This window comes from Salarias fasciatus, assembly GCF_902148845.1.
Source record: "Salarias fasciatus chromosome 23 unlocalized genomic scaffold, fSalaFa1.1 super_scaffold_20, whole genome shotgun sequence".
Lineage (NCBI taxonomy): Eukaryota > Metazoa > Chordata > Actinopteri > Blenniiformes > Blenniidae > Salarias > Salarias fasciatus.
The window spans coordinates 289,068-405,775 of NW_021941230.1; the positions used below are offsets into that span (position 1 = coordinate 289,068).

General features: G+C 43.0%; 3 long non-coding RNA genes and 14 other non-coding genes across 19 annotated transcripts; 7 read left to right on the plus strand and 10 right to left on the minus strand.

The window, feature by feature from the left end:
* Positions 1–8,640: 8,640 nt before the first annotated feature.
* On the minus strand, positions 8,641–15,861 carry LOC115383804 (uncharacterized). Of its 3 annotated transcripts, none has more exons than XR_003930754.1 (6): positions 15,341–15,861; positions 10,587–11,179; positions 10,487–10,513; positions 10,239–10,283; positions 8,865–8,942; positions 8,641–8,781 (listed from the first exon to the last, which is right to left on the minus strand). It is a non-coding gene; the product is annotated as an uncharacterized LOC115383804 (long non-coding RNA). The 3 variants fall into 3 exon arrangements; XR_003930755.1 differs by having other exon boundaries at positions 10,587–10,616; positions 15,341–15,852; XR_003930753.1 differs by having other exon boundaries at positions 10,587–15,852.
* An 18,380-nt stretch (positions 15,862–34,241) lies between these two features.
* On the minus strand, positions 34,242–34,312 carry trnag-gcc (transfer RNA glycine (anticodon GCC)). The gene has a single exon. It is a non-coding gene; the product is annotated as a tRNA-Gly (tRNA).
* Positions 34,313–34,424: 112 nt separating this feature from the next.
* trnad-guc (transfer RNA aspartic acid (anticodon GUC)) lies at positions 34,425–34,496 on the plus strand. The gene has a single exon. It is a non-coding gene; the product is annotated as a tRNA-Asp (tRNA).
* A 1,512-nt stretch (positions 34,497–36,008) lies between these two features.
* On the minus strand, positions 36,009–36,079 carry trnag-gcc (transfer RNA glycine (anticodon GCC)). Its single transcript has one exon. It is a non-coding gene; the product is annotated as a tRNA-Gly (tRNA).
* Positions 36,080–36,211: 132 nt separating this feature from the next.
* On the plus strand, positions 36,212–36,283 carry trnad-guc (transfer RNA aspartic acid (anticodon GUC)). The gene has a single exon. It is a non-coding gene; the product is annotated as a tRNA-Asp (tRNA).
* Positions 36,284–37,721: 1,438 nt separating this feature from the next.
* Positions 37,722–37,793, minus strand: trnan-guu (transfer RNA asparagine (anticodon GUU)). The gene has a single exon. It is a non-coding gene; the product is annotated as a tRNA-Asn (tRNA).
* An 11,930-nt stretch (positions 37,794–49,723) lies between these two features.
* trnad-guc (transfer RNA aspartic acid (anticodon GUC)) lies at positions 49,724–49,795 on the plus strand. Its single transcript has one exon. It is a non-coding gene; the product is annotated as a tRNA-Asp (tRNA).
* Positions 49,796–51,273: 1,478 nt separating this feature from the next.
* trnad-guc (transfer RNA aspartic acid (anticodon GUC)) lies at positions 51,274–51,345 on the minus strand. Its single transcript has one exon. It is a non-coding gene; the product is annotated as a tRNA-Asp (tRNA).
* A 132-nt stretch (positions 51,346–51,477) lies between these two features.
* On the plus strand, positions 51,478–51,548 carry trnag-gcc (transfer RNA glycine (anticodon GCC)). Its single transcript has one exon. It is a non-coding gene; the product is annotated as a tRNA-Gly (tRNA).
* Positions 51,549–52,001: 453 nt separating this feature from the next.
* trnam-cau (transfer RNA methionine (anticodon CAU)) lies at positions 52,002–52,074 on the minus strand. Its single transcript has one exon. It is a non-coding gene; the product is annotated as a tRNA-Met (tRNA).
* A 3,975-nt stretch (positions 52,075–56,049) lies between these two features.
* Positions 56,050–71,050, minus strand: LOC115383806 (uncharacterized). The gene is made up of 8 exons (XR_003930757.1): positions 70,261–71,050; positions 64,473–64,632; positions 62,667–62,693; positions 62,419–62,463; positions 61,677–61,706; positions 59,480–59,512; positions 56,319–56,406; positions 56,050–56,236 (listed from the first exon to the last, which is right to left on the minus strand). It is a non-coding gene; the product is annotated as an uncharacterized LOC115383806 (long non-coding RNA).
* Positions 71,051–81,473: 10,423 nt separating this feature from the next.
* LOC115383807 (uncharacterized) lies at positions 81,474–88,662 on the minus strand. The gene is made up of 6 exons (XR_003930758.1): positions 88,143–88,662; positions 83,211–83,240; positions 83,111–83,137; positions 82,863–82,907; positions 81,641–81,718; positions 81,474–81,558 (listed from the first exon to the last, which is right to left on the minus strand). It is a non-coding gene; the product is annotated as an uncharacterized LOC115383807 (long non-coding RNA).
* A 14,902-nt stretch (positions 88,663–103,564) lies between these two features.
* trnam-cau (transfer RNA methionine (anticodon CAU)) lies at positions 103,565–103,637 on the plus strand. The gene has a single exon. It is a non-coding gene; the product is annotated as a tRNA-Met (tRNA).
* Positions 103,638–104,090: 453 nt separating this feature from the next.
* trnag-gcc (transfer RNA glycine (anticodon GCC)) lies at positions 104,091–104,161 on the minus strand. The gene has a single exon. It is a non-coding gene; the product is annotated as a tRNA-Gly (tRNA).
* A 112-nt stretch (positions 104,162–104,273) lies between these two features.
* trnad-guc (transfer RNA aspartic acid (anticodon GUC)) lies at positions 104,274–104,345 on the plus strand. Its single transcript has one exon. It is a non-coding gene; the product is annotated as a tRNA-Asp (tRNA).
* A 2,443-nt stretch (positions 104,346–106,788) lies between these two features.
* trnag-gcc (transfer RNA glycine (anticodon GCC)) lies at positions 106,789–106,859 on the minus strand. The gene has a single exon. It is a non-coding gene; the product is annotated as a tRNA-Gly (tRNA).
* Positions 106,860–106,991: 132 nt separating this feature from the next.
* trnad-guc (transfer RNA aspartic acid (anticodon GUC)) lies at positions 106,992–107,063 on the plus strand. Its single transcript has one exon. It is a non-coding gene; the product is annotated as a tRNA-Asp (tRNA).
* The last annotated feature ends 9,645 nt before the right edge of the window (positions 107,064–116,708 follow it).

Here is a 116,708-nt window from a genome sequence, read left to right on the forward strand (position 1 = left end):
AGCTGAAAACAAAGCAATAATTGATTACTCGGACAAAATAATAGAATACGATGCGGAGAAGCTCTCGCCCTCAAAAGTAACAGCGCTTGAAACCGGGTTTGTACAGAACAACGAGTGGTTAAACTTAATGAGAGCTGAAGCACAACAAACCACTTCTGATAGTTGCGTAGTGTGTGCTGAAGCCAGACCAAACTTGTTAATGGTACCCACGACAATGGAATTTAATGGGACTCTAACCAACTGCATCGTGGACATAATGTCTAAAGATAACCCGAGTCCCGACTGCAAATTTCTTGACAATATATACCCGATAGCCCCAAAAGAAGATAAGCCGCCGATATTTATACCAAATCAGGTTAAGGTTACATGCATAAGACGCGGCTCGACTGGTTCAGTAAACTACGGGCAGATCAATAGTGCCTGGTGTGCAAAAACGATTGATGTAACAGACTGGAAAAATTCAACCCGGCTAACGGTGGCCAGAGCGGACGTATGGTGGTATTGTGGACGTAAGACCCTCCACGGGTACCTGGCACCAAATTGGAAGGGTAAATGCGGACTAGTGTCTCTGATTTCCCCGGTGAGAGTTTTCCCCGCGAGTGCAAAATCACTTTATGAGGCATCCCGGAAATACACACCTTATTATCAGGCCGGTGAACAAACACGGAGAAAAAGATCAATAGAACCGGCGGATTCCCCAGTCTATATAGACGCAATCGGTATACCTCGCGGGATACCAAACGAGTACAAACTAGTTAATGAAATAGCTGCGGGTTTTGAATCAATTCTGATCTTTATCACGCCACCAAAAAATGCAGAGAGAATTAACTACGTGCACTACAATGTCCAGAGACTGAGCAACTTCACTAGAGACTTTGCTGCAGCGACTACTGAACAACTGGGGGCGACTTCCCTCACATCATGTCAAAACAGAGTGGCGCTGGATTTCCTATTGGCTGACAAAGGTGGTGTGTGCAGCATGTTTGGCACTGTTTGCTGCACGTTTATCCCGAATAATACGGCGCCGGATGGTTCTCTAACTAGAGCCTTAGGAGGCCTGAGAGCCATGTCAGAGGAATTGACTGAACACTCTGGAATACATAATCCTGTGGCAGAATGGTTTGGAAACATTTTTGGAAAGTGGCAGAAATATGTTGAGATTCTACTGATGCCACTTCTTGTGATTGTAGTGGTTCTGCCACTTTGCGGGTGCTGCTGTATCCCTTGTATCAGAGCTCTCTGCATTAGATGCATGGATTCGGCCTTAGCAGGAAGCCATTCTCGAGGTCCACCACCACCTTATCAATTGACCGAAATTGCCCCACCGATGTCTGCCTCTGAGCCCGGAGGTTCTGACATTAAAGAATATGCTCCCGAGGATGAGGACCAAGTGGGCATACTGGAGGATCCATGGCGATATCGGGATGAAGAGGATGAAGAGGACGACACCGTCTGATGAAGATCACCTCCCCGCCCCTCCCCATTTGAGTATAACATTTGCGTTGCTACTGCTAATACATATCCACATATATTCTCGCTGCACACACGTAGAAACTCCGGAACTTTGATTTTTTTTTGAGCTTGATTATTTAGGATGATTTTTAGGTTAGAATTTTTTTTTTCTTTTTTAGGATGATTTTTAAATTACTTTTTAAATGATTAAATTATGGGATGATTTTTATGATGATTTAGAGGTTGATTAATGGGTTGATTCAGTTACACACCTTCTCTTTTTCTTTCTCTTTCTCTTTTCCTTCAATTAGATCAACCAGTGCTTCTGGCCATTTGATTTTACTGGCTGTGCATATTTTTGCAAGTTGTTCTTTGATCGTTCTGTTGGCTCTTTCCACCAGGCCCTGCGAGGCCGGGTGGTACACTGATCCGAATTTATGTTTAATCCCGAACAACTTCTCCACCTGTTGTAGGTGTTCATTCGCAAAGTGTCTACCGTTATCCGATCTGATTACTCGCGGCAGGCCAAATCGCGGGATTATGTCATTTATGAGCCAATTGGACACTTCTTTTGCCGTCTCCCTTTTTGTCGGTTTCGCTTCAACCCATCTGGAGAAAGTGTCAATGGCTACGAGGATATATCGATATCCTCCAGACCTGTGGTCTGATCCCATGTCCATGAAATCAATCACGATTTCTTTCCATGGTGCATTAGGCACAGGGAATCCTCCCTGTCCTGCTTTGAGTGTCTGTTTGGGGTTATACTTCAGACATATCTCACATGTATTTACAAAATATTTACAAATATCAGTTAGGTGGGGATGCCACCACTGTTGTTTAATCAGCTCCTCCATCCGTCTGGAGGATGAATGTCCCCTACTATGTGCTTCTTGACATAGTACATTTAGCAGTCCAGCCGGAGCTACTACTTTTCCCGTGTGACTTCTCCAAATTCCATCTGTTTCTGATTTTATTGCGCCTCTTTCTAACCATGCCTGTTTTTCCAGTGGGGCAGCTGCAGTTTGTAGGTCTATTATCTCAGCGGTTCCTCTAGCGGGAGGAACAGTGACCTCTCCGTGGGAGGGTCAGTTAAACCAGTTTCTTTCCATCTCCTGTATTGCTCTGTGCAGAGGGGTCGCGTCTTCACCCATGATCACAGCGTCCACCAGAGCATTGTTTACTTGTAATATAGGTGTTTGGGTTGAAACGAGGGAGTCACGCTCCCTTTGTTTTCCAAAAAATGAACGTGTGTGATTGTGTGTGAGTGCGTATGTGTGTGTGAGTGGCAATGTGTATGCCGAGGTAGGTAAAATAGCCTGTCATCAATCCTCTATGACGTAGCACCGCCCCCTCTCGGTACATTCCGATCTCAGACAGGATCCTTCACCATCCCAAGACATATGCGACTATGTGTAAGCGTGTTGAAAAGGCAGTTAAGAGCAGCAAGCGTTCTTCATTGCCGGACGCGTATGTAAATATGCATGTGTAGGGAAAGAAGATGAAAAGAGAAAAATTTAAAAGGATAAAAATACGAAGGTAAAACAAAAGAGAAAAAACAGCAAGCGTCCCTTCACTGATCTGGGCCTGTCTACCTCCGTACTGACGGAAAACCTTTCCTTCAGGAGCTTTGAACCCTTAATTACCACAGATCACAGCTCCAGCAATTTGCACAATTTTGTTTATATGAAACAATAAGCATGCAAGCTATTTTCTAATGTTAATATATGAAATTAAAACTTATATTAAAGACTTTAATGCTAATCATTTTTAATCATTACAAGTGTCCAAAAATTATCTTAGTCTTAACATTATCATATGTAGTTTCCCAATCATTCCAAGTAAGATCTGTTCTCTAATAACTATGTGATTTGTATTGCTATTATTTACTGATTCTACCGATCCGGTGATTGATTTTTCCCATTTTATGATTATTATTTTTTTTTTTCCTTTTTATGATTATTTTTAATTATTTTTTGTGTTGTTTTTCCAAGAAAACATAATATATCTAATATTGTAATTAATTTACGTTTTAAACCGTAACTCTAGTTTTATTTTAATTGTACATTTTTCTGATTTTCCTTTCTACTGTTTATATCCCTTTTGTAAATCAATATATGAATCACTGAATCAAACTTAATTGAGTTTGAAGGAAAGAAGACAGAAAAAAGAAAAAGAGAAAGTGTGTAACTGAATCAACCCATTTATTAATCAACCTATAAATCATCATAAAAATCATCCCAAAAAATTAATCATTCTAAAAATTAATTTAAAAATCATCCTAAAAGAAAAATACAATTTTATCCTAAAAATCATCCTAAATAATCAAGCTCAAAAAATCAAAGTTCCGGAGTTTCTACATGTGTGCAGCGTGAATATATGTTGGTATGTATTAGCAGTAGCAACGCAAATGTTATACTCAATTGGGGAGGGGCGGGGAGGTGATCTTCATCAGACGGCGTCGTCCTCTTCATCCTCTTCATTCTGATATCACCATGGATCCTCCAGTGGCCCACTTGGTCCAGGTCCAGGTAGTCGTCTTCTTCAATGTCAGGACCTCCGGGCTCAGAGGGAGACATCAGTGGGGCAATTTTTAGCCATTTGAAAAGGTGGTGGTGGATCTCGAGTGTAGCTTTTAGTCAAGGCCGAATCGGTGCATCTAAGGCAGAGTGCTCTGATATGAGGGATACAGCAGCACCTGCTGAGAGTCTCCACCACTGTGACGACAGTGAGCGGCTCCAACAGAGGGAGAATATATGATTTCTACTACCCAAAGGTTTTCTCCCCCCTTCTGTTGGGGGATTATTAACGCCAGAGTGTTCAGCCAGTCGCTCTGACACTGAGCTCAGACCTTCGAAGGCCTTTGTGAGAAACTTATCAGGAGCCGAGTTGTTTGGAAAACATGAGCAGCAGACTGTTCCAAACATGCTGCTCCTCCACCTTTTTCAGCCAATACAGAGTCCAATGTTCAAACTAGTCTCCCCTTAGATTATTCAGGCTCCAAATGTCATAATGTCATATTTTATTTGTTTGGTATTCTTCGCTCATGCTTCTGGGCCTCCCACCACAAAGTGAGTGTGACGGCCAGGATTGTGATAACCAGCAGGGTGATCAGGCCTGACTGAATATCACAACCCGATCTACACAACGGCTTATCAAACCTCCTGTGAGGCTTGTCCGTCCTCGTCCTCAGGGTCTCTGTCCAGGTCTTTCAGGTGTAGTCTGGTGTCAGTCAGTAGGTCAGTGAAGACACGTCGAGTCCTGTGCCATCAGTGACTCTGTTATCGTCTAGTCAGACTGGTCGGTCTCCTGGGTCACATGGTTTATTGCAGCCTCTGTTGTTTCCTTGGGACCCGTCGCCCACTGTCCCTGATGGGGCTGGTTTTGGAGCTGGACCTCCTGATCCTGTGAAGATAGACCTTCCATGGTTCAGGTTAGAGTTTGATTTTAACCTGAGCTCCGGTTTATTTGATCACATCGTTGTCAGAAAGTTCTCCATCACCAACAAGATCTGTTCTTTTCACTTAACTGAAATTGTTGCTCTGATTTTGTGGAGTTTTCATTAAAAATCATGCAAGATGGTTTTATCAGTAAGGCTGTCTTAATACTCCCTGTTTCTGCAGTCTGTCTTGGTAGCATGAGCTGCTGCTCACACCAGTGGCTGGATAGCCAGTAATGATTTAGAATCAAATTTTTACGTCTGATATCGTCCCCTGTAGACGTTCCTCTGTTTTTCTATATTTCTCCAAAAATGAGTTAAGTTGAAAAACCATATTAAGTATCAGTAAATTTTGTGTTCTTGTTCCAGTTTAGGCTGAATGTCGAGACGGTGAAGCTGATACTAGTTATGAAATCACAACATGATCTGAGTGTGCTGTGTGTCTGAGTGCTGCTCTTTTCCTGATCCGACTGTCTGTCCCTGGTTGTGCTGCAGCTCTTTGAAGGTTTTTCATTGTTTTATTTCATGTTGTTAGTGATCAAGGTCTACTTGTGTTTCAGCTGTTAGTAATTTAGCTACTTGTCATTTATTTAGCAGTTTAATCTAAATATTTTAATTCATGTTACTACTTTAGAACAATTCATCAATCAATTTTTATTCGCTGCATTTTTTTAAAAAAAATCTATTTATGTTTTTTTTTTTTTTTTTTTTTACATTTATTTTTTTTTCTCCCAAATTAGTGTAGTATACTCACTCTATCATTTTTCATTTATCAGTTCAGTGAGCAAATAAGCCATCTCCTTAAGTTTATCTAAATCTTTACGACAAAACCCAAATGAATTGAAATGTTCTAAGATTCAAAAAAAATATACATGTCCACATTTTGATTTGTAGCTTCTTTCATTCTAATCATTACTTGAGGATCTTATTTCTCGCTGTTATTTTTCCCCAGGCCTTTTGGGTAATTTTTAAGTTCTTTAAGTTGTTTTTTTTTTTTTTTTTTTTTTTTTTTTTTATTTAAATACTGTCCCAAGAGAGATCCGTTTACCTCTGATAACTTCTTTTAATGTATCCAGAGTATATTTGGTTAACTTCTCTTCAGACATTAATCTGGAGAAAGGTCTGTATTTCAGGTTTTATTTGTAGTATTGCTGTTTTAATGTAAGCTCGGATTCAGAATCCAAAACAGTTTTCTTAGGCAAGCTGGTGAATGATCAGAGAAGTTTCTGCTTTCTAAATTCCATCTTATAATCTTGTGTCCTTCATGCTGACAGAATAAAATAAATATCCTCAAGTCTGCTCTGTGGGGAGCGGAGTGTAAAGTCGTCTAATGGATCCAAGTTTTTCTATGACTGTTTGGTGTTCAGCGGAGAACAGTGACTGTGTCCATCATCAATAACGTCAGATCAGGTCTGATCACTTCTTCTGTGGTCAGAGTCGTGTGTGTTTGATATTCTTGCTGTGACTCGCTGGCGGTCATGTGGTTCATTCTGTTTTATCCCCGAGGAGGTGTTATCAGCTGCCTCAAAGCGAGTGTCAGTCTGATGGAGAAGGAGAACGCTCTTCAGCTTCCTTGTCTGGTAAAAGTGAAGCTCTTTGGCTTGTAATAAAACTTGTTACTGCATGGTTCGTGTGTGCGTAAGTTTCATGTCCCGTCGTTATATGAGTTGTTTTCTGAATGGAGTTTGCGATGGCATCACCCCCCTTACGCAGCTCGGTTGTCCTGCTTCAGGTCCAGGTGGAAAGGTTTGCTGTGATCCGGGTTTGCAAGTTCAGTGGCTAGAAGAAGTTTTTGTTTGATTTTGATGAAGGCCTTTTCTCCCTCCACGGCTCCCATTTCTTCTAAGCCTCGTGGAGAGGCGTCTCACCAGGATGTCTCAGCCTGTCCCACCATATCTCTGACCTCTGCCTGTGTGAGCTGAGCTGCTGTTCGTATCAGCTGATGGGATGTTTTGTCTCAGAGACGCCGCCTGATTCTACCATCAGGGAAAATAATGCCAGTGTGTTTTTCTTCAACAGATTATTTGTGCGTTCATGGTCGCTGTCACGACCTTCATCAGCAGATTTACAGGACAGTCAGATCAGAGTAGAAACGTCTGCTCCAGTTCTTAACCTTCCCATTTGTGTTTTAATTTCTTCAGAAAGTGGCCATCGCTCAGTTTTTTGCTGGAAAATATTACAGCTGGTGTGTGTATTGAGGGTATGTGTGACTTGTTTGTTGTGCTGTATGGTGTTCCAGAGTGAGGGTAAGGTTAGTGAGGAGTCCAGTATTTTTCCAGTTTATGTTCAATTCTACAGCAGGGAATTATTTTGGGTTGGACACAGTCAGCTACTTCTCCCCCCTTGTAGGACCTCGGCACCCCAGGGCATCATGGGATGGTTTGGGGGCTGGTATGGGCTGGTTGTTGTGAAGGTTCCTGAGGTTGATACCCCCCTTGTGTCGGTTGGGGGGTCAGGGGTCAGTTTTGTCACGGCCTGTATTATAGGAAAAGTTGTCCATAAGTAAAGTTTGGTATGATCTTTTCTCTCCATTGATGCAGTGGATCTTTGTGGTCTGGGTCTATTTTGATTTTCACTGCAGTTTGAGTTTGGCAACAGATTTATCTAATCGGTGAATAAAAACTTTTTCTACGGTTTTGGAAAGAGAAAGACCTTAATTATTGACCTGGTGTCTGTTTCTAGATTTGCATATTGCGATAACTTTTGCAGTATTTCATTTCCCTTTATTTATTTATTTATTTATTTATTTATTTATTTATTCGTTTATTTATTTTATTTATTTAATTAATTTATTAATTTATTTATTTTTCCATTATACTTAGTTAGATTATTTCTATTTTCAAATTCTCTAAAAAAAAACTTCAATGTGGCCACCAACTCTGTGAGGTCTGATTAGAAATTTTGTGTTTATGTTACCTGTTGCTAATTACAGAAAGATTTCATTTTTGGCTTTTTAAACAGTCATTACCTGGTCTACTCTCAGGACAGTTTTGTGTTCTTATTCATTCATTCTTAATTATTCTCTCTCAAGGCCTGATGTCTGGTTTTAGAGTCTCTTTACTAAACAGTTAACCTATTGAGAGGTTTAAGCGAGTCATTTTAAATATTGGATCAATGCTCTCAAATCTGAAAACTTTAAAGTTATAGAATTTCACTGCCAACGTGAAAATTAAAATTACTTGATCTTCTCGAGGTGAGATCCAGTCCAAGCTTCCTGTATGGGTCAGTGTGAATGTTTAAATGTTGCCACTTGGATGGTCACCACCTGTGTGTGTGTGTGTGTGTGTTCGCTCTCTCAAGGCCGGCTCGAGCATGTTTACTGCCAGCCGCCTGTCTGCTCTCTCTCTCTCTCTCTCTCAAAAAGAAAAGTCCCTTCTCTCTTTTTTCCTTTTTGATTTTCATCAGGTTTTGTATACTTAGCGGTTCTGGACGCAGCCATTCTCATGTTCCCAGCTCTCCCTCTGTCTGAGGCTGTTCTGCCCTTTCAGTCAAACGTTCTAACGCCGGTCCCCGATCTTTCTTGGTCAGTCTGGTGTTTCGTTTAAGATTAATTTTGAACATCAGGCCTCCCAGGCTGTCTGATGGCAGTTCCTGCCAACACTTAAGAATTTTGTCTTTCATTCTGTCGCTCTTCTACACCTGTCGAGGTGAAGTAAATTACCAACCTTTGAAATTGTCTCCACAGTTTAAATTTTCAAAGGTTTAAAACTCCAGAAAATCATATAAGAAATAATCGTACACATATGTTCTTTCTCATTGATGTCTTTTAATTAAGAATATAATTCTAACTTAAGAAGATGGTATTAATTGAGAAGATGATTTCAGATGAAGCAGTGACCCATGGTGAAGGTGATCTGGAGATGTTTAGTCCCAGAAGACGTCTCCATCTGTACCTGAAAACACATCAGACTTCAGTCAACATGAGGATTTTAGAAGAAAACAGGAAAGATGAGCTTTTTTTAACATCTGATATCACCTTTAATGGTCATGAGGACGCCATCACTGCTGATGGATGTTACATCAGACATCAGCTACACCTTATTGGGTGGACGATCTGTAGAAGGGACCAAAGAACATCTGGAACATCAGCAAGCAATCACATGACCAGAGAACATCAGGAAATAATCACAGGACCAGAGAACATCAGGAACATCAGGAAACAATGACATGGCCCACTGCTCTCTACTGAAAACAGACTGAGAGCTTCCTGGTGTTTTGACATATTGACATATTAACATTATGCTTATTCACTGTTTTTATTTTTACCGACCAATGTAACATCTTGAAGCCCTCTGAGGCAACTGTTGTTGTGATACTGGGCTATACAAAAATAAATTGATGGATTGATTGATTGATTGGTGTTTCAGATTAACTGGTTTCCCCGTTCACTGGTGACCCTTCATCTATCATTGCTTTTACTAACAGATGATAAAAACCTGATGGAAATCTGTAGCTGTCCTGAGGAACACCATTTACCTTCATTCACAATGACGTTCCAAAGTGTTGTACTTTTTGTGAGTTTTGTGAATATGTGATGCTACTAACGGCAGACATGCCAGACATGACAGGAAGTCAGTCACCATTTAACAGAAGGAACGAGTTAATCCATAACATTTACTTTGGATGTGCCTCGGAGAAATGCTGTCGGTCTCCCGGTTTGAAACCGAAGGAGAGACTAAGAATGATCACTCTTCACATAAAACGTCAGTCAAAATGTCTCGGAGCAATGGAGAACAACTTTATTGGCATCACTATTTTGAGACAAAATTGTCGAATTAAACAAATTTAAGATCAACAATTACCTTCAGAAAAGTCTTTTTTTTTTCGTTGAACATGAACATTAACCCTTAAAAATGGCAGCAACAGCTAAAACTACAAAATTATTTCTCACTCATGAAACGTCATGAATGTATGTTCAGCATAAATACATGAATAACTTTAAAAGCTGAGGGATGGTTATTGGTCAACAAGTTTTGTGCCTCCAGAAGAATTTGATTTTCTGGAAAGGAACTAAAAGAAAACTTAATTTAATCTAGATTTCTGTTCAACCGATTGCTTAAAGCCCAGTTTGGAGTCACGCCGTTTCCTTTTTTCCATGCTAGCCACATCATTTTCATCAATCCTTTCATTGCCACGGACACTGGCAACAGGCACTGAGTTCACCAGGAAAAAAAAAAAGATCCGTTTGTACTTGAAACGGGAGTTCAAAGGTGAATAATAAACCTGCTCAGTCATGTAAAAGGAAAGGCTTTCTTTATTTACCCACAAAACCCAATTTAAAACACATAAACATGTCATGAACAACATGCAAATCAGCTGTTGAGTCAAGAGATGCAGTGAAAAGACTCACGGTTGAGGAAGTCACGTTGACCCCGCATGAGTGTAGTTTGATATTCTGAAACAACAATGAAACGTCTTAGTACAAGACAAGATGAAGATCAATATGGCAAAAGGTAGAAATGTGAAATAATGTGAACTTATTTGTTTGTTTCCAAGTGAGGAAAAGATTGTGTTTAGTTTGTTCACACCAAATGCGACTTGAAGCAGGACTGAAATAGATTCTGGATGCTATAAGAACCAATGTGATGTCGGACTCACCCTCTGTGGCGGTGGATGGTGGAGTTCCTGGAAAACAGTCAGAGTTAGAACTTCTCACTTTCATAATGAATCAACTGTGAGGAAAAAAATGTCCAATTACCAGTTGTTGGTTCCTGAGTGGAGGTGGCTCCTGGAAGACAATGAGGATCAGACCAGTTGGATTAATATCATCCATCCATCCATACATCCCTTCTTCCCTTCCTCTATCCATTTTACCACACATGACCCTGTTCCACCTGTGTGATTCCAGGCCTAGTGGGGAAACAGACCCTAACTTATACCCCTTTCCCACTGGCCAAAAAACCCGTTTAAACCCGCAAACTATCGGCTCCTCATGGCAGTGGGAAAGGGTTTACCCTGGATTTTGACCCGGGTCGTTCGACCCTGCAATCGACCCGGTAATTTGCCGGGTCAGTTTGCATCGGCTTTTAGTGGGAGGGACACATCCGGGAACTTACATGATGATGTCGACGTAGCGTGGCTATGTTGTTGTTTCTGGACCAAGCGTGAGATTTCCTTCATCAAGATGACCCAGCAGTGGCAAGATAGCGAGACCAGAGAGCTGGACTGTGTTCCGCTGCATTGTTTACTTTCGTTTTGCTCCGTCGCGCTGATGATGTCATCAACCTGGGGCTCCTATCAGTGCAGGAAAATGCAGCGATGCGGCTCGCCAGCAGGTGGCTTGACCCGGGTCTGCATGCAGTGGGAAAGGAGTCTAATAAAAAAAAAAGCTGATCGTTAGCGGGTCGAAGACACGGGTCGACCCGCTAGTTGCAGTGGGAAAGGGGTGTCAGTGCCAGTTCTTTGTGCTTCCGGTTTCAGGCTCTGGAACAAGCAAAACTGCTCGTTGACAAACAACAGTCGAGCATGTATGTAGACACATATTTGACTGTATCAAGATGGATGGATCTCTGGAGTCCCAATTCCAGGAGCAGCACTTGGTTGGACACCATGAGTTCCTTCATCATTGCCACGTGGGCTTCTGTATGGTGCAGGAGTTGTTGGGTAAACAGTGCAGTGATGTTCTAATATTTCATAATAACAACGATTTTTAGGGTGTTTGAGTCTTGAACAAACTAATAGTGATGGACACTTGAGGCCTCATGAACCACTGTCTTTTTTTTAAGGCACTTGATGGAGTGATCAGCTGAAGAAATCTTTGAAATCACGTTTCATTTTCAGTAGTGCTGTGACGTTCAATAAACGAGTTGGTTGTTTGAACGGCTCTTTTAAGTGAACGACGAGAGCCGGTTCACAGCTGTCTGAGAGCCGTTCCTTTCCTGTCCACACTTCCCTCAATGATCTCCTGTGTGCCTTGTGAGTCCAGCTGTCTCCGCTGCTTTCATGTGAACGACCGAGTTTCAGTTTTCCGCAGCACACTCCAGTCACCTGAACGCAGCAGCTAACTGGCCAACGAGGAGTGTCCAGAAACCAGAGAGGAGCTGGTGTTATGGAAGAACTGGTTTCCCTATGAAATGGCGACCCGGTTTCTTTCACGTCCCTTGTTGCTGATAGATGTTAAAAACCAGACAAAAAGTTGTCGGACCTTTTACGATTCTGATTTCAACATCTGCTGCTACAAGCAGCAGCAGCAGGAAGTGCTAAAGGAAGTCAGTCACCAGGTAACAAGGAAACCAGTTAATTTGAAACACTGTATTGACTGCTTTTATTGGATTTGCCGGTTTTAGCAAAGGCACACACACACACACACACACACACACACACACACACACACACACACACACACACACACACACACACACACCATAAAATGCTCAGTTAAAGGACACGTCGCAGCATTTTGAAGCTCTTCTCTGGGGACAACCTGCAAGGGAAGCCACAATGTAATGTGTATCAGAAAATCATCTCCTGAATCTGTCACTAAACAAATTAAAGAACCAGATGAAAACTCATAACTGACAGTAACCATGTCAGTTGTCAGAAAATAACAGATTGAGTCCACACTAATGAGGCTGAGGTCTCTAATAGAGTCACGTGACGTTTGTCAAGGAGCCAGTCTTTTGAACGGCTCTTTCAAATGGACGGCTCCTCAGGAGACGACAGGATCAGTGTGTTTTGCTTTGCTTCGTCAGTGAATAAATATCATTTCTTGGAATCAAGCCTGTTGTTCTTATTGTTATTATATACAAGAAGATGAATGAAACTATTCTATTCCTGGAGGTCTGAAACTCTTCAGGTTTTTAACTTTGGTGATTGTTATTAATTTAATGATTGATCTGAAGTCCAAAGTAATAGTTTAGTGTATTTTATGAGACAAATATCAATGAACTGGCATTCATTTCTCATTCACAAGGGTGGTGCCCCGAGGTTATCTGATGTATATCAGAGTCTTTATTTCAAAAAGTCACACCTATCTTTGATCATTATCAAAATGATTACATTTCATGATGCATTTGCAATATACGTATTAAATTAAAAAAGGCACAGTTTTGTGTGTGACGGTGTACGGAGGACTCAGGCTTTTATCCAGGACCCAGAGTGTTTGATAGACTTCTTACCAAAGCTTCACTGCAACAACTTGTTTTCGTCATGAAGATTGGCTCCAAACCAACAGAAAAATTAGTGATTCAAAGGATTTGAGAGATGTTCTTTTCAAACTAACCTCTAATGACAGTTACAAAACACATCATATTACTAAATACCAACATCAAGGCCTTGAAATTCATCTGGTAGGAATCCCTTCTGAATAAACAGTGATGCATTTTTATTTATCGAAAGACATAAAACATTATTTTACTGCACAGTTTCTTTTCTTACCACATTGATCAATCCTGTTTCTAGAACACGCAGGTGTTGCCACATCACAGTACTGATGCCTTGCTCAGAGACCCACAGTGGAAATTGAACCTGGGAACTCTTCATTACCGGTCCCCTTCTCTGGCCTCCAGGCCACCACTGCCCTAAACAATGGCTGCCACATGCAAGACGCAGTGCTCTTCCACTGGGAGATTCAGTGATTTGCTCCAGGATGCTTTGGCACATGGACAGTGGAAAATGGGAATCAAACCTATAAACTTGAGAACAAAAGAAGGCTACTCTCCCAATTGAGCCAAGGGTGTCCATGGAGCAGTTTTTGACCATGGAGTCAGTGAATGGTAAAATGCAGGAGAGCACATGACAAAGTTACAAGTGACAAATTCCCAAGTGTAACTGAAAGATTCATCAGGAGTCTCAGTGTAAAACTCTGTTTTACATGAAAAGAAAGAGTCAAGTGAAAACACCAAAGTTCAGTTCCACAACAGCAGAGCTTGGAGACACTGAAAACACAGCTGTTAGAAAACAGCTCCTGAGGCGGAGTTTCAGTCTCAGAGAAGAGAAAGAGAAATCCAAGATGTTGGGAGATCATCAGGAAGATGATCACTGAAATTTCAAGCATTTTGTCCATTTCAGTGTGGCTCAGCTTTAAATTTACTGAGAACACCAGTCTGTTGTCCAGCTGTCTTTAAAACCTGTCTGAGTCCAATGAATCGTCCATTTAGAAAAGGATGTTGGCTTTTACGGTGTCCTCTCCTCAGAGACTCCACTATATATATGTATGTTCTGGGATTTTCAGTCATGTTCTATTGCCTCACATGGGCCGCACGATTAATGTTGGAATGTCAAGCTAATAAATTTGGCGATCAGTAAAAATTAATGATTATCACCGGTAACTAAAGAATTTGGGATCTGATGTTCATCAGAAAACCTCGGGGCAACACCTGCCTTTAATAGGAAAAGAACCAATCTGTTGTAATCAGTCTCAATAACTTGGTTAAACTATTAATTTGGAATTTGGATTAATAATGACATTATTAGCAATTACCAAATTTTACCCGTAAAACCTGAAGGATTCTGGAGTTCTTGGACAGAAGAGATCGACATTCCATTCATAACTGTGAAACATCAATGACACAAAGGATCCCAAAAAGTATGTTTATTAATAATAAAGCAAAACCAAACACACAATTCTGTCACGGTCGGTGTGCAGTTAGACCCAACACAGAGAGACAGAAGCAGGATTACCGGTCGAGCAGGTTTATTCGGTGCAGGAAAACCAGGAGGACTGCAGCCTGGCAGCAGCGTCACAGGTTGGATCGAGGTGAGGTCGTGGCGTGGTGTGGCGAGGTCATTTCGTGGCGAGGTCGTGGTGTAACGAGGTCATGGCGTGGCGAGGTCATGGTGTGGCGAGGTCATGGTGTGACGAGGTCATGGCGTGGCGAGGTCATGGTGTGGCGAGGTCATGGTGTAACGAGGTCATGGTGTGGCGAGGTCATGGTGTGGCGAGGTCATGGTGTGGCGAGGTCATGGTGTGGCGAGACAAGATAAGACAAGGCAAGACGTGACCAAAACCTCCTCTCGGCTTGGCAGAGCAGCCGAATCCCTCTGCAGCAGCAAGGGAGTCTGGGAAGGGTAACGATCGGCACAGAGCAGGTGGCAGGGAGAGTTTGGCAGGCAGTCCCAGGTGAATGTCATCAGCAATCAGCAGGACCCAGGGAGACTGGGGCTGCCTGCTGCCTGCCTGAACAGGATCCTGACACAATTCTATCTGGATGCCTGTACAAGTCGTGTTTGCAAGAATGTGCGTGTGCATGTGTGTGTGTGTGAGGGAGAGAGATGGTTTGAGAGATGGGATGGAGGATCGAGGGATGGAACTACAGATCAAAATGGCGGCCGGCTGAAGACTACAGTTAAAATGGCGGATCAGAGGGATTTGTTCCCCACAGAGAGCTTGAGAGGGGGTGAGGCCTGCTTCCTCTCTCAGTGCAACTTTGTAAAAGAGTCTCCATGATCTGTGTTGTCCATCAGCTCAGGATGACTATTGCAACAACACAACATCAGCAGAGTAAAACTAACCTGTCTCACGACGGTCTAATCCCAGCTCACGTTCCCTATTAGTGGGAGAATAATCCAGCGCCTGGTGAATTCTGCTTCACAATGATAGGAAGAGCCGACATCCAAGGATCAAAGAGCGACGTCGAGCCGCCATCGTCATTAAAAAAAAAAAAAAAGGCTTTTGGCCGAGTTGGTAAGCAGCTTACAGGCTTCCGGCCAAGTCGGCACCGACCAGCTCGGCCACTTGAGGCCACTGTCCTGGTGGTCCTTGGTGGGAAGGCTGGATGCTGCATGTGTCCCCTCTTCTTAGGCCTTGGGCGGAGGGCTCCTTCCTTTGTTAGCCGTCAGCAGTGCTGGCTAGCCGGCTGGGGGACCAGGACCAGCCCCCTTTTCCTTCCGGAGGACTCAGGAGAACTGCTCCTTTGGAGGTCTGGGGCAGAACCCAGGTGACGGCTGTCCCCTCCCCCTTGCTGTATGTGTGTCTTGGAGCAAGGAAGCACACACACAAAGTTTTCAGTCATGGCAAATGAACAGTTTCTTTTGTGTAACCACGAATCCCAGCATGTGTATATATAAACATTTTCATCAGGAGTTAAGCGCCCCCCCCCTCCACACACACACATACACACACACGCACACACACATTGCGCTACAGCGGGGCATCAAAAAAGCACACACAGCAGCAGAGCTTTCTGCAGTGAAACTCGGTCCATTCCTCATTATTTGCCATCATGAACTCAGCCGAATTATCAGAAAAATCAGGACGAAAAGGCTGGTATGAGGCACAAACTCAAATAAGGAGCGCAAATATGACAAAAATGAAAGTGAAACTTGAATCGCGTCTTCTGCCGGCAGAACGTTTGGGCCTGCTGGGCAGTCTTCAGGTGCTGGAAACACACAAAATAAAGTAAATTTCCCTTCAACACACAATCTGGCTTAATGAGGCACAATACAGCATGACTGAATTCATCCTGTCTTCTCTGTCAGGTCTTTTTTTTTATCTGCTCTGCTCTTGCTAGTGTGTGTGTGTTTGTGTGTGTGTGTGTGTGTGTGTGTGTGTGTGTGTGTGTGTGTGTGTGTGTGTGTGTGTGTTGGAGGGGTCGGGGTGGCAATCTTGGTAAAGACTTGGTGTTTGAAGTTATTAATTATTATTGTAAATGTATGCTTCTTGCAAAATTCTTGCTTCTTGCCCCCGGCTGGGGGCAGGATGATCATTACAGACTACTTTTGAATTCATTATCATATTTTGCGCATAATGCGATTAATTGCGATTAATCACAGAAAAAAATATGCGATTAGTCGCAAATCAGAAATGTCATCGTTGCCCAGCAGTCGTATATGTAGATAAAACACTTGTGTGATCCTGTGCATATGGAGCTGTTGTGATGACTGAATTTCCCATGTGGGATTAATATAGTTTGATCCTCTGCTATCCTATCCGAACACTTCAGATCTCTTCTGAGAACTGACACAACAAAACTAAGTCTCTGATGCAGCGGCTGAAACAGGAGAGCAACAATGACACTGTTCAGACTGAAGCAGAGCAGAAGCTTCTCTTACATTTTCATGCTTGGCTGGCTGTTAAAGTCCAAAAGAAGTTCACAACTGAGTCAAAGGTCAAAGAGAAATGGAGATGCCTTCAAAGTGACTTCATGATGTATTAAATGGAGGAGCTTGGCTCACTGATGACATTGTCCTGTTACATATGACACATTGTCCTGCTGAGCCACTGTTCCAGAACGGATTTGCAACACATGACTGTTTACAGAGCCTGTGCAATCAGGTGTGTTCCAGACCACTTCTGACAGCCCTAATGCCAGTGTAAGTAGAGCAATTGTTCTTCCTTGGGGCTGGATGTCCTAACGGCATGTGACGTCAACGTTCTGAGCTGTGGTGAGACGAGTGGAGCAGAGAAGTGAAGCTGGTAATAATCAGAGTGAAACCCAGAGTGTTGAAACCCAGTGAGGGTGCTATGAGCACAGCCTGGAGAGGAGCCCAGAGGAGAGGCTGACTGAGTCCACACAGCTTCAAACCTTCTTTATTCCAGTTACAACCTGTCTGTCTGAGGAGAAGAGGACTGGAACTAGCAAGTTTAGAAAACCTGCAGGAGAATTCACTCACTTCAGTCCTCAAACGTCTCCATGGTAACACTTTCAAGCACTCAGCTTCTGTTGTCTCTTGTGGACCCGTTTCCATGGCGATTGAGCTCAGAGATGTTGATTTTGATTTTATCAAAATGTGTTTCTGTTCCTTTTCTCAATCTTTCTCAATCATTTTTATTCAGTAGGTATGGTTTAAAAGTTGTGCCAGTAGGAACTGAATTTGAATAGTCTAATTTGAAACTCAATCCATTGGTTTGATTTATTGCTACTGTGAATCTGAACAGTCAAATTTGGAAGTAAATCGATTAGTTTAAATGTGTTTCACAATCAAATCCACCCTGTATTTCATTCAATTGAAAATTTCAGCTCTCTATTTCCTTCTTATTTTTGAGTTTCACTTCTCTCACCTCATATTCTGTTTTTCAATTCAATATTTGGTGTCACTCATCCGGGTCAGATGACAGCAGTGATGCACAGATGAGGCCTCGTGAACCACTGTCTTAAATGTCTGAAACCACTAGATGGCACCCTTAGTTTTACAGTAAAATAGAGGCTGACGGACAAACATTTGGTGAACAGATAGCACCATCTAGTGGCTTCAGAAAATCAATTCTACAATTCTACAATTTCATTTAGCAGACGCTTTTGTCCAAAGCGACGTACAACGCAAGCAAGAATACAGACATAAGAAAGAAAGAAACCATTAGTAAATGCTTCAATTACTTCAAGTGCGATTGGTCAAGGGAGTTGCCATCAAGTTGAAGAAGAGGAGCCACTACCCCCCCTCCTCTTTTTTTTTTTTTTTTTTGTTTTTTTTGTGTGTGTCAACTTATTCAGTGGTCCATAAGTGCTGGGTTTTAGAACACCTGATCTATTCTTCCCCGAACATGGGGTTGGATTAAGACCCTAGGTTTTCTCTGAACAATTGAGTCTTCAATTGTCTCTTGAAAGTAGAAAGAGACTCGGCGGAACGCACCGAGTTAGGTAGTTCGTTCCACCATTTGGGAACAACAGAGGAGAAGAGTCTGGCTGGAGGTTTAGAGCCGTGCTGGGCTGGAAGCACCAGACGTCTCTCACATGCAGAGCGAAGAGGGCGTGAAGGAGAGTAGACCTGGATCAGGGAGTCCAGGTAGGCCGGAGCCGTTCTTGTAAGCGTTTTGTAAGCCAGGAGGAGAGATTTGAATTTGATCCTGGCTGCAACTGGAAGCCAATGAAGGGAGATGAACAGAGGAGTGACATGAGCTCTGCTGGGCTGGTTGAAGACCAGACGTGCTGCTGCATTCTGGATCATCTGTAGAGGTTTGACTGTACATGCAGGGAGACCCGCCAGAAGAGAGTTGCAGTAGTCAATGCATGATATCACGAGAGCCTGAACCAGAAGCTGGGGGGCCTGTTGGGTCAGGAAGGGTCTGATCTTCCTGATGTTGTAGAGGGCATAACGACAAGACCGAGAAACTGAGGCCACGTGAACCTTAAAGGTCAGCTGGTCATCAATCATGACCCCCAGGTTTCTGGTTCAGTTAGTGGGCACAAGTAGGCTCGAGTGAAGTTGGACACTGATGTGAGGCTGGACAGATGGACAAGCTGGAAAGACCATGAGTTCAGTATTAGACAGATTTAGCTGAAGGTGGCGTTCCTTCATCCAGGTGGAGATATCAGCCAGACATGCTGATATCCGAGCTGAGACTGTGGTGTCGTCAGGTGGAAAAGAGAGGAAGAGCTGAGTGTCGTCAGCATACAGTGGTAGGAGAAGCCATGGGAGCGAATCACTGCACCAAGTGAAGTGGTGTACAGAGAGAAGAGTAAGGGGCCAAGCACCGACCCCTGAGGGACCCCTGTTGATAGGTCATGTGACCTTGACACCTCCCCTCGCCATGACACTCTGAAAGATCTGCCTGTGAGGTAGGACTTGAAATAAATAAAGACAGTGGTTCATGAGGCTTCATCTGTCCATCTCTAGATCACAGATAAATGTACTAAATCTGTGTATTGGTTGATACTTCATAACCATTGACAGTGCTATGTTTACTGTGTGTGTGTGTGTGTGTGTGTGTGTGTGTGTGTGTGTGTGTGTGTGTGTATACGTATCATGGATAATCAGTGGAAAAACAGTGAATGCATCTCTGGACCATTGTCTGAGTTTTTCCTCCTGGCTGTGTGACTGCAGTCAGCTGGAGCTGTGGCTTCATCAGGGACTGTCCGTCTGTCTGTCTCTGCTGTGTGACGGCGTCTTGTCCTCTGGCTTCTCTTCTGTGCTCAGTCCCTGCCAGGATAATGAAGCCCCGGACAACATAGCTCCTGGGATCACGCGGGAACTCAAACTCCCCCACCACTTTAAGGTGGCAGGTCCTGAAGCAAATCCCTGAATCTCAAACTGCTCCCAGTGGAAGAACACAGCATCTTGCACGGGGCAGCCATTGTTTAGGGCAGTGGTGGCCTGGAGGCCAGAGAAGGGGACATTTGATCAAGAGTTCACCGGTTCAGTTTCCACTGTGGGTCTCTGAGCAAGGCATCAGTACTGTAATGTGGCAACACCTCTGTGTTCTAGAAATAAGATTGATAATTTTGAAAAAATGTGCAGTAAAATAATGTTTTATCCCTTTTCAATAAAAAAAAGAGCATCATTGTATTTTCAGAAAAGTTTCGTACCAGATGCATTTCAAGGCTTTGATGTTGGTATTCAGTCATACGATGTGTTTTTTAACCATCATTGGAGGTCAGGTAGAAAAGAACATCTCTCAAATCCTTTGATCCACTAATTGTTCTGGTGGTTTGTTCCTAATCTTCAAGAAGAAAACCAGTTGTTGCAGTGCAGCTTTGGTAAGAAGTCTATCAAACACTCTGGGCCCTGGATAAAAGCCTGAGTCCTCCGTACACCGTCACACCGTCAAGATGTTCGTTCTGAAGACTTTCCTTCTGCTGCTGGTTGCTGGAGCTGTGCTGGTGTCAGGTGAGACTCTCTAACTCATCCTGGGTCTGGAAGTTTTATTTTAGCTGTGTAAAAAAAACAACTCCATAATTTGTGGAATTTACATTCTGAAAACATGAATGTTTTTAGAATGTTTGGCTCAGATTTATACAGATTTTTAGTAGTTTATTAACAAGATGTCAGAAACCAACCTTTCACAAAATAGTTTCAATAAAAGATAAAATAATAGATATAAACTAGAAAAGTCTATGTATAGTAGTAATTAATAATGAAAATTAATCATTTGGTAATAATCAAATACAGTTGTAAAGTATTAAAATAAAGAATTCAGATAACCCGTGTTTATGCCATTAATCTGCTTGAGCAGCCCCTTTCTCTCTGGCAGCGCTGCCCCCTGCAGGTTGTGAGCATATAGCCTCTTTATGACAGTGACCACAGACTGATATGTTAGTCCTTTGAAGTGTGTGGTGGCCATACATTTTCCCAAACATGGTACTTCTCCCTCTGGACTGGTGACAAGCTGTGTCTTCTGGGTTCTGATCAATCTTGGGCTCTGTGGCAGTCGGCTGGACGCTGTCTGAGACACACTGGCAGCCCCTGTGTCAGTTTTAAACTTGATGGAGCAGCCATTCTCTGGGAGCCTCCACCAGCCACTCATCTTCAGAATGCTGACCGAATGTTTTCAGAGTGTTTTCTCAGGAAAAACCCACCCTCTCCATCAGCTGTTTCATTAGAAGTCATTCTCACTTCTTCCAGAAGTTTTCTTTCACCTGCCACCTCAGAATGTCCTGTTTTGTTGAGCTTTGTGCACCTCTTGTTCTTGGCAGGGCAGGGCTGTGTTCTCCCATGCTGTCTGGAGCAGAGTGTACATGCAGCACTGGGTTTTAACTGCTGCTGCACCTGCTGTTTCTGCCATGTTCCATCATTATCACTCCTGTTGCCACAGAACTGTCCATGTCTCAAAGTGTCCACTGCATGATCTGCACATAGAGCCTCGTTCTGCAGCTTTATTTGTTCACTCTGTCTCGGTATTGGAATGGCTCTGTCAATAGAGAGGTCTGGGTCGAGCTGCGACTTCTGCAACACGTCGTTGTCTGCTATTCCAATGACAGTTCTGTCTGGGATCTGTTCCTCTTTTGTTCCTCCAAACTCACAGCACTGTGCCAGCTCATACAATCCTCTGACAAAGGCTTCATCCGACTCCCCTGCCTTCAGTGCTCTCTTATGTTCTGCTCTTTCATGTATGACGTTTCTTTTTGGCACTGAATGGTTGGTAAATGTCTCCATTACCGTGGTGCAGATCAGCTCTGGATGAACGTCGTCGTCTGACTCTCCCTCGTCGTACACAAAGGACTCGTAGACAGCCTCTGCATCTCTCCCCAAGACATAGAGAACCGTGTTCACCTGCACCTCCCCGCCTTATTTATCCAGCTTGGACTCAGTCCTGAAGCAGATGGACTCCACGGCACCACAGTGGCCATTCAGCAGGGCAGGGGAAGTCAAAAGGCTCCGTGGTCCGAACTTTGGCATCTCTCAGTCTGTAGGCGTCCTGTCAGCCACTTCTGGACTCCACGTCATGAGGTTTTACTCACAGCTGTGGGCTTGCTCCACTTGACTCAGCATCAACTTACCGTTTATGAGTTCAGAACATAAGCAGCGTACATACAGCACAGCTTCAAGACATCATCATCTCAACTACGGTGGCCCAGCATAACATTTCACTGATGATGGACAGATGGATGGATGGATGCATTTATTTTTATTTGATTTGTTGTGAGAAACTTTAACTTTGACTATTTTCCAGGAACTGCTCCATCCACCGCCACGGAGGGTGAGTCCAACATCACATTGGTTCTTCTAGGGTTAAGAATTTATGTCAATCCTGCTTCAAACCACATCAAGTGTGAACAAACTAAACACAATCTCTTCCTCAGTTATTTCATATTTCTTCATCTGTCATCCAGTTTTAATAGATATACTGATGTGATCCATTTCCAGTCATTCATTTCATTTGTTTCATTCTTGTGTTTTCAGAAACTCAAACTGAAGCTGTACGGGCTCAACGTGACCTCTTCAACCGTGAGTGTTTTCACTGCATCTCTTGACTCCACAGCTGATTTACCTGTTTGTCACAACCTGGTTAGGTGATTTAAATAAGCATTTGTGCTTAAATATAGAAAGTGTTTCCTTTTATATTAATGAGCAGGTTTCTTAATTTCCTTTAAGATTCCATTTCAGGTGAAAATGCGTCGTTTTTGCATTCCTGGTGAAAAAAACATCAATTTCCACATGAGCAGGAGGAATGTTGACAGTGATGTAGCTAGCATGGGGGAAAGAAAACAGCGTCCCTCCAAACTGAGCTTTAAGCGATCGGCAGAACAGTAATCTACACTGAAGACTTTTTTTTGTCGTTTTCAGCAAATAAAATTCTTCTGGAGCCACAAAATATGTTTATCCATAAACCATCCCTCAGCGTTTAAAGTTATTCACGTATTTATGCTGAACATACAGTCATGGTGTTTCATGATTTAGAATTAATTTTGCTGTTTTAGCTTTTGTTGCCACTTTTAGGGGTTAATATTTCGTGTCTGTGGATGATTGTTGAAATATCGAACGCAACTTTTTTCAACAGTTTTGTCCCAAAACAGTGACCCAAATCATTTTTTTTCTCTGTCGCTCCAAGACATTTTGATGGATGAGTCATCGATAGTGTCTTCTCTGTTCAAATCTGCAAAATGAAAACAACAGCCTGAACATTTTCAGTTATTTCAAGTTTTTGACAAACCCTTGATAGATTATTTTCTTACAGGAGGTCCTCCAATAGGACCAGGACTGGCAGGAAATGGTGAGTCGACAAAACAACCGTTGTCCCGATATAATTCTGAGTCTCTCCTTCTGGGTCACATTCTGCCTCAAACCGGTTGCTCAACAGCATTTCGACGAGCCACAGCGATAATTCCAAAGTAACTGTTATGGACAAAGTGGTCCTGCTGTTAAATGGGGACGGACTCCTTTTGGCATCCATTGTTGCCGTTAGTAGAGACACTTGTAGAACACTGTGGAACTTCATTGTGAATGAAGGGAAACGGCGTTCCTCAAGACAGCTGTGGTTTTCTATCAGGTTTTTAACATCTGTTATTAGAAGCAACGAGAGACGCTGAATGTGCTGAATCAAGTGAAAACGTTTTTCTCTGTTGCTCCAGGACATTTTAATTGATGAGTCATCGATAGAGTCTCCTCTCTTCAAATCTGAAAAATCAAAACGAAAGCCTGAGTTATTTCAAGTTTTTGACAAACCCTTGATAGATTATTTTCTTACAGGAGTACCTCCAGGACTTGGACTGGCAGAAAATGGTGAGTGAATGTCTGACATCTTTGAAATTTTCCTGCACACCCCCTGAAGCTGTGATATAATAGGATGAGATGTATGACCCTTCCTCACCTTGGTTATGAATGCCCATTGTTATTTCCATCCATATATTTAGAGTTGGTCCATTTCCTCATCACAGCCTTTTTAAGGGCCACCAGCAGCATATTCAACAAACATCTGCCGCTTTTCACCAATTTTTCAGGCAGAAATCTAAAAAATAGTCTTAGTCTCCAAAAGAACATGACATCTGAAAATACCTTGTAAGGGACGATGCAGCTCTGTCCAGAAGTGCTGAATGACAGGACAGTCCCAGAAAACATGGTCATGATGTGCATTATTGACATTCCCACAGTTTCTCCAGCAATCAGAGGAGTTTCCACCATCATGGGATTTCTGAGAGGGTTTGATAAAATATCCTGTTAGAGTTTTCCAACAAGACTGTCTCAGTTTTGTGAGAGGTACATTTCCATTGATGCATCCATGTGTTTGTCCTTTCTTCATCAGATATAATTATCCCGCTTCCTTCTTCCATTTCTTAAACTTGTCCTGTCCAGCAGGAAGCAGCAGAATGGAGGTCTGGTTGCTGTTATGTGAACGACAGATTTGCTCTTCAAAGAGGAGCTTAAAATATATAGCTCCTCTTGTTAACATACTCTCCTACTTCATTTTATTTATTTTGAGTACCGATACCTGATATTGCTGACCTGACAGGGGGACAGAAGGACAGGCAAAGAGACAGAAAGTGAAAGCAACAAGCAAGTGAACAGACAAGCAAACAACAACAAACAAAAGTGAAGAGAAGGAAGAGAGTACAAAGATATGACGGTCTTTTTATTAATATCGACTTTCGATGAGGAAGCAGAGGAGAAGGATGTTTGGTTTGGCTTTCCCATGTCGACCCGGCCGAAGCAGTGATCGATGTGTTCCTTCAGGCTGGCTGAATCCTCCTCACTCTGCTCCAGGGTGTATCTAAAACACACTAATTCCTCTACTTTCCAAAACTTTTAGAGCCCAGTTAGCCAAAAACAATACAATTAACTGAATAAATGAATGAATGAGTGAATCTTTGGGCGTGCTTTGCTTGAATCTGCCGTCTGACTGGAAGTGCTTCACTTACCACATCACACGTCCGTCTCTAACCTCCCATTTTGTTTTAATCTAAAATGTTTTTAGATTTAGTAGCCCTTCATACACGCCTGAATTTTTGTTTCCCTGTTCTTGAATCATATGCTTTTGTGTGTGATATTTTTCACTTTTTTATCAAAACAATGTTGAATCTGAAGGTATCTATGGAAGTCTTGGTTTTCTAATAAGAATTTCTTTTTTTAGCATGTCAACGCTGAACAGTGTCCCGTCATTCATAAGCATAAGGCATAAGGCAGTTATGCCTTCAGCTACCCAATCCTGAAATCTATTGTCTGAATTGTTCGGCCCAAAATCTGTGTCCCCAGAAAAAAAGATGCAATTGTAAAGAGATTTACATCGATTGTTTTTAATTGTTTTACACGTTGTGCCAACGGAGCGCAGACGCGTTTGGCCCCGGAAGTGGGCGTATCCTTGTGGAGTGACGTCGGACTTTCCTAGCGGATACTGTGTACTGTCCATCGTACATTGCCTTGTTTGGCGACATTAGATAAAACCTGTCTGATCTCTGTGTATCAGTTTTGGTAGGAATAATTCTATTGTTCGTGCCATAAAGGAGGTAAATAATCTGTAGTCCACATGAAGAACTGATAGAGGTCTGTGGGACTCAAAATCTGTTTTGTCTTTGTCTTCCTTTAGAGTAACAGAGATTATTGCCTCTTTCCAGCTCAGTGGTGTTTGTGCCTTTTTTAGGACCCTTAAAGTTCTACGTGGATTGTATGGACTTAAGTTCTCTCTTCAGGATCTTCCTTTGAGGTCCAGCAGTTTGTCTGGTTGATTTATAGCTATAATAATTTTAGCAAGTACCTGCTCCACATTTTCAACACGATCTTCTATGTTTTCTCTGCCTCTATTTTATTATTAAAACTGGCGAGCTCACCCTTTATATCATTTAGTTGTTGTTTTGTGTCCTTCCTAAAGTCCCGGATCTCCTCCAAAATTTTATCCAAACTCACATCAGTGGCTTGCTGCGTTTCCTTCAGTCCACCATCCTGCTTCAGCGTTAATGTGTCACTCACTGTGTTTTTATCAGCTGGATGTTGTTCGCCAGCATTTTTGTTGTCTCTGTCTCCTTTTCCCTTCTTCACCCCACTTTTTAAAAAATGTCTTTGAAGAAAACATCATATTTGAAGGCCTGGTAGTTTGGAGGGAAGCTTTGGATTTTTTGGAGATCTTCACCTAGTCTGCCATTTTGGACGATGACCTTCTGTCAGGTTTTCAACATCTGTTATTAGAAACAACTAAAGAGTCACCAGTCAACAGGGAAACCAGTTAATTGGAAATACGCCTTGTTTTAAGAATAGAACAGCTGGTCATGTGATTGTGTCCTGATGTTTTCTGCTACTGTGATTGTTTCCTGATGTTTTCTGGTATCTTCTGTAGCTCCTCTACCACCTCTGGGGGGGTAGATGCTGTCTGATGTTCTACAGAACATCCGTCGGTAGTGATGGCGTCCTCATGACCATTAAAGGTGAAGTCAGACGTTAAAACAGCTCATCTTTCCTGTTGTCTTCTAAAATCCTCATGTTGACTGAAGTCTGATGTGTTTTCAGGGACGGATGGAGACGTCCTCTGGGACTAAACATCTGCAGATCACCTTCACCATGAGTCACTGCTTCATCTGAAATCATCTTCTCCTTCTAAAATCATCTTCTTCCTTCAATATCATCTTCTCCTTTTAAAATCATCTTCTCCTTTTAAAATCATCTTCTTCACTAAAAAGCATCAATAAAAATCTCAACGAGAACATGTTTGTATTATTATTTGTTATCTGACTTTTTGGAGTTTTATACCTTTGAAAGTTTAAACCATAGAGATGATTTCAAAGGTTTCAACATCAGAAACTGAAGAGATGAACCCCATGATGTGACATTTATTTCTTTATGATCTTTAAAATGTTTCTGATTCCCCGTTTGATGGGACGATGCAACATTTGAGAAAAGTTGATACATTCACACATTTTGAAATGTCACAGCAAGGTTTGAATAACTTAGATTCATGTTATGTTAATTTATTCTGTCAAGTGTTCATTTATTCCATTAATTGCATATTCAGTTTTATTATCAATAATTAAGCTTACTAAAGGTTACTAAAGTTCCATGAAGAGGGAATCTATATTTAAACACTTTTTTTCTAAAGTAATCCAATAGCTCCTTTGCCTTCAATATATATATATATATATATGTACACACACACATACACACCATAATTACTGGAGAGCAGCAGCAGCAGAGATACGGCTGATGAGAGGAGCCCCTGGTGACAAAGTTTTTTGGTTAAATGTTGGCAGGTTGGCCTACAAACCAAATTTTGTTTCAAAAGACGATCCTGCAGGTCGTCCCTGTCTGGAAGAGCTGCAACATAAATGCACTGAAACTGAAGGATGATGAAGCCCCAGCTTAGAAATTTACCACCAGCCAGAGACTTACAAGTCCCTTCAAGACTGCTCAGCCAGGCCGAGACCTTCCGAGACCGAGAGACCCAAGACTGAGACCAAGACCGAGACCATATACATTGTTGAGACTGACAGTGAGACAAGAGAGGGCGGTGCTCTCTCTTTATGTCGCTATTAAATGTTCAAATATGTAGCCTGTATTAACTACATTTTTATAGTTTAGCTGATTTATATCATGAAACATGTTTTTATCAGCAACTTTATTTCTATAATGCGTTTCTTGTGCCATACAATCAGTGGTGTAGAAGCATCAGGGAGGCTGGCAATTCTCCGGCCTCACGTTAGGGGGCGCTAATGATGCCAGGCAGTGGAATAGGCCATTAACAGTGTCAAGTGCTGAGTCATCAGCTTTTTTCTTCTGGCCTTGTCATACATTGGGAATGGAGGATTATATTCAGAAGCTAAAACAATTCTCAACTTTGGCTTTCTGCTGGAAGGAGGAAATAATAGCTAAAGGCAGACGGACGCCAGAGCTGAGAGGTTTGCTTCAGAGCAGGGATCAGAAAAACTCCAGAAAGGCCTGGCGGTGTGGATGTCCAGTGAGAGCCCCTGTCTGCTTTTCCTGCCTGCTTTTTTCACCAGTTCATTTACAAGTAAAGGTAAGACTGGAATGACATTTTTTAACAATTAAATGTGTTTTATTGTGTGCTGGAACCAGAGCACTGAAAGTGTATGGCAGGCAAAAGCCAAAGCAAGACGGACAGTTTTTTTTTTTTTTTTGTGAAACTTTTTTTGTTTTGTTTTTTAATGCATATATTTTTGTGTGCTACTTGTGGCGACTCCAAACCAACCGTGTGGCCTGAGAGGAACGTTTAGGGTCCAGTATGAGTCTGACACGCTGCAGACTTGTCCAGGAAGCAGACTGAAGATGGGTTAGAACAAGGGTGTCCAAACTACAAATGCAAAGTCAGCTGATCTGCTGCAGATCTGATGCAGACCTGCTCCTTGATCAAGTGACATTTGTCTGGGTTTTTGGCACGAGTGGCGTTTACACACCCAGTGCAGCTGATATTTCCAGAATAATTTCCTGAAATTATTTGCACTCCTTTTATTAAGCCGAGTTCAGTCTGTTAATGTTGACTGTTTCAAGCCAATGTTAATAGGTGTGCTGTTAAGCCTAATAACTTAAATAAGATTGAAATTTACCTGTCCCATTTTCCCCTCTAATGTTTTTTCATGTGCTGTAAATCTCCTGAGGAGAATGAGCTACTAAAGCTTTTTCTGAATCAATCAATATTGATCCATTTATGGAAATCTCTGATGAAGGCAGTTTGTCTTTAATTATTTTTAACAATGTAACATATTTGTCCACTTTTCATTGATTTTTCTCACTCTAATACACTAAAGTGAAGGCTATATACCTCATTTCTAGTAGTGGCCTGGCCCCTCCTATATTTTTAAGTATGTGGCCCTCAGTGAAGAAAGTTTGGACACCCCTGTTCTATATGAAGGCCAGCCCATGATCCCGGGTGCAGCACAGGCACTGATGCAGCACATTTTTATAGAATCAGGATTGTCTCTTTACATTCTAGCTTTGTGTCTCTAATATAAATCTGCCAGAAAACTATCCCATTGTTCATTAATTACATCAGTTTATTGTTCCATCTCCCCAGCATCTTCTCACATGTTGCTGCTCCCATCATCTGAGGCGTCCACATACGGTGGAAGACTCAGACGATGGCCCTGGCCTTCTTAGCTTCAGAAATCTTATGAGAGCAAGTTTCAGGAGGACATGCAGATATGTCCTACGCACATTCAGTGTGATGCAACACTCACAAAACATTCACAAAAGCATAATTCTGCAGTTTTTGTGGGACAAAGCAAATTGTTTGACAAAATCCAGCAGAATCGATGGTTTCGCTCCACTTGTCTCCTTTCTTGAAAGAAGCCGCCTTGTCTGATGAACCTCATGCTTAAGGTCTCCTAAATCTGACTCAAATGTTTTTCCAAAAGCTAGCAAGGGTCCCTCCTTCAGAAATGATGGGCTGTTAGGGTTAAGAGACTGCACTCATCCATAATCTCACAGTTTTTTTGGGAATAACGCCTCTCTACATCTGCTGTGAGACTATCAAGTACCTGATAAAAAAATTCTCCTCATTATTTTCAAACTCACGGTGCCTTTGCCCAACAGTACTCATGACTAAAGAGTCTACAAATGTGGAATTAGCCCAAGGCCGTCTCTTGTTTTGAGGTTCTGTGCAAATCTTGCAACTCTCTACAAGTTCTTCGACGTCTTTCCATAGTTCATCAAATGTACTTTCCGCCACCCCGCGGTGTCTGTGTTGCTGTCCATAAACTTACACTTTCACATACTACAGTAAAGTCCAACGTTTATTGTTTCTGTTCACAAAAGTCAATGGTACAGTCCAGCTCTCATCATGGTGTGGTGTTATCTGTCCAGCAGATGGCAGTGTTCGCTGTTTCATTGAACCTCCTGGCTCAGTGGGCCTGTCATGCAGGGAGATACTGGTGTGTGTGTGTGTGTGTGTGTGTGTGTGTGTGTGTGTGTGTGTGTGTGTGTGTGTGTGTGTGTGTGTGTGTGTGTGTGTGTTCTCGTATTTCTATCCTTGTCGGGGCCAAATGTCCCCACAAGGATAGCAAAACGTGGAACGACGTGCCTTGTGGGACCTTTTTCCGGTCCTAAGTAGGAGAAACAGTGTTTTCTTGACCATGTTGTTGTTACTGAAAAAAGTAAAAGTGCAAAAACATTTCTTTAGGGTTAGGCTTTGTTGTGGTGTGGGTTAGGGTTAGGGTAAGGGTTAGGGTTAGGGGCTGGACATGAATGGGAGTCAATGGACGGTCCCCACAAGGATAGAAATACAAGACTGAGCGTGTGTGTGTGTGTGTGTGTGTGTGTGTGTGTGAGACAAGAACAAACACTGAACTGTCCATCAAGGAGTCCAGCACAGGTCTCTCGGGGACAGGTTCTGGACAGAGCAGCAAGTTAGCAGGTAGTGACTGAAAATATATTCCATGTCTTTTTGTTCAGCAAATCTGAGCCCCTGATTGGGGAACCAGGAATGTATTTCCTGTTCATGATGGATGTTTATTACGCACAAGAAAAAAAAACAAAAATATGTGGCTGTTCATGTCTCTCACTGAGACAAAGATGTTTTACACAAGACTTGCACCAGTGTTTTTTTTTTTTTTTTTTGCACTCCATCTTCCTGCTTCTCAGGCCTAGTTGGCGCTACCTGGGAGCCGTCCGGCTGCTTTTCCTCGTCGAATCGCGTCTCCGCATCTCCAGCTTTTTCAGCCAATCTCCTTCTCTCCAGCCCAGAATTGCCAAGAATCCCCGACCCAATCCGGAGCAAGATTGTCCAGAATTTCTCACAGCAACCAATCGCGTATCTCCAGCCCCAGAATTTTTCAGCCAACCGACGTCTCTTCTGCCCAGAATTGCCCAGAATCACCCACCCAATCCAGATCTGAGCACGTGGCTTCTCTCGACCAATCGATGTCCGGCTTACTACTAGCTCGCTAAACAACCAATGACAGGACTCGTATCAAGTCACGATGGACCCGCTGCCGGTGGCTTCCTCCTCCTCAAACTCCGTGGACAAACACCGTGGCTTTGCACATCAAGGTAAGTTGATATTAACTTTCTTTTAGTCTTTTTCAATAAGCTACACATGTGACACCGCTATGATCACAAGAAAGAAACGGCCGTGGCATCGTGGTGACTCTGGAGTTATTTCATTCATTCATTCGTGTTATCCGTGCTTGTTGTTTTGATTGTGTTATTTAGATGCTTTTTTTTTTCACTTCAGAATACCTATAGTTTTTTTAAGCTGTTTTAGCTATTTAAAGTGCTGCTTTTGTTTTAATTGTTACCGTAGCCACAGGAGTATTATTTAATTTTGCAATGTGCCAATTAACTTCAATGAATTTATATATATTTGACATTTCCTGAGAGCTTCTCTGAGCTCCAGAGACACATGTTTAGCCTGACTTGACTGGAACTGCAAGGACTGAAGTCCTTTTTTACTGCGGCTTCACTGTGCTGTCATATTGGCAAAAATATCAGCTGAGAAATTTAACTGAAAAGCTTTTATTAATTTGCAGTGTCACCTCAGTAAAGTCCCCCCCCCCCCCCCCCCACACACACACACACAAAAAAAGAAATGAGAAAAAACACTGAGGTTAACTATGCATTAAAGAATATACATACAATATGTTAGAATTTGTGCTTTTTAAACTTATATACCTCCAAATAATAATGAATAATAATGACAGTAATATAACACATATCAGTAAGAGCTATTTCTCAGGCGTAACTCTGGCTGGACTTCTTGGTGTGACGTGTGCATCTATTCCTTCTTCCAAACAGAAGAAGCACAGAGCCATGGGGGATGAGGGGTGGGTTTCCACCCTGCAAAGGTTTGCTGCTTCCAGCGTTTGGCTCTGAGGCAGGAAACAGACCAGCACCACCAGAAGAAGTGGCCTGATCTTTATCTGAAGGTAAAGTTGGACAGAATAATCAGCATTCAGTGTGCACTTAAGAATAAACTTAATTTAAAAAAGTGTGAGGCATTATAAGATATATTCAGATTGTATTGTAGATTGAGAATTGCCCTATGCAGCTGAGGGACGGTCATCTTTGTTTGGCCAGATGCAAACATGTAGCTGTGGTTTCCCTGCACAGAGGGTGTTGTTAGTATCTCATGAAATGAATGCATGCAGGTGTTTTATTAATTTTCCTTCCCTGTGCTCTTGCAGCCTTCCAGCAGCGTCCCGGTCACTTCCCCCAGCGCTCCAGATCATCCAGGTCCGTCAGCAGCAGCATCTGGACAGACTGCTCCCAGGCCCTCTTTGACTTTGGCATCGGTGAATATGAATGATGTTACAGGTGTTGGTCATGTCAAAAATATTTAGAGAAAACATGTTGACGATGCTGCATTGACACCAAACCTGAGTGTGGCTAGAAAACATGTCTTCAAGGTCATGTAGCAGCAGCACGGTGGTGTCGGCCTCATTTCAGTGGGATTATTGAAATGCTTCATAGTCACTGACAGTCTCACAATCCATTGTCATTCGTGATGTTTTGAGCTGTTCTCTCTTCCTCTCTCATCAGGCCTGCAGCTCCTCTGTGTCCTCTGTCACATTCAGAACCACGACCAGCAGAGCACCGTCACCTGTCTGCAGTCCAGGACCTCATCAGCCTCATCCTCAGCTCCTCAAACCCCCCTGTCCTCTACAACCACCTCTGTGTCCATCTGCTCCTCCTCCGACTGCTCCACCTCCACTGCTCCCTCTGAGCTCTCCACATCCGACCCTCTTCCCTCTTCACGCTCCAGCAGCAGAAGCACAGCCTGCTCCAGGTTCTGAGCCTCGCTGGCTCCCAGCAGAGATGAAAAAAATAGACCTGCTCAGGACCAGAGATGGATTTCAGCCTCCATCTGGAAAAACCAGCGACTGCAGTTAGACCTGTAGTTGTGGTCCACACCACCAGACCCTGCTCTTATTTCTCACCAGTTTCCTGCTCCAGAGTGGTTTTTTTCACCCACAGGCTCCTCCTGTGGACCGGATCACTGTGGGAAGTGATTCTGCACTGGCCTGTATGCAGAAAGCAGCTCACAGGTGCCGGTGTCCACAAGAGAGCTCGGACAGTCCTGGATGTGTTCAGTGATTTTTTTTTTTTCATTTTCTTAATGGTGTTGTATGTAATTGTGTTGAAATACTTTGCTGTACATAGTTAGCTCATATATCTCTTTGTGTCATATACAAATGATATGTTTGTATTTTTCAATAAATCTGGCCTTTCTTTGTGCAGCAGTGCTTTTGGTTTGTTATTCACATAAATATCTGTTTAAAAAGGGAAAACAGACCTTTTTGTATTGTCAAGATAAAATGACATGTCAAGATCATATATTTAAAATAGTAACTGATCAAATTTACCTTATTAAATAAAAGGGTATCATTACAACTAGAAAAGCTTTTTAAAGAAAGCCAGTCTTCTTATATAGCTTTGTTAAGATCAGAGTTATAAAAGCTCTTTTAATGCAGGTCTGACCAGACAGCAATACATTTGCAAAAGGTGAATAATATTTTCATGGCAAACTTAGTTTTATGTCAAAGCTGAACAGTATCCACTTAGAAGTAGTTCACATATTTGGGTCGTCAGCGGGGCTCGAACCAGCGACTTTTGGAGCCACATCTTCCCCATCAAACACACAGTCTCTGACAGATTTTCCCCATATATTTGAAATTTCAGGAAGAAATTGGATCTAAGTAGATCATAAAGGCAGTAAAAAGGCAAGCAAAAGTGAAAGAAGCTGTCAATTCTCCTTTATTCTCCTTTTTTTCCTTCTTCTTCTCCTTTTTCCTTCTCCCCCTTCTTCCCCCTCTTCTTCCCCTTCTTTTCCCTTCTTCCCCCCCCGAGACAGACTATTGTTCCCCAGCTTTGGCGCAGTAGGCAGCGCGTCAGTCTCATAATCTGAAGGTCGTGAGTTCGAGCCTCACACGGGGCAGGAGTTTTTACAGCATAACTTGAAAGATTGCTCAGCTGTTAAAACTGAACATAGATAATCCAGTCATGCATGTCCAGTTTGTCGGTTCACCTAACTCCATCTAACCTAAAACTTCCAGTCACTCACCGAGTCATTAAGGCAGCAGGGCGAGTGACTTTCTTTGGTTTCAAAAGAGTTTGGCTGATTGTTTAATCTATGTAACAATGGCAGTACTGTGGTGGATCCACCTGGGATCAAAATCGACTCAGAAACAGATAAAGATCCAGAATGAACCCTCTTGTCTCAGTAACTCCACTCTGTATGTTCCTCTCTCACTACAAACAGCTGATCATGAACAGCAGCTGCAGACTCTGCTGTTCATCGTGGCTTGGCTTCAATGACTGCCTTGTCATTGAACATCTGGATCTCTCAGTGACATGAACTGTTCCAGCTGAGTCAGATTAAAAGCCTTGCTGCATTGGCCGGGAATCGAACCCGGGCCTCCCGCGTGGCAGGCGAGAATTCTACCACTGAACCACCAATGCTCACACAGAAGACATCTGGTCCAACTGCTGAACTCTGTGAGCCCCTCCCCCACACTGTGACCTTTACTCCTCCGGTCACAGAGGTTGGACTCACCGTGAAGCAAGGCACCTCTCCTCGTTAGTATAGTGGTGAGTATCCCCGCCTGTCACGCGGGAGACCGGGGTTCAATTCCCCGACGGGGAGTGTCTTTATTTTTCATTGATCAAAGTTGGGCCTCCTCCAGTCCATCATGAATGTCAGAGCTGCAGACTTCTGGGAGTGTGGTGGTCTTCAGAGCAGGACAGTGTGACCTAAAGCTGTCACTGAGAGATCCAGGTGTTCAGTGACAAGGCAGCCATCTCCAGGATCAACAGCAGAGTCTGGAGCTGCTGTTCATGATCAGCTGTTTGTAGTGAGGGAGGAACACATCCAGTGGAGTTGTTGTCATGTATTGAAGAGGGTTCATTCTGGATCTTTATCTGTTTCTGGGTAGATTTGAATCCTGGACAGGACAGGAAGCAGTGGCCATGGCCTGACAATCTGTGGTCTCCACCAACAATGCCGAGGTCTTTTGGTCTCACCTGATGAACACAAATGTAAGATGAAGATTCAGAATGAACAAAATGTTGTACAAGACATGTACCAGTTTTTGTTTTTTTTTGTTTTTTTGTTCCATTTTCATGTTTTTCGGGCCTCGTTGGCGCAGTAGGCAGCACGTCAGTCTCATAATGTGAAGGTCGTGAGTTCGAGCCTCACACGGGGCAGGAGTTTTTGTTTTGCCTTGTCATTGAATGCCTGGATCTCTCAGTGACATGAACAGTGGAAGAGTGTCTGCTGCCAAGCTGGAGGCTCTGGTTGGTCTAGTACCTAGGAGGTAGCAAAGGGCTACATTCAGAAGGAAGTGGCGATGGGCGACTGGAACCGGGAAGTGAAGACAGGCTGTGCAGCGCTGCAAGGCGAAGAAGAGGCAGGATGGAGCTCTCCAGCTCTGCCTCCCTCACAAAGCTGAGCGTCCACCTGCCCCAGCCCCACGGCACAGTGCCACGCAGGCTACGGCACGGCCTTCTTTCCCTCAGTTCAAGATTCCCACATGGCCGAAAGCCCGTCCTGCCCCTTAACACCCAGCATATGTGCAGTGGCACACGCCGGTCGCCGCCGCACCTTATCACTAGATGGCGCCATAACCCCATTATTGCAGTCTCCAGTGACAGACGGTGTTGCGCTCCCCAGCTCAGCCTGGGTTCAGAGAACGGTATTGTGGGGTTACAGGCTTCAGTTTGCAGCCGTCCCCCCTCGTTTGTCTGGTTTAGTGCATTTTCCGGCGCGCGGAGAGTCAGCTCGTGTTCTCCAGGAGGAAATTCACTCGCTATTGGAAAAGAGAGATGCGTGGTGCCTCCCGGACAATGTCAGAGCGGCTTTTATTCCCGGTATTTCCTGGTCCCCAAACGAGGAGGGACCGAGATTTGCCCAATCCTGGATCTCCAGGCTCTGAATCTCCGGGGTCTCCTCCCGGTGGGACATGTTGGGAACACCTCCCCAGGGAGGCGTCGAGCCTCCTCAGCTGGCTCCTCTTGAAGTGGAGGAGTAGAGACTCTACTCCGAGCTCCTCCCTGGTGACTGAACTCCTCACCCAATCCTTACCCCCTCCAGCCCCTGGCTGCACACAGAGACTGGACGGCCCTTGGGCCCCAGAGTCCGGCAGATCAAAAGCCTTGCTGCATTGGCCGGGAATCGAACCCGGGCCTCCCGCGTGGCAGGCGAGAATTCTACCACTGAACCACCAATGCTGACATGTGGGCAAAATTCCTCCCTGAGAAGACATCTGCTCCCACTGCTGAACTCTGTGAGCCCCTCCCCCACACTGTGACCTTTACTCCTCCGGTCACAGAGGTTGGACTCACCGTGAAGCAAGGCACCTCTCCTCGTTAGTATAGTGGTGAGTATCCCCGCCTGTCACGCGGGAGACCGGGGTTCAATTCCCCGACGGGGAGTGTCTTTCCTTTTCACGGATCACAGCCGACTTCCTCCAGCAGTCATCAAGCCGGGATGAACAGCAGAGTGGAGATCTGCTGCAAACCATCAGATGGTGATCAGCTGCTTGTAGTGAGAGAGGAACGTCCAGAGTGGAGTGACTGTCATTCAGGAAAGAGGGTTCCTTCTGGATCTGGTTCTGAGTAGATTTTAATCCCAGGTGGATCCACTGCAGTCCTTTGTTCACACTGTTCTGAATCAGGGAGTCTGGGTGTTTTTTTTCTGTTTCATTCAGAATATCTGGGTTTTCAGGTTAGGGTTGTAACAATTCATCTGTTTTTTTCAAAAGCAATACTGTCACTACGCTCTATAAGGTCACGGGCAGATAGGCACCTATCAGCAGGGTGATTAACAGACAGAACATAGCCTCCCCGCACTGGACACCAATGTCCAAAGATTGTCTCTCCAGTTTTTGCAGTCACAAAACCTGACCTCAGATTATTTCACCACAGTGACCCAAGTTTGCCCTTTTTAAAAACCTTCCTAGTTCCTGTAACCCATCTACTAGGGTCCAGCTGCAGTTGCAGGCCCTCCAAAACATGGCGGCAAGTATAGGTTGGATATACTTGAACCCGTCACTTCCTCCTGGTTCCTGTATCCTGTAGTGGTAGTCTGTCACTACTTTCTAGTTTTTGCAGTTCATCTGTACTTCCTGGTTCCAGAACCCCGTCAGTACTTCCTGGTTCCAGAACCCTGTCAGTACTTCCGGGTTCTGGTAGCCTGTTACAACTTCTCGGTTCCAGTCACCCATCACTACTTGCAGAGCCTCCAGCTTGGCAGCAGAAAATTTCCTACTGTTCATGTCACTGAGAGATCCAGGTGTTCAATGACCAGGCAGTCATGTCCAGGATGAGCAGCTCAGCTCTGTTGTTTGCAGAAGCCAGAGCATCAGTGTCATAATGTGAAGGTCAGGAGGTCGAGCCTCACACAGGCCAGAAGTTCTCAGAGCAAGTAAGCAGCTAGCATGTGTGTTCATCAGGTGAGACCAAAAGACCAAGACTTTGTTGGTGGGGAGGACAGATTGCTGGGCCATGGTCTCTGGGCCATGGTCTCTGGGCCATGGTCTCTGGGCCATGGTCTCTGGGCCATGGTCTCTGGGCCATGGTCTCTGGGCCATGGTCTCTGGGCCATGGTCTCTGGGCCATGGTCTCATGCTAGTGTTTGCATCCCAGCCTGTCACACAGCAGACCAGGGTTCAATTCCCTGATGACGAATGTCACCTTTTCTTAAGGGATCTGCTTTGCACTGCTTCCTGTCCATCACTGTATCTCATGTTGTCTTCTGGTCACACTGTCCTGCTCTGAAGACCGCCACACTCCAGGAAGTCCGCAGGGCCGAGCTCCAACAGTCATGATGGACTGGAAGAAGACCAACCTTGATCTGTCAAAAGAGGAGGCACTCCCCGTCGGGGAATTGAACCCCGGTCTCCCGCGTAACAGGCGGGGATACTCACCACTATACTAACGAGGAGAGGTGCCTTGCTCCATGGTGAGTCCAACCTGTGTGACCGGAGGAGTAAAGGTGACAGTGTGGGGGAGGGGCTCAGACTTCAGCTGTTGGACCAGAGGTCTTCTCAATAGATTTTAATCCCAGGTGGATCCACAACAGTACTTTGTTTGTTCACAGTGTTCTAAATCAGGAAGTCTGGGTCTTTTTTGTTTTTTCCAATTTCATTCACGGAATTTGGGTGTTAGGGTTAGGGTTAGGGTTAGCAGCTGATATGTGTTTGTGGCTCGCTGCAGAAAGATCATTGCTGCTGTCATTATGTGATTGATGAAAAAATGATTAGATTAGTGTTATTTTAACTCTCACCTGAAGATTGTTCTGCCTGTTTTTGGATGGTGGGAAGAAACCCACTCATTCTCTGATCTGCTCTCTCGGGGTTTCACTGCCATAGTATTAGCATGGATTAAACAGTCAACCAAACCCTTTTGAGATAAGGAAGATGAGTCGCCCTGCTGCGTTAATGACTTGGTGAGTGACTGAAAAGTGTTATGTTTTATGGGGTACCTTTACAGACAAACTTGACATGCATTACTGGATTATGGATTTAACAGCAAAGTAATCTTTCAGGTTGTGCTGTAAAAACTCCTGCCCCGTGTGAGGTTCGAACTCACAACCTTCAGTATTCACCTTATTCAGCTCTGCCCATTTTCCAAGGGGCGAGACTTCCGGTTTTGAGGAGCACTTCCGGTGACATTGTAATAGCGGTGTTTACAACTGAGAAAGTGTTGTGGGAAGAAACGAAAACCTCTTTAAAAAACACAAATGGATGGAGTCTGACTCATCCGCCACTTAGTACAGAGTGGGGGGATGACATGAACAAGTGGCCACAGGTCATGTACGGCGATATTTTTTTTTTGTGTTGTCTCTTGGCGTGGATGGCTCAGCTATGAGGAATTATAAGAGCACTGAAGACTATCAATATTTGGACAGGAAACGTGCAAACACATATATTAATAAATACACAATGAATACTTTGGATTAATTTGATCAGTTGTTTCAGCCCCCTTTACAAATGGAAGGGACTTGGGCTTGAAACTGTTTATAGTTTAAAGAAAAAAAGTATGGATGATATTATATGTCAAGCCGAAAGATTTATGGCCCCCCAATAAACCCCTCCCCTCGCCATTTGTCCACCATTTGTCCAGCGTATGTCCACTGCGCATTTGTCCCCCCCCCCCCCCAAACTTCCTTCCGTCTGAGGTCTTTTGAAGTTTTTACGACGGGTTAGGTGTTGACACATCTGAAGGGATGAGTAGGAGCCAGACAGACGGTTAGAGGGGGGTGAATTTATATTGTACTTAGAGATGGCGGAGAAACGTGTTATGAAGAGGTTATATTACAAGCCGAGACATCCTGGTAGTTTCGGCGGGGTAGAAAGAAAGAAAGTTAGGGTGGAAGATGTGAAAGACTTTTTTATCATCTCAAGACACCTATACTCTGCATAAACCGGCTGGGGTACATTTTCCAAGGAACAGAGTTTTTGTTACAAGACCTCTCAAACAGTTTCAGGCAGACCTTTGCGATATGCGAGCATTAGCGGATGAAAATGACGGGTATAGTTATTTACTCACGGTCATCGATGTGTTTTCGAAATTAGCGTACGTGCGAGCTTTGAGAAAGAAGACTGCAGCTGAGGTGGTGTCTGCCTTTGAATCCGTCTTTCGTGAGAGCCAGACGCCTGAAAAACTACAGACTGATGCAGGAAGAGAATTTTTCAACAAAAGTTTCAAGATTCTGATGAGGAAACACAACATCATACATTATGCCACAGCCAGTGATCTAAAAGCCTGCGTGGTTGAAAGATTTAACCGAACGCTAAAGACTAGAATTTCACTGCTAAGAACACTAGACGGTACGTGGAAGTCCTACCAGACTTAGTAAAAAGCTATAACAACACTCACCACAGCAGTATAAAAATGCACCCGGTTGATGTGACAAAGGGCCTTCAAGTGTTTCACAATCTGTACGGTACGCCTACACCACGAGACAAGAGAAAAAAAAAAATAAAGACAGGATTTAAGGTCGGCGATGTTGTCAGAATATCCAAGTTGCGAGGGGTCTTCGATAAAAAAATACGAACAGAGTTTCACGGATGAAGTATTTACGGTGTCAGAATGCATTGTGCGTACTCCGCCGGTATATAAACTCAAAGATTATGACGGGGAAGTGATCGAAGGTTCATTCTGTGAACCGGAGCTGCAGAAAGGGAAAAAATAGACTCATTAACATTTAACTCATTAGCATTTCTCAATCATACAATTTTCAAACAGTCTGTTAGATATTACATTTTACTACAAACAGATATGTCCAGGTGTCTGTAGCACTTTAGATGGTTATATGACCTTTTTAAAGCTCTCCAGAGTTGAACCTAAAAATTATGATCTAAACAAGAAACTCAGGTTTTATCTTAACATATAAAGCAGACAATCAAAAGTGTTACTATTTGTGACCTGAAGATAACCAAATCTGCTCCTAACTTGAAATTTTAAGTTACTGCTCTCAAAACTTTGAAACATGTCGTGTCCTTTGTGATAAGCATCGTGAAATTCTCTGATATTTCCCAGTTAACGTGATCACTGGAAAACCTTCACATCCACCCAAATTCTAATATATAGATCTGAAAATACAACTCAAAAGGAGGGAAAGTTTTTAAAAAAGTGTATAAAATACAAGAAAAGGTATGAATGAATAGTAAAATCATTCAAAGACAGAGTCTCATTCTAAGTATTCAAAATGAAGCCACACAAACTTAATCAGGAAGCGTAGACACGCGCTTGAATAAAAAACAGAATAACTGGTTGATAATTTTCACAAACTCAAATTCAATTTTCTGTATAAGAGACAATAATGATGATGTTGCTGATGTACGCCAAACAAAACCGAGTCAGCAGGTCATGTCAGCTTTGAAAGCTGCTGTCTCACAGCTGCAGCGTAGACGGTTGGACTGTCTGAAAAAAAAACAAACAACGTTAATCTTGCAAAGCGATATTGTTGGTCACAGAAGGTGAAACTAAACAAATCCTATGTATTCCTGTGTACAGCAGAATACAAATACACAACTGTGTACCATTTCACTCTGGCTGCTATTGATACTAAGATAGCATTAACATCTGGTACAACCGGAGTTAAAGGAATGACGCTGAAATGTATTTATTTTTCCTCGGGTCCTGTGCAAATCTGTACTTCTTTGTTCCTGGTTTCAAAAATGGGGTTTATTGGTGTGGGGTTTGGAGACAGACATGACACTCCTCGTTTCAGCATTGTTTGAACCACTGGCCTGATCCCCAGTTCTTTTTCCTTTGATAAGAGATACTGTTTAACTCAAACAGGATATTTCGCATAGTTAATTGTTGCTTGATAAGGTTCCACAGCCAGCAGTCCTACATGATTTGCAAATACAGATTTTCTTCTCCTTTCGAATTAATCCACAGAAACATTACCAAAGAACACAATATGACAAGCCCATGTAAGAGCAGCATTATATAAGAACAAAGAAAGAACAAAATGAAGTGCTTAGTTTAAGAAACATATACAAACATCAGCTTTACATACCTTCTCCTGTAGCAATTTCTTTTCTGAACAGTCTCAACCAGCTGCACAAGAAACAGAATTTCAACTCAATATACATTTTCTCACTCTTTTTCTACTCTGACAGACAGTAATCACTCCGTACTGCAGTTTGCGCCGCTGTTTTAGGTGGTGTAAAGATTTGTTGTGCGTCAACTCTTGCCTGTATCTTGTTTATAGCACTCCCTACATATAACGTGACTCTGTAGCTCGTCTGATACTTTAAAACTGAACCATCTTTGAATTACTGAGCCACTGTTTTTTCTTTTTATTCTTTTACTGAATGGGGTTTTTATTGGGGTGTTGTTTGGGACACACATGGCACAATGACTCCTCGTTTCAGCAGTGATTGAACCACTGGTCTGATCACCATTTCTTTTTCCTCTGATCAGGGATACTGTTTTAACAAACAGGATATTCCGCATAGTTAATTGTTGCTTGATAAGGTTCCATATCCAGCAGTCCTACATGATTTGCGTGCTGCGTCCATAATTTAGATGGAGCAGACGCTCAAACTGACGGAGGTTGTAACAACACATCCAGCTGAATGAACCTCTGCTTTCGTTGTATTTTGCAGGATTTTAATGAACACAAATGCAAGGTGTCCTCATCATACGACCAAACAATAACATTTTAGTTGCTATCTTCATCATCTGGTTGTCTATGAAGAAACTGGTAACAAATGTCAAGCATTTTAGTCCCCGTACTGTCCCAGTGATCACTTGTAACTGCACTTTGAAGTTTTTACGATGGGTTAGGTGTTGAAGAGATGAGTAGGAGCAAGACAGACGGATAGAGGGGGGTGAATTTATATTGTACTTAGAGATGGCAGAAAAGCGTGCCATGAAGAAAGTCAGCGTGGAAGATGTGAAAGATTTTTTATCATCTCAAGACTCCTATACTCTGCATAAACCAACTAGGGTACATTTTCCAAGGAACAGAGTTTTTGTTACAAGACCTCTCAAACAGTTTCAGGCAGACCTTTGCGATAGGAAGACGGGCTCACCTTTCCTCCTCTCCTCTCTTTCATCATCTGGTTGTGTATGAAGAAACTGGTAACAAATGTCAAGCATTTTAGTCACTGACCCAATGATCATTTGTAACTGCACCGATGAATGGTTCAATGTTTCCGTGCACATCTTTTAATAATAACATCAGTCCCTCTGGAGAGAGACAAACAATATTTGTGGACTTGCTACTCTGTCCGAGAATGGTTTATCTACTGGTCTGCTTGACAGGATGCTAATGTTCTGATTCCCTCTATTGTGAACAGTCAAGTCACCACATCAACATTTAGCAAAACAGAGGCTGCTTTCTGCCAAACAGGGAAATATTGGCCTACCGTCTGATGTATGTTTGGAATGTTTTACTGTTACTCACTCTGGAGCACAAATTCTATATAATATTAATTTTGATAGCATATCTTTTTCCTAATAATGAAAACATTTCTAAATCACAAACACATGTTGAAATTTCCAGCCATCTCTCTCGACCGGTAACAGTTTTGACAGCGGTTCTCTTGGTGGGACACCAGAAATGCTGACAGTCTGAACAGTGTCATTACTTAATGGACAGTATATCTCCTGCTGATGAATACAAGAGAGAAATGCACCTACATTTCCGAGAAACTTTTCTGGTTTCCCTTTAATGTTTAAACAAATCTTTGGTATTTTATACCGGTGTATCTGAAACTTGTGCCTGAATAACCATCATTATTATTATTTGATCACCGTCAGCGTCCCAGTTCTGTCGGCCTCTTCATTGTGTAGAAGTTTTTCTCCACAGAAAGGAAACTGCTCTCTGTTCTGGTGTAATGTTTGTCTTTGGTACTTGTTGAGTTTTGGCCTTGATTCAACACTTGTGGCACTCCGGAGGGTCTAGCTACTTTAGCTTCATCTCTTTTTCTTTTCCTTTGCTCACAGTCTCTGGTAATGGCATGCATCACTGAGGTTTCTTCCCCCTTGCCAGTGTTTGATCATTAGTATTATTATAATAACGTCGGCCCCTAAATCGTCGTTGATTTGGTCTCATCCTGTCTCGTCCTCATCCTCTGAAGCCTGGTTGTGTTGATACAAACGGTCTATACTCTCCCAGAGTTGTGTACAGCATGAATGTTAGATTTTTCTTTTTTTTTTTTTTGATTTGCAAACAATCCAGTTGCATCTAATCCTCTAGTCCTTTTCCGTAATCCCACAGGACTCATTGAAAACACGTCTGGGGCTGCTAATTCTTTAAAGTATCAGCATCCTGTGTTCCCAGTCCATTAATGATCATTGACACAAAGAAAGGTTCAGCTTTATGCGACACTTTTAATTCTGCCTTTTCTTTCCAACATTTAAGAAATCTTTCTGCATATTCAGACACCTGTTCATCAGTCCGTTTCTTACAGTGAAGTACCCGTGTTATCACATCTGCTAAAGTAAGAAGCTTTTCCATAACTTTGTCATGTATCGTTCACCATAAAGTCCACTCATTAGAGAACAGGAATTCCAGAGTAGTTTTTCAGCATGATCTATTTGCACAGGGGGGTTACTGACTCCATCGTAAGAATAAAGATTGCTTCACTAAGGAGCAGGAAATGGCTGTAGTACAGGCCTGCAAGAATGCCCCAGAATACAACTGGCCCCCAAAAAACAGCAAAACGGGTCGATACTCAGATGCTTTAAAGAACATTCTGTGAGAAGACACGGAACGAGGGAATCTAATCTAACTTATCTCTTTCATCCGTTAGTCAACTTCTCTGATTGACCTGACCAGACTAAATACACATTGGGAAAAAACTCTGTGGAAAACCACAAAAGCGTCAACTGACGCAAACAAATGGCTTTAGCACCTCTGCATGGTGAGGCTGCAAGGCCTTGTTTGCACTCACTTCCAGAATCAGCACCTGTAGCTTCAAACACTCACAGCCAGACTGAGCGTCTCCACAGGCCTGATGTGCTTCTCACCTCCAGAGAATCGTCAGCGTCCAAGTTCCTTCAACTTCCTCAAATCAGACACAAAATACGCGTCTCTCTGCTTTTCTTCACCGAGACAGGACGCCACACTGTCAAATGACTTCCTCAGATCAGAACACACACACACACACTTACGGTTGGGTCGTAAATGGTTCGTCAGATGAGGGCAGGTCGATGAAGGGGGGTAGAATGCTTTTTTCAACCACCGTTTTGTCAGTCATGTTTTTTTCAGAAACACTGAGAAAACCAGATTCTTTTGTTGTTGTTTTATTTAAAAAAACACACACACAAAGCAATTTTTCTACCAAGCAGGAGGGAAGAAGGATTACTATTGCAACAACACATCATCAGTAGGGTAAAACTAACATGTCTCATGACGGACATGAAACTAAAAAGGTACAAGAACACACAAATTAAAGTTTCTTTAAAATTAAGAACAGTATGCCCAGCTACAAAGAAATGATGACATGCAAAACAAAAAATAAGATTAGATGGAAAAAACAATACTGAACACATCAGGACAGCTCCAGGCCTGCCTCAGTTCTCATTCCAGCATTCTTTCACAATTCCAAGCTCACCAATTTTCACAACATCCAGCCCGATCAGATTGTCGTACACATCTGCACAAGTTTCCACAAACTTTTCTTTGGATCTCATCTCTCTCAGCAACGTCTCTGCCACAGTTTTGACTCGCACATCGTCGATTTTAATGTTGCGCATGAATAACAAACATTGAATAGCAGGAATGAAACGGTCGGTACACAGTTTTTCCATCAGACGGTGAGCCCGTCTTCCTATCGCAAAGGTCTGCCTGAAACTGTTTGAGAGGTCTTGTAACAAAAACTCTGTTCCTTGGAAAATGTACCCTAGCCGGTTTATGCAGAGTACAGGTGTCTTGAGATGATAAAAATCTTTCACATCTTCCACCCTGACTTTCTTCATGGCACGCTTTTCTGCCATCTCTAAGTACAATATAAATTCATCCCCTCTATCCGTCTGTCTTGCTCCTACTCATCTCTTCAACACCTAACCCATCGTAAAAACTTCAAAGTGCAGTTACAAGTGATCACTGGGACTAAAATGCTTGACATTTGTTACCAGTTTCTTCATAGACAACCAGATGATGAAGATAGCAACTAAAATGTTATTGTTTGGTCGTATGATGAGGACACTTTGCATTTTTGTTCATTAAAATCCTGCAAAATACAACGAAAGCAGAGGTTCATTCAGCTGGATGTGTTGTTACAACCTCCGTCAGTTTGAGCGTCTGCTCCATCTAAATTATGGACGCAGCACGCAAATCATGTAGGACTGCTGGATATGGAACCTTATCAAGCAACAATTAACTATGCGGAATATCCTGTTTGTTAAAACAGTATCCCTGATCAGAGGAAAAAGAAATGGGGTCAGACCAGTGGTTCAATCACTGCTGAAACAGGGAGTCATTGTGCCATGTGTGTCCCAAACAACACCCCAATAAAAATCCCATTCAGTTAAAGAAAAAAAAAAACAGTGGCTCAGTAATTCAGAGATGGTTCAGTTTTAAAGTATCAGACGAGCTACAGAGTCACGTTATATGTAGGGAGTGCTATAAACAAGATACAGGCAAGAGTTGACGCACAACAAATCTTTACACCACCTAAAACAGTGGAGCAAACTGAAGTACGGAGTGATTACTGTCTGTCAGAGTAGAAAAAGAGTGAGAAAATGTATATTGAGCTGATATTCTGTTTTCTTGTGCAGCTGGTTGAGACTGTTCAGAAAAGAAATTGCTACAGGAAAAGCTAACGTAAAGCTGATGATTGTATTTGTTTCTTAAATTAAGCACTTTATTTTGTTCTTTCTTTGTTCTTATATAATGCTGCTCTTACATGGGCTTGTCATATTGTGTTCTTTGGTAATGTTTCTGTGGATTTGTTCGAAAGGAGAAGAAAATCTGTATTTGCAAATCATGTAGGACTGCTGGCTGTGGAACCTTATCAAGCAACAATTAACTATGCGAAATATCCTGTTTGAGTTAAACAGTATCTCTTATCAAAGGAAAAAGAACTGGGGATCAGACCAGTGGTTCAATCATTGCTGAAACGAGGAGTGTCATGTCTGTCTCCAAACACCACACCAATAAACCCCATTTTTTAAACCAGGAACAAAGAAGTACAGATTTGCACAGAACCCGAGGAAAAATAAATAAATTTCAGCGTCATTCCTTTAACTCCGGTTGTACCAGATGTTAATGCTATCTTAGTATCAATAGCAGCCAGAGCGAAATGGTACACAGTTGTGTATTTGTATTCTGCTGTACAGAGGAATACATAGGATTTGTTTAGTTTCACCTTCTGTGACCAACAATATCGCTTTACAAGATTAACGTTGTCTGTTTTTTTCAGACAGTCCAACCGTCTACGCTGCAGCTGTGAGACAGCAGCTTTCAAAGCTGACATGACCTGCTGACTCGGTTTTGTTTGGCGTACATCGACAACATCATCATTATTGTCTCTTATACAGAAAATTGAATTTGAGTTTGTGAAAATTATCAACCAGTTATTCTGTTTTTTATTCAAGCGCGTGTCTACGCTTCCTGATTAAGTTTGTGTGGCTTTATTTTGAATATTTAGAATGAGACTCTGTCTTTGAATGATTTTACTATTCATTTATACCTTTTCTTGTATTTTATACACTTTTTTAAAAACCTTCCTTCCTTTTGAGTTGTATTTTCAGATCTATATATTAGAATTTGGGTGGATGTGAAGGTTTTCCAGTGATCACGTTAACTGGGAAATATCAGAGAATTTCACGATGCTTATCACAAAGGACACGACATGTTTCAAAGTTTTGAGAGCAGTAACTTAAAATTTCAAGTTAGGAGCAGATTTGGTTATCTTCAGGTCACAAATAGTAACACTTTTGATTATTTGCTTTACATGTTAAGATGAAGCCTGAGTTTCTTGTTTAGATCATAATTTTTAGGTTCACCTCTGGAGAGCTTTAAAAAGGTCATATAACCATCTAAAGTGCTACAGACACCCGGACAAATCTGTTTGTAGTAAAATGTAATATCTAACAGACTGTTTGAAAATTGTATGATTGAGAAATGCTAATGAGTTAAATGTTAATGAGTCTATTTTTTTCCCTTTCTGCAGCTCCGGTTCACAGAATGAACCTTCGATCACTTCCCCGTCATAATCTTTGAGTTTATATACCGGCGGAGTACGCACAATGCATTCTGACACCGTAAATACTTCATCCGTGAAACTCTGTTCGTATTTTTTTATCGAAGACCCCTCGCAACTTGGATATTCTGACAACATCGCCGACCTTAAATCCTGTCTTTATTATTTTTTTTCTCTTGTCTCGTGGTGTAGGCGTACCGTACAGATTGTGAAACACTTGAAGGCCCTTTGTCACATCAACCGGGTGCATTTTTATACTGCTGTGGTGAGTGTTGTTATAGCTTTTTACTAAGTCTGGTAGGACTTCCACGTACCGTCTAGTGTTCTTAGCAGTGAAATTCTAGTCTTTAGCGTTCGGTTAAATCTTTCAACCACGCAGGCTTTTAGATCACTGGCTGTGGCATAATGTATGATGTTGTGTTTCCTCATCAGAATCTTGAAACTTTTGTTGAAAAATTCTCTTCCTGCATCAGTCTGTAGTTTTTCAGGCGTCTGGCTCTCACGAAAGACGGATTCAAAGGCAGACACCACCTCAGCCGCAGTCTTCTTTCTCAAAGCTCGCACGTACGCTAATTTCGAAAACACATCGATGACCGTGAGTTCAAAACTATACCCATCATTTTCATCCGCTAACGCTCGCATATCGCAAAGGTCTGCCTGAAATTGTTTGAGAGGTCTTGTAACAAAAACTCTGTTCCTTGGAAAATGTACCCTAGCCGCTTTATGCAGAGTACAGGTGTCTTGAGATGATAAAAAAGTCTTTCACATCTTCCACCCTAACTTTCTTTCTTTCTACCCCGCCGAAACTACCAGGATGTCTCGGCTTGTAATATAACCTCTTCATAACACGTTTCTCCGCCATCTCTAAGTACAATATAAATTCACCCCCCTCTAACCGTCTGTCTGGCTCCTACTCATCCCTTCAGATGTGTCAACACCTAACCCGTCGTAAAAACTTCAAAAGACCTCAGACGGAAGGAAGTTTGGGGGGGGGGGGACAAATGCGCAGTGGACATACGCTGGACAAATGGTGGACAAATGGCGAGGGGAGGGGTTTATTGGGGGGCCATAAATCTTTCGGCTTGACATATAATATCATCCATACTTTTTTTCTTTAAACTATAAACAGTTTCAAGCCCAAGTCCCTTCCATTTGTAAAGGGGGCTGAAACAACTGATCAAATTAATCCAAAGTATTCATTGTGTATTTATTAATATATGTGTTTGCACGTTTCCTGTCCAAATATTGATAGTCTTCAGTGCTCTTATAATTCCTCATAGCTGAGCCATCCACGCCAAGAGACAACACAAAAAAAAAATATCGCCGTACATGACCTGTGGCCACTTGTTCATGTCATCCCCCCACTCTGTACTAAGTGGTGGATGAGTCAGACTCCATCCATTTGTGTTTTTTAAAGAGGTTTTCGTTTCTTCCCACATCACTTTCTCAGTTGTAAACACCGCTATTACAATGTCAGCGGAAGTGCTCCTCAAAACCGGAAGTCTCGCCCCTTGGAAAATGGGCGGAGCTGAATAAGGTGAATACTGAAGGTTGTGAGTTCGAACCTCACACGGGGCAGGAGTTTTTACAGCACAACCTGAAAGATTACTTTGCTGTTAAATCCATAATCCAGTAATGCATGTCAAGTTTGTCTGTTAAGGTACCCCATAAAACATAACACTTTTCAGTCACTCACCAAGTCATTAACGCAGCAGGGCGACTCATCTTCCTTATCTCAAAAGAGTTTGGTTGACTGTTTAATCCATGCTAATACTATGGCAGTGAAACCCCGAGAGAGCAGATCAGAGAATGAGTGGGTTTCTTCCCACCATCCAAAAACAGGCAGAACAATCTTCAGGTGAGAGTTAAAATAACACTAATCTAATCATTTTTTCATCAATCACATAATGACAGCAGCAATGATCTTTCTGCAGCGAGCCACAAACACATATCAGCTGCTAACCCTAACCCTAACCCTAACACCCAAATTCCGTGAATGAAATTGGAAAAAACAAAAAAGACCCAGACTTCCTGATTTAGAACACTGTGAACAAACAAAGGACTGTTGTGGATCCACCTGGGATTAAAATCTATTGAGAAGACATCTGGTCCAACAGCTGAAGTCTGAGCCCCTCCCCCACACTGTCACCTTTACTCCTCCGGTCACACAGGTTGGACTCACCATGGAGCAAGGCACCTCTCCTCGTTAGTATAGTGGTTAGTATCTCCGCCTGTCACGCGGGAGACCGGGGTTCAATTCCCCGACGGGGAGTGCCTCCTCTTTTGACAGATCAAGGTTGGTCTTCTTCCAGTCCATCATGACTGTTGGAGCTCGGCCCTGCAGACTTCCTGGAGTGTGGCGGTCTTCAGAGCAGGACAGTGTGACCAGAAGACAACATTAGATACAGTGATGGACAGGAAGCAGTGCAAAGCAGATCCCTTAAGAAAAGGTGACATTCGTCATCAGGGAATTGAATCCTGGTCTGCTGCGTGACAGGCTGGGATGCAAACACTAGCATGAGACCATGGCCCAGAGACCATGGCCCAGAGACCATGGCCCAGAGACCATGGCCCAGAGACCATGGCCCAGAGACCATGGCCCAGAGACCATGGCCCAGAGACCATGGCCCAGCAATCTGTCCTCCCCACCAACAAAGTCTTGGTCTTTTGGTCTCACCTGATGAACACACATGCTAGCTGCTTACTTGCTCTGAGAACTTCTGGCCTGTGTGAGGCTCGACCTCCTGACCTTCACATTATGACACTGATGCTCTGGCTTCTGCAAACAACAGAGCTGAGCTGCTCATCCTGGACATGACTGCCTGGTCATTGAACACCTGGATCTCTCAGTGACATGAACAATAGGAAATTTTCTGCTGCCAAGCTGGAGGCTCTGCAAGTAGTGATGGGTGACTGGAACCGAGAAGTTGTAACAGACTACCAGAACCCGGAAGTACTGACAGGGTTCTGGAACCAGGAAGTACTGACAGGGTTCTGGAACCAGGAAGTACTGACAGGGTTCTGGAACCAGGAAGTACTGACAGGGTTCTGGAACCAGGAAGTACAGATGAACTGCAAAAACTAGAAAGTAGTGACAGACTACCACTACAGGATACAGGAACCAGGAGGAAGTGACGGGTTCAAGTATATCCAACCTATACTTGCCGCCATGTTTTGGAGGGCCTGCAACTGCAGCTGGACCCTACTCGATGGGTTACAGGAACTAGGAAGGTTTTTAAAAAGGGCAAACTTGGGTCACTGTGGTGAAATAATCTGAGGTCAGGTTTTGTGACTGCAAAAACTGGAGAGACAATCTTTGGACATTGGTGTCCAGTGCGGGGAGGCTATGTTCTGTCTGTTAATCACCCTGCTGATAGGTGTCTATCTGCCCGTGACCTTATAGAGCGTAGTGACAGTATTGCTTTTGAAAAAAACAGATGAATTGTTACAACCCTAACCTGAAAACCCAGATATTCTGAATGAAACAGAAAAAAAACACCCAGACTCCCTGATTCAGAACAGTGTGAACAAAGGACTGCAGTGGATCCACCTGGGATTAAAATCTAATCAGAACCAGATCCAGAAGGAACCCTCTTTCCTGAATGACAGTCACTCCACTCTGGACGTTCCTCTCTCACTACAAGCAGCTGATCACCATCTGATGGTTTGGAGCAGATCTCCACTCTGCTGTTCATCCCGGCTTGATGACTGCTGGAGGAAGTCGGCTGTGATCCGTGAAAAGGAAAGACACTCCCCGTCAGGGAATTGAACCCCGGTCTCCCGCGTGACAGGCGGGGATACTCACCACTATACTAACGAGGAGAGGTGCCTTGCTTCACGGTGAGTCCAACCTCTGTGACCGGAGGAGTAAAGGTCACAGTGTGGGGGAGGGGCTCACAGAGTTCAGCAGTGGGAGCAGATGTCTTCTCAGGGAGGAATTTTGTGCTTGTGTGAGCATTGGTGGTTCAGTGGTAGAATTCTCGCCTGCCACGCGGGAGGCCCGGGTTCGATTCCCGGCCAATGCAGCAAGGCTTTTAATCTGACTCAGCTGGAACAGTTCATGTCACTGAGAGATCCAGATGTTCAATGACAAGGCAGTCATTGAAGCCAAGCCACGATGAACAGCAGAGTCTGCAGCTGCTGTTCATGATCAGCTGTTTGTAGTGAGAGAGGAACATACAGAGTGGAGTTACTGAAACCAGAGGGTTCATTCTGGATCTTTATCTGTTTCTGAGTCGATTTTGATCCCAGGTGGATCCACCACAGTACTGCCATTGTTACATAGATTAAACAATCAGCCAAACTCTTTTGAAACCAAAGAAAGTCACTCGCCCTGCTGCCTTAATGACTCGGTGAGTGACTGGAAGTTTTAGGTTAGATGGAGTTAGATGAACCGACAAACTGGACATGCATGACTGGATTATCTATGTTCAGTTTTAACAGCTGAGCAATCTTTCAAGTTGTGCTGTAAAAACTCCTGCCCCGTGTGAGGCTCGAACTCACGACCTTCAGATTATGAGACTGACGCGCTGCCTACTGCCCCAACGAGGCCTGAGAAGCAGGAAGATGGAGTGCAAAAAAAAAAAAAAAAAAAACACTGGTGCAAGTCTTGTGTAAAACGTCTTTGTCTCAGTGAGAGACATGAACAGCCACATATTTTTGTTTTTTTCCTTGTGCGTAACAAACATCCATCATGAACAGGAAATACATTCCTGGTTCCCCAATCAGGGGCTCAGATTTGCTGAACTAAAAGACATGGAATATATTTTCAGTCACTACCTGCTAACTTGCTGCTCTGTCCACAACCTGTCCCCGAGAGACCTGTGCTGGACTCCTTGATGGGGAGTTCAGTGTAGGTTCTTGTCTCACACACACACACACACACACACACACGCCCAGTCTTGTATTTCTATCCTTGTGGGGACCGTCCATTGACTCCCATTCATGTCTAGCCCCTAACCCTGACCCTTACCCTAACCCTAACCCACACCACAACAAAGCCTAACCCTAAAGAAATGTTTTTGCACTTTTACTTTTTTCAGTAACAACAACATGGTCAAGAAAACACTGTTTCTCCTACTTAGGACCGGAAAAAGGTCCCCACAAGGCACGTCGTTTCACGTTTTGCTATCCTTGTGGGGACATTTGGCCCCAACAAGGATAGAAATACGAGAACACACACACACACACACACACACACACACACACACACACCAGTACCTCCCTGCATGACAGGCCCACTGAGGCTTTCAAGCCAGGAGGTTCAATGAAACAGCGAACACTGCCATCTGCTGGACAGATACCACCACACCATGATGAGAGCTGGACTGTACCATTGACTTTTGTGAACAGAAACAATAAACGTTGGACTTTACTGTAGTATGTGAAAGTGTAAGTTTATGGACAGCAACACAGACACCGCGGGGTGGCGGAAAGTACATTTGATGAACTATGGAAAGACGTCGAAGAACTTGTAGAGAGTTGCAAGATTTGCACAGACCCTCAAAACAAGAGACGGCCGAGGGCCAATTCCACATTTGTAGACTCTTTAGTCATGAGTACTGTTGGGCAAAGGCACTGTGAGTTTGAAACTAATGAGGAGAATTTTTTTATAAGGTACTTGATAGTCTCACAGCAGACGTAGAGAGGCGTTATTCCCAAAAAAACTGTGAGATTATGGATGAGTGCAGTCTCTTAACCCTAACAGCCCATCATTTCTGAAGGAGGGACCCTTGCTCGCTTTTGGAAAAACATTTGAGTCAGATTTAGGAGACCTTAAGCATGAGCTTCATCAGACAAGGCGGCTTCTTTCAAGAAAGGAGACAAGTGGAGCGAAACCATCGACTCTGCTGGATTTTGTCAAACAATTTGCTTTGTCCCACAAAAACTGCAGAATTATGCTTTTGTGAATGTTTTGTGAGTGTTGCATCACACTGAATGTGCGTAGGACATATCTGCATGTCCTCCTGAAACTTGCTCTCATAAGATTTCTGAAGCTAAGAAGGCCAGGGCCATCGTCTGAGTCTTCCACCGTATGTGGACGCCTCAGATGATGGGAGCAGCAACATGTGAGAAGATGCTGGGGAGATGGAACAATAAACTGATGTAATCAATGAACAATGGGATAGTTTTCTGGCAGATTTATATCAGAGACACAAAGCTAGAATGTAAAGACACAATCCTGATTCTATAAAAATGTGCTGCATCAGTGCCTGTGCTGCACCCGGGATCATGGGCTGGCCTTCATATAGAACAGGGGTGTCCAAACTTTCTTCACTGAGGGCCACATACTTAAAAATATAGGAGGGGCCAGGCCACTACTAGAAATGAGGTATATAGCCTTCACTTTAGTGTATTAGAGTGAGAAAAATCAATGAAAAGTGGACAAATATGTTACATTGTTAAAAATAATTAAAGACAAACTGCCTTCATCAGAGATTTCCATAAATGGATCAATATTGATTGATTCAGAAAAAGCTTTAGTAGCTCATTCTCCTCAGGAGATTTACAGCACATGAAAAAAACATTAGAGGGGAAAATGGGACAGGTAAATTTCAATCTTATTTAAGTTGTTCGGCTTAACAACACACCTATTGGCTTGAAACGTTTATCAACATTAACAGACTGAACTGGGCTTAATAAAAGGAGTGCAAATAATTTCAGTAAATTATTCTGGAAATATCAGCTGCACTGGGTGTGTAAACGCCACTCGTGCCAAAAACCCAGACAAATGTCACTTGATCAAGGAGCAGGTCTGCATCAGATCTGCAGCAGATCAGCTGACTTTGCATTTGCAGTTTGGACACCCCTGTTCTAACCCATCTTCAGTCTGCTTCCTGGACAAGTCTGCAGCGTGTCAGACTCATACTGGACCCTAAACGTTCCTCTCAGGCCACACGGTTGGTTTGGAGTCGCCACAAGTAGCACACAAAAATATATGCATTTAAAGACAAATAAAAAAAAAGTTTCACAAAGAAACTGTCCGTCTTGCTTTGGCTTTTGCCTGCCATACACTTTCAGTGCTCTGGTTCCAGCACACAATAAAACACATTTAATTGTTAAAAAATGTCATTCCAGTCTTACCTTTACTTGTATATGAACTGGTGAGAAAAGCAGGCAGGAAAAGCAGACAGGGGCTCTCACTGGACATCCACACCGCCAGGCCTTTCTGGAGTTTTTCTGATCTGAGCTCTGAAGCAAACCTCTCAGCTCTGGCGTCCGTCTGCCTTTAGCTATTATTTCCTCCTTCCAGCAGAAAGCCAAAGTTGAGAATTGTTGTAGCTTCTGAATATAATCCTCCATTCCCAATGTATGACAAGGCCAGAAGAAAAAAGCTGATGACTCAGCACTTGACACTGTTAATGGCCTATTCCACTGCCTGGCATCATTAGCGCCCCCTAACGTGAGGCCAGAGAATTACCAGCCTCCCTGATGCTTCTACACCACTGATTGTATGGCACAAGAAACGCATTATAGAAATAAAGTTGCTGATAAAAACATGTTTCATGATATAAATCAGCTAAACCGTAAAAATGTAGTTAATACAGGCTACATATTTGAACATTTAATAGCGACATAAAGAGAGAGCACCGCCCTCTCTTGTCTCACTGTCAGTCTCAACAATGTATATGGTCTCGGTCTTGGTCTCAGTCTTGGGTCTCTCGGTCTCGGAAGGTCTCGGCCTGGCTGAGCAGTCTTGAAGGGACTTGTAAGTCTCTGGCTGGTGGTAAATTTCTAAGCTGGGGCTTCATCATCCTTCAGTTTCAGTGCATTTATGTTGCAGCTCTTCCAGACAGGGACGACCAGCAGGATCGTCTTTTGAAACAAAATTTGGTTTGTAGGCCAACCTGCCAACATTTAACCAAAAAACTTTGTCACCAGGGGCTCCTCTCATCAACCGTGTCTCTGCTGCTGCTGCTCTCCAGTAATTATGGTGTGTATGCATATATATATATATATATATATATATATATATATATATATATATATATATATATATATATATATATTTATATATATATATATATATATATATATATACATATATATACATATATATATATATATAGCCTATATATATATATATATATATATATATTTTTTTTTTTTTTTTTTTTTTTTTTTTGAAGGCAAATGAGCTATTGGATTACTTTCGAAAAGTGTTTAAATATAGATTCCCTCTTCATGGAACTTCAGTAACCTGCTTAATTATTGACAATAAAACTGAATATATAATTCATGGAATAAATCAACATAAAACGCTACATGAATCTAAGCTACTCAAACCTTGCTGTGACATTTCAAAATGTGTGAATGTATCAACTTTTCTCAAATGTTGCATCGTCCCATCAAACGGGGAATCAGAAACATTTTAAAGATCATAAAGAAATAAATGTCACATCATGGGGTTCATCTCTTCAGTTTCTGATGTTGAAAACCTTTGAAATCATCTCTATGGTTTAAACTTTCAAAGGTATAAAACTCCAAAAAGTCAGATGACAAATAATAATACAAACATGTTCTCGTTGAGATTTTTATTGATGCTTTTTAGTGAAGAAGATGATTTTAAAAGGAGAAGATGATTTTAAAAGGAGAAGATGATATTGAAGGAAGAAGATGATTTTAAAAGGAGAAGATGATTTCAGATGAAGCAGTGACTCATGGTGAAGGTGATCTGCAGATGTTTAGTCCCAGAAGACGTCTCCATCCATCCCTGAAAACACATCAGACTTCAGTCAACATGAGGATTTTAGAAGAAAACAGGAAAGATGAGCTGTTTTAACATCTGAAATCACCTTTAATGGTCATGAGGACGCCATCACTACCGACGGATGTTCTGTAGAACATCAGACAGCATCTACCCCCCGTGAGGTGGTAGAGGAGCTACAGAAAATACCAGAAAACATCAGGAAACAATCACAGTAGCAGAAAACATCAGGAAACAATCACATGACCAGCTGTTCTCTACTTAAAACAAGGCAACAGCCTCCTGGTATTTCCAGTTAACTGGTTTCCCTGTTGACTGGTGACTCTTTAGTTGTTTCTAGTAACAGATGTTGAAAACCTGACAGAAGGTCATCGTCCAAAATTGCAGACTAGGTGAAGATCTCCAAAAAAATCCATAGCTTCCCTACAAAATACCAGGCTTTGAAATATGATGTTTTCTTCAAAGAAATTTTTTTAAAAAGTGGGGTGAAGAAGGGAAAAAGAGACAGAGACAAGAAAAATGCTGGCGAACAACATCCAGCTGATAAAAACACAGTGAGTGACACATTAACGCTGAAGCAGGATGGTGGACTGAAGGAAACGCAGCAAGCCGCTGATGTGAGTTTGGATAAAATTTTGGAGGAGATCCGGGACTTTACGAAGGACACAAAACAACAACTAAATGATATAAAGGGTGAGCTCGCCAGTTTTAATAATAAAATAGAGGCAGAGAAAACATCGAAGATCGTGTTGAAAATGTGGAGCAGGTACGTGCTAAAATTATTATAGCTATAAATCAACCAGACAAACTGCTGGACCTCAAAGGAAGATCCTGAAGAGAGAACTTGAGGCCATACAATCTGCGTAGAACTTTATTGGTCCTAATTGGTCCGTTTCGCTTTATTCTATTTTTCACGCGAGCCGAGAGCGCAAGTTGTCAAGCTGGATCAAGCAGATCGGACCAGACAGGAAGTCGGAAACAGAAAAGGCAAGAGAATCCGGTCAGTTTTGAAAATAAAATAAATTAAATCGTTAAATTAAATTGTTCAGGAGGAACAATGCGGTTTTCGTCCTGGTCGTGGAACAGTGGACCAGCTCTATACCCTCCATAGGGTGCTCGAGGGTTCGTGGGAGTTTGCCCAATCAGTCCACATGTGTTTTGTGGATTTGGAGAAGGCATTCGACCGTGTCCCTCGTGGTGTCTTGTGGGGGGTGCTCCGGGAATACGGAGTCCGGGGCCCCCTGTTAAAGGCCGTCCGGTCTTTGTATGACCGGAGTAGGAGTCTGGTCCGCATTGCCGGCAGTAAGTCGGACCTGTTCCCGGTGCATGTTGGACTCCGGCAGGGCTGCCCTTTGTCACCGGTTCTGTTCATCATTTTTATGGACAGAATTTCTAGGTGCAGGCAGGGGTCGGAGGGGGTCCGGTTCGGGGACCACAGGATTTCATCTCTGCTTTTTGCAGATGATATTGTCCTGTTGGCTTCATCGAACCCGGACCTACAGCATGCACTGGGGCGGTTCGCAGCCGAGTGTGAAGCGACAGGAATGAGGATCAGCACCTCCAAATCCGAGGCCATGGTCCTCGACCGGAACAAGGTGGCTTGCCCTCTCCAGGTTGGTGGAGAGACTCTGGCCCAGGTGGAGGAGTTTAAGTATCTTGGGGTCTTGTTCACGAGTGGGGGACGGATGGAGCGTGAGATTGACAGGCGGATCGGTGCAGCATCTGCAGTGATGCAGTCGTTGTATCGGTCCGTTGTGGTGAAGAGGGAGCTGAGCCGAAAGGCGAAGCTCTCGATTTACCGGTCAATCTACGTTCCCACCCTCACCTATGGTCATGAACTTTGGGTCATGACCGAAAGGACAAGATCCCGGATACAAGCGGCTGAAATGAGCTTCCTCCGTAGGGTGGCTGGGCGCTCCCTTAGAGATAGGGGGAGGAGCTCAGTCACCAGGGAGGAGCTCGGAGTAGAGCCGCTACTCCTCCACATCGAGAGGGGCCAGCTGAGGTGGCTCGGGCATCTGTTCAGGATGCCTCCTGGACGCCTCCCTGGGGAGGTTTTCCGGGCATGTCCCACCGGGAGGAGACCCCGGGGAAGACCCAGGACACGCTGGAGAGACTATGTCTCTCGGCTGGCCTGGGAACGCCTTGGGATCCTCCCGGAAGAGCTGGAGGAAGTGTCTGGGGACAGGGAAGTCTGGGCATCCCTGCTGAGACTGCGGCCCCGCGACCCGGCCCCGGATAAGCGGCTGAAGATGGATGGATGGATGGATGGAAATAAATTAAATGACGATTAGTTACGGTGTTGCTCGTCCCTCTATAATATGTCACTTGGGTCTAATCACAAGAGAGATGGACACACACGCAAACAGACGCACGTACGCACCCAATCTAACAAACAAAAACACATTGATACACACACACACACACACACACTCAGCAGACAGAGAGTCACGTGATGCAGAAAAAAAGAGGACAGGAGGAGAAAGTCTCTCCACAGGTCACCAAAACACACACATCCATCCTGGCAGAGCGAGACAGAGGGAACAAACATGAAAACCGAGAGCTGATGGATCAGCCGAGTGCAGTTGATGTGTGACCAGGCGGAGAGCGCAGGCAGCAGATACGCCTCCAATACCAACAGCCAAGCGCTGGCGTGGAGACGTTCGCGGCACCTCCGCTACGCTTCTGCGTCCTGTGCATTCCTGGCGTTAGACTCCTGCCTCATGTCTTTCCAGTGCTGGCACAAGATCGCCAGCACTAGAAAAACCCGGTTCATCTGGTCAGCTCAACACTCTGGGACGGGATCCCCTGACCCCCGCTGGAGCACGAAGCAAGCCTGCCTCAAGAATTGGTGAAAAGAGGCAGATGTTCGTTGAATATACTGCTGGTGGCCCTTAAAAAGGCTGTCATGAGGAAATGGCTGTCACTCGGGACCAACTCTAAATATATGTATGGAAATAACAATGGGCATTTATAAATGGAGAGGATAACAGCACACTCACTTTTGTTCATTTTGTTCTTTGTTATTTTTGTATGTAACAAAACCTGATATACAAAATTAAAAAAAAAGGGCATAGCCTCCAGAAAGTGCCCCACCATGGTTTTCCATAGAGCAATCTACAGCAGCCCCCCTACCTTTAATAAACTGCCCATCAACCAAGGTGAGGAAGGTTCATACATCTCATCCAATTATATCACAGCTTCAGGGGGTGTGCAGGAACATTTCAAAGATGTCAGACATTCACTCACCATTTTCTGCCAGTCCATGTCCTGGAGGTACTCCTGTAAGAAAATAATCTATCAAGGGTTTGTCAAAAAGTTAAAATAACTCAGGCTTTCATTTTCATGTTTCAGATTTGAAGAGAGGAGACTCTATCGATGACTCATCAATTAAAATGTCTTGGAGCAACAGAGAAAAACGTTTTCACTTGATTCAGCACATTCAGCGTCTCTCGTTGCTTCTAATAACAGATGCTAAAAACCTGATAGAAAACCACAGCTGTCTTGAGGAACGCCGCTTCCCTTCATTCACAATGAAGTTCCACAGTGTTCTACAAGTGTCTCTACTAACGGCAACAATGCATGCCAAAAGAATCCCGTCCTGACATATGGGCCACTGCAATCTTTTTACTCATTTAAAAAGATGTATTGATTCTGAGCAAGATGTTAAAAGTTCTCCATTTGAAATCCCACAGTTTTTTTTTTAAATCAGTGTTTGAAGTCGGGACTATTTCCTTCACTGGCGTAGTGATTTATTGTGATGCGTGCTGCGGTTTGAGTCACATGTAACCTGCTGGTCCAATCGGAGAGAGCACAAAATATTCAAGATGGCTGCGACCAGGCTGCGATCTTCCAGCAGTCAGAGGATGAAAACACAACGAAACTTTTAAGAAGTCATCCAAAATATGCTATATGCACCTGATGTCTGAGAAAAAACAACAAATACAGAATTTTCTGGCAACATGATGGGAAACATTCATAAACTGCACCAAACGGCGACTTTGTTTTATTCTGTCTTTATCCTTTGGAGAGGCAAGTACCTCTAATTTCTGTGAGGCTGAATTGTGCACTTCATTCTTCTGAAAATATTTAGATTTTTTTTGCATGTTTATGCTTGAAGAAGACTGACTCCAGTTGAAACGTAGCGCGTAAAAACACGCATTTAAGGATTATTTAATTTTTCTCAATGAACGCTTTCTTTTTGTTTTCTTGCTTTTGCCAGCCTCATTTATTTTTCATTTCTACCAATTCGCCGTCGGTGATGTGGGAGGAAAGTGAGAGGTGGACTGTGGTTCACCACGGCAGGCGCCACAGTCGTGCGCGCTTCCAGGACGCTCAGCAGAGGCGCGTTAGAAGCTTCCTGGAGCGCCGTGGACGGTCCGGTGGGGAGCGCGGGGGGAGAGAGCTTCATCCTGGGAAGGACCGGCTGGGGGCGGGATGGTCATGACAGAGTTTGTGTTCAGCACCTTCTCAGGCTGTGACTCTACGAGTGCCTTTCATGGCGAGGGGGAAAAAGAGACATTTTCTGTAGCTTGTGAGAAAGCAGAATACCTCACTGCATTTTCAAACCTGGGTAGAAGTTTTAAGCCGGACCAGTCCATCTTTGAAGTACTTTGCAAATAATGTGTGCCACCTGTATGGCCAGTCATCTGCTGAAGATGTGAACGACGCAAGATACAAGGCATTCTGCATGGAATCACCAGCTTTGTATGGAGCGCCTCCAACACATGATGCTCGACACCAGGGGTGCCCAACCAGTCGATCTCGATCACGGAGTGTCCCCAGGGAGACCGCGAGGTGCAAGAAGAAAGCAGCGTGTGTGTGTGTGTGTGTGTGTGTGTCACCTGGGTCAGTCCTGGGTAACCCTGAAGGATTGGCTACTTGAAAAGTGGATGTTGGGTCAAAAAAGTTTGGACACCCCTGCTCTACACCAACACACCAACACTGCAAAAGGTCAAACTGCCAAGCAGCATCAATGCCACGTTGTCTGAAAGGTACTACGTGTGCACCCTCACCCACTGGGAGAGGATGGCACACTGAAGATGGGGAGCTAACGGTGACCTGGATGACCAAAAGTTCTGCTCCTCAAAGTGTGATTGTATGAAAAATGTCAGTGTGTGAGAGATTTTGTGTTGCTAAAGTGGATGTTGAGGAATAAAACAAGCGAAATTAGCACCAAAGAATTTTCAGTTTTTCAATTTATATATATTTAGATATATGGCTTCTGACACAAAAAAAACTGCAGCATGTGTTGTGGAGAACTTTTAACCTAAAGTATATTCTAAAAAAACAAAATGCATCTAAAAAGGAGTGCCCAGACGTGGGAACGAAAATCATTTTCTAGTCACTTTTTCATGGTTCACCTTATGGCCTATTTGAGGCAGAATGTGACCCAGAGGGAGAGACTCAGAATTTTACTGGGATGACTGTTGTTTGGTCGACTCACCATTTCCTGTCAGTCCATGTACAGGTGGCACTGTAAGAAAATCACAAATACAGGGTTTGTCAAAACTTGAAAGAACTGAAAATATTCAGGCTTTCATTTCATTTTGCAGATTTGAACAGAGAAGACACTATCGATGACTCATCCATCAAAATGTCTTGGAGCAACGGAGAAAAAAATGATTTGCGTCACTGTGTTAAGACAAAACTGTTGAAAAAAGTTACGTTCGATATTTCAACAATATTAACCCTTAAAAATGGCGACAAAAACTAAAAGAACAAAACAAATTCTAAATCATGAAACACCATGACTGTATGTTCAGCATAAATACATGAATAACTTTAAATGCTGAGTGATGGTTTATGGGTAAACATGTTTTGTGGCTCCAGAAGAATTTTATTTGCTGAAAACGACAAAAAAAAAAGTCTTCAGTGTAGATTCCTGTTCTGCCGATTGCTTAAAGCTCAGTTTGGAGTGATGCTGTTTTCTTTCCCCCATGCTAGCTACATCACTGTCAACATTCCTGCTGCTAATGTGGAAACAGATGTTTTTTTTCACCAGGAATGCAAAAACGAAGCATTTTCACCTGAAATGGAATCTTAAAGGAAATTAAGAAACCTGCTCATTAATATAAAAGGAAACACTTTCTATATTTAAGCACAAATGCTTATTTAAATCACCTAACCAGGTTGTGACAAACAGGTAAATCAGCTGTGGAGTCAAGAGATGCAGTGAAAACACTCACGGTTGAAGAGGTCACGTTGAGCCCGTACAGCTTCAGTTTGAGTTTCTGAAAACACAAGAATGAAACAAATGAAATGAATGACTGGAAATGGATCACTTCAGTATATCTATTAAAACTGGATGACAGATGAAGAAATATGAAATAACTGAGGAAGAGATTGTGTTTAGTTTGTTCACACTTGATGTGGTTTGAAGCAGGATTGACATAAATTCTTAACCCTAGAAGAACCAATGTGATGTTGGACTCACCCTCCGTGGCGGTGGATGGAGCAGTTCCTGGAAAATAGTCAGAGTTAAAGTTTCTCACAACAAATCAACTAAAAATAAATGAATCCATCCATCCATCTGTCCATCATCAGTGAAATGTTATGCTGGGCCACCGTAGTTGAGATGATGATGTCTTGAAGCTGTGCTGTATGTACGCTGCTTATGTTCTGAACTCATAAACGGTAAGTTGATGCTGAGTCAAGTGGAGCAAGCCCACAGCTGTGAGTAAAACCTCATGACGTGGAGTCCAGAAGTGGCTGACAGGACGCCTACAGACTGAGAGATGCCAAAGTTCGGACCACGGAGCCTTTTGACTTCCCCTGCCCTGCTGAATGGCCACTGTGGTGCCGTGGAGTCCATCTGCTTCAGGACTGAGTCCAAGCTGGATAAATAAGGCGGGGAGGTGCAGGTGAACACGGTTCTCTATGTCTTGGGGAGAGATGCAGAGGCTGTCTACGAGTCCTTTGTGTACGACGAGGGAGAGTCAGACGACGACGTTCATCCAGAGCTGATCTGCACCACGGTAATGGAGACATTCACCAACCATTCAGTGCCCAAAAGAAACGCCATACATGAAAGAGCAGAACATAAGAGAGCACTGAAGGCAGGGGAGTCGGATGAAGCCTTTGTCAGAGGATTGTATGAGCTGGCACAGTGCTGTGAGTTTGGAGGAACAAAAGAGGAACAGATCCCAGACAGAACTGTCATTGGAATAGCAGACAACGACGTGTTGCAGAAGTCGCAGCTCGACCCAGACCTCTCTATTGACAGAGCCATTCCAATACCGAGACAGAGTGAACAAATCAAGCTGCAGAACGAGGCTCTATGTGCAGATCATGCAGTGGACACTTTGAGACATGGACAGTTCCGTGGCAACAGGAGTGATAATGATGGAACATGGCAGAAACAGCAGGTGCAGCAGCAGTTAAAACCCAGTGCTGCATGTACACTCTGCTCCAGACAGCATGGGAGAACACAGCCCTGCCCTGCCAAGAACAAGAGGTGCACAAAGCTCAACAAAACAGGACATTCTGAGGTGGCAGGTGAAAGAAAACTTCTGGAAGAAGTGAGAATGACTTCTAATGAAACAGCTGATGGAGAGGGTGGGTTTTTCCTGAGAAAACGTTCTGAAAACATTCGGTCAGCATTCTGACGATGAGTGGCTGGTGGAGGCTCCCAGAGAATGGCTGCTCCATCAAGTTTAAAACTGACACAGGGGCTGCCAGTGTGTCTCAGACAGCGTCCAGCCGACTGCCACAGAGCCCAAGATTGATCAGAACCCAGAAGACACAGCTTGTCACCAGTCCAGAGGGCAAAGTACCATGTTTGGGAAAATGTATGGCCACCACACACTTCAAAGGACTAACATATCAGTCTGTGGTCACTGTCATAAAGAGGCTATATGCTCACAACCTGCAGGGGGCAGCGCTGCCAGAGAGAAAGGGGCTGCTCAAGCAGATTAATGGCATAAACACGGGTTACCTGAATTCTTTATTTTAATACTTTACAACTGTATTTGATTATTACCAAATGATTAATTTTCATTATTGATTGCTAATATATATAGACTGTTCTAGTTAATATTTATTATTTTATTTTTTATTGAAACAATTTTGTGAAAGGTTGGTTTCTGACATCTTGTGTCTGTAAATCTGAGCCAACTATTCTAAAAACTGAACAGATGTTCATGTTCTCAGAATGTAAATTCTACAAATTACAGAGTTTTTTTTTTTTTTTTACACAGCTAAAATAAAACTTCCAGACCCAGGATGAGTTAGAGAGTCTCACCTGACACCAGCACAGCTCCAGCAACCAGCAGCAGAAGGAAAGTCTTCAGAACAAACATCTTGACGGTGTGACGGTGTACGGAGGACTCAGGCTTTTATCCAGGACCCAGAGTGTTTGATAAACTTCTTACCAAAGCTGCACTGCAACAACTGGTTTTCTTCTTGAAGATTAGTAACAAACCACCAGAACAATTAGTGGATCAAAGGATTTGAGAGATGTTCTTTTCAAAATAACCTCTAATGATGGTTAAAAAATACATCGTATGACTGAATACCAACATCAAAGCCTTGAAATGCATCTGGTACGAAGCTTTTCTGAAAATACAATGATGCTTCTTTTTTGTTATTGAAAAGGCATAAAACATTATTTTACTGCACATTTTTTCATAATGATCAATCCTATTTCTAGAACACAGAGGTGTTGCCACATTACAGTACTGATGCCTTGCTCAGAGACCCACAGTGGAAACTGAACCGGTGAACTCTTGATCAAATGTCCCCTTCTCTGGCCTCCAGGCCACCACTGCCCTAAACAATGGCTGCCCCGTGCAAGATGCTGTGTTCTTCCACTGGGAGCAGTTTGAGATTCAGGGATTTGCTTCAGGACCTGCCACCTTAAAGTGGTGGGGGAGTTTGAGTTCCCGCGTGATCCCAGGAGCTATGTTGTCCAGGGCTTCATTATCCTGGCAGGGACTGAGCACAGAAGAGAAGCCAGAGGACAAGACGCCGTCACACAGCAGAGACAGACAGACGGACAGTCCCTGATGAAGCCACAGCTCCAGCTGACTGCAGTCACACAGCCAGGAGGAAAAACTCAGACAATGGTCCAGAGATGCATTCACTGTTTTTCCACTGATTATCCACGATACGTACACACACACACACACACACACACACACACACACACACACACACACACACACACACACACAGTAAACATAGCACTGTCAATGGTTATGAAGTATCAACCAATAGACAGATTTAGTACATTTATCTGTGATCGAGAGATGGACAGATGAAGCCTCATGAACCACTGTCTTTATTTATTTCAAGTCCTACCTCACAGGCAGATCTTTCAGAGTGTCATGGCGAGGGGAGGTGTCAAGGTCACATGACCTATCAACAGGGGTCCCTCAGGGGTCGGTGCTTGGCCCCTTACTCTTCTCTCTGTACACCACTTCACTTGGTGCAGTGATTCGCTCCCATGGCTTCTCCTACCACTGTATGCTGACGACACTCAGCTCTTCCTCTCTTTTCCACCTGACGACACCACAGTCTCAGCTCGGATATCAGCATGTCTGGCTGATATCTCCAGCTGGATGAAGGAACGCCACCTTCAGCTAAATCTGTCTCAGACTGAACTCATGGTCTTTCCAGCTTGTCCATCTGTCCAGCCTCAGATCAGTGTCCAACTTCACTCGAGCCGACTTGTGCCCACTAACTGAACCAGAAACCTGGGGGTCATGATTGATGACCAGCTGATCTTTAAGGTTCACGTGGCCTCAGTTTCTCGGTCTTGTCATTATGCCCTCTACAACATCAGGAAGATCAGACCCTTCCTGACCCAACAGGCCCCCCAGCTTCTGGTTCAGGCTCTCGTGATATCATGCATTGACTACTGCAACTCTCTTCTGGTGGGTCTCCCTGCATGTACAGTCAAACCTCTACAGATGATCCAGAATGCAGCAGCACGTCTGGTCTTCAACCAGCCCAGCAGAGCTCATGTCACTCCTCTGTTCATCTCCCTTCATTGGCTTCCAGTTGCAGCCAGGATCAAATTCAAATCTCTCCTCCTGGCTTACAAAACGCTTACAAGAACGGCTCCGGCCGACCTGGACTCCCTGATCCAGGTCTACTCTCCTTCACGCCCTCTTCGCTCTGCATGTGAGAGACGTCTGGTGCTTCCAGCCCAGCACGGCTCTAAATCTCTTGCCAGACTCTTCTCCTCTGTTGTTCCCAAATGGTGGAACGAACTACCTAACTCGGTGCGTTCCGCCGAGTCTCTTTCTACTTTCAAGAGACAATTGAAGACTCAATTGTTCAGAGAAAACCTGGGGTCTTAATCCGACCCCATGTTCGGGGAAGAATAGATCAGGTGTTCCAAAACCCAGCACTTATGTACCACTGACTAAGTTGACACACACAAAAAAAACAAAAAAAAAAAAGTTGGGGGGGTAGTGGCTCCTCTTCTGCAACTTGATGGCAACTCCCTTGACCAATCGCACTTGAAGCAATTGAAGCATTTACTAATGGTTTCTTTCTTTCTTATGTCTGTATTCTTGCTTGTGTTGTACGTCGCTTTGGACAAAAGCGTCTGCTAAATGAAATTGTAGAATTGTAGAATTGATTTTCTGAAGCCACGAGATGGTGCTATCTGTTCACCAAATGTTTGTCCGTCAGCCTCTATTTTACTGTAAAACCAAGGGTGCCATCTAGTGGTTTCAGACATTTAAGACAGTGGTTCACGAGGCCTCATCTGTGCATCACTGCTGTCATCTGACCCAGATGAGTGACACCAAATATTGAATTGAAAAACAGAATATGAGGTGAGAGAAGTGAAACTCAAAAATAAGAAGGAAATAGAGAGCTGAAATTTTCAATTGAATGAAATACAGGGTGGATTTGATTGTGAAACACATTTAAACTAATTGATTTACTTCCAAATTTGACTGTTCAGATTCACAGTAGCAATAAATCAAACCAATGGATTGAGTTTCAAATTAGACTATTCAAATTCAGTTCCTACTGGCACAACTTTTAAACCATACTTACTGAATAAAAATGATTGAGAAAGATTGAGAAAAGGAACAGAAACACATTTTGATAATAACCAAGTAGTACTACAGAAATGTTATTTCAAACATGCAAGAAAAAAAAACATAATCTAAGAAACAAAAAGATGTTTGAAAAGGTTGTCGGAGCAGCTTCAACAAAATCAACATCTCTGAGCACAATCGCCATGGAAACGGGCCCACAAGAGACAACAGAAGCTGAGTGCTTGAAAGTGTTACCATGGAGACGTTTGAGGACTGAAGTGAGTGAATTCTCCTGCAGGTTTTCTAAACTTGCTAGTTCCAGTCCTCTTCTCCTCAGACAGACAGGTTGTAACTGGAATAAAGAAGGTTTGAAGCTGTGTGGACTCAGTCAGCCTCTCCTCTGGGCTCCTCTCCAGGCTGTGCTCATAGCACCCTCACTGGGTTTCAACACTCTGGGTTTCACTCTGATTATTACCAGCTTCACTTCTCTGCTCCACTCGTCTCACCACGGCTCAGAACGTTGACGTCCCATGCCGTTAGGACATCCAGCCCCAAGGAAGAACAATTGCTCTGCTTACACTGGCATTAGGGCTGTCAGAAGTGGTCTGGAACACACCTGATTGCACAGGCTCTGTAAACAGTCATGTGTTGCAAATCCGTTCTGGAACAGTGGCGCAGCAGGACAATGTGTCATATGTAACAGGACAATGTCATCAGTGAGCCCAGCTCCTCCATTTAATACATCATGAAGTCACTTTGAAGGCAGCTCCATTTCTCTTTGACCTTTGACTCAGTTGTGAACTTCTTTTGGACTTTAACAGCCAGCCAAGCATGAAAATGTAAGAGAAGCTTCTGCTCTGCTTCAGTCTGAACAGTGTCATTGTTGCTCTCCTGTTTCAGCCGCTGCATCAGAGACTTAGTTTTGTTGTGTCAGTTCTCAGAAGAGATCTGAAGTGTTCGGATAGGATAGCAGAGGATCAAACTATATTAATCCCACATGGGAAATTCAGTCATCACAACAGCTCCATATGCACAGGATCACACAAGTGTTTTATCTACATATACGACTGCTGGGCAACGATGACATTTCTGATTTGCGACTAATCGCATATTTTTTTCTGTGATTAATCGCAATTAATCGCATTATGCGCAAAATATGATAATGAATTCAAAAGTAGTCTGTAATGATCATCCTGCCCCCAGCCGGGGGCAAGAAGCAAGAATTTTGCAAGAAGCATACATTTACAATAATAATTAAAAACTTCAAACACCAAGTCTTTACCAAGATTGCCACCCCCGACCCCTCCAACACACACACACACACACACACACACACACACACACACACACACACACACACACACACACACACTAGCAAGAGCAGAGCAGATAAAAAAAAAAAAGACCTGACAGAGAAGACAGGATGAATTCAGTCATGCTGTATTGTGCCTCATTAAGCCAGATTGTGTGTTGAAGGGAAATTTACTTTATTTTGTGTGTTTCCAGCACCTGAAGACTGCCCAGCAGGCCCAAACGTTCTGCCGGCAGAAGACGCGATTCAAGTTTCACTTTCATTTTTGTCATATTTGCGCTCCTTATTTGAGTTTGTGCCTCATACCAGCCTTTTCGTCCTGATTTTTCTGATAATTCGGCTGAGTTCATGATGGCAAATAATGAGGAATGGACCGAGTTTCACTGCAGAAAGCTCTGCTGCTGTGTGTGCTTTTTTGATGCCCCGCTGTAGCGCAATGTGTGTGTGCGTGTGTGTGTATGTGTGTGTGTGTGGGGGGGGGGCGCTTAACTCCTGATGAAAATGTTTATATATACACATGCTGGGATTCGTGGTTACACAAAAGAAACTGTTCATTTGCCATGACTGAAAACTTTGTGTGTGTGCTTCCTTGCTCCAAGACACACATACAGCAAGGGGGAGGGGACAGCCGTCACCTGGGTTCTGCCCCAGACCTCCAAAGGAGCAGTTCTCCTGAGTCCTCCGGAAGGAAAAGGGGGCTGGTCCTGGTCCCCCAGCCGGCTAGCCAGCACTGCTGACGGCTAACAAAGGAAGGAGCCCTCCGCCCAAGGCCTAAGAAGAGGGGACACATGCAGCATCCAGCCTTCCCACCAAGGACCACCAGGACAGTGGCCTCAAGTGGCCGAGCTGGTCGGTGCCGACTTGGCCGGAAGCCTGTAAGCTGCTTACCAACTCGGCCAAAAGCCTTTTTTTTTTTTTTCTTAATGACGATGGCGGCTCGACGTCGCTCTTTGATCCTTGGATGTCGGCTCTTCCTATCATTGTGAAGCAGAATTCACCAGGCGCTGGATTATTCTCCCACTAATAGGGAACGTGAGCTGGGATTAGACCGTCGTGAGACAGGTTAGTTTTACTCTGCTGATGTTGTGTTGTTGCAATAGTCATCCTGAGCTGATGGACAACACAGATCATGGAGACTCTTTTACAAAGTTGCACTGAGAGAGGAAGCAGGCCTCACCCCCTCTCAAGCTCTCTGTGGGGAACAAATCCCTCTGATCCGCCATTTTAACTGTAGTCTTCAGCCGGCCGCCATTTTGATCTGTAGTTCCATCCCTCGATCCTCCATCCCATCTCTCAAACCATCTCTCTCCCTCACACACACACACATGCACACGCACATTCTTGCAAACACGACTTGTACAGGCATCCAGATAGAATTGTGTCAGGATCCTGTTCAGGCAGGCAGCAGGCAGCCCCAGTCTCCCTGGGTCCTGCTGATTGCTGATGACATTCACCTGGGACTGCCTGCCAAACTCTCCCTGCCACCTGCTCTGTGCCGATCGTTACCCTTCCCAGACTCCCTTGCTGCTGCAGAGGGATTCGGCTGCTCTGCCAAGCCGAGAGGAGGTTTTGGTCACGTCTTGCCTTGTCTTATCTTGTCTCGCCACACCACGACCTCGCCACACCATGACCTCGCCACACCATGACCTCGCCACACCATTAGCTCGCCACGCCATGACCTCGTTACACCACGACCTCGCCACACCACGCCACGACCTCACCTCTATCCAACCTGTGACGCTGCTGCCAGGCTGCAGTCCTCCTGGTTTTCCTGCACCGAATAAACCTGCTCGACCGTTAATCCTGCTTCTGTCTCTCTGTGTTGGGTCTAACTGCACACCGACCATGACAGAGTTGTGTGTTTGGTTTTGCTTTATTATTAATAAACATACTTTTTGGGATCCTTTGTGTCATTGATGTTTCACAGTTATGAATGGAATGTTGATCTCTTCTGTCCAAGAACTCCAGAATCCTTCAGGTTTTACTGGTAAAATTTGGTAATTGCTAATAATGTCATTATTAATCCAAATTCCAAATTAATAGTTTAACCAAGTTATTGAGACTGATTACAACAGATTGGTTCTTTTCCTACTAAAGGCAGGTGGTGCCCCGAGGTTTTCTGATGAACATCAGATCCCAAATTCTTTAGTTACCGGTGATAATCATTAATTTTTACTGATAGCCAAATTTATTAGCTTGACATTCCAACATTAATCGTGCGGCCCATGTGAGGCAATAGAACATGACTGAAAATCCCAGAACATACATATATATAGTGGAGTCTCTGAGGAGAGGACACCGTAAAAGCCAACATCCTTTTCTAAATGGACGATTCATTGGACTCAGACAGGTTTTAAAGACAGCTGAACAACAGACTGGTGTTCTCAGTAAATTTCAAGCTGAGCCACACTGAAATGGACAAAATGCTTGAAATTTCAGTGATCATCTTCCTGATGATCTCCCAACATCTTGGATTTCTCTTTCTCTTCTCTGAGACTGAAGCTCCGCCTCAGGAGCTGTTTTCTAACAGCTGTGTTTTCAGTGTCTCCAAGCTCTGTTGTTGTGGAACTGGACTTTGGTGTTTTCACATGACTCTTTCTTTTCATGTAAAACAGAGTTTTACACTGAGACTCCTGATGAATCTTTCAGTTAAACTTGGGAATTTGTCACTTGTAACTTTGTCTTGTGCTCTCCTGCATTTTACCATTCACTGACTCCACGGTCAAAAACTGCTCCATGGACACCCTTGGCTCAATTGGGAGAGTAGCCTTCTTTTGTTCTCAAATTTATAGGTTTGATTCCCATTTTCCACTGTCCATGGGCCAAAGCATCCTGGAGCAAATCACTGAATCTCCCAGTGGAAGAGCACTGCGTCTTGCATGTGGCAGCCATTGTTTAGGGCAGTGGTGGCCTGGAGGCCAGAGAAGGGGACTGATAATGAAGAGTTCCCAGGTTCAATTTCCACTGTGGGTCTCTGAGCAAGGCATCAGTACTGTGATGTGGCAACACCTGTGTGTTCTAGAAACAGGATTGATCAATGTGGTAAGAAAAGAAACTGTGCAGTAAAATAATGTTTTATGTCTTTTCGATAAATAAAAATGCATCACTGTTTATTCAGAAGGGATTCCTACCAGATGAATTTCAAGGCCTTGATGTTGGTATTTAGTAATATGATGTGTTTTGTAACTGTCATTAGAGGTTAGTTTGAAAAGAACATCTCTCAAATCCTTTGAATCACTAATTTTTCTGTTGGTTTGGAGCCAATCTTCATGACGAAAACAAGTTGTTGCAGTGCAGCTTTGGTAAGAAGTCTATCAAACACTCTGGGTCCTGGATAAAAGCCTGAGTCCTCCGTACACCGTCACACACAAAACTGTGCCTTTTTTAATTTAATACGTATATTGCAAATGCATCATGAAATGTAATCATTTTGATAATGATCAAAGATAGTTGTAACTTTTTGAAATAAAGACTCTGATATACATCAGATAACCTCGGGCACCACCCTTGTGAATGAGAAATGAATGCCAGTTCATTGATATTTGTCTCATAAAATACACTAAACTATTACTTTGGACTTCAGATCAATCATTAAATTAATAACAATCACCAAAGTTAAAAACCTGAAGAGTTTCAGACCTCCAGGAATAGAATAGTTTCATTCATCTTCTTGTATATAATAACAATAAGAACAACAGGCTTGATTCCAAGAAATGATATTTATTCACTGACGAAGCAAAGCAAAACACACTGATCCTGTCGTCTCCTGAGGAGCCGTCCATTTGAAAGAGCCGTTCAAAAGACTGGCTCCTTGACAAACGTCACGTGACTCTATTAGAGACCTCAGCCTCATTAGTGTGGACTCAATCTGTTATTTTCTGACAACTGACATAGTTACTGTCAGTTATGAGTTTTCATCTGGTTCTTTAATTTGTTTAGTGACAGATTCAGGAGATGATTTTCTGATACACATTACATTGTGGCTTCCCTTGCAGGTTGTCCCCAGAGAAGAGCTTCAAAATGCTGCGACGTGTCCTTTAACTGAGCATTTTATGGTGTGTGTGTGTGTGTGTGTGTGTGTGTGTGTGTGTGTGTGTGTGTGTGTGTGTGTGTGTGTGTGTGTGTGTGTGTGTGCGTGCCTTTGCTAAAACCGGCAAATCCACTAAAAGCAGTCAATACGGTGTTTCAAATTAACTGGTTTCCTTGTTACCTGGTGACTGACTTAAAAAATCAAAAAAGATGAAAGCGGAAAATGACTGGTTGATCAGTGTTAATGATAGAGGACGGTATGTTTTCACAATGGAATCCCAAACTCCTTCAAAATCAAAGTCTGATTTAGATTATAATTTCTAAAAAGGTGAAAACGGAAAAAACATGAAACCGGAAAATAAATGGTTGATCAGTGTTAATCAGAGAAGACCCTACCTTTTCACAATAGATCAACTAGAAAATTTCTGCTTTCATCTTTTTGGCTTTGTATAATCTAAAACGGACTTCTATTTTGAAGGAGTTTGGGATTCTATTGTGAAAAGGAAGGGTCTTCTATCATTAACACTGATCAACCAGTAATTTTCTGCTTTCATGTATTTTCCGCTTTCATCATTTGGATTTTATAATCTAAAACGGACTTTTATTTTGATTGAGTTTGGCATTTTATTATGAAAAGGTAGGGTCTTCTATCATTAGCACTGATCAACCAGTAATTTTCTACCTTCATGTATTTTCCTCGTTCATCTTTTTTGTTTTGTTTTTTTTTACAATTTACTTATTAGTGTTTTTGCAAATACAAATCAAAGAATCATTAACAATAATGAAGCTCGTACATAAACCACATCCACCGCCCAAATCAAACCCTCTAAGCCAACTCTAACCTTAGCAAAACAAATTAAAAAAAAATGCTCTATGCGCTCTCCCTGGAGAACCTCCTCTCTAAGCTACGTTCCAGTCTGCAGGGTCTGCTTTTACCGGGTTTTTTGATTTGATTTGATTTATTTGGATCCCCATTAGCATGGCAATGCCAAAGCTATTCTTCCTGGGGTCCATACAACATCTTCACAATGTGTCAAAGCAGCCACATTATCTACAAAATAATCCATATACAAATTCCAAAAACAAAAACACAAACAAATACATAACATAACAACAAACAAACAATACAAGACCGCTCCTAGGTCAGTAGAGATACACAACATTCACATATCATATCTATGTAGATCCACACATATTATGCACATTGGTCACACAAAAACTCAAATCTCTTTTGCCCTTCCATCTTACACGTAAACACCCTTGAAGCAAAAACCCTGATGTAACAATTAAAATTCAAATCCAAATCAGATTTGACAGTCACCCATTTATTTACTGTTTATGCCAGGAACCATTTCCGTTGCAAAGGTGCAATTTTAAGTAATATTTGTAATTCCAGTTGACCCATATTAAGTCTCTATTATACACAGATGTTTTTTGACCAACTTCTTGAAAATTATTTTGCTGTTTTCTTGTGCAATATTTTCTGGTAGTTCATTCCATTCTTGCATAGCTCTATACATAACCATTCGTTTAACTGTATTTGTTTTTGATTTAGGTAATGTAAAATTTCCTCTGGTAGCGTGTCTGGTTGCATAGCTATGTCTAGCTGAACTAAAATATACATTTTTATACAAGATTGATGGTTTTTTTGTGATTAAAATGTTTCTAAAGAAAACCAGTAACGAATACAATAATCTTTCCTTTACCAATAACCAGTCCAAACACTTGTGCATAGCTATGATATTTGTTCTGTAACCACAATGCAAAGCTATTCTTGCTGCTCTATTTTGTACAATTTGCAACTTTTTTATATTTTCTTGTGACGTACTAGACCAAATTACTGGACAGTAGTCCAGAACTGATAATACTAGAGATTGCAAGACTAGTTTAATTACACTTAGTGACATGAAAGCTGCACACCTTTTCACAACAGAAACAGCACTTCCCATCTTGGATACCATCTTATCAATATGTCTCGTCCATGATAATCTATTATCTAACACAACACCAAGTAATTTTGTTTCTTGTACTTGTTTTACAGGCACATTATTTATAAAAAGATTCAATTCAGGCTGTTCTTGTAAAGTATATGTTGTACCAAATATAATACTGTTTGTCTTCAATACATTAAGTATCAACTTATTTTTCCTTATCCATTCCACCACAGATAGCACTTCCTGCTGTAGGGACGTATTTAGCTCTGAGCATTTAGGAGCCGACAACCAAATTGTAGAGTCATCTGCATACATTGATACAGTAGCCTTATCGAGTACTAGTGGTAAATCATTTGTATAGATTGTATATAATAACGGCCCCAAACAGCTCCCTTGAGGCACTCCACAGCTGACCTCCCTCTCATCAGAGTAACTGCCATTGAAAAAAACCTGTTGTTTTCTATTTGTTAAATAACTTTCCAACCATAATATTGATGACTGTGAAAACCCATAACATTCTAACTTTTTAATCAATATTTCATGGTCAATAATATCAAAAGCAGCTGTAAAGTCCAGCATAACTGCTCCTACTAATTTCTTTTGTTCTATATCCATTAACCAATCATCTGCCATCTGAGCTAGGGCAGTCGCTGTGGAGTGGCCTTTCCTGTATGCATGTTGGTAATCTGTGGTTAAATTATTTAAGGAAAAATAAGTTCTAATTTGCTCACAGACCACAGTTTCCATTATTTTACTTAACACAGGCAGTAGACTTATAGGACGACTATTAGGTCCAGAAAATGACTGTTTTGCATTCTTTGGCAGTGGTGTTATTTTTGCCTTTTTCCATTCTTGAGGACACAACATTTCTATCAAACTTTGGTTAATAATATGACAGATGACTGGGGCAATCAAATCAGCCACCATTTTTAGAAGTCTACCGTCCAATCCATCAATACCTGGTGGCTTATCTTTACAATTTCGCAACATATTTTCTATATAACTAATATTTACAGTATCAAAGTTAAATTTGCAATTTTTCCCTAACATTATTTTATCTCTTATTAATGAATATGATGATTCATTAGCTATGTCTTGAAAGCTATTTCTTAAATTATTTATTTTTTTAATAAAATAATTATTCAGGTAATTTGCTATCTCGGTTGGTTTGGTGAGAAAATATCCTTCTGTCTCCAAAAAAGATGGAGTAGGTCGATGATTCTTTCCCATCAGACTGTTAAGTGCACTCCATACTTTCTTACTATCATTCTTTATCTCGTTTATCCTCTTTTCATAATATAATTTCTTTTTCTTTGTATTTAATTTGGTGACAAAGTTCCTCAATTTACGGTACACTTGCCAGTCTGATTTAAAATTAGACCTACTAGCTATTAATTTAGCTTGATTTCGTTCCATCATATATTCTTTTAATTCATTATCCAGCCACGGTGTATTGATACTTCTGACGGTAAACTTCTTCATTGGCGCATGTTTCTCTACCACTTTCATAAACACATTGTTGAACTTCATCAGCGCTGAGTCTGGATTGGTTTCCATTAAAACTTCTGACCAACATAGCCCACTTACATCCTCTCTAAATTTGACCTGATCAAAGTTCTTAAATGATCTTTTCATAATTACCTTCGCACCTGGCTTTGGCATTTTAGTTCTTCTAGCAAGTGCCACTAAATTATGATCACTGCAGCCAGCAGGTACTGATATAACTTTTGAACATAGTTCAGCTGCGTTGGTAAAAATATGATCAATACAGGATGATGTTAGTGTGCCATCTCTTTTCATCGTTATTCTAGTTGGTTTATCTACTACCTGGATGAGTCCACACGCACTTGCAATACACTGAAGCTTATTTCTCATTGAGCATGTTCCCTGCCAATCTATGTTCAAGTCCCCCATGAAGTAAGTTTCAAAACCTAAATTACATGCATTTTCTAGCATGTCACACACCATCTCAAGATGTAAATTATTTGAGCTTGGTGGTCGATAGCAGCATCCTATTAACAGAGGTTTTAAATGAGATAAATGTATTTGCAGCCATAATGCTTCTACTTCCAGTGGCATTAAATCATTCCTAATTCTCACTGGCAGATGATCCTGAATGAAGAATGCGACTCCTCCTCCAAATGCATTTCTATCTTTCCTAACTATATTATATCCTTGTATATTCACAACTGAATCTTCAAAGGTTGAGTCTAAATGTGTTTCTGATATTGCTAAGATATGCAACTGATATCTCATTAGTATTCCTGTAATCTCTGTTATTTTATTTCTAATGCTGCATATATTTATATGGGCTATTTTCAATCCTTTTTTTGGCAGTTTATTGTGTCCCAACATTACGTAATTGATGGATAACCTTCTTGATCATCTGACCAACCTGTTCTGGAGCTTTCTCTACAACACTTATCTACATACAAAACATAAACTATCAAACATACAATGAAATAATTCTGAACATGAAGCCTTGCATTGACACTTAAATTGTCCATATCTGGAAGCTTAAAGTAAGCTGAGATCCACATGATTTTACCACATAACTTTTATTAATTTCTTTATTTTTGATCTTTATTTCTTTACTCTTAACCTTGTTCCTTTACTAAGATTATTAGCACAGAAAGTTACTATTTAATTTAATCTAAGAATATTGTTCCATTATTCTCTTACACATTATTCTTTCTCCTTTTTCTTTTTCTACCTTTGTGTCATCTTCTATTCCCTCACATATATCCCTCTTTTTTCTCCTTTCTCTTCCTCTCTCTCCCCTTCATTCCAACCACTCAACCAAAACTCAAATGAAATTACATTACTTTCCCAAAAGGCTGACATTACTCATTCCCCATTTTTTTCATTTCCAATCTAAATTAATTTTCAAGTCTTCAAAACAAAAAAATCACATTACCATACCGATAATGTCCATAGGCAGATGATCTGAACCGGCTTTCAGGAAAGGGCGAATAGGGAGTGGGAAGAGGGTCCATAGAGGGTTCATAGTCCTTACAATACTAGGAAAGCATTTTTTTCAGTCCAGTTTTTTTTTTTTTTTTTTTTTTTTTTTCTTTTAATTCAGGTGTCTCTTACAATGTTCTAGAGGTCCAAGGTGGACTGGACAGGATAGCTTGAACCCTGGCCGATGTTTAAAGAGTAGATATGGGAATACAGTAAGGGACAGGATGATGAGGGGCACGGGGATACTTCCACATTCATTCACGCATATGCGGAGATACGAGGAGAGAGGGAGGAGGCAGCGCGCTGTCACACACGCTCACACCCATTCCCGCACACTCACTCATTCTCTCACACACTCTCTCGCACACACACGCGCACACACGCACACACACACACACACACACTCACTCATTCTCTCACACACACTCTCTCACACACACACACACACACACACACACACAGAGTCAGGTAGGTTTGATCACGGTGTTGAAGTACATCTCTGCGCTCTTGGAATCCTTAAAGTATTTCTTGTCATCATTATAGGTGACGATGAGAGTGGCTGGATGAATTATGCCATTTCTGATTTTCTGCTCACGCAGCTTTTTTCTTATATCCTTGAACTGGGCTCTTTGTTTGGCAACCGCAGCTGTCAGATCAGGAAATATCCTCACTTTCATACCTTCGAAGACGATTTCTCCTTCTTCTTTCGCCAGCTTTAGAATGGCTTCACGTGTCGGCTGTTTCTGCAATCTGACGATCATGGCTCTTTCTCCGGATATATTGGCTTGTCCGACTCTGTGGGCCACTTCCACCACCGGCTCCTCTGGAAGTTTCCCTTTAAAGACAGTTTTCAAAAGTTCTGCCATATATCCAGTCGGGTTGCTTTTTAGTGAAAGCATGATTTTATCAGCCTATGCAGACGATCTTATTGTTTTTATAAGGAATCAGGGGGACGTAGACATTTTAGTTAATATTATTAAAGATTTTAATGTGGCATCCGCAGCAAGGGTCAACTGGGGGAAGAGCGGAGCCCTTGCTGTCGGCAGGTGGCATGGCGGTCTCCCAGTTCTTCCCCAAAATCTAACATGGAGGAGGGAGGGCCTCAAGTACCTGGGAATATATGTCGGTAAGGAACTTTATGTTCAGAAGAACTGGGAGACCGTCTTGGAGAAGGTGGAGGGTAAGCTCTCCAAGTGGAGGTGGCTCCTCCCGAAAATGTCACTTCGGGGCAGAGTCTTGGTTTTAAACAATCTGGTTGCATCCCAGCTGTGGCATCGGCTCAGCAGTGCAGACCCTCCTCCAGGTCTCCTGGCTCAAATTCAAAGGAAAATGGTTGATTTCTTCTGGGATGGTCTGCACTGGGTGCCACAGGGGGTGCTGTTTTTAGACAGAGAGGAGGGGGGCCAGGGCCTGGTCCACTTGGCCAGCCGGACCGCCACTTTTAGACTCCAGTTCCTGCAGAGGTACCTCGCAGGACCGGCGGATCTGGTGTGGAGAGGCGTGGCCAGCTGCATCCTGAGGCGTGCCAATAAGTTGGGGTTGGATAATGTTCTGTTTTTGACTGATCCCAAATTTCTAAATCTCAAGGGGCTGCCTCCGTTTTACCAGAGTTTATTTAAATGCTGGGCCTTATTTTCACGCAGAAGGTGCCTGAAAGCCGACTCTCTGCACTGGCTGTTGAAAGAACCCCTGATCCACGGATCCAGACTGGACATCAGCGGAGCCTCGACCCCCGGCCTGACCGGAAGGCTGATCCAGTCTGGGACCCTCACCATGGGCCAGCTTGTGGATGCTGTGGGGCCGGACCTGAGCGACGCCCAGGCTCTGGGCTCTCTGCTGGGGATGCAGTCCATCCGGGTGTCCCAGGGGCTCCTGGAGAAGTGGAGGAGTGCACTGACGCCCAGAGACAGGAGCCTGCTGAGGAGGTACAGCCAAGGAGAACTCTCCCCGGATGCTGACGACCCCTTCCCCGAGGTCCTGCTGAGCCTGGAGCTGGGGGATCTGTCCGGCCCCCTCCTGAAGACCACACAGCCTGAGAGACTATCCTTACACAAGGCAGACAAAAAAATATTTTACAGGAACTGTGTGAAGAGCATCCACAAGGGTGGACTGAGCAACAGGCCCCCCACTGTGTGGTCACAGAGACTGGGACAGGCTGGACCTGGACCCGGCCCACAGTGGAGGATTTTATACAAGCCCCCCTTGAGAAAACGGACTGGAGACCTCCAGTGGAGGGTTTTACACGGTGCCATCGCCTCCAATGCTTTTATCTCTGTCCTCAACCCTGCTGTTTTAAACACATGCCCCTTCTGCCATCAGCGAGAGACTATTTATCACGTTTTTACTGAGTGCAAGAGGCTCACAGGCTTCTTCACTCTTTTAACGGTGGTTTTTAGTCTTTTTAGTGTTGCTTTTACTGAGAGAACTTTTATCATGGGAGCTGGCTGCAAACAAAAAGAAAAAAAACAAGTGGCAGCTCCTCAATTTTATCTCAGGAGAAGCCAAGATGGCGATTTACATCAGCAGGAGGAACAAGGTTGAGGGCAGAGAAGGACAGGACGTCAGAGAGGTGTGGCAGGTCAACGTCAAATCCAGACTCTGGCTTGAATACCGGTTTTTTAAACAAAACAAAGATTTAAATGCTTTTAAAGAGGTCTGGTGTTTTAAGGACAGTCTGTGCTGTTTGGAGAACAATCAACTTCATTTTGCACATTTTTTAATTTGAAAGCATGAATGGTTTTAATAGTCTGACACACACTGGATCACTGTAAACTGTGCAAATAAAAGTGTTTTAAAAATCAAAAAAAAATCTCTCTCTCTCTCTCTCTCTCTCTCTCTCTCTCTCTCTCTCTCTCTCTCTCTGTCAACTGTTAATGTTGTAGCCCATGTACCCTGTGTTTATATATGTACCCTGTCTTTATATATGACATGTATGCAGATACAAGAAACTGTCTGTCCTGTCTCCTTCTCTTTCTGTCCCCTCACCTCAACCGGAATAGCAGAAAGCCTCCACCTCTGAGCCTGGTTCTGCAAAGGTTTCTTCCTGCTAAAAGGGAGTTTTTCCTTTCCACAGTGGTTATGCATGTTCAGGTGGATCTGTTTGGTCTGCTCTGTAAAAGTGTCTAGAAATGACCATGTTGTAATTGGCACTTTATAAATAAAGCTGAATTGATCTGAATTGAACTGAATTATGTACAAGGTCAGTAGATGGACTATAAGAACAATGTTTTCCTCCAGTGTTTCGGGACTCCCAGTCCAGATTCTCCTAGTCCTGGTCTAAGTCCAAATTCTCTTTGTCCTGATCCAGGTTCCGGCCCATATTGTAATGGTCCTGGTCCCAGTCCATATTCCCCTGGTCTTGGTCCTCCTCGAGATGCTTCTGGACTTTGTAGTTTTACAGTTGACAGTCACCGTAACAACAATCCAAGTTGGTGTTCTCTCCAGATGAAGGTCTGTGTTCTCCTTTGTTAATGTTCAGAGTGTATTGTTCTCTGTGTTCTCCACTGTTAATGTATAGAGTGTATTCTCCGTGTTCTCCATTGTATATGTACAGAGTGTATTGTTCTCCACGTTCTCCATTATTAATGTTTAGAGTGTAATATTCTCCATCTATTCCTCTGTTCATTTTCAGTGTGTTCTCAGCAGCATGTGTGTGGTTCATTACTAACACAAACAACAGCAACTAGTGACTCGGCATGTTGTCAAGATTGTTTGTCTTTTCCATGTAAACAGTCATTGATTTCAAAACGTGTGAATGTGTGAAGTTTTCTGAAACACTGCGTTCTCCCCTAAGACACATTTTAAACATCAGACTGTATATGTCACATCATGGTGTGCATCTTTTCAGTTTCTGATGTTGAAAACCTTTGAAATTGTCTCCACAGTTTAAATTTTCAAAGGTTTAAAACTCCAGAAAATCATATAAGAAATAATCGTACACATATGTTCTTTCTCATTGATGTCTTTTAATTAAGAATATAATTCTAAATGAAGAAGATAGTATTAATTGAGAAGATGATTTTAAATGAAGCAGTGACCCATGGTGAAGGTGATCTGGAGATGTTTAGTCCCAGAAGACGTCTCCATCTGTACCTGAAAACACATCAGACTTCAGTCAACATGAGGATTTTAGAAGAAAACAGGAAAGATGAGCTTTTTTAACATCTGATATCACCTTTAATGGTCATGAGGACGCCATCACTGCTGATGGATGTTACATGAGACATCAGCTACACCTTATTGGGTGGACGATCTGTAGAAGGGACCAAAGAACATCTGGAACATCAGCAAGCAATCACATGACCAGAGAACATCAGGAAATAATCACATGACCAGAGAACATCAGGAACATCAGGAAACAATGACATGGCCCACTGCTCTCTACTGAAAACAGACTGAGAGCTTCCTGGTGTTTCAGATTAACTGGTTTCCCCGTTCACTGGTGACCCTTCATCTATCATTGCTTTTAATAACAGATGATAAAAACCTGATGGAAATCTGTAGCTGTCCTGAGGAACACCATTTACCTTCATTCACAATGAAGTTCCAAAGTGTTGTACTTTTTGTGAGTTTCGTGAATATGTGATGCTACTAACGGCAGACATGCCAGACATGACAGGAAGTCAGTCACCATTTAACAGAAGGAACGAGTTAATCCATAACATTTACTTTGGATGTGCCTCGGAGAAATGCTGTCGGTCTCCCGGTTTGAAACCGAAGGAGAGACTAAGAATGATCACTCTTCACATAAAACGTCAGTCAAAATGTCTCGGAGCAATGGAGAACAACTTTATTGGCATCACTATTTTGAGACAAAATTGTCGAATTAAACAAATTTAAGATCAACAATTACCTTCAGAAAAGTCTTTTTTTTCGTTGAACATGAACATTAACCCTTAAAAATGGCAGCAACAGCTAAAACTACAAAATTATTTCTCACTCATGAAACGTCTTGAATGTATGTTCAGCATAAATACATGAATAACTTTAAAAGCTGAGGGATGGTTATTGGTCAACAAGTTTTGTGTCTCCAGAAGAATTTGATTTGCTGGAAAGGAACTAAAAGAAAACTTAATTTAATCTAGATTTCTGTTCAACCGATTGCTTAAAGCCCAGTTTGGAGTCACGCCGTTTCCTTTTTTCCATGCTAGCCACATCATTTTCATCAATCCTTTCATTGCCACGGACACTGGCAACAGGCACTGAGTTCACCAGGAAAAAAAAAGATCTGTTTGTACTTGAAACGGGAGTTCAAAGGTGAATAATAAACCTGCTCAGTCATGTAAAAGGAAAGGCTTTCTTTATTTACCCACAAAACCCGATTTAAAACACATAAACATGTCATGAACAACATGCAAATCAGCTGTTGAGTCAAGAGATGCAGTGAAAAGACTCACGGTTGAGGAAGTCACGTTGACCCCGCATGAGTGTAGTTTGATATTCTGAAACAACAATGAAACGTCTTAGTACAAGACAAGATGAAGATCAATATGGCAAAAGGTAGAAATGTGAAATAATGTGAACTTATTTGTTTGTTTCCAAGTGAGGAAAAGATTGTGTTTAGTTTGTTCACACCAAATGCGATTTGAAGCAGGACTGAAATAGATTCTGGATGCTATAAGAACCAATGTGATGTCGGACTCACCCTCTGTGGCGGTGGATGGTGGAGTTCCTGGAAAACAGTCAGAGTTAGAACTTCTCACTTTCATAATGAATCAACTGTGAGGAAAAAAATGTCCAATTACCAGTTGTTGGTTCCTGAGTGGAGGTGGCTCCTGGAAGACAATGAGGATCAGACCAGTTGGATTAATATCATCCATCCATCCATCCATACATCCCTTCTTCCCTTCCTCTATCCATTTTACCACACATGACCCTGTTCCACCTGTGTGATTCCAGGCCTAGTGGGGAAACAGACCCTAACTTATACCCCTTTCCCACTGGCCAAAATACCCGTTCAAACCCGCTAACTATCGGCTCCTCATGGCAGTAGCAAAGGGTTTACCCGGGATTTTGACCCGGGTCGTTCGACCCTGCAATCGACCCGGTAATTTGCCGGGTCAGTTTGCATTGGCTTTTAGTGGGAGGGACACATCCGGGAACTTACATGATGACGTTGACGTAGCGTGTTTATGTTGTTGTTTCTGGACCAAGCGTGAGATTTCCTTCATCAAGATGACCCAGCAGTGGCAAGATAGCGAGACCAGAGAGCTGGACTGTGTTCCGCTGCATTGTTTACTTTCGTTTTGCTCCGTCGCGCTGATGATGTCATCAACCTGGGGCTCCTATCAGTGCAGGAAAACGCAGCGATGCGGCTCGCCAGCAGGTGGCTTGACCCGGGTCTGCATGCAGTGGGAAAGGAGTCTAATAAAAAAAAAAGCTGATCGTTAGCGGGTCGAAGACACGGGTCGACCCGCTAGTTGCAGTGGGAAAGGGGTGTCAGTGCCAGTTCTTTGTGCTTCCAGTTTCAGGCTCTGGAACAAGCAAAACTGCTGGTTTACAAACAACAGTCGAGCATGTATGTAGACACATATTTGACTGTATCAACATGGATGGATCTCTGGAGTCCCAAATCCAGGAGCAGCACTTGGTTGGACGCCATGAGTTCCTTCATCATTGCCACATGGGCTTCTGTATGGTGCAGGAGTTGTTGGATAAACAGTGCAGTGATGTTCTAATATTTCATAATAACAACGATTTTTAGGGTGTTTGAGTCTTGAACAAACTAATAGTGATGGACAGTTGAGGCCTCATGAACCACTGTCTTTTTTTAAGGCACTCGATGGAGCGATCTGCTGAAGAAATCTTTGAAATCACGTTTCATTTTCAGTAGTGCTGTGACGTTCAATAAACGAGTTGTTCTTTTGAACGGCTCTTTTAAGTGAACGACGAGAGCCGGTTCACAGCTGTCTGAGAGCCGTTCCTTTCCTGTCCACACTTCCCTCAATGATCTCCTGTGTGCCTTGTGAGTCCAGCTGTCTCCGCTGCTTTCATGTGAACGACCGAGTTTCAGTTTTCCGCAGCACACTCCAGTCACCTGAACGCAGCAGCTCACTAGCCAACGAGGAGTGTCTAGAAACCAGAGAGGAGCTGGTGTTATGGAAGAACTGGTTTCCCTATGAAATGGCGACCCGGTTTCTTTCACGTCCCTTGTTGCTGATAGATGTTAAAAACCAGAAGAGAAGATGTCGGACCTTTTACGATTCTGATTTCAACATCTGCTGCTACAAGCAGCAGCAGCAGGAAGTGCTAAAGGAAGTCAGTCACCAGGTAACAAGGAAACCAGTTAATTTGAAACACTGTATTGACTGCTTTTATTGGATTTGCCGGTTTTAGCAAAGGCACACACACACACACACACACACACACACACACACATACACACACACACACACACCATAAAATGCTCAGTTAAAGGACACGTCGCAGCATTTTGAAGCTCTTCTCTGGGGACAACCTGCAAGGGAAGCCACAATGTAATGTGTATCAGAAAATCATCTCCTGAATCTGTCACTAAACAAATTAAAGAACCAGATGAAAACTCATAACTGACAGTAACCATGTCAGTTGTCAGAAAATAACAGATTGAGTCCACACTAATGAGGCTGAGGTCTCTAATAGAGTCACGTGACATTTGTCAAGGAGCCAGTCTTTTGAACGGCTCTTTCAAATGGACGGCTCCTCAGGAGACGACAGAATCAGTGTGTTTTGCTTTGCTTCGTCAGTGAATAAATATCATTTCTTGGAATCAAGCCTGTTGTTCTTATTGTTATTATATACAAGAAGATGAATGAAACTATTCTATTCCTGGAGGTCTGAAACTCTTCAGGTTTTTAACTTTGGTGATTGTTATTAATTTAATGATTGATCTGAAGTCCAAAGTAATAGTTTAGTGTATTTTATGAGACAAATATCAATGAACTGGCATTCATTTCTCATTCACAAGGGTGGTGCCCCGAGGTTATCTGATGTTTATCAGAGACTTTATTTCAAAAAGTTACAACTATCTTTGATCATTATCAAAATGATTACATTTCATGATGCATTTGCAATATACGTATTAAATTAAAAAAGGCACAGTTTTGTGAGAGGTTGGTTTCTGACATCTTGTTCACAAACTACTATAAGTCTGTGCAAATCTGAGAAAATAATTCTAAAGCTTGAGCAGGTATTCATTCTCCACATACAAGAAAAAATTCAAGACCCAGGATGAGTTCGAGTGTCTCACCTGACACCAACACAGCTCCAGCAACCAGCAGCAGAAGGAAAGTCTTCAGAACAAACATCTTGACGGTGTGACGTGTACGGAGGACTCAGGCTTTTATCCAGGACCCAGAGTGTTTGATAAACTTCTTACCAAAGCTGCACTGCAACAACTTGTTTTCGTCATGAAGATTGGCTCCAAACCAACAGAAAAATTTGTGATTCAAAGGATTTGAGAGATGTTCTTTTCAAACTAACCTCTAATGACAGTTACAAAACACAACATATTACTAAATACCAACATCAAGGCCTTGAAATTCATCTGGTAGGAATACCTTCTGAATAAACAGTGATGCATTTTTATTTATCGAAAAGACATAAAGCATTATTTTACTGCACAGTTTCTTTTTTTACCACATTGATCAATCCTGTTTCTAGAACACACAGGTGTTGCCACATCACAGTACTGATGCCTTGCTCAGAGACCCACAGTGGAAATTGAACCTGGGAACTCTTCATTATCAGTCCCCTTCTCTGGCCTCCAGGCCACCACTGCCCTAAACAATGGCTGCCCCATGCAAGATGCTGTGCTCTTCCACTGGGAGATTCAGTGATTTGCTCCAGGATGCTTTGGCCCATGGACAGTGGAAAATGGGAATCAAACCTATAAACTTGAGAACAAAAGAAGGCTACTCTCCCAATTGAGCCAAGGGTGTCCATGGAGCAGTTTTTGACCGTGGAGTCAGTGAATGGTAAAATGCAGGAGAGCACAAGACAAAGTTACAAGTGACAAATTCCCAAGTGTAACTGAAAGATTCATCAGGAGTCTCAGTGTAAAACTCTGTTTTACATGAAAAGAAAAAGTCAAGTGAAAACACCAAAGTCCAGTTCCACAACAACAGAGCTTGGAGACACTGAAAACACAGCTGTTAGAAAACAGCTCCTGAGGCGGAGCTTCAGTCTCAGAGAAGAGAAAGAGAAATCCAAGATGTTGGGAGATCAGCAGGAAGATGATCACTGAAATTTCAAGCATTTTGTCCATTTCAGTGTGGCTCAGCTTGAAATTTACTGAGAACACCAGTCTGTTGTCCAGCTGTCTTTAAAACCTGTCTGAGTCCAATGAATCGTCCATTTAGAAAAGGATGTTGGCTTTTACGGTGTCCTCTCCTCAGAGACTCCACTATATATAGGTATGTTCTGGGATTTTCAGTCATGTTCTATTGCCTCACATGGGCCGCACGATTAATGTTGGAATGTCAAGCTAATAAATTTGGCGATCAGTAAAAATTAATGATTATCACCGGTAACTAAAGAATTTGGGATCTGATGTTCATCAGAAAACCTCGGGGCACCACCTGCCTTTAGTAGGAAAAGAACCAATCTGTTGTAATCAGTCTCAATAACTTGGTTAAACTATTAATTTGGAATTTGGATTAATAATGACATTATTAGCAATTACCAAATTTTACCCGTAAAACCTGAAGGATTCTGGAGTTCTTGGACAGAAGAGATCGACATTCCATTCATAACTGTGAAACATCAATGACACAAAGGATCCCAAAAAGTATGTTTATTAATAATAAAGCAAAACCAAACACACAACTCTGTCATGGTCGGTGTGCAGTTAGACCCAACACAGAGAGACAGAAGCAGGATTAACGGTCGAGCAGGTTTATTCGGTGCAGGAAAACCAGGAGGACTGCAGCCTGGCAGCAGCGTCACAGGTTGGATAGAGGTGAGGTCGTGGCGAGGTGTGGCGAGGTCATTTCGTGGCGAGGTCGTGGTGTAACGAGGTCATGGCGTGGCGAGGTCATGGTGTGGCGAGGTCATGGCGTGTCGAGCTAACGGTGTGACGAGGTCATGGTGTGGCGAGGTCATGGTGTAACGAGGTCATGGTGTGGCGAGGTCATGGTGTGGCGAGGTCATGGTGTGGCGAGACAAGATAAGACAAGGCAAGACGTGACCAAAACCTCCTCTCGGCTTGGCAGAGCAGCCGAATCCCTCTGCAGCAGCAAGGGAGTCTGGGAAGGGTAACGATCGGCACAGAGCAGGTGGCAGGGAGAGTTTGGCAGGCAGTCCCAGGTGAATGTCATCAGCAATCAGCAGGACCCAGGGAGACTGGGGCTGCCTGCTGCCTGCCTGAACAGGATCCTGACACAATTCTATCTGGATGCCTGTACAAGTCGTGTTTGCAAGAATGTGCGTGTGCATGTGTGTGTGTGTGAGGGAGAGAGATGGTTTGAGAGATGGGATGGAGGATCGAGGGATGGAACTACAGATCAAAATGGCGGTCGGCTGAAAACTACAGTTAAAATGGCGGATCAGAGGGATTTGTTCCCCACAGAGAGCTTGAGAGGGGGTGAGGCCTGCTTCCTCTCTCAGTGCAACTTTGTAAAAGAGTCTCCATGATCTGTGTTGTCCATCAGCTCAGGATGACTATTGCAACAACACAACATCAGCAGAGTAAAACTAACCTGTCTCACGATGGTCTAATCCCAGCTCACGTTCCCTATTAGTGGGAGAATAATCCAGCGCCTGGTGAATTCTGCTTCACAATGATAGGAAGAGCCGACATCCAAGGATCAAAGAGCGACGTCGAGCCGCCATCGTCATTAAAAAAAAAAAAAAAAAAGGCTTTTGGCCGAGTTGGTAAGCAGCTTACAGGCTTCCGGCCAAGTCGGCACCGACCAGCTCGGCCACTTGAGGCCACTGTCCTGGTGGTCCTTGGTGGGAAGGCTGGATGCTGCATGTGTCCCCTCTTCTTAGGCCTTGGGCGGAGGGCTCCTTCCTTTGTTAGCCGTCAGCAGTGCTGGCTAGCCGGCTGGGGGACCAGGACCAGCCCCCTTTTCCTTCCGGAGGACTCAGGAGAACTGCTCCTTTGGAGGTCTGGGGCAGAACCCAGGTGACGGCTGTCCCCTCCCCCTTGCTGTATGTGTGTCTTGGAGCAAGGAAGCACACACACAAAGTTTTCAGTCATGGCAAATGAACAGTTTCTTTTGTGTAACCACGAATCCCAGCATGTGTATATATAAACATTTTCATCAGGAGTTAAGCGCCCCCCCCCCCCCCCCCACACACACACATACACACACACGCACACACACATTGCGCTACAGCGGGGCATCAAAAAAGCACACACAGCAGCAGAGCTTTCTGCAGTGAAACTCGGTCCATTCCTCATTATTTGCCATCATGAACTCAGCCGAATTATCAGAAAAATCAGGACGAAAAGGCTGGTATGAGGCACAAACTCAAATAAGGAGCTCAAATATGACAAAAATGAAAGTGAAACTTGAATCGCGTCTTCTGCCGGCAGAACGTTTGGGCCTGCTGGGCAGTCTTCAGGTGCTGGAAACACACAAAATAAAGTAAATTTCCCTTCAACACACAATCTGACTTAATGAGGCACAATACAGCATGACTGAATTCATCCTGTCTTCTCTGTCAGGTCTTGCGAGTGTGTGTGTGTGTGTGTGTGTGTGTGTGTGTGTGTGTGTGTGTGTGTGTGTGTGTGTGTGTGTGTGTGTGTGTGTGTGTGTTGGAGGGGTCGGGGTGGCAATCTTGGTAAAGACTTGGTGTTTGAAGTTATTAATTATTATTGTAAATGTATGCTTCTTGCAAAATTCTTGCTTCTTGCCCCCGGCTGGGGGCAGGATGATCATTACAGACGACTTTTGAATTCATTATCATATTTTGCGCATAATGCGATTAATTGCGATTAATCACAGAAAAAAATATGCGATTAGTCGCAAATCAGAAATGTCATCGTTGCCCAGCAGTCGTATATGTAGATAAAACACTTGTGTGATCCTGTGCATATGGAGCTGTTGTGATGACTGAATTTCCCATGTGGGATTAATATAGTTTGATCCTCTGCTATCCTATCTGAACACTTCAGATCTCTTCTGAGAACTGACACAACAAAACTAAGACTCTGATGCAGCGGCTGAAACAGGAGAGCAACAATGACACTGTTCAGACTGAAGCAGAGCAGAAGCTTCTCTTACATTTTCATGCTTGGCTGGCTGTTAAAGTCCAAAAGAAGTTCACAACTGAGTCAAAGGTCAAAGAGAAATGGAGATGCCTTCAAAGTGACTTCATGATGTATTAAATGGAGGAGCTGGGCTCACTGATGACATTGTCCTGTTACATATGACACATTGTCCTGCTGCGCCACTGTTCCAGAACGGATTTGCAACACATGACTGTTTACAGAGCCTGTGCAATCAGGTGTGTTCCAGACCACTTCTGACAGCCCTAATGCCAGTGTAAGCAGAGCAATTGTTCTTCCTTGGGGCTGGATGTCCTAACGGCATGGGACGTCAACGTTCTGAGCCGTGGTGAGACGAGTGGAGCAGAGAAGTGAAGCTGGTAATAATCAGAGTGAAACCCAGAGTGTTGAAACCCAGTGAGGGTGCTATGAGCACAGCCTGGAGAGGAGCCCAGAGGAGAGGCTGACTGAGTCCACACAGCTTCAAACCTTCTTTATTCCAGTTACAACCTGTCTGTCTGAGGAGAAGAGGACTGGAACTAGCAAGTTTAGAAAACCTGCAGGAGAATTCACTCACTTCAGTCCTCAAACGTCTCCATGGTAACACTTTCAAGCACTCAGCTTCTGTTGTCTCTTGTGGGCCCGTTTCCATGGCGATTGTGCTCAGAGATGTTGATTTTGTTGAAGCTGCTCCGACAACCTTTTCAAACATCTTTTTGTTTCTTAGATTATGTTTTTTTTTCTTGCATGTTTGAAATAACATTTCTGTAGTACTACTTGGTTATTATCAAAACGTTTTTCTGTTCCTTTTCTCAATCTTTCTCAATCATTTTTATTCAGTAGGTATGGTTTAAAAGTTGTGCCAGTAGGAACTGAATAGTCTAATTTGAAACTCAATCCATTGGTTTGATTTATTGCTGCTGTGAATCTGAACAGTCAAATTTGGAAGTAAATCGATTAGTTTAAATGTGTTTCGCAATAAAATCCACCCTGTATTTCATTCAATTGAAAATTTCAGCTCTCTATTTCCTTCTTATTTTTGAGTTTCACTTCTCTCACCTCATATTCTGTTTTTCAATTCAATATTTGGTGTCACTCATCTGGGTCAGATGACAGCAGTGATGCACAGATGAGGCCTCGTGAACCACTGTCTTAAATGTCTGAAACCACTAGATGGCACCCTTGGTTTTACAGTAAAATAGAGGCTGACGGACAAACATTTGGTGAACAGATAGCACCATCTCGTGGCTTCAGAAAATCAATTCTACAATTCTACAATTTCATTTAGCAGACGCTTTTGTCCAAAGCGACGTACAACACAAGCAAGAATACAGACATAAGAAAGAAAGAAACCATTAGTAAATGCTTCAATTGCTTCAAGTGCGATTGGTCAAGGGAGTTGCCATCAAGTTGCAGAAGAGGAGCCACTACCCCCCCCCCCCCTCTTTTTTTTTTTTTTTTTTTTTTTATTGTGTGTGTCAACTTAGTCAGTGGTACATCAGTGCTGGGTTTTAGAACACCTGATCTATTCTTCCTCGAACATGGGGTCGGATTAAGACCCTAGGTTTTCTCTGAACAATTGAGTCTTCAATTGTCTCTTGAAAGTAAAAAGAGACTCGGCGGAACGCTCCGAGTTAGGTAGTTCGTTCCACCATTTGGGAACAACAGAGGAGAAGAGTCTGGCAAGAGATTTAGAGCCGTGCTGGGCTGGAAGCACCAGACGTCTCTCACATGCAGAGCGAAGAGGGCGTGAAGGAGAGTAGACCTGGATCAGGGAATCCAGGTAGGCCGGAGCCGTTCTTGTAAGCGTTTTGTAAGCCAGGAGGAGAGATTTGAATTTGATCCTGGCTGCAACTGGAAGCCAATGAAGGGAGATGAACAGAGGAGTGACATGAGCTCTGCTGGGCTGGTTGAAGACCAGACGTGCTGCTGCATTCTGGATCATCTGTAGAGGTTTGACTGTACATGCAGGGAGACCCACCAGAAGAGAGTTGCAGTAGTCAATGCATGATATCACGAGAGCCTGAACCAGAAGCTGGGGGGCCTGTTGGGTCAGGAAGGGTCTGATCTTCCTGATGTTGTAGAGGTCATAACGACAAGACCGAGAAACTGAGGCCACGTGAACCTTAAAGATCAGCTGGTCATCAATCATGACCCCCAGGTTTCTGATTCAGTTAGTGGGCACAAGTCGGCTCGAGTGAAGTTGGACACTGATGTGAGGCTGGACAGATGGACAAGCTGGAAAGACCATGAGTTCAGTCTGAGACAGATTTAGCTGAAGGTGGCGTTCCTTCATCCAGGTGGAGATATCAGCCAGACATGCTGATATCCGAGCTGAGACTGTGGTGTCGTCAGGTGGAAAAGAGAGGAAGAGCTGAGTGTCGTCAGCATACAGTGGTAGGAGAAGCCATGAGAGCGAATCACTGCACCAAGTGAAGTGGTGTACAGAGAGAAGAGTAAGGGGCCAAGCACCGACCCCTGAGGGACCCCTGTTGATAGGTCATGTGACCTTGACACCTCCCCTCGCCATGACACTCTGAAAGATCTGCCTGTGAGGTAGGACTTGAAATAAATAAAGACAGTGGTTCATGAGGCTTCATCTGTCCATCTCTAGATCACAGATAAATGTACTAAATCTGTCTATTGGTTGATACTTCATAACCATTGACAGTGCTATGTTTACTGTGTGTGTGTGTGTGTGTGTGTGTGTGTGTGTGTGTGTGTGTGTGTGTGTGTGTGTGTGTGTGTGTGTGTGTGTGTGTGTGTGTACGTATCGTGGATAATCAGTGGAAAAACAGTGAATGCATCTCTGGACCATTGTCTGAGTTTTTCCTCCTGGCTGTGTGACTGCAGTCAGCTGGAGCTGTGGCTTCATCAGGGACTGTCCGTCTGTCTGTCTCTGCTGTGTGACGGCGTCTTGTCCTCTGGCTTCTCTTCTGTGCTCAGTCCCTGCCAGGATAATGAAGCCCCGGACAACATAGCTCCTGGGATCACGCGGGAACTCAAACTCCCCCACCACTTTAAGGTGGCAGGTCCTGAAGCAAATCCCTGAATCTCAAACTGCTCCCAGTGGAAGAACACAGCATCTTGCACGGGGCAGCCATTGTTTAGGGCAGTGGTGGCCTGGAGGGCAGAGAAGGGGACATTTGGTCAAGAGTTCACAGGTTCAGTTTCCACTGTGGGTCTCTGAGCAAGGCATCAGTACTGTAATGTGGTAACACCTCTGTGTTCTAGAAATACTATTGATCAATATGAAAAAATGTGCAGTAAAATAATGTTTTATCCCTTTTCAATAAAAAAAGAAGCATCATTGTATTTTCAGAAAAGCTTCGTACCAGATGCATTTCAAGGCTTTGATGTTGGTATTCAGTCATACGATGTGTTTTTTAACCATCATTAGAGGTCAGGTAGAAAAGAACATCTCTCAAATCCTTTGATCCACTAATTGTTCTGGTGGTTTGTTCCTAATCTTCAAGAAGAAAACCAGTTGTTGCAGTGCAGCTTTGGTAAGAAGTCTATCAAACACTCTGGGTCCTGGATAAAAGCCTGAGTCCTCCGTACACCGTCACACCGTCAAGATGTTCGTTCTGAAGACTTTCCTTCTGCTGCTGGTTGCTGGAGCTGTGCTGGTGTCAGGTGAGACTCTCTAACTCAGCCTGGGTCTTGAAAGTTTTATTTTAGCTGTGTAAAAAAAAAAAAACTCTGTAATTTGTAGAATTTACATTCTGAAAACATGAACATCTGTTCAATTTTAGAATAATTGGCTCAGATTTATACAGATTTTTAGTAGTTTATTAACAAGATGTCAGAAACCAACCTTTCACAAAATAGTTTCAATAAAAGATAAAATAATAGATATAAACTAGAAAAGTCTATGTATAGTAGTAATTAATAATGAAAATTAATCATTTGGTAATAATCAAATACAGTTGTAAAGTATTAAAATGAAGAATTCAGGTAACCTGTGTTTGTGCCATTAATCTGCTTGAGCAGCCCCTTTCTCTCTGGCAGCGCTGCCCCCTGCAGGTTGTGAGCATATAGCCTCTTTATGACAGTGACCACAGACTGATATGTTAGTCCTTTGACGTGTGTGGTGGCCATACATTTTCCCAAACATGGTACTTCTCCCTCTGGACTGGTGACAAGCTGTGTCTTCTGGGTTCTGATCAATCTTGGGCTCTGTGGCAGTCGGCTGGACGCTGTCTGAGACACACTGGCAGCCCCTGTGTCAGTTTTAAACTTGATGGAGCAGCCATTCTCTGGGAGCCTCCACCAGCCACTCATCGTCAGAATGCTGACCGAATGTTTTCAGAGTGTTTTCTCAGGAAAAACCCACCCTCTCCATCAGCTGTTTCATTAGAAGTCATTCTCACTTCTTCCAGAAGTTTTCTTTCACCTGCCACCTCAGAATGTCCTGTTTTGTTGAGCTTTGTGCACCTCTTGTTCTTGGCAGGGCAGGGCTGTGTTCTCCCATGCTGTCTGGAGCAGAGTGTACATGCAGCACTGGGTTTTAACTGCTGCTGCACCTGCTGTTTCTGCCATGTTCCATCATTATCACTCCTGTTGCCACGGAACTGTCCATGTCTCAAAGTGTCCACTGCATGATCTGCACATAGAGCCTCGTTCTGCAGCTTGATTTGTTCACTCTGTCTCGGTATTGGAATGGCTCTGTCAATAGAGAGGTCTGGGTCGAGCTGCGACTTCTGCAACACGTCGTTGTCTGCTATTCCAATGACAGTTCTGTCTGGGATCTGTTCCTCTTTTGTTCCTCCAAACTCACAGCACTGTGCCAGCTCATACAATCCTCTGACAAAGGCTTCATCCGACTCCCCTGCCTTCAGTGCTCTCTTATGTTCTGCTCTTTCATGTATGGCGTTTCTATTTGGCACTGAATGGTTGGTAAATGTTTCCATTACCGTGGTGCAGATCAGCTCTGGATGAACGTCGTCGTCTGACTCTCCCTCGTCGTACACAAAGGACTCGTAGACAGCCTCTGCATCTCTCCCCAAGACATAGAGAACCGTGTTCACCTGCACCTCCCCGCCTTATTTATCCAGCTTGGACTCAGTCCTGAAGCAGATGGACTCCACGGCACCACAGTGGCCATTCAGCAGGGCAGGGGAAGTCAAAAGGCTCCGGTGGTCCGAACTTTGGCATCTCTCAGTCTGTAGGCGTCCTGTCAGCCACTTCTGGACTCCACGTCATGAGGTTTTACTCACAGCTGTGGGCTTGCTCCACTTGACTCAGCATCAACTTACCGTTTATGAGTTCAGAACATAAGCAGCGTACATACAGCACAGCTTCAAGACATCATCATCTCAACTACGGTGGCCCAGCATAACATTTCACTGATGATGGACAGATGGATGGATGGATTCATTTATTTTTAGTTGATTTGTTGTGAGAAACTTTAACTCTGACTATTTTCCAGGAACTGCTCCATCCACCGCCACGGAGGGTGAGTCCAACATCACATTGGTTCTTCTAGGGTTAAGAATTTATGTCAATCCTGCTTCAAACCACATCAAGTGTGAACAAACTAAACACAATCTCTTCCTCAGTTATTTCATATTTCTTCATCTGTCATCCAGTTTTAATAGATATACTGAAGTGATCCATTTCCAGTCATTCATTTCATTTGTTTCATTCTTGTGTTTTCAGAAACTCAAACTGAAGCTGTACGGGCTCAACGTGACCTCTTCAACCGTGAGTGTTTTCACTGCATCTCTTGACTCCACAGCTGATTTGCCTGTTTGTCACAACCTGGTTAGGTGATTTAAATAAGCATTTATGCTTAAATATAGAAAGTGTTTCCTTTTATATTAATGAGCAGGTTTCTTAATTTCCTTTAAGATTCCATTTCAGGTGAAAATGCATCGTTTTTGCATTCCTGGTGAAAAAAACATCAATTTCCACATGAGCAGGAGGAATGTTGACAGTGATGTAGCTAGCATGGGGGAAAGAAAACAGAGTCCCTCCAAACTGAGCTTTAAGCAATCGGCAGAACAGTAATCTACACTGAAGACTTTTTTTTTTGTCGTTTTCAGCAAATAAAATTCTTCTGGAGCCACAAAACATGTTTACCCATAAACCATCCCTCAGCATTCAAAGTTATTCACGTATTTATGCTGAACATACAGTCATGGTGTTTCATGATTTAGAATTAATTTTGCTGTTTTAGCTTTTGTAACCACTTTTAGGGGTTAATATTTCGTGTCTGTGGATGATTGTTGAAATATTGAACGCAACTTTTTTCAACAGTTTTGTCCCAAAACAGTGACCCAAATCATTTTTTTTCTCTGTCGCTCCAAGACATTTTGATGGATGAGTCATCGATAGTGTCTTCTCTGTTCAAATCTGCAAAATGAAAACAACAGCCTGAACATTTTCAGTTATTTCAAGTTTTTGACAAACCCTTGATAGATTATTTTCTTACAGGAGGTCCTCCAATAGGACCAGGACTGGCAGGAAATGGTGAGTCGACAAAACAACCGTTGTCCCGATATAATTCTGAGTCTCTCCTTCTGGGTCACATTCTGCCTCAAACCGGTTGCTCAACAGCATTTCGACGAGCCACAGCGATAATTCCAAAGTAACTGTTATGGACAAAGTGGTCCTGCTGTTAAATGGGGACGGGATTCTTTTGGCATCCATTGTTGCCGTTAGTAGAGACACTTGTAGAACACTGTGGAACTTCATTGTGAATGAAGGGAAACGGCGTTCCTCAAGACAGCTGTGGTTTTCTATCAGGTTTTTAACATCTGTTATTAGAAGCAACGAGAGACGCTGAATGTGCTGAATCAAGTGAAAACGTTTTTCTCTGTTGCTCCAGGACATTTTAATTGATGAGTCATCGGTAGAGTCTCCTCTCTTCAAATCTGAAAAATCAAAACGAAAGCCTGAGTTATTTCAAGTTTTTGACAAACCCTTGATAGATTATTTTCTTACAGGAGTACCTCCAGGACTTGGACTGGCAGAAAATGGTGAGTGAATGTCTGACATCTTTGAAATTTTCCTGCACACCCCCTGAAGCTGTGATATAATAGGATGAGATGTATGACCCTTCCTCACCTTGGTTATGAATGCCCATTGTTATTTCCATCCATATATTTAGAGTTGGTCCATTTCCTCATGACAGCCTTTTTAAGGGCCACCAGCAGCATATTCAACAAACATCTGCCGCTTTTCACCAATTTTTCAGGCAGAAAAAAAAAAAAAAGTCTTAGTCTCCAAAAGAACATGACATCTGAAAATACCTTGTAAGGAACGATGCAGCTCTGTCCAGAAGTGCTGAATGACAGGACAGACCCAGAAAACATGGTCATGATGTGCATTATTGACATTCCCACAGTTTCTCCAGCAATCAGAGGAGTTTCCACCATCATGGGATTTCTGAGAGGGTTTAATAAAATATCTTATTAGAGCTTTCCAACAAGACTGTCTCAGTTTTGTGAGAGGTACATTTCCATTGATGCATGCATGTGTTTGTCCTTTCTTCATCAGATATAATTATCCCGCTTCCTTCTTCCATTTCTTAAACTTGTCCTGTCCAGCAGGAAGCAGCAGAATGGAGGTCTGGTTGCTGTTATGTGAACGACAGATTTGCTCTTCAAAGAGGAGCTTAAAAATATATAGCTCCTCTTGTTAACATACTCTCCTAATTCATTTTATTTATTTTGAGTACCGATACCTGATATTGCTGACCTGACAGGGGGACAGAAGGACAGGCAAAGAGACAGAAAGTGAAAGCAACAAGCAAGTGAACAGACAAGCAAACAACAACAAACAAAAGTGAAGAGAAGGAAGAGAGTACAAAGATATGACGGTCTTTTTATTAATATCGACTTTCGATGAGGAAGCAGAGGAGAAGGATGTTTGGTTTGGCTTTCCCATGACGACCCGGCCGAAGCAGTGATCGATGTGTTCCTTCAGGCTGGCTGAATCCTCCTCACTCTGCTCCAGGGTGTATCTAAAACACACTAATTCCTCTACTTTCCAAAACTTTTACAGCCCAGTTAGCCAAAAACAATACAATTAAGTGAATGAATGAATGAACGAGTGAATCTTTGGGCGTGCTTTGCTTGAATCTGCCGTCTGACAGGAAGTGCTTCACTTACCACATCACACGTCCGTCTCTAACCTCCCATTTTGTTTTAATCTAAAATGTTTTTAGATTTAGTAGCCCTTTATATACACCTGAAGTTTTTTCCCTGTACATGAATCATATGCTTTTGTGTGTGATATTTTTCACTTTTTTATCAAAACAATGTTGAATCTGAAGGTATCTATGGAAGTCTTGGTTTTCTAATAAGAATTTCTTTTTAAAGCATGTCAACGCTGAACAGTGTCCCGTCATTCATAAGCATAAGGCATAAGGCAGTTATGCCTTCAGCTACCCAATCCTGAAATCTATTGTCTGAATTGTTCGGCCCAAAATCTGTGTCCCCAGAAAAAAAGATGCAAATGTAAAGAGATTTACATCGATTGTTTTTAATTGTTTTACACGTTGTGCCGACGGAGCGCAGACGCGTTTGGGCCCGGAAGTGGGCGTATCCTTGTGGAGTGACGTCGGACTTTCCTAGCGGATACTGTGTACTGTCCATCGTACATTGCCTTGTTTGGCAACGTTAGATAAAACCTGTCTGATCTCTGTGTATCAGTTTAGGTAGGAATAATTCTATTGTTCGAGCCATAAAGGAGGTAAATAATCTGTAGTCCACATTAAGAACTGATAGAGGTCTGTAGGACTCAAAATCTGTTTTGTCTTTGCCTTCCTTTAGAGTAACAGAGATTATTGCCTCTTTCCAGCTCAGTGGTGTTTGTGCCTTTTTTTAGGACCAATAAAGTTCTACGTGGATTGTATGGACTTAAGTTCTCTCTTCAGGATCTCCCTTTGAGGTCCAGCAGTTTGTCTTGTTGATTTATAGCTATAATACTTTTAGCACGTACCTGCTCCACATTTTCAACACGATCTTCTATGTTTTCTCTGCCTCCATTTTATTATTAAAACTGACAAGCTCACCCTTTATATCATTTAGTTGTTGTTTTGTGTCCTTCCTAAAGTCCCGGATCTCCTCCAAAATTTTATCCAAACTCACATCAGTGGCTTGCTGCGTTTCCTTCAGTCCACCATCCTGCTTCAGCGTTAATGTGTCACTCACTGTGTTTTTATCAGCTGGATGTTGTTCACCAGCATTTTTGTTGTCTCTGTCTCCTTTTCCCTTCTTCACCCCACTTTTTAAAACAATTTCTTTGAAGAAAACATCATATTTGAAGGCCTGGTAGTTTGGAGGGAAGCTTTGGATTTTTTGGAGATCTTCACCTTGTCTGCCTTTTTGGACGATGACCTTCTGTCAGGTTTTCAACATCTGTTATTAGAAACAACTAAAGAGTCACCAGTCAACAGGGAAACCAGTTAATTGGAAATACGCCTTGTTTTAAGTAGAGAACAGCTGGTCATGTGATTGTTTCCTGATGTTTTCTGGTATCTTCTGTAGCTCCTGCACCTCCTCTGGGGGGGTAGATGCTGTCTGATGTTCTACAGAACATCCGTCGGTAGTGATGGCGTCCTCATGACCATTAAAGGTGATGTCAGACGTTAAAACAGCTCATCTTTCCTGTTTTCTTCTAAAATCCTCATGTTGACAGAAGTCTGATGTGTTTTCAGGGACGGATGGAGACGTCTTCTGGGACTAAACATCTGCAGATCACCTTCACCATGAGTCACTGCTTCATCTGAAATCATCTTCTCCTTTTAAAATCATCTTCTTCGTTCAAAATCATCTTCTTCCTTCAATATCATCTTCTCCTTTTAAAATCATCTTCTTCACTAAAAAGCATCAATAAAAATCTCAACGAGAACATGTTTGTATTATTATTATTTGTTATCTGACTTTTTGGAGTTTTATACCTTTGAAAGTTTAAAACAAAGAGACGATTTCAAAGGTTTTCAACGTCAGAAACTGAAGAGATGAACCCCATGATGTGACATTTATTTCTTGATGATCTTAAAATGTTTCTGATTCCCCGTTTGATGGGACGATGCAACATTTGAGAAAAGTTGATACATTCACACATTTTGAAATGTCACAGCAAGGTTTGAATAGTTTAGATTCATGTTATGTTAATTTATTCAGTCAGGTGTTCATTTATTCCATTAATTGTATATTCAGTTTTATTATCAATAATTAAGCTTACTAAAGGTTACTAAAGTTCCATGAAGAGGGAATCTATATTTAAATACTTTTTTCTAAAGTAATTCAATAGCTGCTTTGCCTTCAATATATATATATATATATATATATATATATATATATATATATATATATATATATATATATATATATATATATATATGTATATATACAGTATATATACATATATATACATATATATGTATATATATATGTATATGTATATATATACACACACATATATATATATATATATATGCATACACACCATAATTACTGGAGAGCAGCAGCAGCAGAGACACGGCTGATGAGAGGAGCCCCTGGTGACAAAGTTTTTTGGTTAAATGTTGGCAGGTTGGCCTACAAACCAAATTTTGTTTCAAAAGACGATCCTGCTGGTCGTCCCTGTCTGGAAGAGCTGCAACATAAATGCACTGAAACTGAAGGATGATGAAGCCCCAGCTTAGAAATTTACCACCAGCCAGAGACTTACAAGTCCCTTCAAGACTGCTCAGCCAGGCCGAGACCTTCCGAGACCGAGAGACCCAAGACTGAGACCAAGACCGAGACCATATACATTGTTGAGACTGACAGTGAGACAAGAGAGGGCGGTGCTCTCTCTTTATGTCGCTATTAAATGTTCAAATATGTAGCCTGTATTAACTACATTTTTATAGTTTAGCTGATTTATATCATGAAACATGTTTTTATCAGCAACTTTATTTCTATAATGCGTTTCTTGTGCCATACAATCAGTGGTGTGGAAGCATCAGGGAGGCTGGTAATTCTCCGGCCTCACGTTAGGGGGCGCTAATGATGCCAGGCAGTGGAATAAGCCATTAACAGTGTCAAGTGCTGAGTCATCAGCTTTTTTCTTCTGGCCTTGTCATACATTGGGAATGGAGGATTATATTCAGAAGCTAAAACAATTCTCAACTTTGGCTTTCTGCTGGAAGGAGGAAATAATAGCTAAAGGCAGACGGACGCCAGAGCTGAGAGGTTTGCTTCAGAGCTCAGATCAGAAAAACTCCAGAAAGGCCTGGCGGTGTGGATGTCCAGTGAGAGCCCCTGTCTGCTTTTCCTGCCTGATTTTCTCACCAGTTCATATACAAGTAAAGGTAAGACTGGAATGACATTTTTTAACAATTAAATGTGTTTTATTGTGTGCTGGAACCAGAGCACTGAAAGTGTATGGCAGGCAAAAGCCAAAGCAAGACGGACAGTTTCTTTTTTTTTTTTTGTGAAACTTTTTTTTATTTGTTTTTAAATGCATACATTTTTGTGTGCTACTTGTGGCGACTCCAAACCAACCGTGTGGCCTGAGAGGAACGTTTAGGGTCCAGTATGAGTCTGACACGCTGCAGACTTGTCCAGGAAGCAGACTGAAGATGGGTTAGAACAGGGGTGTCCAAACTACAAATGCAAAGTCAGCTGATCTGCTGCAGATCTGATGCAGACCTGCTCCTTGATCAAGTGACATTTGTCTGGGTTTTTGGCACGAGTGGCGTTTACACACCCAGTGCAGCTGATATTTCCAGAATAATTTCCTGAAATTATTTGCACTCCTTTTATTAAGCCCAGTTCAGTCTGTTAATGTTGACTGTTTCAAGCCAATGTTAATAGGTGTGCTGTTAAGCCTAATAACTTAAATAAGATTGAAATTTACCTGTCCCATTTTCCCCTCTAATGTTTTTTCATGTGCTGTAAATCTCCTGAGGAGAATGAGCTACTAAAGCTTTTTCTGAATCAATCAATATTGATCCATTTATGGAAATCTCTGATGAAGGCAGTTTGTCTTGAATTATTTTTAACAATGTAACATATTTGTCCACTTTTAATTGATTTTTCTCACTCTAATACACTAAAGTGAAGGCTATATACCTCATTTCTAGTAGTGGCCTGGCCCCTCCTATATTTTTAAGTATGTGGCCCTCAGTGAAGAAAGTTTGGACACCCCTGTTCTATATGAAGGCCAGCCCATGATCCCGGGTGCAGCACAGGCACTGATGCAGCACATTTTTATAGAATCAGGATTGTCTCTTTACATTCTAGCTTTGTGTCTCTAATATAAATCTGCCAGAAAACTATCCCATTGTTCATTAATTACATCAGTTTATTGTTCCATCTCCCCAGCATCTTCTCACATGTTGCTGCTCCCATCATCTGAGGCGTCCACATACGGTGGAAGACTCAGACGATGGCCCTGGCCTTCTTAGCTTCAGAAATCTTATGAGAGCAAGTTTCAGGAGGACATGCAGATATGTCCTACGCACATTCAGTGTGATGCAACACTCACAAAACATTCACAAAAGCATAATTCTGCAGTTTTTGTGGGACAAAGCAAATTGTTTGACAAAATCCAGCAGAATCGATGGTTTCGCTCCACTTGTCTCCTTTCTTGAAAGAAGCCGCCTTGTCTGATGAACCTCATGCTTAAGGTCTCCTAAATCTGACTCAAATGTTTTTCCAAAAGCGAGCAAGGGTCCCTCCTTCAGAAATGATGGGCTGTTAGGGTTAAGAGACTGCACTCATCCATAATCTCACAGTTTTTTTGGGAATAACGCCTCTCTACGTCTGCTGTGAGACTATCAAGTACCTGATAAAAAAAATTCTCCTCATTATTTTCAAACTCACGGTGCCTTTGCCCAACAGTACTCATGACTAAAGAGTCTACAAATGTGGAATTGGCCCAAGGCCGTCTCTTGTTTTGAGGTTCTGTGCAAATCTTGCAACTCTCTACAAGTTCTTCGCCGTCTTTCCATAGTTCATCAAATGTACTTTCCGCCACCCCGCGGTGTCTGTGTTGCTGTCCATAAACTTACACTTTCACATACTACAGTAAAGTCCAACGTTTATTGTTTCTGTTCACAAAAGTCAATGGTACAGTCCAGCTCTCATCATGGTGTGGTGTTATCTGTCCAGCAGATGGCAGTGTTCGCTGTTTCATTGAACCTCCTGGCTCAGTGGGCCTGTCATGCAGGGAGATACTGGTGTGTGTGTGTGTGTGTGTGTGTGTGTGTGTGTGTGTGTGTGTGTGTGTGTGTGTGTGTGTGTGTGTGTGTGTGTGTGTTCTCGTATTTCTATCCTTGTTGGGGCCAAATGTCCCCACAAGGATAGCAAAACGTGGAACGACGTGCCTTGTGGGGACCTTTTTCCGGTCCTAAGTAGGAGAAACAGTGTTTTCTTGACCATGTTGTTGTTACTGAAAAAAGTAAAAGTGCAAAAACATTTCTTTAGGGTTAGGCTTTGTTGTGGTGTGGGTTAGGGTTAGGGTAAGGGTCAGGGTTAGGGGCTAGACATGAATGGGAGTCAATGGACGGTCCCCACAAGGATAGAAATACAAGACTGAGCGTGTGTGTGTGTGTGTGTGTGTGTGTGTGTGTGTGTGTGTGTGTGAGAGACAAGAACAAACACTGAACTCCCCATCAAGGAGTCCAGCACAGGTCTCTCGGGGACAGGTTCTGGACAGAGCAGCAAGTTAGCAGGTAGTGACTGAAAATATGTTCCATGTATTTTAGTTCAGCAAATCTGAGCCCCTGATTGGGGAACCAGGAATGTATTTCCTGTTCATGATGGATGTTTGTTACGCACGAGAAAAAAAAACAAAAATATGTGGCTGTTCATGTCTCTCACTGAGACAAAGATGTTTTACACAAGACTTGCGCCAGTGTTTTTTTTTTTTTTTTTTGCACTCCATCTTCCTGCTTCTCAGGCCTCGTTGGCACAGTAGGCAGCGCGTCAGTCTCATAATCTGAAGGTCGTGAGTTCGAGCCTCACACGGGGCAGGAGTTTTTACAGCATAACTTGAAAGATTGCTCAGCTGTTAAAACTGAACATAGATAATCCAGCCATGCATGTCCAGTTTGTCGGTTCACCCAACTCCATCTAACCTAAAACTTCCAGTCACTCACCGAGTCATTAAGGCAGCAGGGCGAGTCACTTTCTTTGGTTTCAAAAGAGTTTGGCTGATTGTTTAATCTATGTAACAATGGCAGTACTGTGGTGGATCCACCTGGGATCAAAATCGACTCAGAAACAGATAAAGATCCAGAATGAACCCTCTTGTCTCAGTAACTCCACTCTGTATGTTCCTCTCTCACTACAAACAGCTGATCATGAACAGCAGCTGCAGACTCTGCTGTTCATCGTGGCTTGGCTTCAATGACTGCCTTGTCATTGAACATCTGGATCTCTCAGTGACATGAACTGTTCCAGCTGAGGCAGATTAAAAGCCTTGCTGCATTGGCCGGGAATCGAACCCGGGCCTCCCGCGTGGCAGGCGAGAATTCTACCACTGAACCACCAATGCTCACACAGAAGACATCTGGTCCAACTGCTGAACTCTGTGAGCCCCTCCCCCACACTGTGACCTTTAGTCTTCCGGTCACAGAGGTTGGACTCACCGTGAAGCAAGGCACCTCTCCTCGTTAGTATAGTGGTGAGTATCCCCGCCTGTCACGCGGGAGACCGGGGTTCAATTCCCCGACGGGGAGTGTCTTTATTTTTCACAGATCAAAGTTGGGCCTCCTCCGGTCCATCATGAATGTCAGAGCTGCAGACTTCTGGGAGTGTGGTGGTCTTCAGAGCAGGACAGTGTGACCTAAAGCTGTCACTGAGAGATCCAGGTGTTCAGTGACAAGGCAGCCATCTCCAGGATCAACAGCAGAGTCTGGAGCTGCTGTTCATGATCAGCTGTTTGTGGTGAGGGAGGAACACATCCAATGTAGTTATTGTCATGTATTGAAGAGGGTTCATTCTGGATCTTTATCTGTTTCTGGGTAGATTTGAATCCTGGACAGGACAGGAAGCAGTGGCCATGGCCTGACAATCTGTCGTCTCCACCAACAATGCCGAGGTCTTTTGGTCTCAACTGATGAACACAAATGTAAGCTGCTCAACCCGAAACACCCAGATACCCTAAATGAACTTCCTGTAGTCGTTTGTTTGTTCACATTGTTCTGAGTCAGGGAGTCTGGGTCTTTTTTTCAGTTTCATTCAGGGTACCTGGGTGTATACATGGGTGAATATATGATCGATTAAATACTATTAGATTAGGCTTAGAACAAGATTCAGTGCAACCCTACGATTAGGTAACCAGGTAACCTGTTAACCTGAGGTAGTAAAACTATATTCCTGACTACTGAAGTTGGTTTTCCATCCCGTTCAGGCTAAGATAAAAAAAAAGACCAAGTCATTGTTGGTGTCTCAAACAGGTCATATTGCCTTAGGTTTAGGGTTGAACTAACCCTCATCTAATCGTTTTTCATCAATCACAGGAGAGCAGTGATGACCCTTCCTTACCGGATGAAGACACAGCTGCTAACGGTAACACCCTAACACCCAGACACCCTGAATGAAAAAGAAAAAACACCCAGGGCCAATTCCAATCCTTTAACCCTCAGTCTCAACCCTCAATCTTAAAAATGCGCGCTCAAGTCAAGTCCTGTCCCAATTCTCAAATATTTTGAGCAAAGGGACGAGTTTTAGGGAGGTTATGTCCCTCAATGTTGAGATTTTCCCAGACCACGATATCCAGGGATATCCAGAATGCATTGCTGTTATGCTGTTGTTTTTAATTTATTTTGCTGTATTGTGACGCGTCTTTGAGTATCTTGAAAAGTGCTATACAAATAAAATGTATTATCATTATTATTATTATTATTATTGGTAATAATAATAATTGGTATAATTGGTATTAGAATTGGTCCCCAGACTACCTGAATGAAACAGAAAAAACACCCAGACTGCTGGACTCTGAAAGGTGTGAACAAACAAAGGACTATTGTGGATCCACCTGTGTTTAAAGTCTACTCAGAAACAGATGAAGATTCAGAATGAACAAAATGTTGTACAAGACATGTACCAGTTTTTGTTTTTTTTTGTTTTTTTGTTCCATTTTCATGTTTTTCGGGCCTCGTTGGCGCAGTAGGCAGCACGTCAGTCTCATAATGTGAAGGTCGTGAGTTCGAGCCTCACACGGGGCAGGAGTTTTTGTTTTGCCTTGTCATTGAACGCCTGGATCTCTCAGTGACATGAACAGTGGAAGAGTGTCTGCTGCCAAGCTGGAGGCTCTGGTTGGTCTAGTACCTAGGAGGTAGCAAAGGGCTACATTCAGAAGGAAGTGGCGATGGGCGACTGGAACCGGGAAGTGAAGACAGGCTGTGCAGCGCTGCAAGGCGAAGAAGAGGCAGGATGGAGCTCTCCAGCTCTGCCTCCCTCACAAAGCTGAGCGTCCACCTGCCCCAGCCCCACGGCACAGTGCCACGCAGGCTACGGCACGGCCTTCTTTCCCTCAGTTCAAGATTCCCACATGGCCGAAAGCCCGTCCTGCCCCTTAACACCCAGCATATGTGCAGTGGCACACGCCGGTCGCCGCCGCACCTTATCACTAGATGGCGCCATAACCCCATTATTGCAGTCTCCAGTGACAGACGGTGTTGCGCTCCCCAGCTCAGCCTGGGTTCAGAGAACGGTATTGTGGGGTTACAGGCTTCAGTTTGCAGCCGTCCCCCCTCGTTTGTCTGGTTTAGTGCATTTTCCGGCGCGCGGAGAGTCAGCTCGTGTTCTCCAGGAGGAAATTCACTCGCTATTGGAAAAGAGAGATGCGTGGTGCCTCCCGGACAATGTCAGAGCGGCTTTTATTCCCGGTATTTCCTGGTCCCCAAACGAGGAGGGACCGAGATTTGCCCAATCCTGGATCTCCAGGCTCTGAATCTCCGGGGTCTCCTCCCGGTGGGACATGTTGGGAACACCTCCCCAGGGAGGCGTCGAGCCTCCTCAGCTGGCTCCTCTTGAAGTGGAGGAGTAGAGACTCTACTCCGAGCTCCTCCCTGGTGACTGAACTCCTTACCCAATCCTTACCCCCTCCAGCCCCTGGCTGCACACAGAGACTGGACGGCCCTTGGGCCCCAGAGTCCGGCAGATCAAAAGCCTTGCTGCATTGGCCGGGAATCGAACCCGGGCCTCCCGCGTGGCAGGCGAGAATTCTACCACTGAACCACCAATGCTGACATGTGGGCAAAATTCCTCCCTGAGAAGACATCTGGTCCAACTGCTGAACTCTGTGAGCCCCCCCCCCACACTGTGACCTTTACTCCTCCGGTCACAGAGGTTGGACTCACCGTGAAGCAAGGCACCTCTCCTCGTTAGTATAGTGGTGAGTATCCCCGCCTGTCACGCGGGAGACCGGGGTTCAATTCCCCGACGGGGAGTGTCTTTCCTTTTCACGGATCACAGCCGACTTCCTCCAGCAGTCATCAAGCCAGGAAGAACAGCAGAGTGGAGATCTGCTCTAAACCATCAGACGGTGATCAGCTGCTTGTAGTGAGAGAGGAACGTCCAGAGTGGAGTGACTGTCATTCAGGAAAGAGGGTTCCTTCTGGATCTGGTTCTGAGTAGATTTTAATCCCAGGTGGATCCACTGCAGTCCTTTGTTCACACTGTTCTGAATCAGGGAGTCTGGGTGTTTTTTTTCTGTTTCATTCAGAATATCTGGGTTTTCAGGTTAGGGTTGTAACAATTCATCTGTTTTTTTCAAAAGCAATACTGTCACTACGCTCTATAAGGTCACGGGCAGATAGACACCTATCAGCAGGGTGATTAACAGACAGAACATAGCCTCCCCGCACTGGACACCAATGTCCAAAGATTGTCTCTCCAGTTTTTGCAGTCACAAAACCTGACCTCAGATTATTTCACCACAGTGACCCAAGTTTGCCCTTTTTAAAAACCTTCCTAGTTCCTGTAACCCATCTACTAGGGTCCAGCTGCAGTTGCAGGCCCTCCAAAACATGGCGGCAAGTATAGGTTGGATATACTTGAACCCGTCACTTCCTCCTGGTTCCTGTATCCTGTAGTGGTAGTCTGTCACTACTTTCTAGTTTTTGCAGTTCATCTGTACTTCCTGGTTCCAGAACCCCGTCAGTACTTCCTGGTTCCAGAACCCTGTCAGTACTTCCGGGTTCTGGTAGTCTGTTACAACTTCTCGGTTCCAGTCACCCATCACTACTTACAGAGCCTCCAGCTTGGCAGCAGAAAATTTCCTACTGTTCATGTCACTGAGAGATCCAGGTGTTCAATGACCAGGCAGTCATGTCCAGGATGAGCAGCTCAGCTCTGTTGTTGGCAGAAGCCAGAGCATCAGTGTCATAATGTGAAGGTCAGGAGGTCGAGCCTCACATAGGCCAGAAGTTCTCAGAGCAAGTAAGCAGCTAGCATGTGTGCTCATCAGGTGAGACCAAAAGACCAAGGCCCAATCCCAATTCTCTGCTTAATCCTCACTCCTCAACCTTGGTCCTCAATCTCAAATTAAGTGCCTCCTAAAAACAAGTGTTAAGGAATGTAATGTCACTTGGAAATGGGACAACCCTTAAAGACAGTTACGTCCTTGGACCACAGGGGGCAGCACTGCGCAAGAGGGTAGAAGAAAGCCAGGTTTCCTGCAGGAAAAGAGTTTGGCCAGGGGGGAGCGCGCGCGGCGGGGAGTTTTTGGGCCGTCGGGAGGGTGCTAGCGGCCAGCGCGACGCTTCTTTGGACCGTCCGAAGAAGAGAGAGCGCACACGCGTGGACCGCTGGGTTTTTTTTCCCTCTCCGTTGTCAAGGCGCTGCAGAACTTAGCGCGGTAGCGGTGGGGGGGGGGGCCTGGCAGCAGTAATAATTTTGGTCAATGATCCATAACAACGCCCTTTATAACTGTAAGTAATGCACCCTGCATTAGAAATATTTAACATTTTGCATGTGTGACCTTGTTAATAAATGCATTCAAATGAATTTTCTTGATTTCTTTCTAATAGCCTTTGTAAATACGTATTATCTGTGATAGAAAGTTAATACAATTACTCCCAAAGTAATATACACAAGTTTTTATTAATAAAATAACAGCAAAACGAACTATTTAACAAGCATTCTGGGTTATCCTTAACTCCAAGGTAGGTCTGGTAGAATCTCAAAATTAAGGGAGATAACGTCCCTTAGTCTCGCTCCTTTCCTCAACTTGTTTAGGAATGGGACAACACTTAACCTCACGGGAGCGCGCATTTTGAGGAATGAGGAGTAAGATTGAGGATTAAGCAGAGAATTGGGATTCGCCCCAAGACTTTGTTGGTGGGGAGGACAGATTGCTGGGCCATGGTCTCTGGGCCATGGTCTCATGCCAGTGTTTGCATCCCAGCCTGTCACACAGCAGACCAGGGTTCAATTCCCTGATGACGAATGTCACCTTTTCTTAAGGGATCTGCTTTGCACTGCTTCCTGTCCATCACTGTATCTAATGTTGTCTTCTGGTCACACTGTCCTGCTCTGAAGACCGCCACACTCCAGGAAGTCTGCAGGGCCGAGCTCCAACAGTCATGATGGACTGGAAGAAGACCAACCTTGATCTGTCAAAAGAGGAGGCACTCCCCGTCGGGGAATTGAACCCCAGTCTCCCGCGTGACAGGCGGGGATACTCACCACTACTCCATGGTGAGTCCAACCTGTGTGACCGGAGGAGTAAAGGTGACAGTGTGGGGGAGGGGCTCAGACTTCAGCTGTTGGACCAGAGGTCTTCTCAATAGATTTTAATCCCAGATGGATCCACAACAGTCCTTTGTTTGTTCACAGTGTTCTAAATCAGGAAGTCTGGGTCTTTTTTGTTTTTTCCAATTTCATTCACGGAATTTGGGTGTTAGGGTTAGGGTTAGGGTTAGCAGCTGATATGTGTTTGTGGCTCGCTGCAGAAAGATCATTGCTGCTGTCATTATGTGATTGATGAAAAAATGATTAGATTAGTGTTATTTTAACTCTCACCTGAAGATTGTTCTGCCTGTTTTTGGATGGTGGGAAGAAACCCACTCATTCTCTGATCTGCTCTCTCAGGGTTTCACTGCCATAGTATTAGCATGGATTAAACAGTCAACCAAACTCTTTTGAGATAAGGAAGATGAGTCGCCCTGCTGCGTTAATGACTTGGTGAGTGACTGAAAAGTGTTATGTTTTATGGGGTACCTTAACAGACAAACTTGACATGCATTACTGGATTATGGATTTAACAGCAAAGTAATCTTTCAGGTTGTGCTGTAAAAACTCCTGCCCCGTGTGAGGTTCGAACTCACAACCTTCAGTATTCACCTTACTCAGCTCTGCCCATTTTCCAAGGGGCGAGACTTCCGGTTTTGAGGAGCACTTCCGGTGACATTGTAATAGCGTTGTTTACAACTGAGAAAGTGATGTGGGAAGAAACGAAAACCTCTTTAAAAAACACAAATGGATGGAGTCTGACTCATCCGCCACTTAGTACAGAGTGGGGGGATGACATGAACAAGTGGCCACAGGTCATGTACGGCAATATTTTTTTTTGTGTTGTCTCTTGGCGTGGATGGCTCAGCTATGAGGAATTATAAGAGCACTGAAGACTATCAATATTTGGACAGGAAACGTGCAAACACATATATTAATAAATACACAATGAATACTTTGGATTAATTTGATCAGTTGTTTCAGCCCCCTTTACAAATGGAAGGGACTTGGGCTTGAAACTGTTTATAGTTTAAAGAAAAAAAGTATGGATGATATTATATGTCAAGCCGAAAGATTTATGGCCCCCCAATAAACCCCTCCCCTCGCCATTTGTCCACCATTTGTCCAGCGTATGTCCACTGCGCATTTGCCCCCCCCCCCCAAACTTCCTTCCGTCTGAGGTCTTTTGAAGTTTTTACGACGGGTTAGGTGTTGACACATCTGAAGGGATGAGTAGGAGCCAGACAGACGGTTAGAGGGGGGTGAATTTATATTGTACTTAGAGATGGCGGAGAAACGTGTTATGAAAAGGTTATATTACAAGCCGAGACATCCTGGTAGTTTCGGCGGGGTAGAAAGAAAGAAAGTTAGGGTGGAAGATGTGAAAGACTTTTTTATCATCTCAAGACACCTATACTCTGCATAAAGCGGCTAGGGTACATTTTCCAAGGAACAGAGTTTTTGTTACAAGACCTCTCAAACAATTTCAGGCAGACCTTTGCGATATGCGAGCGTTAGCGGATGAAAATGACGGGTATAGTTATTTACTCACGGTCATCGATGTGTTTTCGAAATTAGCGTACGTGCAAGCTTTGAGAAAGAAGACTGCAGCTGAGGTGGTGTCTGCCTTTGAATCCGTCTTTCGCGAGAGCCAGACGCCTGAAAAACTACAGACTGATGCAGGAAGAGAAATTTTCAACAAAAGTTTCAAGATTCTGATGAGGAAACACAACATCATACATTATGCCACAGCCAGTGATCTAAAAGCCTGCGTGGTTGAAAGATTTAACCGAACGCTAAAGACTAGAATTTCACTGCTAAGAACACTAGACGGTACGTGGAAGTCCGACCAGACTTAGTAAAAAGCTATAACAACACTCACCACAGCAGTATAAAAATGCACCCGGTTGATGTGACGAAGGGCCTTCAAGTGTTTCACAATCTGTACGGTACGCCTACACCACGAGACAAGAGAAAAAAAATAATAAAGACAGGATTTAAGGTCGGCGATGTTGTCAGAATATCCAAGTTGCGAGGGGTCTTCGATAAAAAAATACGAACAGAGTTTCACGGATGAAGTATTTACGGTGTCAGAATGCATTGTGCGTACTCCGCCGGTATATAAACTCAAAGATTATGACGGGGAAGTGATCGAAGGTTCATTCTGTGAGCCGGAGCTGCAGAAAGGGAAAAAAATAGACTCATTAACATTTAACTCATTAACATTTCTCAATCATACAATTTTCAAACAGTCTGTTAGATATTACATTTTACTACAAACAGATTTGTCCGGGTGTCTGTAGCACTTTAGATGGTTATATGAGCTTTTTTAAAAGCTCTCCAGAGTTGAACCTAAAAATTATGATCCAAACAAGAAACTCAGGTTTTATCTTAACATATAAAGCAGACAATCAAAAGTGTTACTATTTGTGACCTGAAGATAACCAAATCTGCTCCTAACTTGAAATTTTAAGTTACTGCTCTCAAAACTTTGAAACATGTCGTGTCCTTTGTGATAAGCATCGTGAAATTCTCTGATATTTCCCAGTTAACGTGATCACTGGAAAACCTTCACATCCACCCAAATTCTAATATATAGATCTGAAAATACAACTCAAAAGGAGGGAAGGTTTTTAAAAAAGTGTATAAAATACAAGAAAAGGTATGAATGAATAGTAAAATCATTCAAAGACAGAGTCTCATTCTAAATATTCAAAATAAAGCCACACAAACTTAATCAGGAAGCGTAGACACGCGCTTGAATAAAAAACAGAATAACTGGTTGATAATTTTCACAAACTCAAATTCAATTTTCTGTATAAGAGACAATAATGATGATGTTGTCGATGTACGCCAAACAAAACCGAGTCAGCAGGTCATGTCAGCTTTGAAAGCTGCTGTCTCACAGCTGCAGCGTAGACGGTTGGACTGTCTGAAAGAAAAACAAACAACGTTAATCTTGTAAAGCGATATTGTTGGTCACAGAAGGTGAAACTAAACAAATCCTATGTATTCCTCTGTACAGCAGAATACAAATACACAACTGTGTACCATTTCGCTCTGGCTGGTATTGATACTAAGATAGCATTAACATCTGGTACAACCGGAGTTAAAGGAATGACGCTGAAATGTATTTATTTTTCCTCGGGTTCTGTGCAAATCTGTACTTCTTTGTTCCTGGTTTAAAAAATGGGGTTTATTGGTGTGGTGTTTGGAGACAGACATGACACTCCTCGTTTCAGCAGTGATTGAACCACTGGTCTGATCCCCAGTTCTTTTTCCATTGATAAGAGATACTGTTTAACTCAAACAGGATATTTCGCATAGTTAATTGTTGCTTGATAAGGTTCCACAGCCAGCAATCCTACATGATTTGCAAATACAGATTTTCTTCTCCTTTCGAATTGATCCACAGAAACATTACCAAAGAACACAATATGACAAGCCCATGTAAGAGCAGCATTATATAAGAACAAAGAAAGAACAAAATGAAGTGCTTAGTTTAAGAAACATATACAAACATCAGCTTTACATACCTTTTCCTGTAGCAATTTCTTTTCTGAACAGTCTCAACCAGCTGCACAAGAAAACAGAATTTCAACTCAATATACATTTTCTCACTCTTTTTCTACTCTGACAGACAGTAATCACTCCGTACTGCAGTTTGCGCCGCTGTTTTAGGTGGTGTAAAGATTTGTTGTGCGTCAACTCTTGCCTGTATCTTGTTTATAGCACTCCCTACATGTAGCGTGACTCTGTAGCTCGTCTGATACTTTAAAACTGAACCATCTCTGAATTACTGAGCCACTGTTTTTTTTTTTTTATTCTTTTACTGAATGGGGTTTTTATTGGGGTGTTGTTTGGGACACACATGGCACAATGACTCCTCGTTTCAGCAGTGATTGAACCACTGGTCTGATCACCATTTCTTTTTCCTCTGATCAGGGATACTGTTTTAACAAACAGGATATTCCGCATCGTTAATTGTTGCTTGATAAGGTTCCATATCCAGCAGTCCTACATGATTTGCGTGCTGCGTCCATAATTTAGATGGAGCAGACGCTCAAACTGACGGAGGTTGTAACAACACATCCAGCTGAATGGACCTCTGCTTTCGTTGTATTTTGCAGGATTTTAATGAACAAAAATGCAAAGTGTCCTCATCATACGACCAAACAATAACATTTTAGTTGCTATCTTCATCATCTGGTTGTCTATGAAGAAACTGGTAACAAATGTCAAGCATTTTAGTTCCCGTACTGTCCCAGTGATCACTTGTAACTGCACTTTGAAGTTTTTACGATGGGTTAGGTGTTGAAGAGATGAGTAGGAGCAAGACAGACGGATAGAGGGGGGTGAATTTATATTGTACTTAGAGATGGCAGAAAAGCGTGCCATGAAGAAAGTCAGGGTGGAAGATGTGAAAGATTTTTTATCATCTCAAGACACCTGTACTCTGCATAAACCAACTAGGGTACATTTTCCAAGGAACAGAGTTTTTGTTACAAGACCTCTCAAACAGTTTCAGGCAGACCTTTGCGATAGGAAGACGGGCTCACCTTTCCTCCTCTCCTCTCTTTCATCCTCTGGTTGTCTATGAAGAAACTGGTAACAAATGTCAAGCATTTTTTAGTCGCTGACCCAGTGACCATTTGTAACTGCACCGATGAATGGTTCAATGTTTCCATGCACATCTTTTAATAATAACATCAGTCCCTCTGGAGAGAGACAAACAGTATTTGTGGACTTGCTACTCTGTCCGAGAATGGTTTATCTACTGGTCTGCTTGACAGGATGCTAATGTTCTGATTCCCTCTATTGTGAACAGTCAAGTCACCACATCAACATTTAGCAAAACAGAGGCTGCTTTCTGCCAAACAGGGAAATATTGTCCTACCGTCTGATGTATGTTTGGAATGTTTTACTGTTACTCACTCTGGAGCACAAATTCTATATAATATTAATTTTGATAGCATATCTTTTTCCTAATAATGAAAACATTTCTAAATCACAAACACATGTTGAAATTTCCAGCCATCTATCTCGACCGGTAACAGTTTTGACAGCGGTTCTCTGTGGGACACCAGAAATGCTGACAGTCTGAACAGTGTCATTACTTAATGGACAGAATATCTCCTGCTGATGAATACAAGAGAGAAATGCACCTACATTTCCGAGAAACTTTTCTGGTTTCCCTTTAATGTTTAAACAAATCTTTGGTATTTTATACCGGTGTATTTGAAACTTGTGCCTGAATAACCATCATTATTATTATTTGATCACCGTCAGCGTACCAATACTGTCGGCCTCTTCATTGTGTAGAAGTTTTTCTCCACAGAAAGGAAACTGCTCTCTGTTCTGGTGTAATGTTTGTCTCTGGTACTTGTTGAGTTTTGGCCTTGATTCAACACTTGTGGCACTCCGGTGGGTCTAGCTACTTTAGCTTCATCTCTTTTTTTTCCTTTGCTCACAGTCTCTGGTAATGGCATGCATCACTGAGGTTTCTTCCCCCTTGCCAGTGTTTGATCATTAGTATTATTATAATAACCTCGGCCCCTAAATCGTCGTTGATTTGGTCTCATCTTGTCTCGTCCTCATCCTCTGAAGCCTGGTAGTGTTGATACAAACGGTCTAGACTCTCCCAGAGTTGTGTACAGCATGAATCTTCGCTTTTTCTTTTTTTTTTTTTTGATTTGCAAACAATCCAGTTGCATCTAATCCTCTAGTCCTTTTCCGTAATCCCACAGGACTCATTGAAAACACGTCTGGGGCTGCTAATTCTTTAAAGTATCAGCATCCTGTGTTCCCAGTCCATTAACGATCATTGAAACAAAGAAAGGTTCAGCTTTATGCGACACTTTTAATTCAGCCTTTTCTTTCCAACATTTAAGAAATCTTTCTGCATATTCAGACACCTGTTCATCAGTCCGTTTCTTACAGTGAAGTACCCGTGTTATCGCATCTGCTAAAGTAAGGAGCTTTTCCATAACTTTGTCATGTATCGTTCACCATAAAGTCCACTCATTTGAGAACAGGAATTCCAGAGCAGTTTTTCAGCATGATCTATTTGCACAGGGGGGGTTACTGACTCCATCGTAAGAATAAAGATGGGTTCAGTAAGGAGCAGGAAATGGCTGTAGTACAGGCCTGCAAGAATGCCCCGGAATACAACTGGCCCCCAAAAAACAGCAAAACGGGTCGATACTCAGATGCTTTAAAGAACATTCTGTGAGAAGACACGGAACGAGGGAATCTAATCTAACTTATTTCTTTCATCCGTTAGTCAACTTCTCTGATTGACCTGACCAGACTAAATACACATTGGGAAAAAACTCTGTGGAAAACCACAAAAGCGTCAACTGACGCAAACAAATGGCTTTAGCACCTCTGCATGGTGAGGCTGTAAGGCCGTATTTGTACTCACTTCCAGAATCAGCACCTGTAGCTTCAAACACTCACAGCCAGACTGAGCGTCTCTACAGGCCTGATGTGCTTCTCACCTCCAGAGAATCGTCAGCGTCCAAGTTCCTTCAACTTCCTCAAATCAGACACAAATACGCGTCTCTCTGCTTTTCTTCACCTAGACAGGACGCCACACTGTCAAATGACTTCCTCAGATCAGAACACACACACACACACTTACGGTTGGGTCGTAAATGGTTCGTCAGATGAGGGCAGGTCGATGAAGGGGGGCAGAATGCTTTTTTCAACCACCGTTTTGTCAGTCATGTTTTTTTCAGAAACACTGAGAAAACCAGATTCTTTTGTTGTTGTTTTATTTAAAAAAACACACACACAAAGCAATTTTTCTACCAAGCAGGAGGGAAGAAGGATTACTATTGCAACAACACATCATCAGTAGGGTAAAACTAACATGTCTCATGACGGACATGAAACTAAAAAGGTACAAGAACACACAAATTAAAGTTTCTTTAAAATTAAGAACAGTATGCCCAGCTACAAAGAAATGATGACATGCAAAACTAAAAATAAGATTAGATGGAAAAAACAATACTGAACACATCAGGACAGCTCCAGGCCTGCCTCAGTTCTCATTCCAGCATTCTTTCACAATTCCAAGCTCACCAATTTTCACAACATCCAGCCCGATCAGATTGTCGTACACATCTGCACAAGTTTCCACAAACTTTTCTTTGGATCTCATCTCTCTCAGCAACGTCTCTGCCACAGTTTTGACTCACACATCGTCGATTTTAATGTTGCGCATGAATAACAAACATTGAATAGCAGGAATGAAACGGTCGGTACACAGTTTTTCCATCAGACGGTGAGCCCGTCTTCCTATCGCAAAGGTCTGCCTGAAACTGTTTTAGAGGTCTTGTAACAAAAACTCTGTTCCT